We start from the raw sequence: 122,281 nt of genomic DNA, 5'->3' as shown, positions 1-122,281 counted from the left end.
CGCATTTAGACAGTAGCCCCCGCCCTCAGCACCTAGAGAAAGCCCACACGCAGAAGACCCCCACAGCCAAAAATATATAAATAAATCAATCTTAAAAAAAACAAAGACAGGGTGAAGGAGAAGGTTGTGGGGTAATCAGCTCATGGACATTTTTATGATTGACTGGTGATGAAGTAATAAGGAGTCTAGCTTGATTGACTCACCAACCTTCTGGTTTCAACCAGTCTGGGGTCTACATGTTTGTGGTCAATATTTAGTTAACTTCTTCTATCTGGTGGAGGTTTCAAGAAGTAGCTCAAGGATATGGTTCACAATATTATCTACAGCCCTTGAGGAGTAACTAAAGGTCCCTGAATCTGTCTAATGGTTAAACAATTACTATTTTGACTTGCTTGACTCTGTTTTTATATGTTTGTATTTCTTGGATTAAATTTTCTCCTTGAACCTTGGGGAAGGCCTACAAGACAAAAGTTTTCTTCAAGCAAGAGGCAGGCAGAGGGGACTTCCATAATGGTCCAATGGTTAAGAATCCACCTTGCAAAACAGGGGATATAGGTTCGATCTGTGGTAGGTAAGACCCCACATGCAACCAAGCCTGAGCCCATCTGCTTGCCCCAACGAAAGATCCAGCATCAAGACCAAAGACCCCGTATGCTGCAATTAAAAGACCCGATGCAACTAAAGGAATATTTTTAAAATGTTTTCTCTTTACTCAAAATCAAAGAAAAGCAATATGATAACATATGTAATATCATTTTGACCTATCAGTTTGGACAGTTTTTAAAAGAGTAAGGATACCCAGGGTTGGAACAACTTGGCGAAAAAAAATTTTTTATGTGTATTCATTCATTTATTTTATTATTTATTTTTGGCTGTGATGGGTCTTCGTTGCTACACACGGGCTTTCTCTAGTTGTGGTGAGCGGGATCCTCACTGCGGTGGCTTCTCTTGTTATAGAGCGCGGGGTCTAGGCTTATGGGCTCAGTAGTTGCGGCTCACAGGCTCCAGAGCAAAGGCTTAATAGTCGTGGCTCACAGGCTTAGTTACTGCGCACGGCATGCGGGATCCTCCCAGACCAGGGATTGAACTGGTGTCCCTTGCACTAAAGGCAGATTCTTAACCACTGGACCACTAGAGAAGCCCTGAAAAAAAATTTTTTATACAATTCTGGTAGGTAAAATCTTTCTGAAGGCTTTATTGTATCAAAGTTAAAATTTTTATAGATTTTAATCTTGTACAACAATGTATATACATGAATGTTCTTACATTGCAGCCTATATCTGCTACAAAACACTGGAAAAATCTAAAAATCTTTCAGTAGGTGTAATTAAAATAATCATAATATGTAAATGGAATTTGGGGAGACATTGAAAATGATAATGCATACTAACTCCATTGGGCTTCTCTGGTGGCTCAGTGGTAAAGAATCCACCTGCCAATGCAGGAGACTTGGGTTCAATCTCTAGGTCGGGAAGATCCCCTGGAGAAGGAAATGGCAACCCACTCCAGTATTCTTGCCTGGGAAATCATATTGACAGAGGAGTCTGGCAGGCTACAGTCTATGGGGTTGCAAAGAGTTGGACACGACTGAGCAACTGAGCACACACACATGCTAACTCCATGGGGGAGGTGTCTAATGCATTCAGAAATGAAAAACTGCAGATCACACAGATTATGTAGAGTGCGAGCCTATTTTTGTAAAAGATTATACATATTTTAAAAAGACTAAATACTTAAATGTATAAAAAGAATAAATACACACTCTTCCCCCAATGAGTTAAATTCCACACACATGAGTTAAATTCCCAACTGCCTTATGCAACAACGTAGAGTACTGTATGTGGGGTTGTTTCTGAAGACCTTGCACATTATTCTTTATTAATTTCCTCTTAGGAATAAAGGGAAAGTGTGGAGGATTAAAAAAAAACATATTGCAAATTTTAATTTAAATGTTGCCTTTAATTTTTTTGACCTTCCACTAAGGTTTCACACTTCCTCAGTCAACTACCCAGCGTGTCCCAGTGGCTGTTGCATCTTCCCTGCATGTTGGAGCATCAACTTCCTTTCCAACAAGCATCGGCACCTCGCAGTAACTGCATGCTTGGACAGCGCTGTTATCGGATGCAAAGAGACTTTGTTACAATAGGGACTGTTGAGAGTGGAGCAAATATTCCAAAGCACATAAATAAAGTGTGGTTTGTTCCTGCGTGCGTGCATGCTGAGTTGCTTCAGTCGTGTCCTACTCTTGGGTGACCCTATGGACCAGAGCCCACCAGGCTCCTCTGCTCTTCTGTCTATGGGTTTGTTCCTAGATACTGGCAAAAAAATTTATTTTTGTTCATTTGATCAAATGACATTCCCATGGGGCACGGATCCTAGATCATCCAATTTTGTCAAACAACTTCTGTACTCTGTTACGTTAAGATTCATTGGTCTTTCTTGCACTTTGAATGGATCCTTTATCTCAAATCCATGATTTTGTCATATCATACCCTGGTCACTTGAAAAATACTGGCTTACTGAGTCCTAAAGATCTTTAAAATGTTGATACATTTTATTGCATAGTGTCAAATGACCATAATAATATCACCACTGGTCTCAACAGAAAAGCTTTCATAAGTTTTGGGAAGCAGAATCAGGTTTTTGCCAACATTCAAATTTTCACTTGAAAGATAATGTTACCATTGAGGAACAACTTGTAGTCACTTGTTTTCCTTGAAATAACAGCTCACTTCATTCATTTCTGAGAAAATGTCTGCCAAACACCCAGCCTTCAATTGATTCAAGTAAAAATATTTCATGAGAAAAGCAGCTAGTTCAACTCATGACTCAAACAGGAGCACAAGTGGTTTTCCTGGAGACAACATTGCATCTCTGTGTGCAGCAGAAGTATTATACTCTGTATGTACTTCCTGTTTCATCGGACAGAATATTAAAAAGGCGAGTGCTGAAAGGTTGAGACAAGCACAATTAATCATTTTTACTGCTCCACTGAAGTCATTCTTTAGTGAAACGGGCGCTTCTTTCCTGTAATTGTGTGAGAGTGCAGACAGCAGGGACCACCAGGGACTTCCCTCGTGGTCTGGTGGTCAGGACTCTGTGCTTCCACTGCACGGTGCATGGGTTCCACCCCTGGTCCGGGAACTGTGACCCTACATGCCTCAGCACAGCCCGAAAACACTAAAAGAAGGCAGTGACTGCCAGTGCAGTTTGGTGCCACTGTCTGGAACCCCCAGGAGGCTCCCCAGCATGTAATTTTTCAAAAGTGACCTTGACCTCCTGGACCCTCAGCAAGGGTCTTGGAGACCTCAGGGGCCTATGGGTCATACTTAAAGCACAGTCACTATGCACTATTATCACACCTAAAAATTTCACAGTGTTTCCTAAATACTATTCAAATATCCAGTTGGTGTTCACATTTCCAACTTGTTTCCATGAGCATCATACATTTCTTCAAATTTTTCAAACTCAAGATCCAGTCGGGGACTTCCCTGGTCCAGTGGCTAAGACTCCTAACTCCCAGTGCAGTGGGCCCAGGTTTGATCCCTGATCAGGGAACTAGATCCCACGTGATGCAACTGAGAGTTTGCATGCTGAAACTAAAGATCCTGTGTGCTCTAACTAAGGCCTGGCACAGCCAAATAAATAAATATTTATTTTAAAAATCCAAATGAATCCATGGCCCAGGATTAATGTCTTTTAATACATAGGTCCTTCCTCCATCTCTTTTTTTCCCTTTGTCACTTATATGCTAAAAACACTGGATTGTCTAATCTGAAGAACTTCCACATGGTCTGGACTGTCTTGATCACCTTAAATTTTAATTGTCAATTTTCTCTTCCTTCATCTGAACTCTGAACCTGAGGTCAAGGTTTAAGAAGAAATTTTAGCCAAATATTACCAGTGATTCCTTACTCCTTTCCAGGTCTTGAAACAATTATTTTTCTGAATAAGTTTAATTTTTCCCCCAAGTGTCTTTATTTTCGACTCCTTTATTCAGCATTCCTGCCATCGTTTATCAAGCACATGCTGGAGGCAGGCACTGTGCGTGGACACAGCTCTGAGTGACCCAGAGCCCTCTCCTTGTGAGCTTCCATTCTACTTGGGGAGACAGGCAATAAGTAAGTAAAACAGAGCATGTCAGATGGCGTTTACTGCTAAGAAGGTCATATCAGGGACTTCCCTGGTGGTCCAGTGCTTAAGACTCTGCAATTCCACTGCAAGGGCAAGGGTTTGATCCCTGGTCAGGGAGCTAAGATCCTACACACCACTTGGCATGCCCCCCCCAAAAAAAAGTTGTCTCAAGAGCTTGTGGAGGGGTGCGTTTTTGAGCAGAATGGCTAGTGAAGGCTTTACTCAGCAGGTTAGGTTTGAGCCAAGACTCTCTTAGACTCCATAATTCCTATAATCATAACTCTAAGACTCCATAATCAGACCCCTACTGGTGGATATTCCTTCCTTGTATTATTTCCAGTGTCTGACAACACCACTCCATCTGGTCCCTAATTTCTCCCAGCCAGTTGACCGGCCTTCCTCTTTTTTATAGCCGAGATGATGAAAAAGGAATGATACCTAATCACAAGCTTTTCCCTCCTCGTTTGGGGCTCTGAGAAGTGACCTTCAATTTACTTTTTTCAAGGCAAAACTACAAAGTAGGGGCCCTGCAAAAATTCTAATTTGTAGCAAAGTGAATATATTATGCTATCTTTCCTTTATTTTTTTTTTTAATTATTTGGTTGCATCAGGTTTTCGTTGCAGCACGTGGGATCTTTGTTCCGTTATGCGGGATCTTTTGTTGGAGGTACCGACCCTCTAGCTATGGCGTCCAGCCTCAGTAGTTGTAGCAACAGGCTTAGTTGCTCTGCAGCAAGGAGCTTCTCAGGCGGCTCCGTGGTAAAAGAATCCACCTGCCAATGCAGGAGACACAGGACACGCTGGTTCAATCCCTGGGTGGGGAAGATCCCCTGGAGGAGGAAATGGCAACCCACTCCACTCTTCTTGCCCCGAGAATCCCCATGGACAGAGGAGCCTGGCGGGCTGCAGTTCATAGGGTTGCAGAGTCAGACACGACAGCACACACGTGCATGCACGTGGGGTCTTAGTTCCCTGACTAGGGATAGCAAGGTGGGTTCTTAACCACTGGACCACCAGGGGAGTTTCTTTCCTTTATTTTTAACATAAATGAACTCTGGGGAATGGAACCAACCTGAGCCTCAAAAAAATTTTTATCTTATTTGAGTGCTTGACAAGGCCATCTTTATCTTCAATGAACGAAGGGGTCTTACAAGGTCAGTGGCTGAGATCCATGGATCCTCTGTGCATACGAGGACTGACTGTCTCATTTGTCACGGCCTTTCCAGCACTGTGCTTGATGTAGATGAGGAAAGAATGGATGACCGGGGCAGGAAGTAATGACGCTTGAAACCCAGCTACGGCCGGTATCGTGCACGTCTGTCCACCTGAGTGCACCAACTGCTACCTGCGCATCCTGCATCCTGCTGGAGTGGGCAGCTTCCAGCATCGCTCGACTGTTCAGGGCTGCCCACCTCGGTGGGCCAGCAGTGCCTCTGCAACACACCAGGGTAGGTAGCTGCTCCTCTGGCCCTTCTCTTGGGCTGGCCAGGTCTTGGGACTGCAAAGAACTCCAGCTATTTCCTCGCTCTATCTCCTCTTTGTGAAGAGACATCTAAAGACTACACTAAAAATAGAAGAAAAAAAGATTTCCCTGGTGGCCCAGTGGTAAAGAATCTGCCTTGCAATGCAGAGGACCAGGGTTCGATCCCTGCTCAGAGAACTCAGAATCTAACATCCCACATGCCGCAGAGTAAGTAAGCCCGCGCGTCACATCTAGGATGTGTGTACTGCATCTAGGAGATCCCATATGATGGAACGACAACCCAGGTGCTGCAACCAAGACACGAATCAGCCAAAGTAAATAAATAATTAAACAAATTTAAAAAAAGAATATCCTATTTATCCCACCTTAGGGGAAAAAATCATAGTCATTCTGAATCAGGTTTAATTTTGGGTACATTGGTTTTTATAGAGAATTTAGAGATAACTGCATATAAGTCAGAAAGACATAGGTTTGAATATTATTGAACACAGTATTATTCTTTTAAAAAGCAAATATTCTGAACTTGTTTTATTTCTTCTATTTGCCTTAGTCTTTTTTTATATTTATTTTTAATTGGAGGATAATTGCTTTACAATGTCGTGTTGGTTTCTGCCATTCGTCAACACCATTCAGCCACAGGTATCCACGTCCCCTCCTTCATGTATCTCCTTCCCACCTCCCACCCCATCCCCCCCTCTAGGTTGTCACTGAGCACCAGGCTGAGCTCCCTGCACTACACAGCAACTTCCCATTAGCTCTCTGTTTCACACATGGTCATGTATATATTTCAATGTTACTTCATCCCACCCTCTCCTTCCCCCATTGGACAAAGTATTATTACAAAATAAGCAACTGAATCAAAGCTTCCTCTATTTTAAGAGCAGAGCCATAAATATTAACAGAACAGATCAGGACTGCATTGGTCCAAATACCTGTTCACAAATGGAAAAAGCCTGGAGAAGCCAACAAGTTTTAATTCTGACAAAGATAAGCTGTTTATGGCTTCAAAATGATAATATGACTGTTTTAGGGGCTCCCCCAGGCCACGTTCAGGTTCAATTTTTCCTTAGAAGGACTCAGAACTCAGCAAGCTGTTATACTCATGGCTACATTTTATTGCAGTGACAGGATACAGATTAAAATCAGCAACAGAAATGGCACAAAGGCCAAGGTCCAGAAGACACGAGGCACAAGATTCCAGCTGTCCTCTCTCAGCAGTGTCATGCACACAGCACTTGATCCTCCTAGCAATGGTGTGTGACATCATACGCGGAGTACAGCTAACCCTAAGCTCAGCTGAACCTTGGTATCCAGGGTCTTTACTGGAGGTTGGTTGATCATATGGGCATGTCTGACTGCCTACATGGCTGACCTTAGTCTCCAGCCCCTTCCTATGTCACGTTGATACCCTGGGATCAAAAAAAGGAATACATGTTTATTGTTTTATGCCATGGAGTTTTAGGTGTTTGTTATACTATAGCAACAGCTAACTGATTCAGTGGGGTAGTAAACAGAGCAACAAAAGTACTTTTTGAAATTAAAGTGTACTGACACAAATCAGATAACCGTTAAGACATACTTTCTCAACACACTGCTGTCAAGCAAACATTTCTGGTTCTAAATGTGACAATGAAGAGTCAGCAATGCTTCTTCTTTAGTTTAAAAAGAGGTTCTTAGGGGATATAAGTACACCTATGGCTGATTCATGTTGAGGTTTGACAGAAAACAGCAAAATTCTGTAAAGCAATTATCCTTCAATAAAAAATAAATTAATTTAAAAAAATGGTTCTTGCATCATTTTCCTTGTCGGCTAGATCTTTAACATTTTTTAATTAAAATATTGTTTTAAGTGTAAGAACACCTGGGACTCCCCTGGTGGTCCAGTGGCTAAGACTTGGAGCTCCCAATGCAGGGGACGTGGTGGAGGAACTAGATCCCACACGCCACAGCTAAGAGTTCACATGCTGCCACTAAAAAAGAAACTTTGTGCCGCAACAAAGGTGGGTGCCGCAACTAAGCCCCAGTGCAGCCAAATAAATTAATTTTTTTTAATGCAGGACACTCAATGAGATGTATCCCCTTAACAGATTTCTAAGTATACTGTGCAGTAGTGTTTTGCATGAGCACAGTGTGGTACAGTAGATTTCTAGAATTCATTCATTTTGCATAACAGAAATTTTAAACCTGTAATTAGTAACCTACGGGATAAACACATTTAAAAAATGCCATTTTTGGGCTTCCCTGGTGGTCCAGTAGTAGGAATCCCCCTTGCCATGCAGGGACACCGGTTAGATCCCTGGCCCAGGAAGATCCCACATGCTGCAGAGCAACTAAGCCCACGCAACTACTGCTCCTTCGCGCCCTAGCACCCGTGCTCTGCAACAGAAGCCCCTGCAGCGAGAAGCCCGAACACTGCACCCAGATAGTAGCTCCCACTCTGCAACTAGGGAAAGCCCTTGAGCAGCAACGAAGACCCAGCCCGGCCAAAAATAAGTAAATAAATAACACCATTTTCTTCTAATACTTTTATGATGTCACTTATTTACATTTAAATATTTTATCTCTTTGGTATTTAAATTAGATATGGATTCAACTTTATTTTTCTCCCTGATATCATGTGTTAATAAGTCCATCTTTGCTACACTGACTTTAGGTGCCACCTTTGTCAAACATAAAATATTTGTAATTGGTTATACTTCTGAACTTTCTATTTCTGTTCCACTGGTCTTTCTGTCTATTCATGCAACAATATCACACTTGTTATCATTGTGTCTTATGGTATGTTTAATTACTAGGGTCCAATCCCCCCTCATTAATCCCCTTTTCTATTTGTATTTTTATTGACAATTTTTTCAGAAAAGTTTTATATTTACCAAATATTGAGCAGATAGCAGAGCTCCATATCTCCCCCCCAACAAGAGTGCACAGTTTTCCTCTATTATTAACATCTTACATTAATTAGTATGGATCATTTGCTGTAATTAATGAACCAATGCATGTGAGTGCTAAGTTGCTTCAGTCATATTTGACTCTTTGCGACCCTAATGGGCTACAGCCCTCCAGGCTCCTCTGTCCATGGGATTCTCCAAGAATATGGAGTGGGTTGCCATGCCCTCCTCCAGGGGATTTTCCTGATTCAGGGTTCAAACCCAGATATCTTATGTCTCCTGCAATGGCAGGCAGGTTTTTTTTTACCAAGGACCACCTGGGAAGCCCAATGAATCAATGATAGTATATTATTAACTAAAAGCCATAGTTTTTCAGATTTCCTTAATTTTACTGACTGTACTTTTTCTGTTACCAGATTCCATCCAGGAGGCTACATTTAGTCTTCACGTCTCCTTAGGTTTTGCTATAGACTGAATGTTTGTGTCTCCACAAAATTTATAGGTTGAAAACTAACCCCCAATGCAATGGTACTTAAAGGTAGGGTCTTTGCGGGGATGATTACGTCAGGAGGGTGAATCCATCATGAATGTGCTTAGTCTAGAAAGCTCCCTCACCCCTTCCACTATGTGAGGACTCATTGAGAAGACAGCTCTCTGATCCAGGAAGTGGTTATCAGACACCAGATCTGCCCATGCCTTGACCATGACACCCCAGCTTCCAGAACTGTGAGAATTAAATGTTATGTAAGCCAATAAATGTTGCTGTTAATGGGTTACTGAAGTCCATCTGAATGAACTAAGATGGACTCCCTTGGTTGTGGCTTTTTCAGACTTTCCTTGTTTTTGATAACTTTGACAGCTTTGAGTACTGTCAGGCATTCTGATATTCCTCTATTGGTGAGTGCCTGATGTTTCTGTCATGGTTAGACTGGGGTTATGGGTTTTGGGGAGGAAGACATCAGAGGTAAAAAGAACCATTTTTATCCTATCCTATCAAGGGCAGTATATTAGCTTCCTCGGGCTGTTATAAAATTAAAAAAGTTTCACAAAGTGAGTGACTGAAAACAACACAAACTTGTCCTTTCAGAGTTCTTGATTCTGAAATCAAATTGTTGGCAAGACCATGCAGCATCTGAAACCGATAATGAGGAATCCTTCGTTGCTTCTTCCCAGTTTCCGAGATGCCCAGATGCAGCCCCTTCACCGCTGCCTCCATGGTCACGTGACATTCTCCTCTCTCGTCTCAGTGTCTCTTCTCCCCTTCTTATAAGGACACCAGTCACACTGGACTAAAGGTCAACCCTACTCAGTAGGACACCAGCTTAACTGATTATATCTGCAACAACCCAGTTTTCAAATATAGTCCGCTCTGAGGTCCTGGGAAGGACATGAATTTTGAGAGGATTCTATTCAACACAGGACAGGCACCGTCAACAGGATTTGACTGCTGGTGTTGATTTTGATCATCGGGCTGGAGTAGCACTTGCCAGGCCTCTCCACTATAACGTGACCCTTCTCCTTTCCCCCTTTCCATACTGTCACTGCGGAAGGAAGTCACTAGGAGCAGCCCACAATTAGGAAGTGGGAAGTTATGCTTCCTCCCTTTAGGGGGAAAGTTCCACATAATGTATTTACAATTCTTCTGCACAGGAGACTTGTCTGTTTTCCCTACTTATTAATTTAGTCAATCAATCCAGTTACATGTAAAGCCGATTCAGAAGTGTTAACTCGTCTCCCTGTGGGAAACAACTTGACTGACTCAAAGACAGTGCTTATGGGCAACTCCTTTTGCCTTTAGTCTAACTGAAAACTCCATTCATGTAAATCAGCACCTGTTTCCTCCACCCTCTTCAGAGAGGTCGCTTTATACATTTAGAAAGATAGATTCTCTTGTCACAGTCTTTATTCTTGCCTGGGATCTGCCAGCCTCCTAAATGATCGTTTAGAAATCTGCATCCACTAAGGTTCACTCTTGGTGTTGTAAAGTTTTATAGGCTATGAAAAACGTGTAATGTCAGGTATCCACCATATAAGTTATCAGAGTACAGAGGCTAGAGAAATATATTAAGCGATCCCACAAGAATGCAATCATCCAAAAACCAAAGGTGGAAAATTCTACAGAACAAACGTCCTAGTTTCTTTAACAAGTAAATGGCATGGAAAAATGGGGGAGAGGGGAAATGTTGTAGATTAAGAGAGGCTTATGAGACACAATAACCATTTGCTCTGTGAGGGCTTTCCCTAGATCTTGATTTGAACTGCTGCTGCTAAGTCACTTCAGTCGTGTCTGACTCTGTGCTATCCCATAGACGGCAGCCCACCAGGCTCTCCAGTCCCTGGGATTCTCCAGGCAAGAACACTGGAGTGGGTTGCCATTTCCTTCTCCAATGCATGAAAGTGAAAAGTGAAAGTGAAGTCGCTCAGTCGTGTCCAACCCTCAGCGACCCCATGGACTGCAGCCCACCAGGCTCCTCCATCCGTGGGATTTTCCAGGCAAGAGTACTGGAGTGGGGTGCCATTGCCTTCTCTGTGATTTGAACTAACCAACTGTAAAAGAGACTTTTTTTGATTTTTCTTTTTAAAATTTTTGGCAGTGTGACATGTGGGATCTTAGTTCCCTGACCAGGGGTTGAACCTGCATCCCCTGCACTGGAAACGGTGAGTCAGATAAGCCAGTTAAGCAACACATTGAAAGTGGACACATGGATTTATTTCAAATGTGGTTGAGGAGAAAGACCCAAGTAGGAGTTTGTATTCCTGGTTTGACTGGGAAGGAAAACAAAGACAAGAATAGCTTTATCTCAGTAATGTTACAACAGGTTTTTTTTGTTTTTTTTTTTTTTTTTCAGTTTCTGTAGAAGGAAAACCAAGCTTGGAATAGCTTCAAGAGCAGCAGCCACGTCACTCCCCAAGATCCTGGGATATGCCCAGTAGGAGAGTGGAGACAAGGGGATGCAACTGTCTTTTCCTTTACTTACCTGGTAAATTACTGTTCATCCTTAGCACTCCTCTTCCAGGAAGTCTTCCTGGCTTGCCTTACTGCAATAGCCCACCCCATCCCCCAAGAGCCTCCCTACGCTTTCCTTCTCAGAGACCCATCAAGGCTTACTCTGTGACACTGCAGCTGGGTCTTGTGGGATGAGAAAGCTCAAGGGTATTTGCCAAGCCCCTGAGCCTGGCTGGAGCCCTGGGTACTCGGACCACAAGAAATCATTGCATAATCTTAAATTAGGTAGTGGCTGCTGTTCCGTATCCCTTTGGTTCAGTAAACCTCACCTCTCCTTCGAGAAGCACTGACTAAGCAGGGTCTGGCAGGGCCACCTTAAGGCTGTACCACCTTAAGCAGCTCCGCCCCCAGCACAACCAATAGCCCGGGGTGGTAACTGGCAACTGCACAGCTATGGCCATCCTGCTCCGGCCTGCAACTTGGGGACTGTTCTCCTGGAGGGGCTACTGCTCCAGGGGGACGCAGGTGGGTAGGAGGGGAGGAGCCCCTTAGAGGGTGGGGGGCCTGGCTCCATGCTGCCCCAGCATCCGGAGATCTCCTGGGGAGGATCGCTGGGCTCACCTCATGTCAGATGTGGGTGTTGAGTGAAGGGGGCTGAAGCCCCTGTGTCTACCATGAGGGGGGCTGGGGGGTTTCAACTCCAGAGTGCCCCTTTGGGGCTCCGGAACACACACACATTTTGAAAGAATGCATGGGAGGCAGGAAGCTGGTTCTAGGCCAGGTCCTGTCATGGATTCGATGGCTTCTTTTCCCCGACCGTAAAATGGGAAGAAATACCCAAGAAGGGCTCCAAGAGCCCTAGGAGGCCCCTGCCAACGTGGGGCAGGGCTGTGGGTGCCTCTGTTCACAGGCAATGGAAGCCCCACCCCTCCCCTCCCACCAGACAGGTGGCCCCAGATATCTTTGAGTGACCCTGCCAACGTGCGTTTCTCTCCTGCAGGGCAGACTCAGCACGGGCTTTGTGGAGGCTCTGAAGGCAGTTGTGGGGAGCCCCCACGTGTCTACAGCGGCTGTGGTCCGAGAGCAGCATGGGCACGATGAGTCCATGCACAGGTGGGTCCCACCTCCACATCAGAACCCCCGGGGAGTGAGGGTCCTGGGGTGTCTTCGGCACCCTTTTGGGCGCTCTGGCATTCTCCACCTCTCCTCTGTGCCCCCAGAAGGGTGTTCTCTACCCACTGCGCAGCCTCAGGCCCTGCAATACCTACAAACATGAGCAGTACCTGAAGGTACCACACACCCCTACACTGCTGAGGGTCTGGTTGCAGGTGCCAACCTCCGGACGCCGTGGTGTGGCCCCAGAATGTGGAGCAGGTCAGCCGGCTGGCAGCCCTGTGCTATGGCCAAGGCGTGCCCATCATCCCCTTCGGCACAGGCACCGGGCTGGAGGGTGGAGTCTGCGCGGTCCAGGTATGAGCTGCGGCTGGCCTCCTCCGCGGGCCAGGCTCTCCCGTCACATTTGCCACATGGGCGGCGGCCTCCTCCACCACGCTCAGCACCCCTTACCAGCCATCCTGGAGCTCCGGTCCGCCTGCTGGGAGGTTGGCCACGAGCTGAGGTCCTCCTGGAGGAAGACCTAGGGCAGCCATTCTTTGCATGCCTCCCGCCAGGGTGGCGTCTGTATCAACCTGACCCGTATGGACCGAATCTTGGAGCTGAATCCTGAAGACTTCTCTGTGGTGGTAGAACCCGGCGTGACCCGCAAAGCTCTCAACACCCACCTGCGGGACCGCGGCCTCTGGTTCCCTGTGGGTAGGCTGGGGCATTTCCCCGGGCCTGGCGGGCTCCCTGGGGGCGGGGTGTTTCTGAGGCTCGGTGGGACCCCTCTGCGGGCACCAAGCTGCCCTCTGCCCTCCAGACCCAGGTGCAGACGCCTCTCTCTGTGGTATGGCGGCCACTGGAGCCTCGGGCACCAACTCTGTGCGCTATGGCACCATGCGCGACAACGTGCTGAACCTGGAGGTGGTGCTGCCCAGCGGGCAGCGGCTGCACACCGCAGGCCCCGGCCGGCGCTTCCGGTGAGTGCCGTCTCTCGGCCGTGGCCCCCGGGAGACAGGAGACTGTCCTGTGGGACCAAGCTGGTAGTCCAGTGGTGGGGGTAGTGCCGGGAAAGGCAGGGCTTCCCTGGTGGCTCAAGCTCAGAGAATCCGCCTGCGAGGCAGGAGCCCCAGGAGCCGCAGGTTCCATCCCTGGGCGGGGAAGATCCCCAGAGGAGGGCACGGCAGCCCCTTCCAGGGTTCTGGCCTGGAGGATCCCAGGGACAGAGGAGCCTTGTCTACGGAGTCGCAGAAAGCGGGACAGGACTGAAGCGACTTAGCAGGCGCGTAGGGGAGCGGCTGCCTGGGGGGTAGTCTGCACCGAGGGCGGTCAGCCCAGACCTCGGGCTCTGCTCCCTCCTGGCCTCTAGCCAGAGATCCGGCGGCATGTGGCCTGGACGCTCACCTGCCTTGTGTCTCCGGGCCCAGGAAGAGCGCAGCCGGCTACAACCTCACTGGGCTCTTTGTGGGCTCTGAGGGAACGCTGGGCCTCATCACAGCCGCCACTCTGCGCCTGCACCCTGTCCCTGAGGCCACTGTGGCCGCCACCTGTGCCTTCCCCACCGTGCAGGCGGCGGTGGACAGCACCGTACACATCCTTCAGGCTGCAGTACCTGTGGCCCGCATTGGTGAGCAGTCCAGGTGGGCTCCCCGGGCGAGGCCCCCTTTAAAGGCCAGGCTTCACCTCACCTGGCCTCTCCTTGGCCCCAGAGTTCCTAGATGAGGTCATGATGGATGCCTGCAACAGGCACAGCAAGCTGAACTGCTGCGTGGCACCCACGCTCTTCCTCGAGTTCCACGGCTCCGAGCAGGCGCTGGCAGAGCAGGTGCAGCGCACAGGTGTGCTGGGGTGCTGTGGGCAGGGGGCACAGGCTGCCCCCAGAGTAGAGCTTGGTGTAACTCCCCCCCGTCCCCCACAGAGGAGATCATCCGTCATAACGGAGGCTCCCACTTCTCCTGGGCCAAGGAGGCGGAGGAGCGCAGCCGCCTCTGGGCAGCCCGGCACAATGCCTGGTATGCAAGCCTGGCCCTGCGGCCGGGCTGCAAGGTGAGCGGGCTGGGATGCAGGTGGGAGCCTTTCCTCGGCCTGGCACCCTATCATCCAGGGTGGCCAGCTAAGGCCCTGGCGGGCAAGACTGCCACATCCTTGGGAGGGAGCCCCTTCCTTGAGCCAGGCCCTGGGTTCAGGGACCGAGCAGTGGCAGCACGGTGCCCTTAGAAGTTTCAACACAGAAGGCAGACTGGAAGAGGTGGTGAAGGGGGAGGTGGTAGCCTATGGGAAGGGGAGGCAGGGCCCCAGGTAGCCAGTGCTGGGGGACCTGATCGGGGGTAGGGAGCAGGCTGGGAGCCCTGGGAGCCTATGTGGGCCAGTTTTCTTGTTCCCCAGGGGAAACTGAGGCTTAGAGACGGAGTGGACACATGCATGTGAGAGGCCGAGCTCCCTGAGCCCATCTGTAGCCTTGACTCCTTACCTCCCGGGCATGCTGGGTGAGGGGGTTATTGCTCACGGAGCTGCCCCAACTCAGGGCTATTCTACCGACGTGTGTGTGCCCATCTCCCGGCTGCCGGAGATCCTGGTGCAGACCAAAGAGGACCTGGAGGCCTGGAGACTCACAGGTTCCGCCAGCCCCCTGTGGGCGCGTGGGGCAGGGTGGGGCGGGGCCAGGGCCACAGCTCTGTCTTCTGGGCCCTCAGGAGCCATCGTTGGGCACGTGGGCGACGGGAATTTCCACTGCATCCTGCTGGTAGACCCCGAGGACCCTGAGGAGCTCCTCAGGGTCCAGGCCTTTGCAGAGCAGCTGGGCAGGTAAGGGCAAAGCGGGAGGCAGGGCAGGAAGGCGGTGGCGGGGGCTAGGGGTGTCCCACTGAGGGTCCCTTCCGCTTGCCTCCCAGGCGTGCACTGGCGCTCCATGGCACGTGCACCGGGGAACATGGCATTGGGCTGGGCAAGCGGCAGCTGCTGCCCGAGGAAGTGGGCGCGGTGGGCATGGAGACCATGCGGCAGATCAAGGCCACGCTGGACCCCCAAGGCCTCATGAACCCAGGCAAGGTGCTGTGAGGGGCTCTGGGCACCTGGCCCACAAGCCCTCACAGAGTGGCACCTCCCGTTCTGGAGCCTGTTTTCAAGCCCCCAGACTCTGCAGGGGTCTTCACCAGCTGGAAAGGTCTTCACCTGTCTTTTTAAACGAACCTGAAACCAGGGGGAGGAGAGAGAAGCTTGAACAGGCCTCCGGCTTCTCCCCAGCTCTCTTGCTGTCCTCAGGAGCCTTTGCTTCAATAAAATTGCTGGGGGTCATTCCCAGTGAAGCAGCTTCCTCTCTGCTCTGACACAGCCGGGCCTGGGGCGGGGGAGAGGCACCATGGGTCACCCCAAAGACTAGGTCCACTCCCCTCCTCGGCCTCCACAGCACAGGACAGGAGAACAAAAGCTGAGGACGCAGCACCCATAGCCCAGCCCCATCTGCCTGGTGAGGGGAACGCCCTTTGCTGGTGGGGAAGGGAAATTCTGCTCCATGTTCTCAATCCCGCGCCCTCCCCCACACCCAAATAAACCTGAGCCCCACTTGCAACTGTCTGGAGATGAGCAAGCTGCACCTGTGAATGGCCTCCTGTACCTGCCCACCCCACCTCCTCCAGGTTCTCTGTCCTTCGGCCTGTGATGCCCTCATCCCTCACCCGGCCCCTGCTCTTTGACCTGTTGCAGCCTGAGGAGGGGATGGTGCTCAGGCTGCAGGAGGAAGGTCACTTCAGGGGACCCAGGTCCCTGTCCCAGTTGCTCTGCCCATGAGAACCCCAGAACCTGAGGACTAAACCATGGCCATCCTCACTTACCATAGACTCCCCCCTCTGAGCCCCCAAACTGGGCCCTAGAACATTCTGATCATGTCCTTCAAGTGGCTGCTACCAATCACTAGAAATGGAAGTGATTTTCCTGGTCCCACAACTGTCCACGGTGTGGTATGTTTCTCTACCAGCTTTCTTGACTCTCATGTCAGGCTCTGTCCCACCGAGGCCTGCCCCAGGCTTGGTCACAATTTCTAGCCAGAACTCCTCGTCCAGGGTGCCTGGCAGTCGTTCCCCCTAAGCCCATGCGAGGGCGCCTGACACCACAAAGCTCAGACACCAGTTATCGCCTGGGGTGTCTGCTCCCCTCGCAGGGACTTACAGCTCTCAGCTCTGGGCCCCCTGTTTTCCAGGGTCCAGCAGATGCCTGGAGCCCAGGAAACAGATCTCCAAGCCCCCACCCACCTGCAGGTCCCAGGAGCCTCTGGTGGAGGCCCACCTCCCTCCCTGGTGGCCTTGGCCCTCAGGAAAGAGGCTGAGCAAGGGGTGCAGGGGAGCCAGCATCACCCCCCAACTCACTTCACTCCCATCCTCCTAAGACCCCGCTGAGCTCCTTTCCTGACTCCACCCCATCACCCATCAACTGTTCAGGCCCCCAGAGGCAGCCGCTCTGAGACAAGCTTTGTTCAGACTCCTCTGGTAACACCAGGCTGAGCCCTGAGTTCGCTCTACTGTGACATTTCTGTCCCTTGGATGTAACAGGGGTAGTGTGGGGCAAGTTTCATGTCCCCGCCCCCGCCACCACCCAGTAAAGGAAACAGGAACACTAACATGGACTCACCGGTGCCTCCCCTCCACGCAGGCTGCCTGCCACCAGCAGTCCTCCAGGGTGGCATTCTGCAGGGCCAAGGCTCCTCCCTGGTGTGCCACCCCACCACCCAGCGCCTGGCAACTAGTAGGTGCTCAGCGAATGGCCGTTTCCCCAAAATTCTTTATAAGGAGAAGCTCCAAACAAGCAGGAGAGTTGAAAGAACAAATACACCGTTCACTGAAGATTCAACAGTGAATATTCTTACCTGGCTTGCTTCGTGTGTGTATTGTTGGGAAATCATTTGGAATTGTTACAAATTTTTTCACATCATTCACCTATACAATTCAGCATGTTTCCTAGGAATAAGGACCTAAAAACCTTGACATATTAAATGGCTACTGTGCATGCTAACTTGCTTCAGTCATGTCTGACTCTTTGTGACCCCACGGACTATAACCTGCCAGGCTTCTCTATGGGATTCTCCAGGCAAGAATACTGGAGTAGGTTGCCATGCCCTCCTCCAGGGGATTTTCCTGACTCAGGGATTGAACCTGTCTCTTATTATGTCTCCTACATCAGTAGGCGGGTTCTTTACCTCCAGCCCCGCCTGGGACTACTAGACGACTAGTTTTAGTGAGGTGCCCTTTGCGCAGGAAGCCACCCTCTCCAAGTGTGCAGTCCACTTGGCAATCCTCCAATAGCAACCCACTCCAGTATTCCTGCCTGGAAAATCTTATGGACAGAGGAGCCTGGCAGGGTACAGTTCATGGGGTCGCAAAGAGTCAGACATAACTTAGCGGTTAAACACCCAAGTGTCCTGAGCCAGCAGAGAGAGTGGGTGGAACCCGCCTCCCAGTTCCTGCCAATTCCCCCCGCCCTCAGAAAGGCAGAGCTCGGGAGAACCGTTTGGCTGGAGGATGACAGACACCAGTTCCATCTGGGAAGCCAGGACAACCCCATCCCACCCCCGCCCAGGAGCTGGCAATCTGGGGCTAAAGTCAGAGGACACGGCCACCAGCAGAGGGCTGTAGTGAGCCGGGTGGGAGTGAAGTCCCTGGGGGTGGGATAAACACCAGCACAGGAGCCTGGAATAGTACCCGGGGCGTGGGCTCCAGCCCTCCTCTCACCCGGCTCACCCAGGGTGCCGCCAAGGCTGCCAGGTCTAAGCCACCGAGGTGGGCACATGGGTCCCCTCTGCCTGCAGGCCTAGGGGTCAGGCAAGGAGACATTCAGGGCCACCTTTGCTGGAGGAATTAAATATAGAACAGGGAGACACAGTTGCCAGGCAGAAGCAGGAGGTGCTGTGAATAGAACAGTGCTCTCTGTGGTGACAAAGCCATGAGAGAGCCTGCTATGCATGTGCCAAGGCTTCCGGGCAGATTCTCTGACCCTCACGGTGACCTCTGAGCTGTGACTTTGTTCCCACTTCACATGGGGGGCATCTGAGGTTTAGATGGGAGTCCTTTCCCAACATGGTTCTGCCAGGCAGAGACGCCCCATACAGACAGTTGAGAGCCCAGGCTCCTGCCACCACAGCAACTGCAGGTTTCCGGGGTCACCACCCCACCAGCTTGGAGCCAAACTCCTCTTGAGTTTTTCTCTGGAACGCTGGACATGCTGGGGCCTTGGCTCACAGCTGCCCACCAGCCTGTAATACACAGAGCAGGTGCTTCAGCAAGCATCCGACAGAACATGACTGCAGGGCCTTGGTGGGGTCAGAGCCCACCCGCGGGGGGCTGGAGTCCGGCAGAGCATGTGTCCCCCTCCTGAGCTGCCCTCGCAGGCCCTGCAGTGACTCTTCGGGAGCGGGTCTGGTGCAGAGACACAGGCCAGGTGGGCACTGGCACCCACTGCCCTACGTTTCCCACCCTGCCCAAGGTGTGCCAACTCTGGTGAGCCCAGAGTGGCTGGTTCTAATTCAAGGGCTCTGAGGGCTCTGAGCTGGCTCAGCTCCAAAGCAGGGCCTCTTTCTGGGCCTCAATGAAGCATGCCCGTGAGTCAGCATGGAGACTCGGCCGGAGCAACAGGAAGGGCAGGGTGCAGAATGAGGAGCCAAGGATGGTGGTGGTGGGGTAATGCCTGGAAGAACGCGAGTCCCTACAGCCTCCCCGGGCTGCAAGATCCTTGCCCAGCAGATTTTTCCAGAAAAGTTCTGTCACGACCACGCCACAGGTGACGCCAGATAGATTCCATGGGGCTTGAGCGGGTTTGTAAACCTGCGGGACTCCAGCCTGCCCTGCCCTGTTCCCTCACCCATGAATCCCCGCTGAGAACCGTGTCACACACTCGTAGCCCCGACACTAGCCTGAAGGAAGGCTAAGGCAGGTGGGCGAGAGACAGGGACGGAGACCTTCAATGCTCACTTCTTGGTTGTGTAATGATACTTGATTAAAATGAAGTCACACAGTGCATCTTTTATTAGACATTATTTTAATACCATATCAAAACACCTTGACTAATGAAGAAAGCCTTTTCCCCCAGCTTTGAACATTTTTTTAAACATTTTATAAGGTTTTTTTTTGTTTTGGATTTTAATATATAAATACAGAAACCTATCTTGCCGGAACTGATGTCACGCATGAACATCAACAGCTAAAATGTTCTCAAACAGAATGCCTGAAAACAGGGGCAGCTGTACACATCCTTTTAGTCTCTTGTTTGTCTAAGTTTTCTGGAAAAAAGAAAAGAAAATACACAGGGGTCTAGGAAAAACGTTCAGGCATTTTTGCAGGACACTTGTGATTGTTAAATCCTCTGAACTGACCAGAACCAGGAGGGAAGTGGGAAGGAGAAATGGGAAGAAGGGGGAGAAGGTCCTGATGGGCTCGTTTTTGGCAACAAAGTCAAGATATCCGGGTCCCCAGGGGAGAAAAGTGCAAAATCAAGCCAGAAAAATGGGGGGAAAAATCAAACAAACAAAAAAACCAAGGCAGAGTGGCTGATGGAGAGGCCGCTGGATGCCGGGCACAGGAGGGCTGTGAGCTCGCTCCACGCCCTTGGGACTTGAGTGGCAAGAACCCGGCTCTGTTCGTTTGTCACTGAGTGGGTTCTGGCCGGGCAGCAGACAGCGATCTGTAAACATCACGAGGGAAAACACCAGTCGACACTAGACTTTTTGCTTTTTTTATAATTTTTTTTTTTTTTTGTAAACACTTTAGAGACAGACCCACAATGCCTTTCAAAGGTGAAAAAGAAAATGCCCTTTCCCTCCTGGGATGAGGATGAGGGGAAGGATAGCGGGTGATTCTTTCTTCTCTCAAACTGGCTCTCATCCAATCTGGTGTCCTCAGGGAGAAAGGGGGGCCATTCTCTGGAAGTCAGTGCAGGAGGGCGCCCTGTTCCCACTGCTGTCCCCACCTCAGCTCTGCCCCAGTGTCCGAAGCCTCCTCTCAGGAACGGGGCCCTGGCTGTCCCTGTGGGGACCGGAAGATGTCAGTCGCGCTTGGTGGGCCCGAGGCCGGCCATGTGCGTCCTGTGGAGGCCGGGCTGGGGCGCCCCCCGAACCGGACGTCATGCTGGGAATCTGGACTCGCAGCTGGTGCCAGGCTCCATGCCCTCTGCCTCCTTCTTCCCCTCGCGTTTTCTTCACCCCATGTCCTCAGTTTTTGAGGTGAAGGTAAAAAGAGCAAGTGTCCCTGAATAGTTTGACATCGTCAGCTGTTCTGGGGGTTTACTTGGGATAAATGAAACAAACCTAACAAAGAACAAAAGAAAACAAAAAAACGGGAGAAAGAGGGAGACGAAGAGAGAACGAGAAAGAAAGGAAAGAGGCCACTGAACCCCTGGGTGTGAGATGAGGTAGGTTTTGGTTCCTCTGGGGGTGTTGTCTGTTTGGCCGAAGGGACAGGTAGGATGGGGACAAGAGAGGACATTCAGCAGTAAAGCAAGGTGCCCGAGGGAGACACGGGCTACACAATGGTTACAGGGTGGGAAATGCCCACCGGCTGATGGGCACTCCCCTTTCTGGGGAGGAAGCTGGCTGGGCTGGTCTGCAGTGCAGTCAGGGACCTGGGCTGTGGTGGCGGGGCCCCAAGTCTGGCCTGGAGGCCCCCGACTCATCTGGAGGGGGGTGAGGGAGGTGGCCAAAGGAGGCAAGAACCTGGTGAGCTGACTGCAACAAGGGCTGCAGGGACAATGCGCGGTCCTGTTCAATGACCATCATGTCCACATGGGGGTGCAAGCGAGACGTCCCCATCCCCAAAGAAGCAGGACCCCCCACCCCCCACCCGGATGAGGACCTGCTCCACAGCCCAGAGAGCACAAGGCACAGGCTCCCCCCAACCCAGCACTTTCTGAGGCTCCTGCTGAACCTTCTCAGGGAGATTTGCCCTCAACGTCTGGATCACACTGGTCTTTCCCCAACTCCACCTCCACCCGTCCAGATTCTTCTGAATGACCATGCAAGAGTGGACTCTCAGGCTTCCCAGGAACCACTCCCACCCCACAGAAGCACTGCTGCTTAGACCCTCTTCCCCCGACCCCTTTCAGTGGGGAGGCGGGGGTTTGTGAGGGCAGCTCAGCAACGCCCTCCCCACTCCAGGCCCCCAGTCACTGGCTCACCATTGAGAGGAGTCAGCAAGCGAGCCCAGCGGGGTCAGTCCGCAGGGTGTTCTGGACAAGATCTGTTCACTTCAAACCACGAGTCTATGCAACTGAAGGGGGAGACGGCAAGGGGGGCGCGTCACTGGCCGAGCAGCTGCTCCTCAGGGCCGGGTCTCCGAGTAGGATTCCTACGTCTCACCCGCGAGGACCCGACACCCACTGTCTACTGGCGGGAAGGAGCAGGGCACTCAGGTGGGTGCTGGCTCAGCCGGAAGACCCGTGCCATAAGGTGGGGTGGCGTGGGCCTAGGCCCACAGGAAGAGGGGAGAGCGGCCTAGAGCGGGATGAGGCCTCGGGGGCATGGAGTCCGGGAAGACGGCACAACTACCAGAGAGTTGGCGAGTGTGGGGGGCTGCGAAGGGCGGCCAGGCGACCGTCTCCAAGGCTTGAAGGGCGAGGAAGGCTGGGCAGCGCCCTGAGCGGTCTGTCTCCTGAGGCTCCCTCCCTGGCGGTGACTTCTCAGGAGACCCCACTGCTCTGCCCGGCTGTGGCGGGCAGCCAGCAGCCAGCCCTCCCGGGAGAAGGTGGCCAGGGGGGGAAGTCAGGAGCGCCAGGCAAAGGCCGGCAGTGAAGTCCTGGGGTCACAGAAAGGGCTGTCCGAGCCTGTCTTTTCGAAACAGGTACCAGACTGGCTATTTGCATAAGTCTCCCCCAGAGCTAGAGTCCCGTCCCCAGTTCTGGTCAGCGCCTGCCGGGACGCTGGCGGCCTGGCGCTGGGCCCGGCTCCCCGGCCCTCACTCGCGCCCTCCCAGCAGCAGCCGCATCCGCGTGCGGCCTGTGGCCGGTGGCCCCAGTCAGGCTTCAGGAAAGCCTGCGTCATGAAGCGCTCCGGGACCCGAGGGGCCGAGAGTAGTGGTGGCCACGGGTGGCACGGGGCGGCCTCCCGTCCTGAGTGAGGCGTCTTCTTTCCAATTGGAAACAAGACCCAGGCTCGAGCTGGAGCCCGAGGACGAATCTCGGCCCTGTTAATTATGGAGGTGCCAGCCCCACAGGTAATGAATATTACCGCCCGCGGGGCCTCTGGGGGCGAGGGGCGGGGCCTGGGAGGAGCCTCCAGGGCCCCGATGGGGTGGGGCCTGGGGCCGAGGAGCAGGGCGGGGCAGCCAGCACCTCCCTCCGTGCAGACTCTGCGGCACAGAGGCACAGACCAGTCTCGGCACACTGCGGAGCAGGGGGGCTCAAGGAGACGCACATAGACCCAACCTTCCAGGGGGCCAGGGATCCACAGGCTTCCCCGGCTCTGCGCCCCGCACGTCCAGACGTCCCTGCCTGCTGGCCTCTGCCTCGACCCTGTTCAGGGTCCTTGTGACGGCTAGCTCTTTCCTCCCACCACAGGGAAGGAGCCCTCTGGGGTCTGGGTGTGGCAGAGCTGGGCCTGCCAGCTCCCTCATACCTTTTGTGATAAATGCACAGGCAGGGCAGCCTGGCTATCGTGTCCCCCTGAAGCAGCTCCTCCAGGCAGATCACACACTCACCCGCGTCTTTAGTCAGCACGTCATCTGCAGAGAGGGGACAGCGGGAGAGGACGGGGGTCGGTCACCAGCTGGCAGGGGTCTGAGGGCCGGTTGGGACGGCGTGGGCCGCCTGAGTGGGTGAAAGCCTGAGGTGGACCTTGACATGAAGGTCCTCACTGCAGACACCAGACATGTAAACCACACGCCAACTATCTGAGGACAAAATGGGATTAATCACCAAATATGCAGCCCAGGAGACAGCGGATGAAAATGGACGGGAGAGTGAGACACAGGGAGCTGGGCAGCACAAGACAAATTGGCTCCCTGGACAGACTTTCCCTCTAAACATACACACAGGCCAGGACACTGATTTCTGGCTTGGGGAAAAAAAAATGGTGATGAAGAGAGTTGTACTAGGCAAGAATGAGAGGGAAAAACAGGCACTCTAGCCAATAGAAGTGCACGCAGGATTATTCACAACAGCGGGTGGGAAATGTCCACTAGCTGATGGAGAAATGAACCATCAATGAACCATGCGTGCGTTGTGGACCCACACAATGGAGTATCGCTGAGCCAGGAAAGGTGAAGGGCTGATGCGGGCTGCAACATGGACGCACCTCGACAACATGGTGTGAGTGAAAGAAGCTAGACGCAAAAGGCTGTACGATTCCCTTCATGCGAAATGTCCAGAAGAGGAAAATTTAGAGACAGAAAGTTAGGTCAGGGGGCACCGGAGAGTGAGTGCTTCATGAGTAAGGGATTTTCCTTTTTCTTGTGGTAACATGAGATGTACCCTCCTGATAAAAATGTAAGAGTACAGTACACTACTGCTTATAGGCATCATGTTGCAGAGCAGACCTTGAGACTTATTCATCTTACGTAACTGAAATTTTCTACCTGTTGAATAGCAGTTGCCTGTTTCGCTCTCCTCTGCCATCTACCCTTTGCTCTCCAGTTCTATGGAGTTGACTGTTGACTCCTTTAGATCCTTCATTTAAGTGGAATCATACAACGAGGTCCTTCTGGGGTGATGAAATGTTTGCAACTAGACAGAGATGGTGGTTGCATAACGTTGTGAATGTCCTAAATGCTACAACACTGTTACTTGTGTGTTAAACACATTTTAATTAAATAAGGGAAAATCTTTTGCCACCTCATGCAAAGAGTTGACTCATTGGAAAAGACTCTCATGCTGCGAGGGATTGGGGGCAGGAGGAGAAGGGGACGACAGAGGATGAGATGGCTGGATGGCATCACCGACTCAATGGACATGAGTTTGAGTGAACTCTGGGAGTTGGTGATGGACAGGGAAGGCTGGCGTGCGCGATTCATGGGGTTGCAAAGAGTCAGACACGACTGAGCGACTGAACTGAACTGAACTGAGAAAAAAAAAAAAAAAAGACACCTTACGCTCCCACCAGAAAAGAATGAATGGAAGGAAGATGCCCCGGGTGAAGCCGTAGGCACAACAGGAGGAGCAGAGCCGGGGGCCAAGCCAACACCCTCTAGGACGCCCCTGTGACATTCTGGGCACTGGTGACTCAAGTGAATAAGCCATGGTCTCAGGACTCAAGAAACTCACAGCCCAGCAGGGGAGGCTGAGCAAGACGGAAATGAACAGCATGGCGATTCCTGGAAGTCTTAGGACGCACACAGATCCAGATGTGAGAAGTGTGGGAGGCGCCTGGGCAGGGTGGGGACGGCTCAGGGAGGGGTGTTCCAGGCGAGGGGACAGCATCTGTGCACCTGGGGGGAAGGACGCTGCTGCAGAGTCATGGGGCCACAGGGGGGAGGAGAGACCAACTTCCTGAGGACGGGCTTGGGACCTGCATTCTGCTGCGGGGCCTGGGCTTTCTCTGGTTCACTGAGGGGCCCTTGGAGTCACACTCTGATCACATCTGGTCTTCTGAAACCACTAAGAGTGACTGGAAGAGCCCTCGGTGGGCAGCCCGCTCCGGAGGCTGACGGAGCACGGCAGGAGAGGGGAACTCAAGGCCAGCGCCAGCACTGGGGGTGGGAGGCTGACACGAACTGGGGCAGCTGGGCAAACTGGGGAGGAGGGGCGGCGGGCGGGCGCTCGTCATGACAGGAAGGAGCCCAGGAGGAGGGGGCCGGCTTGGGACGGAACAATGAGCTCAGCGATGGGTAGGAGGTGCTGAGCAGGAATCTCCCTGGGGACACAGCCACGGAAACCTTCCAGAATCCACGCAAGTCCAGATCTGGGGTTTAGAGGAGAGCTGTGGGCCTCAGCGGGAGGTGGGGGATACAGAGCTTAGACAAACCCAGAGAGGGCAGATGACTGAACCAGGTGAACTCTAGTATTTGAGAGGCAGGTGAAAAGAGGCAAAGTCAGCAAAAGGCTACCCAGACGTTCTCAAAACCACAGGAGAAATATCCAGAGGGTGGCTTCTGGATGTGAAAACAGCAGAGCCTGAAGCAGGAGAATTCCTCACTCCTGAAAGATTTTAATTGATTGTGGACACGGCCAGTGATATACACTGAGATTTCGTGTGTGTGTGTTCAATGAGCCTCAGGATCTTAAAAGCCAGGCAGGACACCTGGTTTTATTCCTGATTGGCAAACAGGGACAATGAGGCCAGAGAACCAGATACCTTGCTGAAGTCAGAGCGGGCTGGGGACCCTGGGAGCTCAGGGAAGCAGGTGGTGCCCACACGCAGCACAGACCCCAGGAAGTGGCATCCCCCCACTGCGGAAGGCAGGAGGAGCCCAAATCCGGCAACAGGTCTGAGTGGGTTGAGTAAAACTTCCTGTCCCAATCCCTGGGGCACTAGGAATCAGCAGCCCCCAGGTGTCCCTGGGTGCCCAGCAGGGGCGGGAACATGGCTGAAGCTCAAGTCTGGCCACCACCCAGATCCTACAGGACTTCTGCTCTCTCATGCTGGGAGACCGCCGTCAGCTGCCAGGGGACCTCGCCACCCAAAGGACAGGACCCTGAACCACGCTGAGATTACTATGCAGATGGACTCCAATGCCTCTGGGCTGGGCACCCTGAGGTCCCCAGAGCTCGGATACTTGACTGATCCTGGTCAATGAGAACACAGAACCAAGCTGTTCTTTCTCCTCAAGCCCCACAAGCTCCAGCTTCCTGACACTGCATGCAAAGCCAGGGTCTCTGGCCTGGGAGGAAGCGTGGAAGTGAACCTGGCCTGAGGGGTGGTGCTGACAGGGCCAACGCTCGGCTCCAATGCAGACCAGAGAAGCAGCCCAGGGTGGTGGGCAGTGCGTCCTGCTGCCGGAGCGAGGGTGGGAGGTGGCGGCGCACTTCTGCCCGTCCCTGTCCCTGACAGCTGCCGTTCATCAAAGAGGAGCGGCTGAGGAGGAAGAGAGGAGGGAGCCCTCCTTCTCTGGGGCCAGCTGCAGGCCACGGAACCCCGAAGATGCTGCAGGGTCAGGGCTGCAGCTCAGGCTGAGGGTAGTGGCCAGGACCCCCGCGCTGCTCCTTCCACTTGGCCAACCTGCTCCCGTCCTTCAGAGACCAGGCGACAGTCTCTCCTCTGGAGCTGGAAACCAGCACCCACCTCACAGACGGCTGCGGCCCTCCCTTCGGGTAGGGGGAGGAGCCTGGCTGTGGGGAGCGCAGGCCTGACGTCGCCCAGTGAGACGCTGGAGGGGCACGGAGGTGGGTGTGGACACTGGGGGCTGAACCCACGTCCCCAGGCCTATGGCGGTCACAACCCCGGTGAGCAGGACGGTGGGAGCCAGAGGGAGAAGCCCCACACACGCCCCAGACAGGCTCCACCTGGCCTTGCCTCCACGCCAGGTACCCAAGAGCCTGGCACTGCAGCCTACCGGGGACCGGGAAGGGGTAGTGCCACCCACGCCGGGCCATGCCAGCTCCCTTCCTGGGGAATCTCCAGGCAAAGGGGAGACTCTGAGTGGAGCGCTCCCCTACCAGCAGCAGCGTCCCACCCCAGCCCCCGGACTGCCAGTGCTGCCCAGGTGGGCTAGGCTTCCATCATGACAAGCAGAGGGGGGTCCTCAGGCCCGAGGGGCTTCCTGTTATAGAGGCTGCCCTGGGGCCCCTCAGCCCCCTCTCCCTAGGGCTCCCTCTCACCCACGCCTCATGCACAGCAAGCCAGGAGCCCTCTCCTGCCCTCCCTCTGCAGGAAGGGCACCTGCACAGACACCCCCAGACAGACCCCAGGCCGTCAAGACTCAGCCACTCCTAGCATCAGTAATAGCTCCCAGCAGCGCCCCCACTGGCTTGGGCAAACTCTCCAGCCAGGACCTGGCTCCCCAAGGCCCAAGAAAAAGCACTTCCATCACAACCACGGGGTCCCTGAGAGCAGAGACACAGGCCAAACAAGCACCATGGACATAAGTCTGCTGGCGGGGGGTAAACGAGCAGGAGGCACACCTACTTTGAGGGGAGCCAGAGTCCCTTTCCTTTAAAGAAACCTTGTGTGACATTCAGCATTTAGCTGGAGGCGATGACCTTTGGCAGAGAGGAGGGGTGGGCAGGCAGGACCTAAGAGGCAGGGCATAGGTCTGTGCCCCAGAAGAAAGCTAAGCAGACAGGAGCTTTTAAAGCTGCTCTGACAGCCACCAAGCTCGCTGAATATTGCTGGCAAAAGAGCCTGCCACATGCCAGGCTCTCCCAGAGCCAAGGAGCCCTGTTGGTCGCGGTATCGGGGCCTCCTCGGTCCCAGGACTGTGACCCTTCTGTTCACGGCAGAACCAGGCCCCTCACCTCCAGATTCACTCTACTAGCTGACCAACATGAAGGTCAAAACCTGAGTGCATGTTCTTGAGGATGCAAGTTGCCCCAGTCTCAGAACCACAGAGAGACACTGAAAAGGGAGAGAAATTACAAGACCCTGTCAAGCTGGCCACATGTATCCAAGCAAATGGGTCCCCCGACTCCATTCTCACCCCTGAGGTATCCATTCTGGGTTCAGAGCTGCCCGCAGAGGAGAAGTGAAGACAGGAGAGCCTGTGCTCTGGGGTGCACCCCCATTGCATCACCACGTCACCCCGACTCACGGGCCCGGTGCCCGTGCGGGAGCACCAGCTCCTAGTCTTCACGGTTCTCCTGAGCACTGGGTGAACCAGTTAAACTAGTCTTGCCCTTCCTAAACTGGCCTTAAAAAAAAAAAAATCTGGCAGGTGGCTACTGGAGGCCTTCCAACCCACGGCTCAGGCCAACCCTCATAATAAGAAAAATACTACTTTCTATCAGCCTCATTTAGGAGGTTTCTTTTCCCCCCACTCTTTGGTGATTAATTTCACCTTATATAACTGCTATCCATTTCCTAAAAATTTCCCCAATTGGTGCTAGCATCTACAGAAAGGGGGTGTGTGTGTGTGTAGATGGGGAATCTCCCCGGAGTGACCAGGAATTTCAGTCAATCTTCATAAGAAAACAGCACATACCCACTAAGAAAGTCTCAGATCATCCCCTTCCCAGAAAGACTGAGAGTTTTATACCTCACAAATGCCTTAAATCTCTTCTTTTTTTCCTTTTTTGGTAGAAAAGACAGAGTAGGATGATAAGAAGTCATCAGTAAAATACAGCCTAGAGGTCCGAATTGGGATTTTGGCTTAAGGCCCCAAAAGGCCTGTGTGTATCTCAGAACAGGCCCCAGAGCAGCCCTGGAGACTCGCACTCCATATACAGACCCCAGTGGCAAATGCCTTCCTCATACCTGGAAGGTTTAGGTGTCCTTAGACAAAGCCCGCCTGTGCTAACCGTGCGGCAGTGGGGCGAGGCACCTTCTTCGCCTTAAGACAAATTCCACTGATGGCACCAGAAGCAACATGCTGCTCTTTGCCTTGGGTGATTAAGGCCTGGCTTTTACAGAAGAGGGCCTCCTGTTCACATTCACACACCCATTCTCTCAAGCACACCCTCCCCTCCCCTGCCCCCAAAGAGATGGCTTTTCAACTGTGTGTACGTCAGTCACTCAACCGTGTCTGACTCTTTGTGACTCCATGGACTGTAGCCCATCGGGCTCCACTGTCCATGGGATTCTCCAGGCAAAAATCCTGGAGTGGGTTGCCATTTCCTCCTCCTCTTCCCAACGCAGGGATCGAACCCGGGTCTCCCACATTGCAGGCAGATTCTTTACCATCTGAGCCACCAGGGAAGCTCCCAAGTGAAAGTCACTCCATCGTGTCTAACTCTTTGCAACCCCATGGGCGGTAGCCCACCAGATTCCTCTGTCCATAGAATTCTCCAGGAAAGAATACTGTTCCCCCTTCTCCAGGGGATGTTCCCAACCCAGGGATCGAACCCATGTCTGCCACATCGCAGATGGGTACTTTACCGTCTGCCTGAGCCACCAGGGAAGGCTTTTCAACTAAAGGAGGCAGAAAATGGGAACAGACCAAGAACAGTCACAGCCAGGCCTCCGGCTGGCTGGCTAACCTCTGCTCCCTCTGAGGGGATTCAGTCTGAGTGTGGCTGAGTGAGGCCAGGAGGACACCGAGGGCAACACGGCACACCCGTGCCAAAGCAAGGTACTGGGGCTTGATCCCGAGGAAACGGCAGCCCGTGGACAGAGCCTGGTGGGCTACAGTCTGTGGGGTCCCGAAGAGTGGGACATGACTGAAGCGACCGAGCACGCACGCACGTCTTTGCACAGCACGCTAGGCAGGTGTTCACTTTCACTTTGTCCACGGGGTGTCGTGGCGGGGGACTGGGGTTTCATGGAGTCCCCCGATGTACTCATGCTCAGCCCCAAGGTGGCGGGTCAGTTCTTAGTCCCCAAAGGTGTCCACACATCACATCTGTTCTGCCCTGGACAGTCAGGCTTAAGCCGGTTGTGCAAAGCTTGGCCGGGACTCCCCTTCACCACAGAGAGCTGGTGCTCCCGCAGACCCTCAGCTGTCAGCTGTGTGTGACCAAGGCCTGTCTCCCGACCAGACGCTAGAGGAGCTAAGCGGGTAGCAGGAAGGACGGGGCGCACTAGCCTCCTGAGGGACTCCCGCCCTGCCCCGCTCCCCTTGCCCTTCCCGCTCGGAGGCAGGGTGCAGAAGCTGCCCAGAAGCCACCCCCGCCTCCTGCCCCAGCCAAGCCCTCACCGTTGTAGGAGAGACGAGGTTTGCTCAGACACATTATAAAGTGCATTTCCATCTCATCAGAAGCCACGGACTTGGAGCAAATGGGGCACTTGAAACCTGAAAGGAGAGAACAGAATGAAATGTTTTGTTTCCCCAAATCAAGCATATCCATAATAAAGGTGCAAACTCTTGTGTGACTCTGGCCATGTGGGCTTAGAATCAACACAGAGAATGACAGTCTAGATACATCCCAAACTGACTTCTGCATTAAGGCAACCAGCATTTCGTTTCTTTGTTATAGCCTCCAACTCCCACTTTTTTCACGGAGGCTCACCCTTAGCAGAGACATTACTTTGCCGACAAAGGTCTGTCTAGTCAAGGCTATGGTTTTTCCAGTGGTCATGTATGGATGTGAGAGTCAGACCATAAAGAAAGCTGAGCGCTGAAGAATCAATGCTTTTTGAACTGTGGTGTTGGAGAAGACTCTTGAGAGTCGCTTGGACTGCAAGGAGATCCAACCAGTCCATCAGGAGATCAGTCCTGGGTGTTCGTTGGAAGGACTGATGCTGAAGCTGAAAATCCAATACTTTGGCCACCTCATGCGAAGAGCTGACTCATTTAAAAAGACCCTGATGCTGGGAAAGATTGAAGGTGGGAGGAGAAGGGGACGACAGAGGATGAGATGGTTGGATGGCATCACCGACTCGATGGACATGGATTTGGGTGGGCTCCGGGAGTTGGTGATGGACAGGGAGGCCTGGCGTGCTGCGGCTCATGGGGTTGCAAAGAGTTGGACACGACTGAGCAACTGAACTAAAGGGAACACCCTTGTCATGCCCCTTGCCGAAGCCTATCAGCCATCTCTGGCACCCGACTTGAGTTTTCTTTGCATTCAGATCCTTTCCCAAGGGGGTCTAGTGGGCAGTGGGGACAGGGAGTCATTGAGCGAATCAAGGTGACTGAACAGACTGTCTTTGAATAACAAAGAGCTAACATCCTTCAGCCTCCGGCCCTCAAACCACTTAGCTGGATCACCTGGGGAAGGAACCCCTACAGGTGTGGGCACCTCCGCCCCTCAGCAAGAGCACCTTCCCTCCCGCGGCCCCCGCAGCTGTCCTTGGAGAGTGTGCGTGCAGCGGGGTGGCCCTGCACAGCACTCCCGAATGCCGCACATGCCTTGGCCACATGCTTCCAAGAGTGACAGCTGTTTCACAACCGCAGGCGACTGACCCTGCTGTTTTATTCTCCAGGAAGTTTACTCATCACACACCTGGGGAGTTTCATCAAACTGTATCAGCGCTGGATATTTTGTCGGAGAACCTTTTGAGCTGAACTCCATTATGCATTGATCGCTTTTTTATAAATTATCTTCTGACCGATTTTTACAGATGAGTACAGATTTTTACAGATAAATACAAATCTTTCCAATTTTCCCCATTTTACTTTTATTAAAATTACTTTTCAAAGGGGGAACTCCCTCCCTGATGCTCCGGCGGCTAAGACTCTTGTGCTCCCAATGCAGGGGGCCTGGATTCCATCTCTGGGTCTGGGAACTAGATCTTGCATGCTGAAAATAAAGATCCCACATGCCTCAATGAAGACTTGGTGCAGCCAAATAAAAAATACTTAAAAACAAAACAAATGGGAAATTCCCTGGTGGTCCAGTGGTTAGGACTCTGCTTTCCCAGGTTTGATCCCTGGTCAGGGAACTAAGATCCCACAGGCTGCACAGTGGAGCAAAAAAAAAAAAAAAACCCTACTGTTTTCAAATAGATTACTTCACTTTCATTCTACTAAAAAGACCGAAAAGTCATCTATTTATTTGTCCACATCAAATTTTAAACACCACAGTGTCTCCCTTATGCAACCATAATCCCTACTTTCCCAGTCTGGAGTTTCCAGGTCAAATACAGGACGTCTAAACACTGTTGTGAAGATTTGACCCTTCTGTTGATTTTCAGCCTAAATGTCCACACACAGTTTCACTGGACGCAGGAGCAGTATCTACCATGAGGAGAGGGTTCAAGGCAGAGAGGAGCTCACAGCTTCCCCAGCGTCCTTCCCGAGGGGGCTCACTCACTCTGCGGGGCAGCACCTGACCTGGACAGCTGGCGGTGCTGAGACAGGAAGCGGGCCGGCTCCCGGGCAGGGCACAAACCCGTGGCATGAAGTCTTCTCCGAACCCACCTCTCTTCAGGGACAGGGCTCTGAGCTCCAGAACCAGACAGAACACCCACAGTCCGGCCTGCTCCGGGCAAAGCGGACCTCAGACTCTGCGGCACCGACCCCACCCCCCCAGCCCCTTTCCTCAGAGACACTCAGCGTCTGTGTGCGCTGGTCCTGGAAGTGCTGCCATCTCAAGGATCTGGCTGAGCTCTGAGAAAGGGCTGTATTTTCTGATCTCTGGGTGGTTGTGAATCCATCAAAGACAAAACCAGAACACAGAAAAGAAACATGAGAGGGGAGGGTCCACCCCGCGTCCCAGCACAGGTGAGTCTGGCACAGTGAGAATGCTCTTCTAACCTCGTCCTTCTGTCTCCCTGAATCTGCCTCAGGCCTGTGTCCTACAAATTCACCAATACTCGTACTCAATAACATTCCACAGAATGACCAGCCACTGAGAGAGCAGTTGTTCACCCTTCTTTCTCACTCAAAAGACCAAAGTTCTGCAACACTTAAAGTGACTACAAGATGCTTTCACTTTCAACTGGCCAAGTTAGGACCCTGCCTGCAGGCTGAGGGCGCAGGGCTGAGGGGAGCCCAGGATGGACCTGACAGGTCCTCAGATACCACGTCCTGATGTGGCCACTGGGAGGTGGTAAAGTGACTTCTCACTAAAGAAAAGCCCTTCACCTTGTACATTACTCACATCTCTGACTACTTAGAACAGTCATGGTTGTTACAATGGCATCATTCAAACCTTTGCACCCCACCGTGATTCCCTGAGCACAGGAGAAGGGTCAAGTTACAGCTACGATGCTGCGAAAAAGGGACACCCTGCAAGAAAGGTCTAGGAGGAAACGTCACTGGACATTTATGTCCTAGGAAAAAACAAGCTGAGATTCACAGGTTTAGGCCGATCCTCTCATCGTACAGATAAAGAAAGAGACCCTGGGAGGCCAACAGCCAAACAACTGAGGGGCTGAGCTGAGACCAGAATCAGATTTCTTAGCTCCCAACCTAAAGTCCTCGCCATTGGAGAAGAAAGAGTTGACTGTGGGTGTGATACTGTGATTTCTAATCAGAAGTATACGTTTGGCCTTTGTCCTGTTTCTGGCATAGACCTAAACTAAAACCCTTGGAATCCACTAACGAAAGGCCAACAGCATCTGGTCTTTTGTCATCACTTCCTGAAACAGCTCCAGAACCAAAGGTGAAAGAGTTAAAGGGCTGTTTATTCATAACCACCCCCTTTGAACTACACCACAGTCTATGTACATAAGGTGACTTTTGGAAAGTCCCTAGATGATAACCTAAGGATGGGGTCCAGTTGCCAAGAGAACCAACCATGTGATTAGAAGACTGGAACTTCCAGCCCCACCCCTGACCTAGAGGCTGGACCAGTCACCAGGGATTTAATCGATCATGCCTATGTGATGAAGTCCCCATTAAACCCCCAAGGAGAGGGTCTGAGAGCTCTCTGGCTGGAGGTCTGAGGAGAGCGGTGTGCCTGGAGCCAGTGTGGCTCTGCGTTCCTTCCCCCGACCTGACCCTGTGCACCTCTCTCCCTGGGCTGTTCCTGAGTTACATCTTGGCAAAATAAACCATTGGTCTAGTGAGTGAAATGTTTCTGAGGTCTGGGAGAGGAAGGGGGCATGGGAACCTCCAATTAACAGGCAGCTGGACAGAAGCGGAGGTGACAACCTGGGCTTGTGACTGGCCTTGGAAGTGGGGGCCATCCTGGGGGGCTGAGCCTGTGGGATTGGATGCCATCTCCAGGTAGATACCCTCAGAATTAAGTTAATTGCTTGGTGGTGTTGGGAAACACACCTCAGAACAGGGTTTTCAAAAAGAGGTGGGCTGGGAAATACTAGGTCTTGGAGGAAGCACCACTATAGTAGGAGAGACCTATATTCTAATGAAAGCAGGGTCAGTACCACTTCCATCACCTACCTCTACGTTTGTGTGTGTGTGTGTAAGGCTAAAAAAACAAAAAACCTCAGGGTATGTTGTCATGTGAGTGGGGAAGGCCAAGATGACCCGGGTTTTCCAGCTTCAAGACCTTGGCAAGTTATCTACTCTCCCTGGACCTCAGTTCCTCATCTGAAAAAGAGAGACATCTACTTCCCTTTGGAGGATCAAATATGAAATCTGAAAGCAGGCTAAAATGACGCTGAACAAAGGTACACCATCAGCAAGTCAGGCAGTGCGTAACGGGGAAGGGGGGGCGGTGAGGGATGGGGAGACGGACCAGCGGGGCACCTTGGCCGTAACGGGGGAGGGGTGGGGGCGGTGAGGGATGGGGGAGACAGACCAGCGGGGCACCTTGGCCGTAACAGGGAAGGGGCGGCGGGGGCGGTGAGGGATGGGGGAGACGGACCAGCGGGGCACCTTGGCCGCAGGTCATGCAGAAGTGTGCTGGGGCTGACCATGGCCATCTCTGCTGGGCCCCTCTCTTCAGAGCACAGGACTCTGGAGCACTGTGAATGGCGCTTCCTGTACAGCCGACAGGGAACTGTACCCACCAGGTCCCTAACCTCTAAGGCACCCACTCATGCAGGTGATCATCAACCGCATTTTCGCTGATCTGGGCAGCTTTACAGGTCTTCTCATTTGCTGGGAATATGAGGCGGGTCAGCATTAACGTTAACTCAATTTTGCAGAAGAGGACACCAGGGTAGGTCACCTGCCCAAGGTAACGCAGCCAGAGGGCCAGGGCTGGAACCCAACAGCCAGGGAGTCTCGCCTCCCAGCAAGCGCTGTGTTCCTGGGACCGTGGGACAGGCCAACCAGTGCAGGAGGGTCACATGGCAAAAGGGATGTGAAACGCTACAAACACACACACACACACACACACACACACACACACACAAGGTATCCTCAAACATTCACCTCAAGGCTTCCACATCGTCCCAGCAATGCCCCCTGAAGCAACCATGGTCCTGGATAATCCCACAAACTGTACCAAGAGATAACTTTATTTTCCCCTGGGGGTTCTATTAATACGGAAGGACCGAGTTCTGCTTTCCTCTTGGCACTGAGCCTGTACCATTGGTTGTAAGATGCTGAGTTTGCAAACTACCTTTTAAATGGAAAGTGAAGAGCAAAAGGTAAAATACGGACAGCCTGGGGGTGGGGGGACTAGTGACCCCAGCTCCCGTCCCAAAAGGTCCGCATGATCAGGACGGACACCGGCGCTCTGCTGCCCCAGGCGCTGCTTGGAGCTGTCCAGTCACGGCTCAGCACCAACAGCCCTACGATGACAAGTACTGTGATCTTTTTCACGTGAAATGGCTGATTTTAAAATGCCTCTTTTATCTTTATTGACTGCCCTGGGTTTCCGTTGCTGCAAGGGCTTCTCTAGTTGCCCCGAAGTTGGGCTTAGATCCGCTGCGGCACGTGGGGTCTTAGTTCCCTGACCAGGGAATGAACTCCTGTCCCCTGCACTATGATCTCTATGAGCCATCTGATGGTTAAAAAAAAAAATCTATGAAATTTTGATACCACTTTGAAAAAAAAGTCCCAACTGAACTAAAATCAGCCCAGCAAGCAAAGATCAAACAGTGGTCCCTGAAGTCATGCAACTGACATGATTTCCGTCAGCTTCATACAACCTCATCAGCACTCAGGAAATTCGGGAAAGAGATGCTCTCTTGTACTTCACGAGGAAGCAAGCTCCAGGTGGGACTCTTGAGGACTCTGCCCAGCGAGCCCTGGAAGCGGGGTGAGCAGACAGCATGCGCCCGCTGCCTTCCCCTGTCTAATCTCTCTTCGGAGGGCCCTGCCTGCATAGTGTCTTCGTCTGCCGGAGGGAGGAGGCGCCGCTAGCTCAGGCTGGCCGGCCACATCTGCCAGCGGCTCCCGAGCCTGTCTGCCCCCCCAGGCTGTGGCAGAGGCAGGGGCACAGGACAGAGCACTGCAGGGGACTCATCTCCGCCCCAGGCCTGTGCTGGGGGGCTCCACCGAATGAACACTGTTACAGGACCCTTCCACCCCCCAGTCAAGAGGAAGATCCTAACGGAGACCCCGTCTTCCTTCTTCCTCTTGCCATCAGATAAGCCCAGGGTTACACAGAGAGGTGAAGGCCAGAGCCCAGCTGCTTCCTGTCGTTCGACAAGCGTCTGGCCTGAGTGGGGGGAATCCTCGCTGGACTGAAGATCAGAGCTCCTGGGACAGGACAAGCCTGCACCTGGTACGGGGCTGTCCCCCTGCTATCCTGGGTTAAAGGGAGGTGGTGTCAGTGAGCTCCCTGGCAGAGAACCAAGAGGGACCCAGGAACACACACGTGGTCATACACGTCCAGCGTCTTCTGGGACAGGGTTAACTGGGCCCCTTGGACTTGACCCAGCTGCTTCCATCTGACCGGCAGAGCAAGTGAGGAAAGATGGGGAAAACCAGCTCAAGTCACAACTCCCTCGTGCCTCTACAGCATTTATCTTGCAATACAAAGGAAAGCTTTTCTCATTTTCCAAAACTGCAACCTTCTCCTTTAAGACCTGATTTCTTGGGCAGGCAGAACGCTTGCTCTCACGTTGCCCCAGTTCCCTTCCGGACCCTCCCTCTAAGCTGATGCGCTATTTTAGCCCTGCCCCAGTTCTGCCTGTCTCTGGGATCACCTAAAGGGAGAAGACGCAGAAGCAGCAGCCAGGGAAAAGGAAGCCACGCCAGACAGGCCCTCCACCCTGGTGGGGGCTGAAGGAATTCCTCCCACGGAGGGGCGCAGGGAGCACCCCCCACTCTGTCCCTACCAGCCAGGGCCTGGTGTCCTGGCCGATTTCTCCCTCTCACATTCTTGTGGTGCCTAATACCTGTTAAGTGAGACTTGACTACATGAATTCTACTAAATGGGATTTATTACAATGAAAGGCCAAAGGGTAATGCTGGATGACTTATTTTTCTATACCGAAGAAATGTGTCCCCAAGAGCATATGAGTAAGTATCACATTCTTAACACACACTGACTGTCTCTCTCTCTCTCCCTCCATCAAAGAAACAACTGGAAACCAATGCACAGTTTATCAGTGGTTGATGTCTGGGCCATTCTCTCCTGCAGAACATCCTGAACTAGGGAAAGGCCCACCAGTTCTGACTGTTGCCTCTTTCGACACACCTCTTCTGGACTCAGCCTCTTGTTCTAGAGTCTGGGGCTCACCTACTGTCCCAGGAGTCAACAGAATTCTCATAGCAAGTATCAGGAGACAGCCCCAAGGATAGATACTTAAAATCAATTTAATACCCAATGCGTCTGTCTGTGTATGTACTTAACCTATCTGTTGTGTTGGTTAATTTTGTGTTTACTGGGTCATGGGGTGCACAGATATTTGGTTACACATTATATCTGGGAGTTTCTGAATGAGATTAACATTTGAGTTCGAAGAGTGAGTAAAGCAGATTGCCCTTCCCAGTATGGGCTGGAATCATTCAATTTGTGGAAGACCTGCAGAGAATAAAAAGGCAGAGGAACAGAAATATATATATATCTATCCCATTGGTTTGGTTTCTCTGGAGAACTCAAATACATTTCTTTATTAGAAAGTCAAATGTTCAAGTTTAAAAGACTGACAACAACAAATGCTGGTGAGGATATGGAACAACTGGAACTCTCATATTCTTGGAGGGAGCATAAGAAGACACAGTCATTTTGGGAAAAGGTCTGGTAGTTCTTTGTAAGACAAAACACACACTTAGCCTAACCCAAGAGGTTGTTGTGCGCAGTTGCTTAATCACATCCTACTCTTTGTGGCCCCACGGACTGTAGCCCACCAGTCTCCTCTGTCCATGGAATTTTCCTGGCATGAATACTGGCGTGGGTTGCCACTTCCTACTCCAGGGGATCTTCCTGAACCAGGGATCGAACAAGTGTCTCTTGCATCGTCTGCGTTGGCAGGTAGATTCTTTATCACAGGAGCCCTCCTAACACAAGAATTACTGTCTAAATATTTATCCAAAAGAAACAAAAACATATGTCTATATGAATATGTATCAGAATATTCATCAAAGCTTTATTCTTAGTAAGAAATCTCTGAAAAAATCCAATTGATCATCAATAGAATGGATAAACTGTGATATAATCATGGAATGCAATTAGAACACTACTCAGCAATAAGCAGCATAAACTACTGATACATGGAACACAGATGATTATTAAAAACATGCTGAGTGAAGTGCGTGAAAGAGCCCCTGTAATAGGAATTATACAAAGTTCTAGAACAGGGAAAGCTAATCTACGGTGGAAAAAATCAGAACAGTGGATGTCTCTAGTGGGTAGCAGTTGGGGCAGAGATTAATTGAAAAAGGTTCAGAGAAGCTTTTGGGGTGATGAAAATACTGTGTCACGGGGATGTCACAGGGAGGGCTTAGGTTACACACACACGTGTATCTGTCAGAATTCTGTGAACGTACGCTGAAGATAGGAGATTTCACTGATGTACATTTCACCTCAACCAGAAAAAACTGTAGGCAAATACTGAACTGTAGTTAATGACGGGCGAATGAAGCATTTAGAGGGAGGTGTACTAATGTCTACATTAAAACAAAATGCATCAAAAAGTACGATATATAAGCTAAACTTTTCAAATTTTCTGTATGTTTAAAATTTTCATAATATAATGCTGGAAAAAGTGTCATTTGATAATTTGCTTTTTCCTTTCTGAGACTGGATGTGTTTTATTTCTTTTCTTGCTTAATTGCTATGGCTAAGATTTCCAGTACCTGACTGTATAGATCACAACAAACCATGGAAAATTCTGAAAGAGATGGGAATACCAGACCACCTGACCTGTCTCCTGAGAAATCTGTACGTAGGTCAAGAAGCAACAGTTAAAACTGGACATGGAACAACAGACTGGTTCCAAATTGGAAAAGGAGTATGTCAAGGCTGTATACTGTCACCCTGCTTATTCAACTTATATGCAGAGTATATCATGTGAAATGCCAGGCTGGATGAAGCACAAGCTGGAATCAGGACTGCTGGGAGAAAGATCAATAACCTCAGATATGCAGATGACATCACCCTTATGGCAGAAAGAGAAGAACTAAAGAGCCTCTTGATCAAAGTGAAAGAGGAGAGTGAAAAAGCTGGCTTAAAATTTAACATTCAAAAAACTAAGATCATGGTATCCAGTCTCATCACTTCATGACAAATAGATGGGGAAACAATGGAAACAGTGACAGACTTTTTTTGGGCTCCAAAATCACTGCAGATGGTGACTGCAGCCATGAAATTAAAAGACACTTGGTCCTTGGAAGAAAAGCTATGACCAACCTAGACAGCATATTAAAAAGCAGAGACATTACTTTGCCAACAAAGGTCTGTCTAGTCAAAACTATGGTTTTTCCAGTAGTCACATATGGATGAGAGAGTTGAACTATAGAGAAAGCTGAGTGCCGAAGAATTGATGCTTCTGAACTGTGGTGTTGGAGAAGACTCTTGAGAGTCCTTTGGACTGCAAGGAGATCAAACCAGTCAATCCTAAAGGAAATCAGTCCTGAATGTTCACTGGATGGACTGATGTTAAAGCTGAAACTCCAATACTTTGGCCACCTGATGTGAAGAACTGACTCACGGGAAAAGACCCTGATGCTGGGAAAGATTGAAGGCAGGAGAAGGGGACAACAAAGGATGAGACGGTTGGATGGCATCACTGACTTGATGGACATGAGTTTGAGTAAGCTCTGAGAGTTGGTGATGGACAGGGAGGCCTGGCGTGCTGCAGTCCATGGGGTCGCAAAGAGTCAGACATGACTGGGCAACTGAACTGAACTGAACCATGTTAGATAAACGTTCGCCTGGGTATACGATTCTTGAGTTGCCTTCCTTTCTTCCTCAGTGGTCTGCAGATAAAATTCTATCATTTTTTAGCTTCCTGGAGTTGCAAATAGAAAATCTGATGCCAGTGTGGTTCTTTTTCCTTTGTAAATGGTATGTTCCTTTGGCCTGAAAGCTTGAAAGATTTTTCTTTCCATCCTAAGAGTTAAGCAATATTACTAGGATACTCTTAGATGTATCTTAAGTTTTTTCCCTTCATGGTAGGTCAGGAATGCCGTTTACCAAATATTTCTAGCTTTCCTCCTTCCGGCTGTATGGTAGGAACATATGTGCCTCCCTCTGAAGTTAACAGTGGGATTGTGATTTGCTTTGGTGAATAAAATAGGAGAAGTGATATATGCACTTCCAAGCCAACGTTAAGTGCTATTAATAGTTCATGATTCAAAGCCTCTGTCACCTTTTGTTCATGAATAACAACAAGCAAAACCCCCTCCTCCCATACCTATACTGGCTACTGCATCATGGGGGGAAATAAACTTGTTGAGTTAAACTACTGACCGTATGGACTGTTTGCTATTACATTTTAACCTACTTCTAGCCTGTCCTCACTGATACCCCCTTCCTTTACCTTTTTCTCCTTTGAGTGCCCCTACTACTTGTATGTCAAGTGTCTTGGTTCCATCTTCCAGGTGGGTCTCTTGTCTCCTCTTCCATAACTTCTCTGTCTTAGCATCTGCTCAGGAGTTCAGCCTTTATGACTCCTCCAGGCCCTGCCTGCCCCTGCTTGCTGGAAGAGGTCAACGGTCGGCAGCAGAATCAAAGCAATGAGACATGCATTCCGATTAGAAGCCTCTCTGCCCAGATATCCACACTTCCCTCTTTTAAATATACATTCTCTTTGTATCAGTAACAGTCCACATACGTGTCATTTTCAATGCCTCTGCATTCTACAGTAATAATATACTGTGCTTGGCTATCTTCTTCTGTGGGTGTTTAGATTCCCAGTTGTTGCCTACTATAAAGATTCTCTCAGTAGTGACTTCCATTCTGTACTCTAAGCAAGGAAGAGATACCCATGTATTTTTGCTGTTTCTGGATTCTAGGCTGACTGGTCTGGAAGAAAGAAAATTATATTAGGAGTCAGAAGAAATAGGCTCCCTTTATCACTAGCCGGGTGGCCTTGTACAAGCTCCTCAGTAATATCTGCATAGCATAGCACCCTGCCTTCTTTCCCATATAGTTCTAAAATCCAACCAGCAGTGGATATGCAAGTGCTCTGTGCAGAGCACAGTCATGTGAAATATGAGGTGGCCATTTTACTTGGCTGCACTTAGTGCAACTTGAACATACAGAGACTTGCTAGTAAATCTGCCTATTTGAGGAAATATACAAATTCTTTGGGCAAAGAAGTGAAAAATGAGCTGATCCTATGTAATGTATTTTTGTGGACTCTGAGATGCCATCAATTTAAGTGGAGTGTAATTGCTTTACAATGCTGTTCCAGTTTTTACTGTACAACAGCGTGAATCAGCTACAAGGTTACACATGTCCCCTCCCTCTAGAACCTCTCTCCTATCCCCCAAGGTCCCACCTCTCTAGGTCACCACAGAGCAGAGGTGTGTTCCCTGTTCTGCACAGCAGGCTTCGGCTCGTTATCTGTTTTACACACAGCAGTGTATATATGTCAATGCTACTCTCTCGATTTGTCTCCCCCTCTGCCATCATTTTAAGAGGCACCATTATGAACCTCCAAGAAAGAGAAAAAAGCTGTCAGTTGTAATTTGGGCATGTGAGTATATGACACATCCCGATTTTAGAGTTAAATTGTGTTTAGTTGTTAAATTGTGAAATGTATGTGCCTTACAATCAATGGATGTATGAAAAACACATACGTAAATACTTTTTAAATACACAGGCTGAATCCCAATCAGTACATCTATCCCGTTCATTGGCAAAATGAGAACAGGCTCACTGGAGTGCCTATCGTGGGAACAAGGGCAAGAGCTGCAGGCTGTGCATGTGGGCATGTGCCTGGTGACTGCAAACTCGCCCACGGCCACGGCAAGCCCTGGCTGCGCTCCTGCCAGGTGGGGCCCGACACCAGCGCTCCAGCCAAGAGAAGAGCGGGAAAAGCATTTGCCAGGAGCAGGAGCTATGCTGCTAACTGGTCCCGTTCCCCTTGACCCTCTAACCCATTTCTTCCATAAAGAGGCCCTGGAAGGACTATCCTGGAAGGATTACTGGGTGGAGGGAAGCAAGAAGGGGCATGACAGTCTGATGACCTGGGCCTGAGCAAGGACAAATACAAAAAGGATGAAAGGCTCCGTGTGAGAATGATCAAGTCCCCAGCCACTGACCAGGAAACATTACTGTCAAATGATAACCCCTCATCGCATGGCTAGCATGCTGGGCCAAACTCAGGGGCAGCCAATCATGACTCAGTGGATGTGGTCTCCAGATGAACATCTGGCTTTTAGTACGGAGATGTCTTAATTAAAGGATAGCTCATCTGTTCAAAGAGGAAGATGGCCCAGGACCCAAAGGATCAAGGCAGAATTCCTTCAGATTCTTAGATATTAGGCTTATCTATAAGCTAGGCAATAAGACAGACAAGGCTGGCTGGGAAATGCCCAGTTACTCAGCCAAGTACCATGCTTTCCTCTCAATGGCGGTCTCGCCTCCATTCCATGCCCCAACACAGCACAGGCCCACATCCTCCGGACCCAGCACCCACAGCCGTGGTTAGAGGGGGCTTTCTGGAGTCTGGGCAATGCCGCAGTGCATCTGTGGAACAGGCAGGACTGCTCAGGCTTCTCCTCATAAACTCAACTGCATCGAGCAGGGCCAAGGAGCCCCCTCCCTCAGAAGAGACAAAGGGAACGTAACATCCGGGTTTTAGGCAGAAAAGGCAGTTACCACCCCCAGAGATATGGGGACTGCCTCCACAGCGACGGCAGATGCGAGCCTCACTTCTTCCGATTCTGAGGGGGATACTGTCTGAGCAGGACATGCGCCATGCAGGCCTACCCTCACACGTAAAAGGTGCCCTCCGCTGACTTTCCCAGAGAAATGGGACTATACTTGGAGTCACCCTATTGTCAGCCCATACTCTTCCAAGTCCTGGGATCCTGACTGATAAAATTTCCAACTTTTAAGTAACTTTTAAAAAATGGTGTGTGTGTGTGAGAGAGAGAGAGAAAGAGAAGGTGGAGTTGGAGGAGAGAAGGAGAGTTAACAAAGAGAAAAGGACAAAGATAGAAATTTTTGCACAAAACCCATGCAGGACCAAGAGTTTATTTCTGGGTTTCTGAAGGCACTGTCCATCCCGATGCACATAAGCCTGATAGAGATTTTTCACTTACAAGAAAGAAAACGCTTAAACACACCATGAGATCATGTTCAGCCAGCATCTGACTCACCCGGCGAATGGACAGGACACTCTCATCTGAGTGACCGCTCATTCTGAAAAATGCCATTTGCCTAGCACTGTGGGACCTGCATCTATCTACTCATGCTGACAGCCCTGGCCGCCGTGTCCCTGGAGGTCTGCCAGAAGCCCCCTCCACAGCCCCCAGTATCGTCTCAGGATGCGGATCTCACGCTGCTGTACATGCTCTACAGAAACCATTAGCTCTGGTCGGGCCCTGCCACGCAGCCACACGGCAGGGCTGAGCTGGGTTATCTGCAAGGATGAGTGCTGGCTGGCGTCTCGCCTGGGCCTAGAGACCTGGCCCCTTCTCAGCAGGGGATCCGCGGCTCATCCGCACCTCCAATACAGAAGGAGATGTAGGCAGGAACTCGGCGGACACGATCCTGCCGGCCACAACTGTGCTTTGAAATGGCTTCTAAAGAGGAAGAAGCCAAAAGAATAGAAAGAGGTTGTTTTGAGAGCTCAAGAGCAGTGAAGTGATCAATCCTGTGAAAGAGAACTGTCAGGGCAAGAGAAGACCTTCATGCTTCAGTCCTTGATTTCCTGTCATCCACAGCTTTGAGTACCACAGAGAAAGAGATGAGGGGACCCTAAAGAGCTACGAGGTACTGACCAGTGAGTTAAAAAGGATTTCCCAGGGACCCTCCAGACACAAAGCACAGGCAGGAAGGGCCATCAACTCTAAGATCCCTGAAACAGCGAATGACCCCTATCAAGATGTGTCACGTGTGCCACTGTACTGATGGCTTGGAGTCTAGGAGACAAAACGGGAGAGGTCGGTGTGGGGGAGCCCAGAGGGCAAAGGGGGAGACTCCCGTGTAGTAGCAGGAACATGGCAACCCCGCCTCATCTTGCCTCATAGTAGTTCCAAGGTTAAAAAAGTCAGAGATCTCCTAATGATACATGATCTGGCTGACTGGCAAGCAAAATATTAGTAACATGCTGCAACATGAAAATCAAGTATACGTCAGTGGACAAAATATTAAGCCACTAAGCATTCCCTGTATTGGACCTTACCCATGAATGCTGATGAGAAATGGGAACGCCACGCAAACTGGAATTAAATTCTTTCTTCACTTTGATCTTTTGCTGTGATAACCACGATTACATAGGTTTTGACATTTCCTTATTTCATTGAGTCAGCACATCAACTTCCCCAAATACTGGTATCAGGAACATAAACACTGACAAATATCACTAACTGAAATCCATGGAAGACATGAGAATTAAAACACGAGCAGCCAAGCAGAATGGAACAAGGTGGTTAGGACTCAGAATTCCAGCACTCAAGTCACGCATTTTGGAGCCAAGGGGAAATCACCTGACCTCTCTGAGCTTCCATTTTCTCACCTGTAAACCAGGAATAATTTTACCAACTGAGCCTCTGAATGAGAACATATGTGTAAATAGCTATAGAAGTGTTTGGCTGGCAGAATAATAGTCGCTAAAAGGTGTCCACACCCTAACCTCTGGAAGCTGCAAATGTTACTGTTTTTATATAAAAATATACTTTTTATTGTGGTACAGTTACTTTATGTAAATATTATCTTGTATGGAGAAAAGGGCCTTACAGATGTGAAAAATTAAGGATTTTAAAATGGAAGACTATCCTGGATCATTCGGGGCGGGGGGCCAATATGGTTACAGATTCTTTACAAGGTAAAAGAGAGAGCCAGGGAATCAGATGTCAGACAGATGTTTGAAAATGCTAGCCGCAGGCTCTGAAGACAAAGGAAGGCGCCATGAGCCAAGGAGAGCGGGTGGCCTCCAGAAGCTCCAAAAGACGAAGAAATGGCTTCTCTGGAACCGCCACAAGAAATGCAATCCTGGTGAAACCTTGGTCATTTCAGGAATTTTAACCTCCAAAAATGTAAGACAATAAATTTGTGTTGTGATCATTTGTTACATCTGTAACAGGAAACCAACACAAAACATAACAGGAGCTGTGGCTATTTCCCAAAAGGAACAACTTGTTACAGGGGAGCTGCCGGCTTGACAAGAAGTTACCGAAGCGTGGTGTCCTTTCTCCGGCGTCAGTGAGGACTGCACGGCCAGCCGCTCCCCACACTCACGCGGGGAGCAGCCAAGGGAGGCAGGCAGTCTGTTGCTCTTACTCCGGTCACTAAGCTCACTAAGCGTAAGAAACAAGGCAAAACGTTACATTGTCTTTACCCTCAAGGAACTGACGATCCGCTCGGGAAGAAGAGAGAAGTAGGGCCATATGGCTCTCATTTTCCCTGCCATTTCCAGCGCCTTCAGGGACTGACGGCGTTGGGAACGTATGTGACGTGTAGCCTCTTGACCTGGGTGCTCCTGGAACAGATGTCAGAGGATCCATCAACCTCCCTAAACAACATAATTGGAGTGTTTTTCTTGGGTATGAATCTGTAGATTTAGATTGTCAGAAGGGTTTGGGTTTAAAACCCCAAAGTTCGGAACTATTTGGATAGCAAGAGAAAGATTACAAACACGTGGAACCAGGCCCTCCAGGGGTCTTCCTTACAATCAGGGTCTTTACAAGTTCCATTAAATGCACTTTCCCTCGCTACTGAGTCAGCACGTGGGCCCGGCATCCCCTAACACGATCCTCTCTCAGTTCCACTTCCACCACTGTAAATGAGCAGCTGCCCCGCGTACCATGAATAGCACCTGCAAAGAGTTGTCTGCAATGGGCCTCTTCACTCCCCCTGCTTCCATTCCCTCCTGAGCTACTCTACACCCCCAAACTGCCCTCACCAAGGTTACCAACGACTCCCAGGCGGCGGTTATCTGCAAGTCACTTCTCCAACCATCAGCGGTGTCTGAGAAAGCGACCCTCCTGCTCCTGTCCCGCGGGGCTCCACTGGCTTTCCGGTCCCCGTAAGGACCCTCTCCCTGACGATGTCCGTTCCCTCACACGGTCTCAGACGACCCTCCTACAACACCCAGCCCTCTCCAGATGCACCCTGTCAGCGTTCACGGCCTCTGCACCTGCGTCACCCCCACGACGCCGCACGCTCCCTGGAGGCCCCTTTACTGCTGTGTCCCCAGAGGGTGGCAGAGGGTGGGATCCTGAAAACATCTGTCGGGTGAACAAACACCGCACTTTGTGGAACTGGGTGAGAAGGCTCCAGCTGTATAACCGGGGACAGAGAGCAAGGGGAGGCTACATCAGACTGTGAGCCGGTTCCCAGCAGAGGTTCACCTGCTGCCACCTGGGGCTCCAGCAACTGCCACACCACGGGAGCGCCACGTGGGATCACAGTGTGCGAGACGGAACGTCGGTTAGAACCCACTGCGGTCACGCTGCTTCCTGCCCACGCCTGTGGTCCCCATGAGGGCGCGCGTGGTAATCACACGGGCGTGTGCACAGGCTGCAGGTGCCCTGCCACCAGCACTGCGGTGTGCAGCGGATGTGGGGCTTTGGCTGCCACCCGGGCAGGCCTTGAAAGCACTGGGGGCAGGAAAAAGGTCAGCCCTGCCCCCACACTGCCCCCAGACCAAGCCTCGCTGAGCTAGCACCCTCAAGTTCCCACTGCTTCGAGCAACAAGGGCGGGCAGAGCCCCACCCCTCGCCCCCTCGGGGCAGTGCCCAGGGGCAGTGGAAGAGCAGCAGCTGGTGACCTGGGTCTTCTACCCCAAGGTGAGGGCCGCCAGGAACCCAGGGGCCATTTCCTGGACAGGGGAGCTTCTGAATGCTTCAATAGTCTGATAGATACATTTCCTTTTACAAAGCCTTATTATGGAGAATTTCAGACATACAAAAAAACAGGATATAATGAGCTCCCAGGCACTCATCACCCAGCTTCAGCAGTGATTAACTCAGATCAAGTCAGTCTCTTTTTCCCCTGGGGTGGCCATGTCTTGGTGTGTGGAGACAATCACGGTTTAAACTTCATGTCCTAATGGAATTACTAGCCCCCTTGTATCCGCCTGCAGCGCAGGAGACTTGGGTTCAATCCCTGGGTTGGGAAGATCCCTGGAGAAGGGAATGGCCACCCACTCCAGGATTCTGGCCTGGCACAACTGAGTGGCTTTTACTTTCACTTTGTTCAGTCTCAAAACATGCCTAGGATTGGACAATAAATTACACGGTCACCTGATCTTTACCCCACTCACCTGGTTTATCTTGAAGTCAATTTCAGATAAGTCTGTTCATAAATATTTCAACATGTGTTCCAAAGATTAATACAGCTCAACACTCCAGGTATCGACCTGCCCACCCTGAAAGGCTCTGTGCACTCAGGTCCTCCATATCCACTTTGTGGGCTGACCACACGATTCCAGCTCATGCCACTGGGCAGCCAAACGCACGGAGAAGCCAAACGTGCACCGACTCAAGCTGGCGACTCCGCTGGATGGCCGCCTGCCCATGCCTCCAGGCAGAGGTCGAGAAAAGCCGTGGACAATGGGACACTGGGACAATCCCCAGCACCGTGGATCGTGTTCCACGTGGACACAGAAGGAGCAGAATGAGTCTTAATTATTCAGAGTAAAGGAATTCATGCTTCAAACCGATCCACAAGAGAATACAGCCCCAACCTTTGCCTCCGTTTTCTGGATGGTATCACAGCAAGGCTTCAGAGGCAGGCTAAAAGCTGGGGCAGTCTACGCAACATACTTTCTCAACACTTAGCAGAGAAAATGGAGAGAAGTGGGATACAATCACTTCTTTTGAATCTTTAGAAGAAATGATAGGATAAAGTTCACTGCTCTATGACCAAGTGAGCCCATTTCTGGTAGGTTTCCCTGAGAAATCCTCCTCCAGGCCCATCAGAAGATGGTTCGGAAAGTTCCCCACCGCAGGGCGGCAGCGAGCTGCAGGCAGCCCGGGTGAAGAGCGGGAAAGGTAAGTGCCATGCAAGTGCGGACACTACGGAGTTTTTGTGCACAGCAGGCATCAGCAATGGACCGAACGCACACACAGGAGAAATCTGAACCCAGTGCCAACTGGAGAAAAGATATGAAAGGATCTGGAGCACCAAGCCATTTAAGGTAAAAACATACGTATGTGGTCACTGAAATCCAAAAACAAAACCACATAGCACACAAAGCAACAATTCCTAACGCAACAAGGAGAGAATATATACGAAGCACCCTTGCGTGGTTGGCTACAGGGGCAGGGGAATGGAGGACAGGAATAAAAGCAAGGAAACGGACACAGTCAACGAGAGCCCAGAGGGACAGCCTTACGCAGACCAGCGACAACACGCCACAAACTGAGGAGCAGCGTCGTTACCGCAACCCTCTGCACCAGAGGGAGGTCTAAGGATAAAGCGGGGGAGGCTCATTATTATCAAAAGCTGGCAAATGACGAACCTGAGAAGGGAAGCCTGGTCTCCATTTCTGAAGTGCCTTCTTGACCTAGATACCTGGCTGACATGGTCCAGGACCGGGCAGGGAGAGGGCAGGGGGGCTGACAGGGAGCCTCACTCCTGCTCGCTGCTGGCGCCTGGGGAGGGCGTGTGGATGGCAGCGCCCGGGCTCATCGCCGAGGCAACAGGGTCCCGGCTCGGAGGCGAGGGCAGGGGGCCATTTGCTGCGGGCCTGGGGCTGCGGCTCCCAGAGGCTCCAGTTTCTGGCTGGACGACTCCTGCCACAGCTCGCTTTACCACCTTTACCTGCAAAAGCAGGGGGCGGACAGGACAGTCGAAACCTGAAACTGCTCCCTACTCCAATTCTTGGTGCCTGTGCGTGTGTTACAGCATTGCTAATCCTGTGTGTTACGCTGTTCTGTGCATAAACCACAGTCTCCAGTGGGGAGACACTGAAAGATGAATCCACTTTCAACAGTTACGCAGTTGCTGTGGATTTTCAGGCCAAAGATGCTGTGGATGGGGGCCAGGCTGTGCTGCTGCCAGCCAACCCCGGGCAAACATTAGGCTCCCCTGTGCTCTGGGGGCCTCTGGACTCGCTGCCCAATGGGCCATTTGGTGGATTTAGAATCCAGAAAGGACATCTGGTCGACTCAACTCTGAACAATTATTTACCTTGATTACTGAGTTTTTTGGTGTCTCCTCACACTTCGTGCCCAATCCTGGTGTAAAAGCATATGGATGAAAAAAGATCTCCAACATGTTCATTCTCCTGGATTTTTATTTTTTAATCTTAGAAGTCAGAGGAATGGGTGCAAAAGCATTCATAGTTAAAAAATGATGCTCAGGTTTCTGGCTTCAGAAATTATGTAGACCGTAGTTTACACAGATATACAAATCTTAGGAGACTGGCCAACAGAAAGGGGGCAGGAAAGAAGATGACAGTTCAGTTGGGATGTGAGTTTGGGGAACTCATGTGAGCAAGACGGAAGTAGAGCCGATGGTGTGTCTGGTGTAAGGAACGGGGGCCCTGAGAGAAGATCTACCCTGGAGATATGGACTAAGGTAGACACAGTTAGAGAATAAACCCACGGGAACAGACACGCCCAGTCTAGGAGACTGTGTGAACATTCAAGTCAGAGCATTAAGGGAAAATAACATTGACGGGACCACACTGAAATACACGTGAACATGTGGGGGAGACTGGAAGTAAAATGGAGCGAGTAAGAATAATATATTCATAGTTTATATCCCTGGGATCCAGAACAAAAAGCAAAGACGCAAATGAAGCTCCAAAACAGTAGATGCCTATCCGCAGAGCAATCTTCTTGCCTTCTTCCTTCTTGCTCCTCTTCACTCCCTCTTTTCCCGGCCCAATCGTCCCCCTCGGGCATCAGCTTGATTCCATCCATTTGCTGAATGAAACCAGGGAGGAGGGAGTGGACGTCCGTGTTTTTGAGTGCACCCAAAATAAACTGGTAAGGGAGCTTCAGGTCCATTTCACAAAGAGGAAAAAGGCCCAGACAAATAAGGAAATAGACACATGGTAAAAAGGCAAGTGTGTTCTTACAGCCCTAGTCACCAGGGCCAACTCCTAAGCGTGGATTAGGGTGATTATATTTCATGCCCTGGAGGGAGGCGGGATTCGTGGCTGGAGACCTGGAGCTTGCTGTGCAGACTCCAGACCCTAAAACCACCCTCGGCGTCACTCACTCCCGCAGCTGGTGTTGGAGGCCCTCGCACACACCTGGGGCTCCCTTCCTCCAAAGGTCATGCTTCAGAATGAGATCTCTGGGCCTTTAACTTTTTGGACAGGGAAGTGTTTGAGTTTGGCTTTAATAGGCAAGACCAATCAACCAGATCATCCATAAAAAAGAAACAGCGGGTATGGATCAGAACCCAGCTTGGCCTCCTGAGAAAGGATTCGTCTCGGGCGCCACTGCCCCACTGCCTGCCCTCCGCACAGAATGACACCTCCTGGTCTGGCGAGCCACTTCCTTCTGTTTCACTGCCGGGGATGGTATCATGCGTGAGGATTTTTTTTTTGTTCCCAGTCACTTAAGCATGTTACAAAATGTTCACCAGTCCTAAGTGCCACCCTCCTGCTCAAGGCTTCCCCAGTGTACTGCACTCCTGGAGAAAGCTGACTCAGCTCTAAACTTTGAGGCCAATTTTATGTGACAGAAAAGGGTTTTATTTTTAAAATATATTTCTGGATTATATGTTGAGACTTTTTTTTTGGTATCTATACTATTCTGAAATCTACTTTTTTCATTTTTAAATATTTTCTTCTATGGAAATGATATAATCTCATCTCTTTCAAAAACAGTTATGCGGGATGCTACTGTGCGTGCGTGCTCAGTCGCTAAGTCATATCCAACTCTTTTGAGACCCCATGGACTATAGTCTGCCAGCCAGGCTCCTCTGTCTATGCAATTTCCCAGGCAAGAATACTGGAGTGTGTTGCCATTTCCTCCTCCAGGGGATCTTCCCAACCCAGGGACTGAACCTGTGTCTCCTGCACTAACAGGTGGGTTCTTTACTACCAGAGCCAACTGGGAACCCCAGGATTCTACTATATGGAGACATAACTTATGTATCCAACTTCCTACAGCTAGACTAGATTCAGGGTGTCTTGGCAGCACTTGTCCGGTCTCATCCTTGGGTAAATTTCACGAAGTGAACTGCTTAGTTAAGACACAGATACTTCACAAAAACCACAGCTACAAAAGAGAACAAGGGAAAAAGTAAAAGTCCCCAGGTTCAACTCCCCAGAGGTAATCATTGATGATTACATTTTAAGGCCTGGGGAATGGCTTTATTCTACCCTCACGTGTCTGTCAGTGGAGGCTGACTGACTGGTTTCACTGAAGATGCCAAACGTCTCTTCCCTGACCTGTTTCAATCTCCCGGCACACCTGCTGATTGGATCACACGATTCCCGGCACTCGGACCTGAGCGAGGCCTTTTTCTGGTGTCCTTTCATTCCCAAGGGTCATTCCATTCTCCACGCTGCAGACCTTTCCCCTGGGAGCAATCATTTCAATCTATTTCACATGCCTCCTCTGCTTTATAGGTGTTCTTGCAAAATGTGGATTGATATTTTGGCTACGTGACTATTATTTTTTTTTTCTCTTTATCATCCTCATCAGCAAATAGGCCAGTATGTCTCCAATTTTGGAAAAAAGCCTTGATTCCGCTTCAACTGACAGCTATCTCTCCATTTCTTTTCATGGTTTTGTATCAAAAACTCTTCTGCAAGGTTGTCTATATTTGACAACGCCTTTCTTCCCTCTCACCCCAACCCCACTCCAACAAGATTTTTGCCTTCAGCACTGCACTGAAACTGCTTTGTCAAGGGCACCGCGGCATGCAGGCCACCACACCTAACAGTCACCTTTCGGTCCTGTCTACCTGAGCTCTCTCGGGAGCAGGGCCAGGTCGGCGCTCCCGCCTCTGTGACTCACTTTCTCCACTTGGCTCCTAACCCGGACTCTCTTGGTTTTCCTCTTACTCTGCTGGTTGCGCTGTCTACTTTTCTATTTCCTCTTCTTCCTCCCAACCACAAGCACAGACATAATAATGGTCTATGCTTCAAGGCTCAGTCCTGACTCCCCTTTTATTCTATTCTACATCCTCTCCCTTCTGAGTCTCAAGGCTTTAAATGCCATCTGTGTTTGTTGCCTTATTTGTGCTTTACAATATTCCTCCTTGCTCCTGTGACATGGAGATACTCTATACTCCTCCCTGCTTTTCTATAATCCCTTATCTGCAAACCTTGGGGCCAAAGGAGTTTTGGAATTCAGACTGTTCCAGACTTAAGAAAGGTGTTATCATGTGATACTCCTAATTAAAGTCTAGAACAGCACATATTACACAGATTAATAGTTTTGAAGTGACCCACCAAGGAAATAATTAAGGTAAGAATCACCAATGGATAATAAAGCCATTAGGTATTATCATCAGAACACTAAAAATTTGGACATTGGAAAACAGGATATTTGCAAGTCACCAATGAATTGCCCTGTAAGTAACTGGCTAACTGCAAGGAGGGAAGAAAAAAAAAAAGGGGGGGGGGGGGGCTTTTACAAGGGAATTTTCTGGTAGTCACCATGTCAACCAAATTATTAAACTTAACAGAACTAGAGTGCGGAAAAACCTGACATTTCGTCACGTGTGTCCTTACATCACGTATATGAAGTGCACAACAACAACACCTGGATTCTTGCCAAAAATGTTCAAATGGAAATTATTCCAGACCTTTCAGTTTATAAAGAAATGCAAGGGATAGTTAGTATCCAGAGAAACAGGTTAAACGACACCAGGAGAAAATCAGACAAATCCAGAATGCTGCTGCTGCTGCTAAGTCGCTTCAGTTGTGTCAGACTCTGTGCGACCCCATTGACGGCAGCCCACCAGGCTCCGCCGTCCCTGGGATTCTCCAGGCAAGAACAAGGGAGTGGGTTGCCATTTCCTTCTCCGATGCATGAAAGTGAAAAGCGGAAGTGAAGTCGTGTCCGACTCTTCGCAACCCCATGGACTGCAGCCTACCAGGCTCCTCCATCTATGGATTTTCAAGGCAAGAGTACTGGAGTGGGGTGTCATTGCCTTCTCTGAATCCAGAATTAGGGACATTCTATAAGTCAGTTGGTTTTGGTCTTTACAGGACGTCAATGTCACACACACACACACACACACACACACACACACAGTTCTGGATCAAGAGGAATGAAACATACTAACCAAACATAATGGCTAGAATCCTGGCTGGATCTTAGTTCAATAAAGCCATCTAAAGAAGTAAATTTTTGGTTTAAGGCCAAATATCCCTCAAATTAGAATCACATTAAGGTCTGAACAGAGAGAGAATGAGTTAGGATCAGGAAAAGAAGCCAGCTATTCTCCCAACAAAGCTATAGCAGGAGGAAGGCCCCTCCAGAAGAAATCAATGATTCCTTGCTTAGTCCTTCCAGAGTTTTGTTTCTGCCAGTACTATGGCATTTATTGTAGCCTGCCCTGCATCATATATATATATTTTTTTTGGTGTATGGTTGTTGTATGTTTGTTTCTCCTACACTAGACTTTTCCCAAGGACAGCAAACACGTCTCAATTTATTTCTGCATTTTCCGGAGTGACCTCAATAGCAGGTGTTCAACAATGTTCACTCAACATTATTCAATGAACAGTAAACAAATAATCTGCTGGATCATCGAAAAAGCAAGAGAGTTCCAGAAAAACATCTATTTCTGCTTTATTGACTATGCCAAAGCCTTTGACTGTGTGGATCACAAGAAACTGGAAAATTCCTCAAAAGATGGGGATACCAGACCACCTGACCTGCCTCTTGAGAAACCTATATGCATGCAGGTCAGGAAGCAACAGTTAGAACTAGACATGGAACAACAGACTGGTTCCAAATAGGAAAAGGAGTACGTCAAGCCTGTATATTGTCATCCTGTTTATTTAACTTATGTGCAGAGTACATCATGAGAAACGCTGGGCTGGAAGAAGCACAAGCTGGAATCAAGATTTCCAGGAGAAATATCAATAACCTCAGATATGCAGATGACACCACCCTTATGGCAGAAAGTGAAGAGGAACTAAAAAGCCTCTTGATGAAAGTGAAAGAGGAGAGTGAAAAAGTTGGCTTAAAGCTCAACATTCAGAAAACGAAGATCATGGCATCTGGTCCCATCACTTCAAGGGAAACAGATGGGGAAACAGTGGAAACAGTGTCAGACTTTATTGTTTTGGGCTCCAAAGTCACTGCAGATGGTGACTGCAGCCATGAAATTAAAAGACGCTTACTCCTTGGAAGAAAAGTTATTATCAACCTAGATAGCATAAAAGCAGAGACATTACTTTGCCAACAAAGGTCCATCTAGTCAAGGCTATGGTTTTTCCAGTAGTCATGTATGGATGTGAGTTGGACTGTGAAGAAAGCTGAGCACTGAAGAATTGATGCTTTTGAACTGTGGTGTTGGAGAAGACTCGTGCGAGTCCCTTGGACTGCAAGGAGATCCAACCAGTCCATTCTGAAGGAGATCAGCCCTGGGATTTCTTTGGAAGGAATGATGCTAAAGCTGAAACTCCAGTACTTTGGCCACCTCATGCAAAGAGTTGACTCATTGGAAAAGACTCTGATGCTGGGAGGGATTGGGGGCAAGAGGAGAAGGGGACGACAGAGGATGAGATGGCTGCGTGGCATCACTGACTCGATGGACGTGAGTTTGGGTGAACTACAGGAGTTGGTGATGGACAGGGAGGCCTGGCGTGCTGCGATTGATGGGGTCGCAGAGAGTCATACACGACTGAGCAACTGAACTGAACTGACTGAGACAAATAATGCTCAAATGCTCAATAAACACGTGTTGAGTGGGGAAAAATGTGGGGGATAACTGGACAGGTGTGAATGTGGGTACTAGATGATATTATGGAATTACTGTTAAATTTTTTTTAATGTTGACTATTATGATTCTGTAGGATAATGTCTCTTTCCTTACGGAAATACCAATACATAGCAGTACGTATAGAGTATCACAATGTCTGTGACTTATTTCAAATGGTTCAGTAAAAAAAAAGGGGAAAAAAATATACAAATACACATATATAGATAAAACAAATAGACCAAAATGCTAAGTATTGAGTTCAGCTGTAGATATATGGGTGCCCAATGGATGACTCTTTTAATTTTTCTGAATGTTTGTAAGTTTTCACAGTAAGTTTGATAAAACCCTGCAGTGAAATGTGTGATACTCACATTCAGCAGGACAAGGAAATGTACAAAACGTTTCACCTCAAGTCTTCCTGCCTTGTGGGTTAGGAAAGAGCTTTTGGTTTTCAGAGCTTCTTGGATTTCACATTTGTGGATAAAGGAGAGTGGGCCTCTATTAATTTTGTGGTGTTACCACTTTCATTTAGGCCTTTAATTCTCTCAGAATCTACCATCGTATGTGATAAGATGTGGTAAACTGGTTTATGGTTTTCCAACTGATGAGTCAGTTTTCCCAACACTACCTACTAAGCAATTCATCCTTTCTTCATTGATCTGTGGTGCCTTTTTATTTTTTTTAAACATTCACTTACGTCTTCTGGCTGCGCCAGGTCTTAGGTGCAGCGTGCAGGACCTCCCATCTTCATCCTTTCGGCCGCCACATGCAGGATTTTTAGTTGCAGAATGTGGGGTCCAGTTCCCCGGCCAGTGGGCAAACCCGGGCCCCCTGCACTGGGTCGAGTCTTAGCCACTGGACCACCAGACAAGTCCCCTGGGGCACCTTTTTATAGTATATTAAGTTCCCACATATACATGGGTCTGTTTCTGAGACCTGTCTTCTATTCCATTTTTGTCTATCACCTGTTCTGGCATTGATACCATACTTCTTTTATTATTATGGCTTCTTAGCTTGTATCTGATGCAAAAGTCCTCTTTTTCTTTGTAAAAGTTGACTTTGCTATTTCAAATGCATTTAAGAATAAAAGTTGTCCCCCTAAAAACCCAGTTTAATTCTGAATGGAACTGCAGCTCTGGCAGCCTCTATTTTCCAAAGATGCTTCATCTCACACACTCTTTCTCCAATGATATTAACATTCTCTTATGGATACACGGGGTTTATGTTCCCTTCTCTTCTACCTAGAGTGACCTTCGCAACCTGCCTGAATCAATAATGTGCAGAGGTGATGCCATGTGACTTCCAAGGCTGGGTCAAAAAAGGCTCTCCCCTGGTTCTCTTTTGGGACAAGGGAATGTGGAAGCCCTGTGCCACCTAGTAAGAAGCCCAGCTACCTGGAAGGCACCATGCTGGTAAGATCACAGGAAAAGCCTGCAAACAGAGATGCCCAAGGATCCCCAGCTGTTCAAGCCCCAAATGCTTGAGTCTTTTCAGACCAGGCCCTGGCGCATGAGTGAAGCACCTTTGCCATGGTCCCATCCACAGCTAGCATTTGACTGCAAACTCATGGGATCTGTTGATCAAGATCTCCAGTAAATCAAACCATTTCTTCAGTTAAATATAATGTTTGTTATTAGATATCTGTTATATAACTGTCAAATTAAGTTCTTTTAATCATTATTTTATTGAGTATTTAAAACAAAAAATGCTGCTGAACTTACAAATCATTTTTCTGTATCAACTGAGACCCTAATTTCCTTTGTCTACTGATATCACAGATTTTCTGATGCTGAACCACCCTGTAGGGTGGGGTCGGGGGGGCGGGGAACAGTACTTGTTTGTACACATTCTCAGTACACTATTGAATTGGATAGCTGATCTCTTATTTGGGGATTCTGGTAATAGGAATGCCAAAATTTTCACTTGTGACCAGACCTCTGCTCTGTAATAAGTTCGGTTTCTTCAAGCCCAGAGCCTTCAAACCTGCAGCCCTGCTGTAGGAGTTCTGGAACCGAACAGGCCAGGAATCTGGAGCCTCCGGGTACAGTGTGCATTCTCATCCGATCCTCCTACCTCTGGCTTGGTACCTCACTCCCACCTTCCCTTCTTTGGTGTCTGCCCAAGTCCATAAACTCCCGCTCAGTTTCTCCAGAGACAATACCTCCCAACTGCGGCAGAGCTGGGAGGGCTACCGGATGGAGAAGAGGTGCCAAGTGGCCCTTATTCAGACTTTCTCTCCTTATTTTCAAGGTTAATAGAAGTCTGGTGAATAATCTGTGGAACGTCCATATGATGGGCTAGTGGACAACTAAAATTTAAAAAAAAAAAAATTTTTTTCTAAATATTAGAATTTGTCCACATTTAAAAAAAGCTGCAGAACAATATGTAGAGTGTGACACCCTTAGAAGACAAAGCAACCCACACCTGCTTGCAGCATGAGCTTGGACGTGCATCTGCAGACACACCCGTGTGTGACGGGTACCCGGTCACCCACAGACCAGAGGCTGCAGCGGTAGAAGGGACACAAGCTTTTACTTTCAACCCTCTGCAGTATTTGACCCTGTGATAATGAACTCAAATTACTTTCAGAATTATAAGAACCAAAGTTTTTTTGGTTACGTCCTCCTACTCCCTAACCCCCACCCCAATTATCCCTGGTACTCGGTGAAAATCATAGTGATTGAAACCGCTATTTATTAATAGGGCAAAACCAGTGGTCCAGGCCTGACGAATGACTCGCACTGAAAAACCCAGGGTGAGTCTGTACAAGGGAGCACCAGGGGCCCTGCAACGAGGCCAGGCAGCAGCGGCAGAGCCTCTCCAGCTTTCCCGGCGTTTCGGGACCCCCCACCCCTGGCGCCGCGTTCAGCCCTGCCTGCCTGCCTGCAGCACGGGTTCTACTGTAGTTGTCAAAGCAATGGTGAAGGAGGCGACAGAACAGGCTCCGTCTTGGGCTGGACTGTGGACTTTGAGCTCTACGCCCAGTATCTATGGAAGCAACATACCAACTGGAAAACCAGACCCCCCAGATGGAAGAACCCCACGGCTCATACCTAGACTTTCCAATGCCTAAAAGAATACCCTAATTATCTGTGTAACCAAATAGAATCATAAATTCTATTATGCTTATTGGGGTATGACCAAAGGCCTATTGATGACTGTCCTCTGTTAATTACCTAGGCTTAAGGCATATGAATCACAGGTTAACTTTGATTGTATCTTTCTCTTCCTTTGTTCAGACTAGTTTCAGGGAATTTGGGGAGGTGGGTTTGGGCACGTATGCTTAGGGTATATAAGGTTTTCACAAAAACTGGTCAGGGTCCTTGGCTAAGAGGAGACTCTGCCTTGGGCCCGCCGGTGTACTAAACTGCACTTCACTATCTGCACAGTCCTTCTGAGTGAGTTTGTTTCCCGGAACGCGTGGCTACAATGGGACTGGTACAGTTCCCAGCTCTATGAAAGCACACTCCTTTCTCCCTTATTTGAAGGCACAAGAGCTACTGAGCAAGGACCACAGGAGCCAGACCCCACCCCACCCCCATCGCATGAGATAAGGTGAGAAACACCCCATGTCTCCAGGAAGACCAGCTGCGTCGCCTCAATTCACCGAATACCACACTCCTGGGCGACCAGCTCTGAGCTCCGCACACCAGCGGGAGCTCCAAGCGCCCTATGTGGGGTCCTCTTTGGGGCGCGGAGGACGCACAGTGAGCTGAGGGCAGGGTGGGGCACTCAGTCTTGCAAAGAGCCTCTTTGGCTCTCACCGACGCAAGACACGCCGGCACCAAGCACAGCCTGGAAAGGTCTCCGTGCTCTTGCCGCAGCAGCTCTGCGCCGGCTGCTCACGGGGTCTCCATCCACCCAGGAGGTGGGCAGGAGGAGAATGGGGGAGAGGAGGACAGGGAAATGAGAACAGAGGCACGCATTCCTGAAGCTGAGCCTGGCACAAGCGCTGGGTGCTTTATTTGCACGACTACATGTAAGCCCTTGGACCTCTGTGCTGGGCACTGCAATTATTCCTAATTTACAGGGGAAAAAACTGAGGCACCGAGACGTGAAGGCCAGACAGGATGGAGCGGCGCCGAATCCCAGCCCAGGCAGGCTGGCCCCGGAACCACATGGAGAACCGGATGCAGAAGTGAGACGGGGAGCCCACCAAGGTTCTGGCTGGTTCCTCCCTGTCAATCAAGGAAGAGCAACTGAGTCTGGGATTAAAATCAGGCCTTCTGTCAAAGGCTGCCCAACGTGAGACGAGGTAGGGGAGAAGTTTTTAGGAATAACACTCCTATACTCCCTGGGATGACCTGGAAATACAGGTTTCCAGAACTATAATGATAATGGGGAACGGACCCGTGTTTCAGCAGAATCCTGAGCTGGAAGACAACCTCCACTTCTCCTGCAGCCCTTCCCCCAGCAGTGGGGAGGCAGACACACATAGGCAGGTCACAGCCCGCCTGTCCCCAGCTTTCTACTGAGGACAAATGCAGTGACTGGCCCAGAGTTTCCCGTCTTCATTCCTCAGGAACGGGGCCCTCCCTCATCCGCGGAGCTGGTGGCAGGAGGACCACCTTGCTGGCAGCCACACAACTTCAGAGCTCAGAACGGGACCTCACAGACTTCAGGACCCACTCTCAGACCACCAGCGCGTTGTCTCCACTCAAGGGTCACTCATCAAGATCTTTAAGCTGAGATTTAAAATATACATACGAGACTCCACCATACATATTTTTTAAAGTAACAGAACAAGGACATCTATCCAAGGCAAATGGTGAGGCCAGCGGGGTAGGGTGGGAGGAGAGCTGGAGATGAAAGGGATAACGTAAAAACACCATCCACGTGGAGCCTGGCTGTCAGTGCCTGTCCCAAGCCAGGCTAGGATCTACCTCGGGCCTCCAGGAATGTGAACACACCTCGGCACCACCAGGCTGGAGGCTCCTTCCACCTTCCCTAAAGGCACGCCTGTGTAACTCCGGGCTCCAAGGGCCCAGCCTGCAGCCCCTGCAGTGGGAAAGGGACTAAGCAGGAAGCTAAAATATGTGCATTCTTATCAAGGTTATGAATCGTGATGTTTCTGAGTCCCCACTTTTTCACCTGTGAAGTGAGGAGACTGGCCTATGCCTCTAAGATTTGTTCTAATTCTAAGGCTTATGAATCTGAAATTAGTGATGACTGTGGGTCCTCTTCAGTTCAGTTTTCTTTTTCTTGCAGGATCAGATCTTAGTTCCCCGACCAGGTAGTGAAAGCGCGGAGTCCTAACAGCTGGACTGCCAGGGATTTCCCAACACCCTTGGTTTCTATTGCCCCTGAAGAAAAGCAGTATTATTTTCAGGTAAGCTGAAACAGTTAGGAAACCTCAGGCCTCACACGTGATAAATATTCTAAAATATTTTCAGAATTGATATTCCTGTTTAAAAAAAGAGAGAGCCCCTATTAGAAAAGGCAAGGAGATATTAGTTCCTCACATGCTGACTGCTAAACCTCAGAAGATTTCTGAGAGCCCTCCATGGACCCCCGTGCAGCATCCTTCCCCCAGCCCTCCCTTGCAAAACCTCCAACCTACAGTGGCCTGGGGAGAGACACTCACAAAGAACTCAGGTGCGCGCGGCCAAAGCTGCTGGGAAAAGGCAAAGACTATTCTGTATTAGCACTCCCTTCTACTTAAGCTCTTTTAATCGACCCTTTCCGATAAATAATTCACCTCACCTTGGCAACTGTCAACTTTAGTAGAAGGTCAAAGCATTACCCTTGGGCTGCTGTCGGAGGGAACTTCTCCAGCTGCCTTTGGAGAGGCCTACAGAGGTTCTGAGGAGAGAGCAGTATTTCCCACATGACTAAGAAATGCATTTTTCTGAAGAGACATGGGGTGTCTGCCTGTCACCCTAACCTCCCAAGTGCTTAGGAACAACTACAAGGCATTACCTTCTTCTGAGACGCTCTTAAACAAACAAGGTTCCAAGCGTGTTATTATAAATGAGATGTAACAAGTCTGTCAAAGCAGCTTCTTTAAACTGTCTCGATGCTTTTGAAGCTGCTGAACAGACATTTGCTTAGATCCTTCTGAGGATCTAAGCTGCAGGGTAGCAGTGAGAACACTGATACTCTGTCAAGTCCAAAGTATAATTTATGTTTCACAGATTAACTTGAGAGGAAATACAATATAAACCAGTGTCTTCCAGTGCCTCAGCAGCCAGGCTCTTCAGAAGGGCAGTCTCTCATGGTGATACTGCACTTAGGCCAGTTTTTCATTAAAAGGCCTCAGCCAGGCCATAAGCTGCGACAAAACAAATTTCTTGAATTAATGCTTTAAACCGAGCTGGTGACAAGATGATTAATTCTGTAAAAGAAAGCTGGGGGAGTGAAAGTTGTACTTGGTACAGGGATATTCTCCACGTCCTCCTTCCCCGATTACTTCTGACTAAATCCATCCCAAAGCCCTCAGCGTGAACACCAGAACCATCACTGCAGGTCTGAATTCACCGCGTCCCCTGAAAGGTCGTCACCCTTGGGCAGTCTTCCTGAGCTCTTGCCTCGCTTTCTTAGCCTCCTCCTTCATGTAGTTAAGAAGCTCCAGCACCCTCAGAGTACAGAGAAATGGAGAGAGAACTTCAGAAGTCTTCCCCCAGATCAAGAGGGCAGCCAAGTTTAGGGGTCTGGACTCCTAAACTCTCCTGAGGCTGGTGTGATAGGGCGGGTTTCATGGCCCTGGTGCTCAAATGAGTAGATATTAAGAGAGTTTATCCCTCTTGTTTTGGTCCAGGTAGGATCAGCCTAACTTACCCAGCTGTCTAGTCAAATAGACCTTCCCCAACTCTCTACATTGCTGGACTCTGTAAGTACCAAGGAGAGATGGGAGAAACGGTGAGGGGCTGGAGGCGGGGGGGCGGGTGGAGAGGAAGGAAGATAAAACAATGTGACTGTCAAGGGTCAGATGAAACAAAGCCAGCCTGAATGAGAAGAGGGGAGCTGTCAAATCTACCAGCCTAAGATCTTCAGTCCATTTTAAAACTGACTTAGGCAACTTCTAGTCACCACAGAGGAGAAGGCAATGGCACCCCACTCCAGTACTCTTGCCTGGAAAATCCCATGGGCAGAGGAGCCTGGTGGGCTGCAATCCATGGGGTCGCTAAGAGTCGGACACGATTGAGCGACTTCACTTTCACTTTTCCCTTTCATGCATTGGAGAAGGAAATGGCATCCCACTCCCGTGTTCTTGCCTGGAGAATCCCGGGGACGGGGGAGCCTGGTGGGCTGCCGTCTCTGGGGTCGCACAGAGTCGGACACGACTGACGTGACTTAGCAGCAGCAGCAGCGGCAGCAGTCACCACAGGCAGAGTGAAAAAACTCAAGCTTTGGGCTCCAAATACTTCTCTGCTCACAACTGGGAGGATCAAATAAGACCTAAGGACAAACATCAAGAACCAGAGTCTTTTGATGGCAGAAAAACTGGTTTTCTCTGATACCAGAGGTTTATTGGGCTCCATCTTGATTTACGATGATGTTCTTTTTCAAATCCCACAGATACCTGACGCCAAGCCTGCAAAAGGGAAGGTAACCGCCAGGGGTCTATAATGAGTCCAGCGTCTGAGCCCAAGACAGCCGCGAGTGGGACCTTCCAGCAAGGCCAGGTTGTTCCAGCAGTGCCAGGTCGGGGACGTTTCCAGGGCTCCCTTCACAGATCCCAAACACTACACAGCTGGAGATCAAAGCCGGGATCCAGTTATTTATACTCAAACGGGGAAAACCAACTGGGCAGTGGTAAGTAGAGACTTGATTTATTTAAAGGAGAAAAGGAAACGAAACACTTCTGGATCCAACCAGCAAAAGCTGTACCCAAAGCAAGCCTAAGTACTGAGAGTTACTGCTATCTAACATCTTAGCATTCTTGGGCTTCCCCCGTGGCTCAGCTGTTCAAGAATCCGCCTGGAATGTGGGAGACCTGGGTTAGATCCTTGGGCTGGAAAGATGCCCTGGAGAAGGGGACGGCCACCCACTCTGGTATCCTGGCCTGGAGAAGCCCATGAAGTACAGCCCATGGGGTCACAAAGAGGGGACACTGCGTACTGTCACTTTCACTTTCAACGTCTTAGACATTGTCAGACTCAGTCTAAGCATTTCTGTCCAAAGCAGCATGACGAGAAGTACTACTGGTTCTGTGCCCAAGTGCAACACGAAGGGCTGGGACCCCCATCGTCCAGCAGGGCTTCGACTCTCCTCCAAACTGCCCTAACTGTAACCACTTCTCTCACCCTTCCGTGAGGCCTTGGCTGCTTTCCTTCCCCGTAGGCTCTCCTGCGTGTGGCGCTGCTGGGCCAGCAGGTGTGGAGAAATTATCCCTGGGCTTCACTGTTTCTGCAGTGTTATTCTCAGAATGCCCCTTGCAACATGGCCACTGAGAAGCCAAAAAAGGAAGAAGCTGCCCACCCCTGATGAGAACAGCCCACCTAACGGGACGGCCCCAGGCTACCATCAGGTCTATACACTCCTGCAGAGAAAGGAAAGGAAAGCGGGCAGGTCAAGTATCAGAGTAGAACCAGACACAGAACAGAGGCTCCGCCCGCCCCCACCCCAACACTCAGCGCAAGGCTAAAACCTCAGTTCCCAGGGCAGGCAGACAGCACCGCCTTCCTCGCAGAGCAGCTGCGGATGACCGTCCTGAGGCCTGGAGTGATGAATCCCTTGTTTATGAAGTTTTCATTTGCTCCTGTAAAGTTATTTTCTATCCTACTTCCTAAGACTTCTGACTCTGGAACTTGAACTAGAAGGTTCAAAACTGACAGAGACCCAGAGGGACGATAAGGAATCAAGCCACCTCGATGCCCTGAATCAGCCAACCTCTGGGCTAAGGGAAGGTTTCTAGTCTCAAGGCCCTCTCAGTCAATGACTAAATTAAATCATTTAAAAGGGGATTTTCTCTGGTGGTCCAGTGGTCAGGACTCCATGCTTTCATTGCTGAAGGCCCAGGTTCAAGCCCTGGGTGGGGAACTAAGATCCCACAAGCTGTGTGGCAGAGTCAAAAAATTAAAAAATAAAATTGACACTTCCCCAACAAAAATCCTTTTTAAAAAATCTCCAGGTATTGATCAAACCTGGTGATTCTTGCTGAGCAAACTAAACTCTATGGCCAACTCTATTTGCACTGGAATAACCCACTAAAATCTGTTTAGATCAGACATCTGCTTGGCATGAAAAAAACATAAGCATTTAGGTTACACAGGAGTCAGAGGAGTGGGGAGATGGAGGAGGAGGCTTGCAAAACCGAAGTTTTCAAAGAGACCCTGGAGCCATCGGATTCTGAATGAAGGAAAACAGGAGACTCTGAACAAATCTGAAAGAAAATACAGAGCCTTGACTCTGTAAGGAGAAACGCCATCGTAACAAGAACCCTAAGTCTTGAGTTCCAACAAGCAAGTAACTGAACCGGAAGAAGCCATGGGACTGAATAAATGCACTGGGGAAGTAAAGTTGGCCTTCTTTTTCTGGCAACAGAATGGCCAAAGCCAGAGAGCTCTGGGTTTTCTAGTTGCTTCTCAAGGGAATCCCCAAAGTGGACGGTTGAACTTACTGGTATTAAAGGTCTCTTCCATGAGATAAGAACGTGGCGATTCCTACTCCCACGCGCTACTTGTGAACTCCAGTCCCATTAAGTCTGTACAGGGACACAGTTCCCGTTCTGGTTAGACTGCCCACGCTGCCTTTATTCTTTAACCCAGAAAGGTTAACGCCGACATCGGAAAGAACTGTCTACCTGACTTTCAAATCTGTTCTGGCCATAACCATCGCTAGAGCTGATGAGCAGTCCGTCCTCAGAAAGGAAGGACTGCTCAGCCCGGTACCTCCTCTCCAAGGCCTCTGGCCAGAGCCACCGAATGACACGCGAACGAACATTACAGCCACTGTGACCTACGGGTAGACCGTCCTTTCAGTCAACCTCCAAATGCACCGACCTCTGAAGAGGAAGATTCCGACTCATCTGTACGGATCCTTCTCTTTCTTTCTGTTACTGGCCATGTGGCACATGGGATCTTAGTTCCCTGACCAGGGGTTGAACCTGTGCTCCCTGCGCTGATAGTGCCAAGTCTTAATCACTGGACAGCCAGGAAGAGTCCTATGGATCCTTCTATTTCAAACAGATTAAAAAAAAAACTTTTGAAGTGAAATGGTAAGGGGGACCTATAAAAATAACCACCAGCTATTAGTAGCTAAAATGGCTGCAGCCCTCAGAATTTTCTAAAGCAACAAATAGTCCTGATTACACATAAATATAACCTGCCAGCTCAGCAAGGATGGATCTAGATTCTGAGCGGCTCCGGAATGGCTCTGGGTCAATAGCAAGAAAAATGTCTGTACTGAGGAAAGACCGGGGCAGAAACTCTTTTTGATTTTCTCCAAAGCTTGTGATGCGAGAGACTCCATCTGGGTCCTTCGAGGACACGTGCAGTTAAGAGACGAGGCTGACTCTCCCGGGGCAAGCTCAGTTCGGTAGGAAGGGCAATAATCACCCCTACGGACAACGTGTTTATGCTGCTTTTCTTCTGTAAAATCAAGGTCCTTTGTCTCCAAGCTCACTTGAAGTGGTCATGAGCGTCATTTCCACGCCTTTCCAGCAGAAGTGACTCCCCACAGACCAGAAGCAAGGGCTTTCTGGCTCCAGGTGGCAGCTGCTGAGTCTACAGAGCCTCTGGCTTTGCGGGCAGGGGGCAGGCTCTCCCCGCAGAGGGAGCGGCCGTGCCATCATGAAGCCCACAGCCTTTCCGAGAGGAAAGTGGGCCTGCAGCGGGCCCAGGGCATGGCAAGTATGAGGACCAAGTTCTTCCACAAGAGACACCAAGAGCCTGAAATCAGGACCCTGGTTCTGCACACAAAGGGCCAAACTCTTCAACCCCAGGTGAGGGGCCGGGAAAGCAGACTGAATACACACCGAGGTCCTTCACTCCAGTTAGCCAGCGCTGCCATTTATTCAAACCAGAGAAACGGTTCCTTTAGAAAACACTGAAGTGGAAGCAGTGGGGAAAAGCCCAAGCGATACTCCCACACTTGTCCACTCTCTCCTCGCACCACCGCAGGGCGGGGCCCGTCCTGGCCCTGCCGCGGGAGAGTGACGCCAGCCCCGCAGATGAGCGAGGACCCCACCCTGCCGCCTCCACAGCCTTCTCTCTGCCATTGCTCTGGGAAGCGGGAAAGATCAGAGGAGCAGGCTCACCCATCCCTGCTCCTTTATTACCCTTCTAAAACAAGAGAGCTACACAGAACAGACCGGGAAGAGACTCGGACTCTCTTGTTCGGACTTGACCACTACGAAAGGCCACGTATGAGAGACCAGGAGGGCTGAGACCATCATCCAGCAGACGGGGGAGTGAAAGCCAAGGACCATCGCCAAGAGCTGGTCTCCCGCTCCAGGAGACATGACGGTCCACACGAAGAGGTGAGGCAGCCCCCAGGGAGCTTATCAGGAGAGGAGCCACAGCTTGACGCGGTAGTGCCGTCACGGACGCAGACGGAGGAGATGGCCAGGGAAGCCAGGACGCTGCTACAACTGACCGGCATATTACTGAATTACTGCTTAAAGAAAAAAGCAATGATTCTAGACCTTTAATTAGACATGCATGATTCAGAGGTCAGAGTCAGGGCTGAAAACCCAGCATAAGACCCGAGAAGCCCCCAGGGGTCTCCGTGCCAGCTCCACTGTGCCCTCCCCACACTCCTCTCTGCCCAGGATCTGAGACCAGGGGTCCCAGGCCAGCACCCAGCTTGTCCCCAGGCCCACGGAGGCCAGCAAGGCAGAAGGACAGCCAGGGCATCAGGAAGGCAACGGGGAGTCAATTTCCCCCAGCAGGACCGGGGCTGGAAGTCCAGAACTGGACCCTGAAAGTCCCCTGCCGTTCACAACACTTGCTGAGTTTTCATTTCCTTCCTCAAAACCAGGAACCACATTTTTGGATCAATACGGTTAACAAGACCCTTCACACTCTGGAAGGCAAAATGCGCCCATGAAAACGCTATGCCTCTGAAACACACAGCAGGCCAATTATTCTCCATGTGGTCACTGCCATCTCCACCAGGAACCCCAAACCCAGAGGGAACTAGGTGGTCCTGCTGGGTGGAGACGGAGCACAAAGGGACTGTCCACCAGGAGGGAAGAGTGGAGCAAACCTGTGAGAGGAAGGAGGAGACACAGACTTAATTCAAGTAAAGCAAAGCTTTGCCCTGGGCTTGGGAAGATGCTGGCCACTGAAAGGAACGTAACAGAAGAATGTGAGCTACCAGGACGAGCCAGACAAGCCAGTGGACGATGCTACAGCAGAGGCTACGGCCTGAACAGGGAGCCCAGGAGCCCCAGACAGATCCGGAAACCCGAGAAGAAATATCTCTGAAGTCCAGATTTTCTTGAAAATGTGATGGGTCATCTCAATGCAAGAAATGAAAAGATATCATCTGAGGGCATGAGGAAAACCTCTATTTCTGTGAGTCAAGTCTGCTTATTCAATATGTCCCTTGCGTTTTGCATGAGGCATCCCTGTGATGGGAATTACAGATGCAAAGAAGGGGAAGACCTCCAGGCCCAAAGGTAGCCCTTGACGGCTACAGTTTTCCTCTCTCCAGCTGGAGTCCTCAAGTTGGAGAATATAATTCTTTTCTGACCCTCGGTTCCCATTTTACACGTATATTTAGATAATCGGTGTTTAACGTTAAGGTTCTATCCACCCACCTGAACTAATTTAATTTTAAAAGGTGGGATGGGCAGTGACAGAAAACCCTTGAGATTTCCTCTGGGATCTATGAACACAGGTTCAGGAAGGCCACTGGCCAACCTGGGGCGGGGCTGTATGGAGAAGTGCGTTTCCTCGGGAGGGAGGTTCCTCCTTCATCCCCAGCACACAGGCCTCGTGGGGCAGTGGTGGGATGTCTGGCCTTAGGAACACATGTGTCTTAGCCCTGACGGTAGCAAATGAAAATGCTTTTCCTATCTGCAGGCTCAGATTCTCCTCATTTTCACATGGGTCACCGACTCTGCCTTAATTTTAAAAGCTGGTGCCATAAAGGAGCAGAATCATAGAGAGATTAAAACTGCGTTTGACCTTATTTACAAAATAGAAGCAGAGTCACAGATGTAGAAAACAAACTTGTGGTTACCACAGGATGGGAAGGGAAGGGATAAATTGGGATATTGGGACTGACATATATACACTATTATACACAAAAGAGATAACTAGTAAGAACCTGCTGTGTAGCAGAGGGAACTCCACTCAATACCCTGTAACGGCCTATACGGGGGAAAAAAATCTAAAAAAAAAAAAAAAAAAACAGTGTATATAAGTATAGGTATATGTATAACTGATTCACTTTCCTGTATACTCAAAACTAGCATATTATAAATCAACTATACTCCAATAATATACTCCAGAGCTTCCCTGGTGGCTCAGAGGTTAAAGCATCTGCCTGCAATGTGGGAGACCTGGGTTCGATCCCTGGGTTGGGAAGATCCCCTGGAGAAGGAAATGGCAACCCACTCCAGTATTCTTGCCTGGAGAATCCCATGGGCGGAGGACCCACGGGGCTGCAAAGAGTCGGACATGACTGAGCAACTTCACTTTCACTTCATACTCTAACAAAAATAAAAACAAAAAACCTGCATTTGGTGAAATGCATCAGAACAATAGAATGGACTGCACTGATGAGCTCATGATAAAGCAAAGGTAGGGAAATGCTGACCATGGAGTCTGGGTGGTGGGTGGTGGGTGGTGGGTATATGGATGTTGACTGCACAGTGCTCTCAATTGTGCTGCCTCTGGTGGGTCCGTCTGCTTGAGGATGGAGGTGGCCTTGCAGGAATGAGGAAATTGCTCACATATGTGAGATCAGAAGACCCGGCCTCATCTTAAACATGCTTGCTGGCCTGAAGGCGGCTTGTCAAGTCACCAAGGACTTACATCAGAATCAGCCTCCTCAGAGTTGGGGGCCTTTGCAACGACTGATGCTCGGGCCCCACTGTAAGTCTCCTGACCCGCAAGCTGAGGCTGGCAGAGGGGTATAATTTTTCTATCTTGGTGGAGGTTTGTGTTGTTCCTGTGCATACTTTGTCAAAACTCAGTGAACATATACTTCAAATGTGTGCATTTAACTGTATGTAAAATTTCATGCCAAGGGAAACTATAAACAAACACTAAAAACAAGCTAATGGTATGCATGTTGAAATATTCAGAGGAAAGCATACAGATAACTGCATTTACTTTGAAATGCATCAAAAAATAAGACTGCGTGGCAAGATGAAAAGAAAAGAAATGTGGTGATAAACAAGCAGAGTAAAAAAGATATATTTCGGGTAGGTAGTGGTGGTTGGAGTAATATGACTATACCAGCAAAACAAGTATTTTTTTGTAAGTTCCTCAAGTGGGTTAAACAAATTGCAGTGGAATACTACTTAATAAATAACAACAAAAACAGGAATGAATTATTGATAAACAGAAGCTGGAAAGGGAATTATGCTAAATGAAATAAGTTAACACTGAAAGTTATATACCTGTGTGAATCATTTATAGAGCATTAACAAAATCACAAAATTATAGAGACAGAGAACAAATTAGCACAGCTGCCAGGCACTAGGGAATGGGGCGGGGTGGTGGTGGAGCATGACAATAGAGGGGAGTATTAGAGAGCTCAGTGGTGATGGAACATTCTATAGCTTGACTGTGGTGATGGGTGCTCCAGCTGACACAGGTGATATAACTAGACAAACCACACACACACACACCCCCCCACCCCCACCCACGGGTGCATGTCAAACGGTGAAATGTGAATAAGGTCTGTGGGTTGTCCCAAAGGTACCAATGCCAATGTCCTCATTTTGATATAATGCCACAGCTACGTAAGATATACACCACTGCGGCAAATTGTATGAAGGTATATGGGATCACTACTATTTTTACAACTTCCTGTGAATCTATAATTATCTCAAAGTAAAAAGCTAAACAAAAGTTCCTCAGACAATTCCAAATTTCCCTAGTGAAGGACTACTCGTTTAGTCTAATCACTGACTATAGAGAAGAAAAATCAAAATTCTATCGAGTTCTCTCAATCACAAAAAAGTTTACCTTCTAATTCTAAAACTAAACTTAATCAGATACCAAAATGTTTGTCGATACTTCTAAGCCAACAGTGTCTAAATACATCCCCTTCCTTCCCTTGGACAGACATTCTTGGCATTACATGAAATATCAGGATTGAGATCATCCACATGGGTAATCTGGGGGAAATGAGGTAGGTCAAGTGGACCAAAAGAAGAGGAAAAAAAAAAGAGGGATGCTAGATTACAAAGGAGCAGCTGCAAATATGCAAACTAAAAATTACAGGGAAGTTTAAAAAAAACTGAGCGTTTCACAACCAAGCCAAGGTTTGTCAAAAGGGGTTTCTCTCAGCTTTCAGAGTTCCCAAGCCATTATTTGCTAGTAAATTTCATGAGAAGCAGAGGGGAACATGCTCCAGACACAGCTGTTTCCATCTGTTGAAAACAAGATCCTGCCTAAAAAAAGAAAATGTTAAAAAAGTCATAAATCCTTCTAACTACAACCTCAGCAGAGGAGTGAACCATACTTCTTTTCATCTTTTAAAATGTGATAACTTTGCTCCTGCTTGATCGCACTGAAAAGGAAACTATTCTGACACATTTAAATGCTGATGTGCTGATGCCCTTAAGAACTGGAAGATAAAGCAAAACAGGGCACACTTGGCCCTTCTACAGCTTAACAACTTCACTGTCCTTCCTGCTGCTTTTCACCACTCCATCCCTTTCTCCAACCCCCAACCATTAGGGGGTAACCCATAAGTAACCCATAAAGTAACCCATAAGATTTTTGTAATCGGGATTAACAATAAGCTGGAAGCAAAGATTCCGGGACTTGTTAAATTGTGAGAAAGGTAACAACTTGAGTCACTTGCCAAAAGTTCACAGAATAAACTTGAGCCTTAAAAATGATTTGAAGTGCCGAGTCCCTCAATTGTGAAAATGAAAACCAGGGGAACTTCCAGTTACAGTAATATGATAGCCCAGAAAACCAGAAAACCCTATTGCTGCAAATGCCTGATGCTACTGGAGAACAAAAGAAAGACCTGGAAATCCCCAAGCACCAGAAACCAAGAGAACTGAAGAGAGAAAGTGAGGTGGGGAGCAGGCTGGTCTGCTTGTGCTACAGAGAAAAAAGGCCTCGTCTGAGCTCTGTAGCTGCAGGCTTGCACCTCCTACTCTGTGCCCATGAGCTCGCAGTCAAAAATTACAAAACACACGCGAAAACAACCCACCAAGGGCAGGGTTCCAAAACAGTACAATCTGACAGATACTGCAGATATGTACACTGTCTACACCTTAACTTTTAAATTGCTCAGAAAAAATTACACATGAGAGAGGTAAGGGAGTGAGAAGGAAGAGAGTTCAAATATGACAAAACAGTAATTGGCTGGATCTAGGTGAGGGGAATGAATAGAGGTGTTGGTAGTCCTGTTCTTTAAGTCTTCTGTAGGGCTGAAATTTTTCAAAATAACAAGCTGGGGAAAAGAAAAGCATCATCCTATACATTTATAAACTTTCATGTTTATAAAATGTACGTATCAAGGTAATTCAATATGGTAATGAGTGTGGGGGTTAAAAAAGAATGGAAGAACTAGAAGCAATTAATGAAAGATTTAATGTGCTTTCAATCCAACTAACTTATAGAAAAAAAAGAAGTCCCCAGGAGATCATTTGAGAGAGAGTTAGTTCATTTACTTCAGGAGACCTCATTTCCATACTACTTAAAACAGAGCTGGTAATAGTATGCATTTGTATTGGATCATCTAAGGAAATGTAATTGCCAACTTCTCCAAAAGATCTAAGAATAATGTTTTCACTAGATATTCTACAGCCATGAATCCCGAATACTAAATTAGCAAAAGGGTTCTTATGTGAATGTGAAAGTGATTTTTTAGAAAGAAACAATATAAGAGGATAAAAAAAATAATTTCTTCTATGGATTAAAAGACTTTTGTGGGACAGCAAAGCAGAGGCTAGAACAGGCAAATCTATGCAGAAAGCAGACTGCTTAATGCTGGAGGACTTGCTCGGCGGGTGGGGGAGAAGATGGGAGGTGTGGAGCCTCTTCTGATGGTGATGATGGTTGCACAATTCTGAAAATACTAAAAGAATTGTATACTTCAAATAGATGAACTATATATAAATTGTATCTCAATAAGGTTGTGCAAATGCATATACTAGAAAACAAAAATAATAGAAAATCGGTAGCGAGAGTGTCCAACGCAAAAACCTAGGAAAGAACTATAGAGTAAACCCAAATAGAAGGAAAGGGAGGACAAACGGGCCAAAAAAAAAAAAAGCAAAGCACTCGGCAGAAAACAACCATGGTGTTCAGGCAGAAAAAAGGTTAATGGTGGCCAAGTAACTTGGAGAGAAGCTAAGCTTCTGAGCACAAGGCCACACACACCACGCCGCAAGCGGACCGACAAGGAGCCTCCCACCTCGGGACACTTGAGAAAAGCACCACCATCACACCACCCACACCCCACCCCGATGCCATTTACATGCTAGAATTTGACCCGTCCATAAACCGCCTCCATGGCCTCAAGTTGCTCTTTCCAAATTAGCCCTTGGAAGGGGCCCAGGTCATCTCTCTGGACCCTGCTGTGAGGAGAGCCAGGTATTCAAGTTTTCTGAGCTCTAACTGATGAAAGCAGGCCCTCATTGGTTTGGAAAGTCTCCAGCCTCCACTCCTGAGAGCAAAGAAGGCTCTGAGAGGACCTTCTTGAGCCCAGGCAAAGCATCTACAAGTCACAGCAACGAGCACTTTCAGAGGCGAAAGTTTAAGAACATTCCCCTTAAAATCCCTCTGTGGTCAGGAACGAATCAAGGACACCCGCCGTAACTACTTACGTTCAGTGGTGTGTGAGCCAGCCGAGACAGCACAGTGTTAAAGGCTGGAGTGGGGCCCTCCTGATTCCCATGTTGAAGTCTTAACGCCCAGTAACCCTTAATATGACTGTATTTGGAGACAGGGCGGTTAAGGAGGTCACTAAGGTAAAATCAGGTCATTAGGATGGCCCTAGTCCAAAATGACTACTGTCCACATACCAAGTGGAGATCAGCGCGCACACACACGGAAGACCATGTAAAGACACAGACCGTCTATAAGCCAAGGAACGAGAGTCAGAAGAAATCAACCCTGTGGACATCTTGATTGTAAACTTCCAGCCTCTAGAACTGTAATAAGTTTCTGCTGTCTAAGCTGCTCAGTTTGTGGTACCTTGCTATGGCAACCCTAGCAATCTAACATAGTAAGAAAGAGAGACAAAAGATACAAGGACAAGAAGGGAAGAAACACCACTGTGGTAAGATTATCTGCATGAGGAAAGGCAGGAGAATCTACAAACTGCTAGAACTAAGAAATGCTCAGTAAACTGCCATCTACACCCAAGAAGTCAACAGCACTCCTCCCAAAACACTAACAACAATTAGAGAACAAACAGGTACCTTAATTAACTGTCCCTCACTGTGCAAATGGGTAAAGAAATCGAACTATATTTATCCACAGATCAAGGGAACACTACAAAACAGTTATTTCTAAAATGAATAGGCTGGATCTGCACAGATATCTCTCAAAAACACAACTCTGAATTAAAAACAAAAAACCAAAAATCAAGTTACAAAGAAATAGATACATTCTATCTATTCATTTTTAATACACACAAATCATGGAGATGCACATAAGTACCAGCGCAGATAAACCCACAGGCAGGGTGTTTATGTTAAACATTTCATCTTGGTGATAGGCATATCATTTTCTGTACTGTTCTACATATTTGAAAGGGTTCATTTTTTGGATAAAAATAGAAGACTCTTTGAGGTCCAGATAAATGCAAACTTAAAATTCTAAGGAGTTCATGATTTTAAAAGCCCCACAGTATTCTTCTCTACTATCTGTACACATATGCTTTTTTAGGGGACTCTTAAAGTTCACTCCCATAATGTTCCTACCCCAGCAGGAAGATAAAACTAGCAGAGAAAACAATTTAGGTTTCAAGACATCTAATTTTTAAGTCAGAATAAAAACCAACTTTAGGTAGTGCCCCTTTCTCATGGCTTGTGTGATTGCCTATAATCTGAAAGGTGCCAGGGATATAAATACACCACATTCTCCACCTGGGAGCACTCAGTGAGGCCATTAAAGAGAATTTTCAGCCAAGTCAAAGGATTACAGGCACCAGGTTCATGTCAAATCAGGACCATAATTGGGATACCTTGGATAAAGCCAGGGACTGATAATGTCAAGGAATCTTTATAGCTAGGTTAAAAAAGAAATCTTGGATCCAGTAAAACCTGTACTGGCCCCTCCTATGCTTATTAGCAGTCACCTTCCCCACTCATCCATCCTCTATGCCTAGGATAATGACTTCAGTTCCTACTTCCCAGCCTTTTCCTAAGGGGGGGAAAAAATCAAGAATACCTAATAAAAAACTGTAATGCAAAGGGCAGAGAGAGTTCATGCGTTTAATTTTAGGTCAGTTACCAGGTTTTTCTTGAGCTCTGGCCAGGGTTATTCTGGTACTGGCACAGGGAAACCTATTTTGCATGGGTGCGGGTTAGATTAAAAACAAAGAAAGAAACAAAAGTCTTGCAACAGGCACTCAAACTACACATCCCTCATGCAGTCCCTGAGGCCACCAGACAAGCACTGCCCACTGAGCCAACCAGGGCATCTACCAGAGATTCTGCTAAAGACAAGGGTTTCCCATGATACAGAAAGGGACAAGGGAGACAGCTAATAGAATCACTATTTCAAATCCTCTGCCACTGCCTCCTTCAGATGGAAGTATTAAGCAAAGTTGGAGAAAAAATATCTCACAATGTTGGAGGAAAAAAAAAAAATCCCACTTTCAACAGGCCAGTGGGTGACAGAGAACCATGTTAAGCTCCCCTTGAAGAATAAAACATGAAATAACAGATAACGTCCTTAAAATATCGTTACTCCATATGTCACTCTTGGTTCATTCATTACATATACAGCCCTTTTTTCCAAGGGAAAACAGAATGTCCATCAAACAATTTGATCCTTGCAAAATCAATGGCAGCAAACTGAGTCACCAGGATAAGGGGCCTGTTCTTTACCCAGCAAGGCTGATGGTTAAACCACGCAAGAGATTCCTAAGGATTAAATTCTGAAAGTCAAGATCTGGGTTTTTAAATATGCAACAGTCGCTTCTGATTCATGCAGATTCTTTGGAAACCAGTACTCTCTTCGACCCCGAGATCCTCCTCTCTCCTATCTGCTCCATTCTATACTGTCTCTCTGAGTGGAGCATAAACTCCATGAGGGCCAGAACCATGTTTTATCCATTTGTGCAGATCTATTAGGGCCTAGAATGATACCCTGCCTATAGTCAAATGCTCAGACAAACATAAGCTGGGTTTAAGCAAATCTGGCCCAAAGAGGCCTGATGAAAGAGAAGGAAGATAAAAACTATAGTCTGGAAGGCAGCCTGTTCAAAAGAACTACACATTTAAAACGTTAAAAGATGAACAGCCATCCTCTGTAAGACACAGATAAAGTGTTCCTCTAAGTTAAATTGAGGAAGGGAAATACCAGTTTCCTCTGGCAAGCTTCTGAAAAGATAAAAGCATGTCTGCTTTGAGTGATAATGTGTTACAGGCTTAGGCAAGAACAGGTGAAAAAAAAAAAATCTGATAAAACCATGAAGCTGCTGGTAACTCAATGAAGGGGGAACTGGAATTGGCCAGGCCGCTTCACAACTCATGGCTACACAGGATGGCTTTAAAATAAGGAAGGCTCAAAAAGAACAGAGAAGACAAAGCCATTATCCTCAACTTGTCCTTTATTGCAGATGCTCTCTTACTCCTATTAAGCATTTATGGAGTGCCAGCTACTGGTGAGACATCCAGGTGAAGGGAAACACCCCAGCTATCACTGTTCTGGAGCTGGCCTTGGCTTGTGTTCTCATTAGCTGTTCAACCTGCCGTCCGCCTAAGCTGGAGAGAGGCCAGCACAGCAAGCGTCTCTCAGGGATCATTTATTATAACCTATCACAGAGCACAGTCAGTTTCACTTTCTCTCTGAGAAGTCACAAAGACTCCTGAACGAAAAATATCAGGATTCAAAACCAGAGAACTGTTTTGCAGAAATCGACAAGCTGATCCTAAAAATTTGGATGGAAATACAAGGACCTGCTATTGCCAAAATGATTTTGAAAAAGAACAAATTAGAAGAACATACACTACCCAGTTTCAAAACTTAACCATAAAGCTGTACGTAACTAGGATAATGACAGACATATAAATCAGTGGAACAAAATTGAATCTAGAAATAAACCTTTACATTTTCAGCCAGTTGATTTCGCCAAGGGAATTCAGTGGGGAGAAAGAACGGCCTTTTCAACAAATGGTGCTAAGATAACTGAATATACAAGCGGTTCTTTAAAAAACACCATGGAACTTGCACCTGTACCTTGCACTATAGCCCAGTATTAACTCAAACTGGAACAGAAACATGTGTAAGAGCTAAGGCTTTAAAACTTCTAGATGAAAACACAGGAGAAAAATCTCGCTGACCCTGAACCAGGCAACGATCTTTTTACATGATATCAAAAGCATGATCAATAAAAGAAAAACCTTGATAAACTGGACTCAATCAAAATCTAAAATACTTGCTCTTTAAAAAACACCATAAGAAAATGAAAGGACAACTCACATACTGGGAGAAAATATCAAACCACACATCCAGAATACACAGGGAATTCAGTGTACAACTCAGTAAGACAACAGGCAACCCAACTGAAAAAACAGAGAAACAAATGGGCAAAGATATGAGTAGACATTTCACCAAAGAACATACAGGAATTGATATGAAGCACATGAGAAGAGGCTCAACACCACTGGTCACTGGGAAACTGCAAATTACAACCACAGTAAGACACCACTATCCATCTACTAGAATAGCTATAAATTCTAAGACTGACGATACCAAGGGTTTTGAGGATGTGACAAAACTGGCATACCCCCTCCCCGATCCATTGGCCAGAATGTACAGCCACTCTGGGAAAGTCTGTCAGTTTCTTAAAAGGTTAGACAAAGAACTGCCATGTGGAAACACATGTCCACACAAGAGCCTATACATAAATGTTCACAGTGGCACCATTCGTAATTGCCTTAAAGTAAAAACAATCCAAGTGTCTACCACCTGATGAATCAACAGAATGTGGTAAATTCACACAATGGAATACTACTTAGCAATAAGAAGGAACAACAGCCTCAACAGGGATAAACCTAAAAGAAGGAAGCCAAATGCAAAAGACTACATATTGAATGATTTCATTTACAGGAAATTTCCAGAGAACACCAGTCCAGGGCAGCAGGTCAGTGGGACTGAGCAGGGATTGACTGTAAGCAGATATAATGTTTGAGGGGATGGAAATGTTATAAAATTGGATTTCAGTGATAGTTGCACAACTCTTATCAGTTTACTAAAAAAATTCCAAAATTGTACACCACAACAGATGAACTTTATGGCATAAAATTCGTAAGCTTTAGCATGAAACATGTAAGAATCACCTGGAAACCTGTTAAAACCCAGATACCCAGATATCCTCCCATCCCAGATATGGATTCAGCAGGTCTGGGATGAGACCCACGAATGTGCAATTCTAAGAAGCTCCGGGAACATGCAATAAAAATAGATTCCAAAGTCCCACCAAAGGTCTACTACACAGAATCTTTAGGAAAGGAGGCCCTGGGATATCTCCACCTCCTACAGGTACAGCCGTCCCTCAGTACCCGTCCACAGGGCCTAGTTCCAGGACACAGCACCCCTTCGTGGATACCCAAATCCAAGGACGCGCCAGTCCCTCACAGAAGATGCACAAAACTAAACACAGCCTCACCCATACACTTCAAATCATCTCGAGATTATTTATAATACAATCTAAACACTATGCAAACGGTTGCCAGGGAGTGCCAAACTCAAGTTTTGCTTTTTGGAACTTTCTAGAATTTTTTTCCCGGATATTTTCGATCCACAGTTGGTTGAATCCATGGACAAAGAGAGCCAACTGTATGGGACAATCTCATGCTCAATCTCATGGTTCAGCACTTCATGAGCTGTAACACTCTCATATGCAATTAATTCCAATGACTTGAAGTAGTTGCAAGAGTAAATTTGTGTGCTCTTATTTTGAAAACAACGAAGTAAACGTCCTATATTTTTACATGGTTCAAAATCAGATGGGGTTCTGCCTTAGGCCTTTCTAAATAAAGTAATTTGCAGAAAAGTAAACTGTATTCATTCAAGGTATTTTAAATATGGCTCCACATTAAAAAAAAAATTCTCCTTTAAAAATGTTTAGGCTACTTTTCGGGTTGAATCTGTTTTATCTGTTTAGGTGCATGATCACATGTTTTTCTGAATTCTTAACAAGGATGTGTAATTGATCTATAGGATCACAATTCTGAGTGCCATGGATAAATAACATTCAGCAGCACTGGTGCCATTTTTAATGGTTCAACTCAGTAACTAGTGGAGTCAACTAGTGTGATGCTCAGCTATCACAGAAGACACAGAAGACCTGGTTCACACTGGGGATTAACCATGCTTTTTAAAATCATAAAAACAATAGCACCCAACATCAGTGAGTGCAGAAACGGGAAATTTTTACAGAGGACTGTGTTCTAGGGGGAAAAAAAAAAAAAAGCACTTAAATTATTTTCAACTTCTCTTATCGGTATGGCTCAAAAGAGTGGGAGTGGCCTTGCACTCGGGATGCCACGTCGCACAGGCCAGAAACAGCCAGGCTGAGCGCTGAGGACAGCCCACATGGGACTCCCCTTGGAGCGCCTCACCTCACTGTTGTTTCAGACACTGACTGAGATGGCCTGGGGTGGGGCTCAAGCTCTCCAGGGCAAGGGTTCCATGTTTCCGAAGACAGTCCCAACAATGCTGTCCATCCCACAGGCTTCTCTGCAACGGCCCCTCTCCTAGCCCTGACTCCTGTTACTGACCCACAGAATGTGGAGGGAATGACGCAAGTCACTTCCCAGGCTAAACCGTAAGAGAGCTACAGCTGTGTGTTCCCTGCCTGGAAGGCTTGCTCTTGGAATCCAGCTGCCATGTAATGAAACCCAAGCTAGACAAAAAGTGAGGAAGCCCCATGGAAAGGGAAAAATCCGTGTTTCCCAGCCACGCCAAGCAGCATCCCCGAGGCGTGAGTAGAGGGATGCCATGTTCCACCCCACCCCAGTCACTGTCACCTCAGGAGACGCCCCGCCCGCGGCCACGCAGATGAGAACCTCCCGGCTGAGCCCTGCCTCAGTCCCTGCGCCACAGCGTTATGAGCAAAGAGAAAACGGCTGTGGTCTTAATTAAGCCATCACATTCTGGGGTAGGTCTTGCTACCTAATACGAGAAAACAAAACAGGTCCCAAGTTTGCTCTCAAACGTTCTTGGTAAATGATGGGCAGACATTAGTCAACATGCACGGACTTGGTCTCTACACCTCAGGGGTGGGAAGAGCCTGAAAGCCAGTTACCAGGGAAAGAAAGTAAGTGATCATAAGCAAGACTCAATCTGCTTCAAAGACTTTTCCATATCTGTCGGCAAAAGATTTTGTCGCTTCCCAATTTTTGCACTGAAGAATCACGTTACATGAGTTTTGTGCTTTTCTAAAGGCCAAAGCAGGCACAGTACTGCCATTACACACCAACCTATCAATGTGATTCCACTTCTCAGAGTTTACTGAAACAGAACAAGCAAAAGATCCTAGAGATGTAGCCTTCTACAGTCTCATCCGTTCATCTCTTCCCTCTATACACCAGCACGGGTGCATGCTGTCACTTCAGCCGTGTCTGACTCTTTGTGACCCCATGGACCGTAGCCCACCTGGCTCCTTTGCCCATGGGATTCTCCAGGCAAGAATACTGCAGTGGGTTTCTGTGCCCTTCTCCAGGGGATCTTCCTGACCCAGGGATCAAACCCGCGTCTCTGGCATCTCCTGTACTGGCAGGCAGGTCCTTTACCACTAGCGCCACCTGGAAAACCCCGTTTACCAGAACCCCCGGTCAATCTTACAACAGGGAAGAGAGTTTAAACCCGACTGTATCTAAGATGCGCAAGCGTCGCTGAGTCAGGTGGGTTCAAGGTCTGGCGTGGTCTTCTCCCGACTGACAGATGGGAGGTGTGCACTGAACCTGGAAATGCCAGGTTCCTGTTTACTTTCTCTCTCCCCTCCCGAATCAATGCAACTAAACCTGTAAAGAGTTGCACAGCCCAAGGGCTTTCTTGCAGGTACTCTAAGCAAACACAATAAAGAAACTGAATCATATACAGCTCAGTTCCTAGCGCTCAGGGAGATTAAACATAAGTATCCAAGTACACTGAATAAATCTTACTCATCCAAGTTCCATACAGGTATTACCATCCCTTTTAAGTGGTTATAATTTCAACATCTGAGAAAGAAAGTTAGTGAAGTTGCTTCCACATTTCTGAACAGGTTGACCAAAATTCTTTAGACAACAGAGAAGATAACTTAGCTGCCGGAGAACAGGCCGTGCTTGTCCAGAGATAGATCCTTAAAAGGAGAAGTGCAGAGATGCGCTCTGAGTCTAAAGCAGCTATGCAAGTCTTAATGATCCTGACTCAAAGCTGGCTAGTGAACACTTCAGTGCTGGGAAGTAGTGTCTTAAGAGAGAAGGCGGTGGAAACAGGACAAAGTCTTCATATTCAGAAGAATGCCAGCAGGTACAGAGCTTAGTTCTGCTAGGGTTTAGGAGACCAAAGATTTCCAGTAGGATCCTTCTTGATTCTTACCTAAGACAGTAAGTTGAATCTTCTCATCACTGACATTAAATTGATACTAGCAGCCTCCTACTAATTATAGCCCAATCTTTACCGGTTTCTTTTATACTCAAATCTCCCTCACTCTTTTATCCACTTGAACCACGAACCAGAAAAATAAGACTACATGTGCTTTTCAGGTCTGATTACGATTTGCTCAAATCTTATAATTCTGCTATATGAACTGGGAAATCGCATTTTTATTATTTAGGGCCTACTCACTCACCCCTCCTCTCAGGTACAGTGGTTGAACTTGAGACCCTGAGGCAGCAGTAAAGGACTTGGAAATCTTCTGCTGGAGGCAAATGAATGGAAGAATACCGCTGGGAGGTTCTTACTCTGTACATTAAATGTGCTGTGCTGTGCTTAGTCACTCAGTCGTCTCCGACTCTTTGCAATCCCACAGACTGTAGCCCGCCAAACTCTTCTGTCCACACGATTCTCCAGGCAAGAATACTGGAGTGGGTTACTGTGCTCTCCTCCAGGGGATCAAACCCAGGTCTCCTGCACTGCAGGCGAATTCTTTACCATCTGAGCCACTAGGGAAACCCATACATTAAATAGTATAAAAGAGATTAAAGGTACACTATGATAAGTTAAAGATGTATAATGTAAAACCTAGACTAACCACTAAAAAAATAAGCCAATATGTAAAAAGCTAACAAGCCCATGTGCTAAGATGATTGTGCTCAGTCACTCAGTCGTGTCAGACTCTCTGTGATCCCATGCACTGTAGCCCACTAGGGTCCTCTGTCCACAGGATTTTCCTGCAAAGAATACTGGAGTTGGTTGTCACTTCCTCATCCAGGGGATCTTCCTGACCCAGAGACTGAACCCATGTCTCCCACATTGGCAGGCAGATTCTTTACCACTGAGCCATCCAGGGATCCCAAACAGCCCATAGTGAAGATAAAATAGAATAATTTTTTTAAAAAGCCAGAATATATAAAGAACTTCTACAACCAGAAAAAACGAACAGCCCAAATTTTAAAATGGACAGAAGATGTGAACAGAATTTCTCCAAAGAAGATATATAAATAGTCAACAAGCACACAAAAAGATGCTTAACGTCATTAATCATGAGGGAAACACGAATCAAAACCACAGCGAGTTATCACCTTATACCTGTCAGGATGTCTATTATCCATAAGAAAAGAAATAACAAATGCTGGTAATTGTGGAGAAAAGGGAATCCTTCTACACTGTCAGAGGGAATGTAAACTGGTACAGTCAGTATGGGAAATTGTATGGCAATTTCTCAAAAAATTAAAAATTAAAATTACCATATGGTCCAGCAATACCACTTCTGGGTATACATACACTGAAAACAAGGTTTCAAAGAGATGTATGTATACCCATGTTCATAGCAGCATTATTCACAATAGTCAGTAGATGGGAGCGACCCAAGGGTCTATCAATGAATGAATGGTTAAACAAAATGTGATACATATGCAACAGAATATTAACCAGCCTTAAAATAGAAACAAACTCTGGTGCTTGCTATAAATGGATAAACTTTGAGGAAATCATGTTAGATGAAATAAGCCAGTTACAGAAAGACAAATAACATGATTTTACTTATGTGAGGTAGCAAAGAGTCCTCAAAACTCACAGCAAGAGAAGCATAATGGTGGCTGCCAAGGGTCGGGGAGGGAAAAACGGGTGCTGCTGTTTACAGGGCACAGAGCTTCAGTTTCTCAAGGTGACAAAGTTCTGGCTAACACACTTAACCCAGCTGAACCGAACCCTTAAAAATGACTGTGATGGTAAATTTTGTTATGTGTCTGTTTACCACAATTTTTAAATTTCAGAGTGAAATTCTTAGAGACATATGTTTAAAAATGTGTGCAAGACCTTTACTCTAAAACTGTAAAACACTGCTGAGAGGGATTAAAGATCACTTACATAAATGCAGAGAAATACTATTTTCACAGATTTGAGGTTGCAATATTTAAATTTATTCATAAATTTCACTTGATCTCAATCAAAATTCCTGTAGGCTTTTTTCCTGGAAACTTACAAGCTGATTCTAAAATGTACACAGAAATTCAAAGGATAGCGAATACTCTAAAAAATAATTTAGAAGAATTACACTGTTTTGATTTCAAGACTTACTATACCACCACAATAATCAAAAGAGTGTGGAACTGGCATAAGGACAGACATACAGAGCAGGACAGCACACAGTCCAGAAGTAGACCCACCACACAAACGATGGTGAACAGTTTCCTTCCCTTATTCCTTTCTTTTTTTGCAGTAACACTGGTTTACAGCATTGTGCAAGCTTCACGTGTGCCACTTTACGTTTCTACTTCTGTGTCGCTACAGCGTACTCACCAGCAAAACTTTGGTTTCCACCCATCTCCACACAGTCGATCACGCTGACCAGTTTCACCCCCCACCCTCTTCTCTGGTAACCACTACTCTGTTCTCTGTCTATGCACTGATTCTCATCTGGTTTCTTCATTTTGTCTGTTTGTTCTTTATACTCCACATTATGAGTGAAATCATATGATATCTATGTTTCTCTGACTTATTTCATTTAGCATAATACTTTAGAGTCCATCTATATTGTAGCAAATGGCTGAGTAGTATTCCATCGTATATACACATTTTCTTTATCTGTAAATAGAATCAACAATCCAATAGGGGAAAGCATAGTCTTTCTAACACCTGGTGCTGGAACAACTAAGATGGAAAATGAACTATGAAAGCAAAGATAAGGCTTGTACATGGAAAACTACAAAACAGCTGAAAGAAATCAAGAAGACCTAAGAAACAGAAAGACAGCCCATTCAGGTTCATACATTAGAAGACTTCAGTACTATTGAGTACTATTTAATACTCCCCAAATTGATCTAAAGATTCAATGCAATCCCTAACAAAATCTCAATTGCCTTTTTCACAGAAATGGATAAAATGAGTCTAAAATTCAAATGAAACTGCAAGTAACCCCAATCTTCAAAAAGAAGAACAAAGCTGAAGGACTCATACTTCCCAACTTCCAAATTAACTACAAAGCTATAGCCATCAAAACAGCATTGGCATAGGAGAAACACACAGACCAACAGAATAGAGAGTACAGAAATAAATGTACATATCTGTGGCCAATTGTCAAGGGTGCTAAGACCATTCCACTAGGAAAGATTAGTGTTTTCAATAAATGATGTGGGGACAACTGGGCATCTCCATGCAAAAAGAATGAAGGTGGATCTCCACCTCACACTACAGATAAAAATCAAGAGATCAAAGACCTAAAACTATAAAACTCTTAGAAGTAAACTCAGGTAAATCTTTCTGATCTGAAATTAGGCAACAATTTTTTTTAAGTATAGCAAACAGATGAAAAAAATAAATAGGGCTTCATCAAAATAAAAAACTTGTGTGCTTCAAAGGACCCTATCAAGAAAATGAAAAACCAACTGAATGAGTAAATTTTTGCAAATCATGTATCTGACAAGAGACTAGGATCCAAAATACATACAGAAAACTTACAGTTCAACAACAACAACAAAAAAAAACAAACAATCCAAATAAAAAGTTGTCTAAGGACGTGAATGGACATTTCTCCAAAAAAGATATATGAAGAGGCAACAAACGAGAAAAGATGCCCAACATTCTTGGAAGTCAAAGTGGAAATTAAAGTCGTGCAGTCATGCCAGACTCTTTGTGACCCCATGGACTATACAGTCCACAGAATTCTCCATGACAGAATACTGGAGTGGGTAGCCAGTTCCCTTCTCCAGGGGATCTTCCCAACCCAGGGATCGAACCCAGGTCCCCTGCACCGCAGATAGAGTCTTTACCAGCTGAGCCACCAGGGACATCCCCCAACACCCTTGGGGAAATGCAAATCAAAACCACAGTGAGATACCACTTCACAACCACCAGGATGGCTATTATCAAGAAAACATATAATAACAAGTACTGGACAAGATGGAAAGAAATTAGAGCCCTCATATACTGTGGGGGAGAATATAAAATGGTATATTTCCTTTGGAAAATAATCTGGAGTTTCTCAAAAACATCAAACATAGCAACCATATGACCCAGCAACTTCACTCCAAGGTATATACACTGGTGAAATGAAAAGACATATCCACACAAAAATGTCCAAGGACACACTTGAATGTCCGTAGTAGTACGGTTTTTAATGCCCCCAAAGTGGAAACAATGCAAATGTCCATCAACAGATGAATGGACAGACGAAATGTAATATACTCATACAATGGAACGCAGTACTGCTACACACCGCAATATGGATGCGCCGTAAAAACATCAGGCGAAGTGAGAGAATGACACGCACCGAGTCACATATTACACAGCTCCACTTTTATTACATGTCCAGAACAGGCAAACACACACACTGGAAAGCAGATTACTAATTGTCTAGGGCTGAGGTAGACTGAGAAACTGAGTTACTGTTAATGGTTATGGGGGTTCTTTTGGGGTGATGAAAACGTTCTAACATCTACTGTGGTGATAACTGCACAACTATGGGTACATAAGAAGCCCTGAACTGGGCACTGAAAAGCTCTAACTGGTGTGGCATGTGAATTGCATCTCAATAAAGCAGTTAAAAAAATGGGTCAAAGGAAAAACTGAGCTAGAGAGGTAACTTTTGGAGTTACCAGCATATATACAGTATTTATAACCAGTATTCTCAAAGACTTCTCCAGGGTTTTGCTATACAAAAAAATGAGAAGTGGTCCAAGGACTACGCCCCCTTTCTTCAACACTAGAGGTAGAGTGATCAATGAGCGGCAACAAGAAAATTAGGTGAGCGTGGTATCCTGGAAGCACGTGAACCAAGTGTTTTAAGATCAACCCGTCAAACGCATCTAGTTTTCCCGAGCTGAGCGCTGAGATGCAGCCACTGACTTAGCAGACGTGAAGGTTCTCAACGACCTTGAGAAGAACAGTTTTGACAGAGAAGTGTGGACAAACACACCTGATTAGACTGGGTTCAAGGAGACCAGAAGGAGAAAAATCAGAGAATCAAGAGAGGTTTTTCTTGTTTGTTTTTTGGTCGTGCCCACGTAGGATCTTCCCAGACCAGGGATCAAACCTGTGCCCCATGCCACTCTGCCTGGCTCTTAGTAAGCCACGAATAAGTGTCTGCCATTAGCAGTATTGCTTTATGTACTACTGTTTAAGGTTGTGCACGTTCCTTATTTTTAAAAACTGCAATAACAAACAAAAAACAGACTGTTATAAAAGGAACAGTCTACTCAGTAGGGAAGAGTTCAAAGACTCAAGTATGAAGGCTGGCTCAGGCTCAAGTCATTACAGAATTCTTCCAAGTACTTTCCCCACTCTGCTCCTGTCTCTCCACTTCCTGGGAACATGGGAGAAATAACACGTGCCATCCAACAGGGCTGTGAGCTCACAGGAACTCCATAAACATGAACTGTGCTGTTGGGTAATGGGTTCAACTTCAACTGAAACTCAATTTCTAAGTTCTGTGCCAGCTTCCTGCCCACATGGGTGGCCTTGATAGTCACATGGAATAGCAACATCCTTAAAAAAACCAACAGCCTAGGAAAGGGTGTTGTTTTAATTTAGGAACATTTCACATGTCCATTTAAAAGAGACCAGACTTCTACAGTTCAAATAAGATGCCTGGTTACTGGCCATTTTATTGCTCCACGGGTCCCTGGGAGGAGGAGGAGAAGCAGTTCTCCTGCCTGTCACCTGACAGGCTCCTCTGTGGGATCCCACCACAGTGTCGGGTCCCAGTGGCTCCCTGCAGGCGCCACTGGCATGCTGCCTGTCTGACAGTTTGTTTGCAGAACCCCGAGGAAGCAAAAGCACCCGCCGAGTGCAGAGCCCTGAGATTCGCTGCCTTACACAAGCCTGGCTTGAAATGTTTCCACCCTGGGCCCCACCTGTTGTTTTCTCTTAGGGCAGCTCAGATTGTGCATCCAAGGTAAAAATTTCTTATGCTCTAAGTCCAGCTAACTGGCAGAACCAATTATCACATCACAAGTAAAAATGGGAAGAAGCCGTAAACTCAGGAACAAGGTGAACATACTCGGATTATTTCAGGATTGAAGGCTGGGAGAGAGTGGGGCCCTGTGAAGCCTGCTGCCTGGAGTTGTCTACACACCAAACGCTCTCGGTGTTTGGGGCTGAGCACTGGGTTCTTTCTAGTTTATAATCTAATTGCTCTACCGAGAACAAACTAAATTTACAGGAAGGGCTATGTAATCTTTCCCTGTGACATCCTGTTAATAACTTACAGTTAAGGAAGTCTGACCAAATGAGAGGCATGGTCTCTAGCAAAGAGGTAAAAAGTTAAAAGCTCTCCGGGGGCAAACATCCTGGGCATCAACCTGTGACATTATGAGTTCACTCAAAGAGGCACAACAGCTGGACGCTGAAGGGAAGAGATCCACTTTGAATAGCTTCCCCAACAACAGGCACAAGTTTCTGGAAATTACAACAGAGACAAAAACAAAACAAAATCCAGGAATGACATGGAACAATGAAGAAAAAATTAAATGAAAGACATAGGTTGTGAAATGAGATAAGCAGAATGTGATTTCTACCGTTTTAAACGTATTAGTCCACAGGGGCAAGCAAACACATACCAAAGAGATCATAGAGAACTTTCACTTTCTGTATGTTTGAAATCTTTACAGTGAATATTTGGATTATTTCTGTGACAGGGAAAAAAACCTAGGAAGAACCTATGCTTCCAGATTTGCTTGAAAAACAAAAAACTGCTAATCTAGAAACCACAAAGGCCTGTTAACTTCTGTTTCTGCCAAGGACCTATTAGTTCATCCTTTGCAGCTTCTTCCAACCTTATCCTTTCCAGCCTGTTATAGGACGTTTCCCTCTTTTACAACCTTTTTTCTTCTAGAAATGCTGTCTCTGCTTTCTAATCCCCTCCCAGTCATCTTACAAGCTATCTTTTTCTTTCAGATTAATTTCTTCCAAAAAGTCAGCTCTAAGCTAGTATTGCCAACCCTACAAAATCCACCAGGATGAACTAATAAGTAATGGATTCTTTCCCATAAAATTACCTTTATCTTCACCTCTAAAATTAACATCCTTTTTTCATATGTATGTCACTGAACAACTTTTATTTAGGTACCTACTCTATAGCATGAGCCATGCAAACTCCAGATAGAACTTTTAAAATTTCTCAACTACCATATCTGGCTCATAATAGGTACTCTGCAATCAACCAGAACAATGCTCCTTCTCAGAGTAGCAAACTTCAAGTTCAAATCCTAGCAAACAAAGGGCTTAGTCTCACATGCCAACTCCAGCTAGTTAGTCTGAATTGGGCACCTGAGCACTTTGTTGAGGTTGCTGAGTCCTTGCAGCCCCCATAATAAAGACTGAAGTATGTTTTTGGGTTCTTTTTTAAATATTTATTTGCCTGCACCAGCATGTGGGATCTTTAGTTGTGGCACGTGGGATCTAGTTCCCTGACCAGGGATCAAACCCTGTCTGCATTGGGAATGCAGAGTCTTGGCCACCGAACCACCCAGAAGATCCGTAAAGTATGTTTTCAGCAGTTCTTTTTCACAGGCAAAAAACAAGGTGAGGGTCACTGGTTCTTTCCCTCTCTTTACAACCTGCTGGGGCCACCTAGTATGACCCACATTGTTCTTATTTTTGGTCTATCTTGAGTCCAGTCACTGTGAAATGCTGCTAAATTTGAAGAAGGTGTGGGTGTGTGTATGTGGTGGGGAGATGGGGTGGAGAAAGGAGGTACCTCTTTTCTTGAGAATCCTGAAGGTTCTATTGCAACTCAAAGGAAAACGAGATGGCATTTTAAGGGGGTGGAGAAAGATGGTTTCATTACAAGGAATTTCCAATCTGAGTCAAACTTCAAGTGATAAGACCTTGGGCTGGTTTTCTCCACTCACAATCTGTCTTCCCTGTTCTCAGTTTAATCACAATTGCATAAAATCAATAGACCCATGCAGTAAACCTTTTCCACGTTCCCTGAAGTTTATTCAACATTAGCTTCATTCACTTCTCTACTTACCCTGTCCCCATGGTATCAAATTACAGGTAAGACAAGTAAGCTTGGGTTTACCACTTCACCCGTACATCATTCTCAGAGTGCAGCACCCTTTCTGTATTCTTCCCACATACTGATAGGACAGAATGGGGATAACTCGAAGGAAAGACTTCCAGGTTCTGGTTATCAACAAGTTCACTTTGTGAAACTACATTTACCCATTCTGTCTACCATAAGAATACTATGGAAGAGTTCAGAACAGCCCTGTCCGAGACAACTTTCTGCTACAATGAAAATGTTCTGTATCTGTGCTGTCCAACTGTAGTCCTCACTAGCAATCCGTGGCTCCTGGGTACCTGAAATATGGTGGCTGCTGCTAAGTCGCTTCAGTCGTGTCCGACTCTGTGCGACCCCATAGACGGCAGCCCACCAGGCTCCGCCGCCCCGGGACTCAAAGGAAACTCCAAACTTTAATTGACAGTAATTTAAATAGCCATACATGACTAGAGGCTTCTATACTGGACAGTGCTACTATTCTGGACAGAAGAAAGAGAATATATCCAGCCTCATGGAAAAAAAAAAAAAAAAATGGAAAACTCTAAAAGTTTACCCTGTAACTTCCCTCTGCATATCCCGAGGACAGAGGAAGAGTTAGGTCCTCTATTGCCATAGAAACAGAGCCCCGCCACAGCTGTGAGCCCCAAGAGGCGCAGTGCTGAAAGTCTGCCCTATGTGACTCAGGAGGCACTCTTCCTCTGGGAGTAGAGAACAAAATGATGACAGGCTTCCAGTTTCCTGCTTCCCTGTCCATAGTGTTCACTCAACAGAATGAGATGCCTCTGACAGGGCATTATGGAACTTTTGAGCAGGAAGCGAACAGAACACAGCTAGCTAACCCTACTGATTTTCCCAAAGAGAAAAACTAGAACCAGAAAAGATTTAGTCGTGAAAAAGTCTTTTTACACAGTTGAAGGGAAAAAGTAAGCAACCTACAAGGAATTTAAAATGTAGTTCAATGAAACATAAAACTCAATGAGCAGGTTAAAAAATAGTAGGTAAGAAAGAAGGACTGCACTGAAAGGTCAGTCAGTGCTTAGTTATGCTTGACTCTGCGACACCATGAGCTGCAGCCCGCCAGGCTCCTCTGTCCATGGGAATTCTCCAGGCAAGAACACTGGAGTGGGCTGCCATGCCCTCCTCCAGGGGATCTTCCTGACGCAGGGATCAAACCCAGGTGTCCCTCATTGCAGGTGGATGCTTTACTGTCTGAGCCACCAGGGAAGCAATAAGAAAGAGTGTGGCATACAGAAATAAAGAGTTGGAAAATATGGAGCTGTTTAAGAAACACGAAGAAAAAAAAAAAAATGTCTTTTTCAAGGTCTCCTCCAATTAAAAAAAAAAAGAAACACGAAGGATAGAAGAAAAAGGTCCAATACATGACTTCAAAGATTCTCAAAAGAAAAGATGCGAGACAATAAAACAAAGGCAAAATATGAAGGGATACATGGATACACTTTGAAAGACATGAACTCTCATATTCAAGGACAAACAGCAAGCAAGAAATATAGAAATAGATCAAACCCTGGACACACAACAGTAAGTTTGCAGAATACCAGGAACAAAGATTATAAAGCAGCTAAGAGAAAACACAAATTAACTGTTTAGAGCTGAGAATCAGAATTCTCAACTGCAATATCAAAAGCTAGAAGATAATGAAATGGAATAACATTGCCCAATTGCTGAGAAAAAAATTACTGCCAAAACAGATTTTTATACTCTGCTAAATTATCACTCAATAGTTACAGCAAATAAAAACTTTTTTTATTTGCAAGCAAAAAAAAAAGTGTTTAGGAACTTCCCTGGTGGTCTAGCAGTTAAGAAACCACCTGCCAGGACTTTCCTGGTATTCCACTGGCTAAGACTCTGTGCTCCCTAAGCAAGGGGCCTGGGTTTGATGCCTGGTCAGGAAACTAGATCCTACACACCACAACTAAAAAGATCCTACACGCCAGAACTAAAACCTGGCACAGTCAAATAAATAATTTAAAAAAAAAAAGAATCCTCCTGTAACGCAGGAGACATGGGTTCGATCCCTGGTCCAGGAGCTAAGACCTCACATGCTATGGGTATTTACCACAGCTGCTGACCCTGTGCTCTGGAGCCCGTGGGCTATACCCACCGAGCCTGCACACCACAACTCCAAAAGCTAGACAGTGCCCAGAAGCCCATGCTCTGCAACAGAAGAAGCTGCCACAAGAAGCCCACGCTCCGCAACTAGAGAGCAGCCCGCATTCACGGCAATTAGAGAAAGCCCATGGCTGCAACGAGGACCCAGCACAGCCAAAATTACATACATAAAAACTGTATGAAGTGTTTATGTCTAACATATTCTCACTGAAAAAATGTAATGCCTACCTCTACAAGAAGGAAATCAACTCAGAAGGATGAAGTATGATGAAAGAAGGAACAGTAGGCAAAAAATCTGCTAAGCAGGTGGGTGACTCCAACCAAGCAGACACTATCAAATAAGAGGCTAATTCTAGAGTATAAAAACAGAATGAAGTGGAATTAGAATACTCAATCTCAACAATGTTTAAGACAAACTGTGGGTTCTTTTTTATTTGGGAAGAGAGAAGTGATATTAATTTAACATTAGATTATTTTCAAACATGCAGGCCAAAAATTAAAGAGTAGCCTCTAAAAGAATTGAAAGCTCCCAAATGGAGATAAAGAAAACTTATATAGTAGAAGGAAGGAAAGCAGAAAAACGCAAACAAAATACATGATATATAACACAAGATAACTATATATAGTAAGATATTAAATTAACACAGTTGTATTCACAGTATTTTTTAAATGAATTAAATTTGCCATTTAAAAGTCTTGGATTAGCTTGAAAAAAAAATCCAACTGTCTGTCATCTACAGAAGATACATCTAAGACATTAGGACACAGGGATGGAAAATAAAAGGACAGGAAAAGACACCAGCCAACAGTTACAAAAAGAATACTGACATTAATACCAAACAAAATAGACCAAAAGAAAAAGTATGTGAAATAATAAAGAAAAACAATCTGAATAAATGCAAGGGAAAATCTGATAAAACAGCCATTTGTAATATTTAATTTAACAAATTAAGAACACAAGGGAATTCACCTTTGAAGGAATGAACACTATCCAACAAAAACACAGACAATGCTTTTAATGCAAGAAGCACTTTCTTCACTAGGAGGAAAACAAGAATGCCCATGGTTATATAGATTCAAATAAACTCGTAACACAGGAAGTTGTCAGCAGTCCTAAAGCAGGAAAGAGGAGTCACACACAAGAGAATTAGAAAAGAAGAAACAAAACAGTTATTATTTACCAATGTGACTCGCTTGGATTTTCTCTGTAGATGCTTTCCATTAAAACAGTTAGACCTACAAGAGTTCAGCAAGTCTGCTGAATATACCAGAAACCTGAAATAGTTACAAAAACATTTTAAATACTACTTACAGCAATAACAAAAACTATAACGTACCTATGGATAAATCTAATGAAAAAAGATTCGAGATCTTCAGATAATTACTCAGCTTTACCCAGAGACATTAAGTAGTTACTTTTACTGATCACTTACTATCTGCTGGGCACTGTTTTGAGAGAGATGGATATGTCAATAAGTTCAATAAATTGATACAAAGTACATACAAAAGACAGAATTATTATGTCTCACTTAACCTTAACCACCACCCCACACTGCCTCTCCCAAGAAGGGGTGTCTCGTGTGCACTGGTAAGCACAGTTGTCTTCAGGAAGGCGTGTCTTGTTGCAGGCATCCCCCAGACAGGAACCTCTGACTCAGACAAGTCAAGGCTCCAAAAGACATTCTCAGGTGATACTGAGGCAGACTTGACAGGAATTACCCAGCCTCTAGCTGTCTAAGACTCTCAACTGAAAGCAAGATAAGACTCTCAACTGAAAGCAAGAAGCCTCTCTTCTACCAGATGAGATCACAGCACAGCACACACCTGGGAAACACAGACTGGGACCTGATCTACATCAATCTCGTAAGGACACAGACCAGCTCTGAAGCAAGCAGATCTCCATGTGAGGCCTAGCCAGGTCACTTTAACATCATGTGGTCTTCCTATTTCTAGCAACAGATCAATGTAGATTCCTCAGACTTGAGATGCTTCATGTATTAGGACTGTAAGCTGCTTTGCAAAGTCAAGAACTTGGTGGATATTCAATTACTTAAGTCTTTTCAGTAACATTTGAAAATTCTGGCTAATGGAAATGCAATATTTTTTTGCATTTTGCAACTTTTCTATAAGTCTGCTGCTGTTGCTACTGCTAAGTAGCTTTAGTTGTGTCCGACTGTGAGACTCCATAGGCGGCAGCCTACCAGGCTCCTCCGTCCCTGGGATTCTCCAGGCAAGAACACTGGAGGGGGTTGCCATTTCCTTCTCCAATGCATGAAAGTGAAAAGTGAAAGTGAAGTGGCTCAGTCGTGTCCACTCTTCGCGACCCCATGGACTGCAGCCTACCAGGCTCCTCCATCCATGGGATTTTCCAGGCAAGAGTACTGGGGTGGGTCGCCATTGCCTTCTCCTTCTATAAGTCTGAAATTATTTCAAAGTTTAAAAAAAGTAAAAAAAAAATTCTTTTCTTATATCTGTTAGGTCCATTCCCATCAGGTTCATGGGTAGACCCAGTTTTATAAAGACGGCAATTGATAAACTCAATGTAAAACTCCAATAAATATCCTAACAGTTCCTTCCCCACAGAAGCTGTCAAAGCTGATTTTAAATTTTATATGGAAGCAAAAAGCACCAAAAATAACCAACCAGTTTGTATTGTTTTTATTGTTGTTGTCTGTAACATACAGAACTGTTTATTCTGCTGCTTGCAATACAAAGACATAGGGAAATGATATTGTTTGTGCAATATAGTAGGGGAAAAATTTGTAACTGCCCACTAGGGTCAGTTTGCCAGATGTCCTGTCACTAAAGAAAAACAGCTATAAACAGCACAGTTCCTGGTACTCTGTACTTCATTTTGCTGATTCTATCCGGATTCCCCTCTTTGTCCCCTAGAAAGCTTTATTTAGACAACACAGCTTTGAAAGAGAATAAATAACAAGTTGAAAGGATCTGCCCTTCCACACAGCAAGACAAAACTATAGTAATTAAGAAAGTATTAGCACAAGGATAGACAACTTGGCCAATGGAACAGAACAAAAAGCCCAGGAACAAACCTACGCCTGGAAGAAAACTTGATTATGTTGATAGAGGTATTTTGAAACTTGATAAAGGTAGCTTTGCAAATCAGCAGGAACAGGCTTTACCATTCTTCACTTGCTGTTGGGAGAGCTGGCTATTCATATGGAAGAAGGAAAAGAATCCTTATCTTATCCCATTCAAACAACTTAATTCTCCATAGCTTAAGGACTGAAATATGAAAGACAAAATTCAGAAACTTTCAGAAGACAATATAAGATCTCTCTCTGACCTCAGGGAAAGACCTTTCTTAAGACACAAAATGCATAAGCCATGAGGGAAAACATTGGAATATTATATTAAAGGTAAATTAACCATAAGAAATTGCAAAGAGAATAAAGAGATAACCCACAAACTGGGAGATATACATCTGTATAACATGCTTCAGATGTGTATCTAGAAACAAAGGAAACAAAAACACAAATTCATATTATATGGACTAGTAAGAAAAGGAGGAACCATCCAATATGGATAAAAGACATGAACAAGCATGATAATTTAAAAACATATTAGCATATTAATTATATGTAAATATTATATCAAGTATATAAATAACAAAAATCACAATGATACACCATCTCGCACTTACTAGAGCTTGCCAAAAATTCAAGTATAACAATATCAAGTTTTGGCAAGAACATGGAACAAGTGAATATATGCTGTCTGGGGAGTATAAAATTGGTACCAGCACACTGGTCATCTACTGGGCAGTATTTAATCAAGAGTTGGAGCCTCTTGATGAGCCTATGACCCAGCGATCTCATGACTAAGAATGTACTCTAGAAAAACTCTCACTCAAATATGCAAGGAAACAGCAAAATATTCTCAAACTGAAAATAACTTTAATATCCACTGACATCCAAGAGAATGGATGGATAAATGGTGATATTTGTGCTATATTCATACAATAGAGAAGCGCAACAAAGACAAACGTGTTAGAGCAGCAAATAGTACAGTGGATTTACAGATCCCAAATCCAATCTTGAGGTGTATCTACAGACAGAGATATAAAAAGATGAGACATTATGAAGTTTAAATTGAATACTGTAAATACTATTTTGGATAAAAACAGGGAGTAAAAAGTAGGAACATACACAGGATGATCAACAGGAGACTCAGGGCAGAGGTTACCTTCGGGAAGGGAAGGAGAAACCTGTGAACTGCACGAGGTCCACACAATTACATCTATAATGTTCTATTTACTTATCTGCTTGGTAGGTAAGCACATTCTCTCTTGAATGCCTCAAACAGCTCATTTTTGAAAAGATTCCAAGAGACAAGAATTCCTATTTGGAGTCACACCACTATTTGATTTCCTAAAATGTGCAAGTGAAACCAAAACTGAAATAGCACAAACCCCTGTGACCCTTCCATCTTGCAGTCACAGGACTGGGGCTTCACAGAGTTCATCTAATGTGAATGGACAGGAAAAGGAAGGGGCAGGCTCCAGCCTGAATCCCATGACAAGATGTACCCTGGGGACCCTCCGGGAAAAGAGAGCAAAGTTTTTCCGCTATTTTATATAAGTGATAATCATGTTTTAGAAATTGTTTTGAACTCCTTAGGGAAAAGGTATTTTGTAATCATGCCATCAATTAAAAATATTGAGCCCCACTATACCATCTAAGAGAAATTTGAATTCTCAGAACAGAGGTTCCTACTGCTTTTTCCTTGTTTGAGCAAGTTGGTTAAAGTCATCTCTGCAGGATGTATCTATAATCCTAGAGGCCTGGATACCTTCAAGGCCCACAACTCCCCCTCCCAGTTCCCTGCTTCTGCCCTTTTCTCTTAGTTATTGCTGGCTCTTAGGCATCAAACGCTGGCTTCCTGTTCCCCCTCACTGAGCTCTGGAGACTTGGAACTGGTAAAAGGCTTTGAAAAAAAGTACAAAGCCAGGAAAACACGGAATGGAGACAGCTCTGACTTTCCAAAGGAAAGCAAATCTCAACAGTTGTAATAACCTTTCAGACTTTCCTTCGTCTGTAGCTTACATAAGACGTGGTTCAGACACGAGGACCGAAGAAGTACTGTTAAGTCACTCAAGTTGGAAAGGGTGAAAACTCGGGTTCTGGCGGGGCAGAGAGGCTGAAGACAGGCATTCTGGATGTTGGTAGTATATCCCTGGCTTGTTTTAAGTCTTGGTGTCTCTAGCATCCCCTCTTCACCATCCCACAAAGACACTGGCTCAAGGGTTCACTGAGTGTTATTCTAAGTGCTTTATTAAACCTGAAGTCATAAGAGCACAGACCCTGGGCGAATCCTCTCTGTGTGAGGTGGTCAGCACCAGGCGCCATGCCACCATTTCACAATGGGGAAGAAGCAGGCATGCTCGTGGCTTTTAAGAGTCTCATCATTAGGACCACAGTCATCCCTTAATCCAGAAATACTGTTTTAGTACACAGCCTCAGGCCCTCTAACCCAAGGACTCTGTTTCATGGTCCTTTTACACTACAATGCTGTTTTAATGAAGAGTCTGAATGCTCAAACACCAATCTCATTGGTCAGGGCACTGTGACAGTTCTCTGAGCACAGGCCTTCTCCATTCTATTCTGCTGTCCTGCACTTTGAATTCAGGGCTTGCTGTCAGCACGGAAAGCACCAGAGTTCTGATATGGCAGCCCTTTGGCTATGTTCGACCGAGGGATTTATCTTCCACAACCTACTCAAATCCTCCCCCAACAGCTACCAAAAATTCCCCTGGTGAGAAATGCTATTATGAGAAGGAGTGGCTGCTTTGTGACTCACACTGTTTCATTAAAAAGATTTTTTTTTTCCAAACAAATGTTCAGTAGAAGAATCCAAAGGTTTTCCAAAGCCACAGCAAAAACAGAACAGCTCATAATACTATTTCTCAAAGGTCTGCCACTTCATAGGAGATTCCTATACCTCAAAATACTGGAGATGCTTGGATTCACTATTCTTTTACATTGCATTTGGCCTCTGCATTTGAGAGGAGGTAGGAAATGGATGGATTAAACACAGCCAACATGACTGGGCTTGTTCAGATATTAAGATGGAAGGCAGCTAGTTTGCAAGCCAATCCTGAACACAGGCCTTGAATTTAACCAGAGTTCGCCAGGGCAACTGGCTGCAATGGTATGAATCTTTCAGCCATCTCTGAGCAGGACTGAGGGTCTAACGTTACACTCCGTAGCTTATTACAGTGGTGGGCAGAGTTGTCACAGAGTTTCTTTGGAAAGCTGACTTAGATGGTGCTGTACCTTTGAGGGCATTAGAAGTGTGTATGGTCTAAAGAGAATCAAACAAGATTACAGAAAACTCATTTGTATTTATGTAAACCAAATGCTCCATCGGCCTAGACTGGAATCCCTAGGGCTCCCTCAAATCCTTGCAGGATTCCTGGAGTACTAAGGTGGGAATCAAGATAAAGAATCCTAATAGCTTTCTCTAAGGAAAAGCACCATCTCAGCAGGGGTGGGGATTAGGGGTGTTCTCCAAACACTGGAGAAATGTGGGCAAAATGACCAAGCTGGCTAAGGTCTTGGGGGGGTCTCAGTCTTGCATTCTCCTACCTCTGTCTCAGATTGTGTGGGCGACTCCATATTTAAGTTTCTCCACATGCTAAAAATCAACTTCGACCTTAAAAGACACTGTACAATACAGAGGTGACTAATTACAGAATAACTCTTTTTGAAGCATGGCTTATTTAATTACATTTTGTAGAGGGCTGAAAGTATGATCAATAAGCAAGCTGGGGCCATGGTAAGCCGAGTGTAACTCACCAAGATCAAGAGGTCACATACACGGAAATGCAAGGAGAGGTTTCTCCAAAGATTATCCTTCAGAGACTAAGGTATCACCTCAACAGCCAAAGTCTACGTAAAGCGTAAAGTCTTTCAGCATGGAACATTCTATATTCTTTACTTTGGGTAAAAAAAACAAAAAAACACACACACACACACCTCAAATATAACACAGATTTAAAAATTTCTGGGGGAGAAATAACATTTTGGTCACCAGTGTTGCCTTCAAAAATTACTTAAAACAGCACTAAAGTGTCAATGTCGTGGAGCTCACAGACAAACACAACACCAAGAAGGAAACACTCTTACTTACACTTCCTTAAGAACATTTTGGCTTAGGATAAATTTCACAGACATGGGTTAAAAGGGTGGTGAATAAGGCTTCCAGAAAACAGTGTTCAGTGACCAGAAAGAAAAGAGGCTCTAGGGATGACAAAGATACTGAAGGGCAAAGATAATTTCAAAAAAATGTTTTTCTTTTGCAATTTCCATTGAGAAGAGGACCGCTCGTGTTGGCACATATGAGGAATTTCTTCTTAGTAGGCTCTTGCCTGGAAACACAAAGAACAGATGACCTGCCCCAGCCCAGACAGAGGACTGAGGAAAGAAGGGAGAGTGTGAGCCAAGAGTAAGGAGGAGACCATCCCCGTAGCAGCCTCATGGACAAGCACATGAATCTGTCTGTGTGTTCAACAGAGGAACGAAGAAGAAGGTCAAATCTTCCACAGGCTGCAGTATTCAGACTCTCTCTCAGAGGAGTGAGGAAGCAAAAATTCTTAGAAAGAACAAATGCTAACCACCTTCACCATAAGTATATATGCCCAGCACCTAGGGATACTGGAAGCAATCAATCACAGTTGAATAAATCAATGTCTTAGTTCAACAGATCTACACATACAGTTTCATACTTCGTCAATTAAAAAATAAAATGAAAAAGGTGCTTTGTCCACATTTAAGTCTGGATTTATCCTACGATCTTGACTTGTCTAGCTTCCCGGCTGGGGATAGAAGAAAGAGGATATAACTCAGGAAGCCCTCCTGCAGCACAGGCAGCTAACGGCAAACACGCCTCAGGAGAAAAACCAGGGGAGGAGAAGCACGGAGGAGGGGACCCTGCCCCAACCACCTTCTGCTCAGAGCATCTGGGGACTAGGGCAGACCGGCTCAGGCCTGCCTGCAGGAGAAAAATGCTTGGTACCACATGAAAGAAAAGGGCCAAAGACTGAACAATGCTCTTCTGGGTGGATATACCCTCTGGGAGCAATAGAAGATAAGATCCGTGTGGATTCCACTTGGGAATCTAGTTTAGAGATGTTGAAAGGGATGAATGCATAAGAAAAGCATTTGGAGTTCTCTGGGGAGAGAAAAGTTAAATCCATGGTAGGGGTGCCTTTCATTTATAGAGGGTATTCTGACTACATTTTTAGAATCATTTGTGACAAATTCAGGTCCTACTGAACTCCGGGAGCTGCATTTGTTAACCAGGCTCCGGAGAACACTGGGCAGAGTCACGTCTGCAAACCCTGTGAACCATTCACAGAAATCAGGAGAGCTCAGTGTTCGCATCTGCCTCCTTCTCACTGCAGATTTGGGAGTGCACTATAAATTCTTACCATGCTTCCTCTAACTTTACAGGGCACAGCCAACTCCTCCTTCCTCCTTACTCCCAGCAGAGCAAGGCTGTACTCTCAATTCCAGCAACTCCAGGGAGATCTCAAGGTAAACAGTCTCACCAGTCTATAAGTACCCCAGCTGCTGCTTTAAGATTCAACTTGGTTCTTATTTGCTTCACACTTGAGGGTTGCTCTTCAGGTTATTCACTCACACCCGCAACTCACCCCTCATCCATTCAACCTATCAAAATCAGGAGCCCAACTGTTGGTTTCAAGGATAAGCATGTGACCTTATGAGGAAATAAAGATTCAGAGGTGAAAACTGCCAGGTCTCATACTCAAGCCTACACCCACCATCATCACTAGGAACCATCTGATTGAGACAGGCCATGACAAAGCTTGGAAAAGAGACAGACGAAAATTTGTAAGCATTCATTACAAGACTAGTAACAGGATTTGAGTTTTGGACTAACTTTGAGATTTTGGTACCACAACCTCAGTGACCCAGTCATTAAAAACACCCCCTACTTAAGGGTTTGTAAGAGCGAGACCAAGAGCCCATTTAAGTTACCACCACTTCCCTATGACATTTCCCCCAATTTTGAAACTGTCAAAATTGAAGTTTAGTTTTAAAATTGGGTTTGCTAAAATATAAGTGCCCAATAAACTTGGGTTGAATATCATATCTGTAAAATACAAAGCATGTTCCTTTTCCCAAAAGCAACTAGAGCTGCATTTCTGGTAGAGTGGCTTTGGCTCAGAGAGTATTCCTTGTGACCTATTTGGGGGTGTGTGTCTGTTTAATGGCAAAATGTACACATCCCATAACAGAGTGAAACCACTGTTTTTTGCAACACCTTTCAAACCCCAATGAGGAAGAAGTAACTGTGACCTTCAAGAAATGATCTTCTCCTCAAGGGAACCCTACTTTTCTTTTATAGCAAACAAGCCCTCATGGTAACAGAGAACTAAAAACTCTTCTTTGTAAAAAGTCTTCCCAAAAAAAAACTAGTCTTCATTAAGGATAGAACTTTTGCAGGGCAAGGACTCATCCTGCTACTTGGAGGCCACAGAATGGTTTTCCTTCTCCAGAATCCATGGAAAGGACCATTACATCCAGCACACACCTAGAGTGAGGCACAAAGAGGCTTTCTGATCTACTTCAATGGGATTGGCAACTCTAAGAACAGAGAAGATCAAATCACTTGAGAACCCCAGAGTGTCAGCAAAACAGAACCCATGAGATATCCTGCTAGCAGGTTCAAAGACTTACCAAAAGTCACCTTCTACTGGCCCCTTTGATGGCCTGGTGACAACAGAGAACAGTTTAGTTTCCTGAACATGCACATGTATACACACATACGACTAAGATGGCGGAGGGAAATCTCAATGACCAGCCATTTTATACTCAGGCCCAGTAAAACGGGCAACCTCTTCCTTCCAACATGCTGGGTCTCTGTATTTTCCCCCCACATTTGGCAATCTGCATTCTGAATTAAACAGGACTATAAAAGGATGACCAGACCTCCAGAATACCACCCAGACAACCATTAGAAGAGTAAAAAGCCTTATAGCAAAACACATTTTAATGTGAAAAGACTCGGACTCTATTAGGCGGCTCTTCTCAAATGGCATTTGTTATTACGGATGGCCCCCTCAAAACAGGTCAAATTTCAGCAGAGAGCACTTGCTTTCATTCTGGACAAAGAGTTCACATGATTCTAAGTCTCTCTGCCCAGCAGATGCTGAGGAGGTGAAAGAAGGCAGAGAACTACAGAAGTGACCCCTGTAAGATAACCACTTCCCATTATACATGACTTGGCTTTCGTAAACACCCTCTCGTGAGACCACAACAGCGGCCTGGTAAGGTGGACAGAGCAGGTATTATCTCCATTTTAACAGGTGGAGAAATGATTGACTTCAAGGTGAAATGACTCGCTTGCACAAGGTCACAAGTCAGGCAGTGAAGGAGCAGACCGAGCAGGAGAGAAGCCCAGCCTTCTGACAAGCAGGCCAGTGAGATTTCCACAAGGTTCCCCAGCTTCCTTGTGTTTCAGGATGAGAGGAAGCAGAGGGTAATGGCTAAGAGGTCAAATGGATTCTGACACTGGCAGGCCTGCACTGCAATCCCAGCTCTGCCTCCCATTAGCTGTCTGGCCTTGTGGGGGTTCCTTAACCTCCCTCTACACCTCAGTTTCCTCACCTGTAAAATGGGAATAAAACCATGTTACCTCCTACTGTTACAGTGATGAGTAATGATATGATGGACATACAACATTCAATTCATTCACTCAACAAATATTTGTGCATGGCACACAGAGTGTAGGAGTTACAACAGTGATCAAGAGGCACAGTCTTGCTCTCATGGAGTAAAAATTCAGTTCAAGTAAACAGAAACAGTAAATGGATAAATAAAGTGTGTTAAGTACTATTAAGGTAACAGGTGAGTGATGGAAGAGACTGACAGGAGGGAGGCAATTTTTAAGAGTGGTCCTTGAGGAGAAATTTAAGTTAAGCCTAAAGGGATCATAAAAGGTTATCTTTGTATGGAATGGAAGGAAAAGCCTTCCAGGGGAAGAGAACAGAGTGTGCAAGCTAGGGTCACAACCCTGGCGGAGGCAAATGTGACTGCCATGTATCCTCCCAGGATTTGGGGAACAACCTTTACAGGCTGTTATCTGTATTTTAAAAATAACAAAGACAAGACTCAAAAGAGGTGAGGTGTCTCGTCCAAGGTCACAGCTCCTGGGACCCTAGCATTCTGCCTCTTGACACAGCATCAGTTCATTCCCTCTGAGGAAGCCTCGTGCTCACTGAACTCCCCTACTTACTTCACAGACAACTGTTTTCTGTGCCCATGAAGAGATCCAAAAGCACCTTGGAAACACAAACAACGACATCACAACAACTTCCAGACACCTAGTCAACTGTGCCCTGACATCCTTACTCCTCTGCTCCTCAGACCCAAGAGTGAGAACTGCTGGGACCTTACCCAAAGGCCCCAGGATGGAAACAAGTTTCTCGTCTTACAGCAAGCAAGCAGCGAACAAGAGAGGAAAGGGATGTCCTGGAAGGAAGGGCCTGTGGCCTGTTTCAGAAGGCGAGAGAGAACCACCACTGCAGAAGAACAGAAGCATCAAAGTTCCTCTCAAATGAGCTGCATAGGAAAAACTAATTATTTCACTTGAATAAAACAACAAATCCCTAAGGCAGTGGTTCTCAGTCAAGCCCCAACCAAGAGCGCTCTGAAATTTGTTGGGGCACTGAATGGGCAGAGCCAGGCATGTTCAATGCCCACAAAGGCCAGGATGGCCCATGATGACCATGCTGCTACCCTGAATATTAACAGCACCCCCCCCACACACACACTTCAATGTCAATCCCTCAAAGGATTAATATGCTTCAACTTTTCCTGTAGTCCCTGGTTCAGCAGCTCTTCCTAACCTCTAGCTGGAAAAAGAAAAAAAAAAAAAATTAAGGTTTTACAGCTGAGGAGTCTGAATTTTAGAATCCAAATCCAAGCTCATAACTCTGGCATGAAACCTGGTGACAGAATAAGGAAAAAGAACTTTCTGGTAAAAGACAAAAGAAACTTGAGTGGAAAAAGGGAACTCCTACTCTAAGATTACATTCCTTCTACACACAAAATCTGACCTGTGACTTTTGAGAACGGTCTTATCATGCTTTTCTGTTTAAACTCAGACACTAATGACAGTTCTCTTAAAAACTTAACTACAATCACCTCAAAAATACACCTGACCCTTTCTGGGCCAAATTTTATAAGGAAGATTACTAAGTTCAAGATGTCGAAAGCTGATCAAATGATGTCTGAAAGTGCCAGAGGTAATCACACCCTACATCTCTTCAGGGCAGAGTCCATGATACCTAGAAGTCTGTTCAGGGATTAAAATTCCATCCTAGCAATTAAAAGCCACTTTCAAGGATTAATTAGTCACTATTCCTCCCTAAAACTCATTTCACAATCAGTTTAAAGAATTGAAAAAAAAATTAACATTATTTCCAGAAATAGAGATCCAAAGTGTCTCCCCTATTTCACAAGAGCAAGCAGTGATCCAACAGATAAATCCTCCATAGGGCAATCTTTCTTCTACACAGTATCTAAATTTTCTGAAGTCACCCAAAGGAGTCTGAATATGTTAACTTCTTTACTCCAACTCACCATTTAGTCAATAGCGGTCCCACACCCCTTCTGACCAATTTTCTGGAGGCCTAACCTGGTTTCTCAGGTTAGCTAAGCAGACAGACCTGTTTTCCTCCAGAAGCTCCTGCCAGTGTCTTTTCTGCCCTGCCAGAGTCTAGGAAATCCTCCTCCAGCTTTTTGCTGACCTGTCACCAGAAGTTCACAAAATGAATTCATCCAGGTCCTTTGACTCCTCCTTTCCCGCTGACATGTGCCAACAGCGGGGCAAGAGAACTGCCATGTCTTGGTCACAAAAAGATGCAGAATACCCAAGCACTTTAGCATGGAGGAGAAGAAAAAAGATGGAGGGATCCAAGAGTCGCTGAGCCAAGGCTGCTACTGCATGCAGCACGGGTAACCAGAGCCCCGGTCCCGCAAAGCCTCCCAGGGAGGCTCCCTGGCTGGGCCCTCCGACCAGCAGGCCACACCTGTCTATGGCAGCAGCCTGTCGGCCGCTCCATTTTAAACAATTCAGATTTCCAGCACAGCCGCAAAACTGGGCACCCACTTCTCCAGCAAGAGCCAAGTGCCCTCATCCAAACCCCACTTGGCCCCAATCTTCTTTTCACATCCTTTGTCTGAGATGCTCGGTCAAATTGGATCCTTCTGTGTTACCGGTGCACCCAGCACAATGCAGCAGTAACAGAAACGAAGCACGGAGGCCGACTTGCGACCAGCCAGACTTCTCTGAGGACCGGGAGGCCAATGAATGAGACTTCAACAGGCATCCACAAGTGAACCAACGCCTGAAGTCCTCACACACCTGGCTCTCCTCGGCCTCTCAGAAAGCCTCTAGAGCGTGGGTATTCCATTCATCCCTTGGCTTCGGGAACCAAGGGGACGACAGCCAGACCCAGGTCGCGCACTCTACCTCCAGACCTTTTGCGTGCACGCGTGCGAAGGTGCGGGGTACCTCGGCGCGCCCTCCCTGGCACCCCACCCTCCGAGGCCTCCGGCGCCCGCGGACTCACCACTGTGCGAGCTGAACCACCGGGGTGCGATGTGCAGAGGTAGAGCATCCGCCAGCGAGGCTCGGGAGCCCAGGTACAGCATCCCGTCTCTATGGTGACCGCCACCCGTCTCCTGGTAACCATTGCCGTGGGCATAGGTGGAGTCGGACGCCGACCCTCCGCTACCGGGCGCCCTCTCGGCGTCGCCGGCCCCCCGGGAGGCGGGGGTGTAGAGGCCAAAGGACACCCCGCCGGCCGTGCTGGGGTCCATGCCCATGCCCGCCACGGAGCTGACCGAGCGGCTGCGGAGCCCCATGGCCCCGCCACCCGCCCGGTAGTGCCCGAAGTGGGGCGCCCCTCCCGGCGGGGGCACGGCGCTGTCGTCGGTGGAGACCCCCGGGAAGGGGCCGCGCGAGCGGGCCGCCGTGCTCTGCTTGCCGCCCATGCTCGCCCGGGCCCCGGCGGGGCGGGAGCCTGCAGGCCGAGACCCTCCCCCTGTCCTCAGCGGCGGGGGCAGGGCTGGGCGGGCATACGGGGGAGGGGGGGGACAGAAAGGAGACCGGAGGGGAAGGGAAAAAGGAAAAAGAGAGGACCCGGACGGGACCCAGACTACGGGCTGCAGGCGTCCCGAGCCCGGCGCATGTTTCCCCTCACGGTCCGGAGAGGCGCGGCGCGCGGGCTCGGCGCGCCCCAGGCCGCCCCCGGGCTCCCGAGGGCCGGGCGCCGCGGGGAGGAGGCCGCCCGCCCAGCAGCGGCCGCCGGAGGAGGAGGGCGGGGGCGCCGGCGCGTGCCGCCTCAGGACGCCGCGGCCGGGACGGCGGCCCGGACCCCCGAGGCCCGGGCGGGCTGCGGCGCCGGCGGCCCGCGGATCTCGCGAAGCCGCGCTCGCGTCGCGCTCTCGGCCCTGCCGCGCGGGCCCCGCCGGCCGCGCCGCTCGCTCCCGGGCTGCGCTCGCCGGCGCTCCTCGCCGCCGCGGAGACAATGGAGGGCGACAGCGCGCAGGCGCGACGGCACCCCCGCCCCCCGCCCCCCGCGTTAACCCCTTCGCGGCCCGCGCGGCGCCGGGCGGGGACACGGGGCGGGGACGCCTCGCCCGCCCCGCCCGGCCCGCCCCGCCCCGCCCGGCCCGGCCCGGCCCGGGCCGACGGCCTCGGGGCAGGAGTGGCCCGAGCGGCTGGGGCTCAGGACCAGAGGCGACGCGGCACCTTTAAGCCCCCGAGAACAGCTGGTCATTCAGGGAGAATCCCCCCGTCGGCAGAGGGGCGGCGGTGGTCCGAGGGGTAGGAAGGAAACCCGGGGAAGAAGAGAAAGGACTCCAGACGCGTACCTAGCCCCGAGGGTCACTGGTCAGGCTCTCCTCCCGGCACGAATTTGCCCCCGCAGCACCCTCTGGTGGACTTGCTGTCCGTTCTATCTGAGGTTCAACGTCCTGGAATCCCCAACACCAGGAAGCTTCGCGTTTTGGGACTCGACAGTTTTTCCGGGATTAAACAGGGGTGGGGGAGTGGGGGGGTTGCTTGTGATTTCAGATTTTGCTGCCAATAGATCAGAACTTCCTACTTGGGACTTAAGCAAATGGGTAGATCCTTAGATAAAATTCGATTCTGAAAATCATCAGGTGTACGATAAAAAAAAAAAAGACATGGAAATCTAATAATGCAGCTAGAACTAGTGATTTTAGAAACTCCCTGGTTCAAGGAAGGACTCCTGTTTTGTTTACCGTTTATCCAGGTATGCATCGCAGGGACTGGGACACAGAAGGTACCCAATATTTGGTCACGGAGTCTGCGTTTTGCAGTGTCTCCCTCACATATTCACGTTCATTCACTCATTCATTCTTTCGTTCATTCATTTGTTCAACAGCTATTTTTTTAAGTGCTGAGTGCTGGCTAGGACTGTCACTCAGTCCCTGGTCGAACTGACTTCCTTGTTCTAAATGTCAGATACTTCCAAATCAAGGAGCCAAAACAGGGTGCAAAGAAATATTAAAACTGAAAAAAGAAAGGTTGATCTGTCATAGGTATTGATTGTCCCAGTGTGACCAGCTTGGAAAGAATAGGAGGCCTTTGCAAGCACCAAAAAGCCCTGTAGAAGGAAGTTGAGATTTCTGTATGAGAAATGATGAAGGAAAAAACAGAATGTTTTAATACCCAAAACGTTATCTGTAAGTTTCCAAATGGGGAATTTGTATACAGCTAAGATCCAAATGAGTGATTTGAAGAAAAACAAGAAAGGTTAAATTTAACCCTATTTCCTCCCTGAAGAAAGAAGAGGGGTAGTTCAGTACTGTGCAGAAAAGAGGATACCTTCAACAGATCTCTACTGAGGAGATAAATATATAATCTATAAGTATTGTAACCATCTAACTAGCTTTTGATTTACCTATTCATTCAACACTTTTTTTTTTAATGTTGAACAAAATATGAACCTTTTTTTTTTTTTGCTGCACTGGGAGGCTTGTGGAATCTTAGTTCCTTGACCAGGAATCCAACCTGGTCCCCCAACGGTGAAAGCACAGAGTCCTAACCACTGGACAGCCAGGGAATTCCCAAAGTATGAATATCTAATAAGTGCCAGGTATCGCACTAGGTTCTGGGATATGATAGTGAGCAAGACAAATGGAGTCTTGTTATCACAGGGCTTCAGAAGAAACACTAACCTAAATGTTCATCAACTGGTGGATGGGTAAAGCAAATGTGATATATTCGTACAATGGACAGTCATTAAAAGAACGAAGTGCTGATACATGCTACCACATGAATGAATCTTGAAAACACTAAGTAAAAGAAGTATAAAATGTCCAGAATAGGCAAATTTATTGACAGAAAGAAAGTTGGGGGGTGGGGGAAGGAAGGGAGGGGAGAATGGAGAATGACTGCTACTGGGTTTATTTTTGGAGTGATGAAAATGTTCTGGAATTAGATAATGGTGATGGTTGTAGAACCTTGTCCATATACAAAAAAAAAAAAAAAAAAGCACTGAATTATACACTTAAAAGGGTAAATTTGATGATATGTGAATTACAGTACAATAACACACACACATATATATGAGGTATCAACGCAGGCAGTGACACTCCAGTGTGGTAGATAAGCCTAAAGCAGTGCCTGGCAAGTAAGCAACACTCAATGTATGTTTATGAAATGAATGAATGAGTAATTGCTGTGAGAATTCAAGACCGTGTGCTGATGGAAGGAGACAGGCACATAGTGATTCTAAGCCAAGACCTAAAATATGAGTTGGAGATTAGCCAGGGAAAGCAGGGTGGGGGTGGGGAATTAGCAGTGTTTCAGGAAGAGAAGAATGTTCCAAGCAAAAGGAACAGCATGTTCAAAGGAACTGAAAGATGCAGTAGAGCTGCAAAGAGAGGAAGTGAGAACCAGAGATGAAGCTGGTCCTCAGAGCTGACGAAAGGGTCCAGGGTAGCCATGAACTGTATCCTGAGGGGATAGGGAGCTCTGGAAAGATTTATCAACATCATTATCGTTAAAAATAGTAATGATGAATAAGGCCAAATGATTAATGAGCCCTGAAGATGCTGCTGCTGCTCTTTAGTCCCTAAGTCATGTCCGACTCTTTGCAATCACACGGACTGTAGCCCGCCAGGCTCCTTTGTCCATGGGATATTCCAGGCAAGAATACCGGAGTAGGTTGCCATTTCCTTCTCCAGGAGGTCTTCCTGACCCAGGGATTGAACCCAGGTCTCCTGCATTGGCAGGCAGATTCTTTACTGGTAAGCCACCAGGGAAGCCCCAAGCACTGAAGATAACAACTTGAAAAATTAAGAAACATCCTCTCCGTAAAGTTGTCTGTATTTTTCTTAGCTTACATATTCATAAAGATAAGAATGGAAGACTGGATGGAAACATGAAACAACATAATGTAATCCTCTGGGGGGTGGGAAGTAGGAACTGGAGAGCTGGGGTGATGGACGGGAAATGTTTCAATTCATTATATACTTTTTTGTATTGTAGTGTTTGAACAGATAGCCTGGATAGAGAGAGAGGGGGGCATATGGAAAGTGTAAACTACTAGAAGAAGCAAAGCTGGACTTCTAAGCTTTACAGTGAACATGCTCATTAAGGCCTCTTTGGATGACAATTTCATTTTTTCTCTATGCTTTCCAATGGGGTGAAAAAGATTAGATCTGCCTAATAACTATCTCTTTTTGTATATTAATAATTTGCCCTTGAGGAATATATTCCAGTCTACTGGTTGTCCTGTCTCTCTCACATCTGGCACCACTGAATGGCTGAGAGTTTAATCTGCAACGGTGAAGCCCCTGCTTTCTGCGGCGTGATGACACTGAGCTTAAGTGGCCTGTGGGACCTTGAATGGCAGTCTTTCTCAGGCAATGCCCTTGTTATCTCCTTGCGCAGTTCTTCAGATGACAAATTTCCCCCTGAAATAAAAATATTAAGATACAGACCTAGGAAAGTTCTTCATTCAGTAGCTTGATTCTGTCCTTTACATCTTACAGAGTGACTCATGCCATAGCAACAGGCATCCACTGAAACCTGCAGCCTCAGACTAGCTTCATTTTGTCATTTGCTGCATCAAGAATCCAGTGTGTGCTTTGCTCCAAGTCTGTCCTGTGGGTTCTTGGTTTAAAGTTAACAGATCTGGGGAGAGATCTGGCAAGTCATTCTGGACACACTTGATGCAAGGATATCATATGCAAAAATGGCTCCAGCTAGACGACAACCCTCTATTTTAATTTTTATCTTCATGCTCTCACTGACCCTGGAAGAACTGTTTCCTGGTTCTCTGCCAGCTGTGAACCAGGATTAATAAATCACTGACCCACCTACCGGAATAGTCAGGAGAAAGAGCTGACAAAATCAGCATTGCCTGTAATCAATATTTTATAATAACTATAAATGGAGTATAATCTTTAAAAATTGTGAATCACTATGCTGTACACCTAAAACTTTTATAATGTTGTAAATCAACTGTATCTCAATTTTTTTTTTTTTACAAATCAGCATTGCCAAAGCCATTTGCCTTTGCAATGTGAGTTATGTGACAGTGATGCAAAACCCCAGTTTGGAACATCACCTGGAAGAATGTAAGTCTTGGACCCGAAGGGTTCAGAAAATGAAGGAAAAGGCTTGTTAGGGCCTATTCCTGGGAAGTAGCCAGGCTGGGAATGACCTCCCATGGCTTCTGCTGCTGCTGCTGCCTAGTTGCTTCAGTCGTGTCCAACTCTGTGCGACCCCATAGATGGCAGCCCACCAGGCTCTGCCATCCCTGGGATTCTCCAGGCAAGAACACTGGAGTGGGTTGCCATTTCCTTCTCCAATGCATGAAAGTGAGAAGAGAAAGTGAAGTCGCTCAGTCGTGTCCGACTCTTAGCGACCCCATGGACTGCAGCTTCTAGGAGTTGACAACTATTTCCAAGTAAGAAATGTCCTCTCAGCCTTCTCATAGCTCTTGGTTTTGTTTGTTTGTTTGTTATTGGCATTGTTTGTTTTATTTTGTTGGGGTTTTTTTTTGGCCACACCCTGCAGCATGCAGGATCTTAGTTCCCCAACCAGGGATGAAACCCACATTCCTTGCAGTGGAAGCCTGGAGATCTAACCACTGGACTGCCAGTTAAGTCCCCTCTCATAGCTCTTTGGAGAAGGCAATGGCAACCCACCGGAGAAGGCAATGGTAGCCCACTCCAGTACTCTTGCCTGGAAAATCCCATGGGTGGAGGAGCCTGGTGGGCTGCAGTCCATGAGGTCGCTAAGAGTCGGACACGACTGAGCGACTTCACTTTCTCTTCTCACTTTCATGCATTGGAGAAGGAAATGGCAACCCACTCCAGTGTTCTTGCCTGGAGAATCCCAGGGATGGCAGAGCCTGGTGGGCTGCCATCTATGGGGTCGCACAGAGTCGGACATGACTGAAGCAACTTAGCAGCAGCAGCATAGCTCTTTAGTTTTTGAATCGTTTTACTTGAAAAGAGAAAACATAAAGAGAGAAAACCAGGCTAATGATCAACCAAATTTATGTAGCAAAGAGCCAGAGCATGTGGGCACATCCACAAATATTTGTTGATTGATGAAGAGAGGAAAATTACTGGTAGACTTCAGGGCAGGGTTCCAAGCTTCCCAGATATAGAGAGACTCAAGGGGTCAGCTAACTCCACATTCTGCAGAAGAGGAAGCAGGGGACCGGAAAGATAAAGGATTGTGCTCAAACTTGCAAGGCGAGTTGCTGATAAGAGCCAGCCAGAGTCCTGGATTTCAGGGTTGGCTACATCATACCCTGCCTTCCTGTGGCGTGGCTAGCAAGTGACTTTCTGAAAAGACGTTGTTTGGTGATAAGAGCCCTGCAGCCTGGTCAGCAAGTTGGAATCTGCCTGACAAGGGACCCCCAATGCTCTTCGGTCTCTAACACAGACTGGACCTTCAAATGCAGATCTCGGGGGAGCACAGTAGTGAAGAAGCAAGCAGAGAGCTCTGGACTTCTCTCCAGAGTCCCGACTCTTTCCTGGTGACACCATGGGTGGAAGGTGGAAAGAAGGCTTGAGGAGGTAGCTAGAAAGGGGCTCATGGTCCCTCTCTAAAAATTCTCCCTGGTCTTTTTCACATTCAGGAAAGAAAACATTGGGAAAACAGAGAGCACCGAGGACTTGAAACCCAAAGTACTTTCTGTACCTAATACCTACGACAAGCAGATTTTGAGAACTAGACAAAAATAAACTAAAGAGGTGGAAATTGGGGAAGGTTTCAGAAATGCTTGGGCAGGGGCAGTCTTACTGGTTTTAGTGGGAAAGGAATTACCAAGTTACATGTCGACAGACAGACAGAGAGGCTCGGACTCACTTTTTCTATCCAAAATAAAACTTCAAAGTCTAAACAGGGCCCTTCCTAACGAGCCCTTTTCAGCTTTTCTACCTGTACTTTTTGTTACATCCTGCCATCTTCCCTAAGTTATAGGTATACCAGACTATTTGCTAATCACTCGTTCAGTGGACATCTACTTCTGCTTCATTGACTATGATAAAGCTTTTGACTCTGTGGATCACAATTGAAATTTCTAAACTGTTGAAAATTCTAAAAGAGGTGGGAGTACCAGACCACCTTACAAGCCTCCTGAGAAATCTGTATGCAGATCAAGAAAAAACAGTTAGAACCAGACAGGGAACAACGGACTAGTTCCAAATTGGGAAAGGAGTATGTCAAAGCTGTATATTGTCATTCTGCTTACTTAACTTATATGCCCAGTACATCATGTGAAATGCCCGGCTGGATGAAGCACAAGCTGGAATCAAAATTGCTAGGAGAAATATCAGTAAGATGACACCACCCTTATGGAAGAAAGCGAAGAGGAAATAAAGAGCTTCTTGATGAAAGTGAAAGAGGAAGAGTGATAAAGCTAGCTTAAAACTCAACATTCAAAAAACAAAGATCATGGCATCAATTCATGGCAAATAGAAGTGGAAAAAATGGAAGCAGTGACAGATTTTATTTTCTTGGGCTTCAAAATCACAGCAGATGGTGACTGCAGCCATGAAATTAAAAGATATATGCTCCTTGGAAGAAAAGCTATGACAAACCTAGAAAGTATATTAAAAATTAGAGACATAACTGCCAAAAAGGTCTGTATAGTCAAACCTTTGGTTTTTCCAGCAGTCATGTTATGGGTGTGAAAGTTGGACCATAAAGAAGGCTGAGCATGGAAGAATTGATGCTTTTGAACTGTGGTGTTGGAGAAGACTCTTGAGAGTCCCTTGGACAGTAAGGAGATCAAGCCAGTCAATCCTAAAGGAAATCAACCCTGAATATTCATTGGAAGTATTGATGCTGAAACTAAGGCTTCAATACTTTGGCTACCTGATGGGAAGAGCCAACCAATTAGAAAAGACACTGATGCTGGGAAAGATTGAAGGCAGGAGGAGAAAGGGACAACAAAGGGTTAGATGGTTGTGTATCAGGAGGGAAAGGGACAGGGCAGAACGTCTGAAAGGATGACATAGCCTAAGGACACAACCTAAACCGATTAGAATCAAATGGGACCAAGATGGCAGACAAGACTAGACCTTAATCCTGAATCAGCAAGTGAAATGACACACCCAGAGGTGCCATGACAGTTCCATGGCACTGTTTAAAGACCAAAGAGTCAGCAGTGGCCCAAATCCTGGAAATCTCCATTTCAGTCAGTTTAGTCGCTCAGTCATATCCAACTCTTTGAAACCCCACGGACCATGCCAGGCTTCCCTGTCCATCACCAACTCCCAGAGCCTACTCAAAATCATGTCCATTGCGTCGGTGATGCTACCCAACCATCTCATCCTCTGTCTTCTCCTCCCGCCTTCAATATTTCCCAGCATCAGGGTCTTTTCAAATGAGTCAGTTCATCAGGTGGCCAAAGTATTGGAGTTTCAGCTTCAGCATCAGTCCTTCCAATGAATATTCAGGACTGATTTCCTTTAGGATTGACTGGTTGGATCTCCTTGCAGTCCAAGGGACTCTCAAGAGTCTTCTCCAACACCACAGTTCAAAAGCATCAATTCTTTGGCGCTCAGCTTTGTCTATAGTCCAACTCTCACATCCTACGTGACTACTTGAAAAACCATAGCTCTGACTAGATGACCTTTGTTGGTAAAGTAACGTCTCTGCTTTGTAATATGCTGTCTAGGTAGATCATAGCTTTTCTTCCAAGGAGCAAGCATCTTTTAATTTCATGGCTGCAGTCATCATCTGCAGTGATTTTGGAGCCCCCCAAAATAAAGTCTGTCATTGTTTCCACTGTCTCCCCATCTATTTGCCATTAAGTGCTGGGACCAGATGCCATGATCTTTATTTTCTGAATGTTGAGTTTTAAGCCAACTTTTTCACTCTCCTCTTTCACTTTCATCAAGAGGCTCTTCTTCACTTTCTGCCATAAGGGTGGTGTCATCTGCTGGTAGTTTGAACATTCTTTGGTATTGCCTTTCTTTGGAAATCTCCACCCCTTCCCCAAAATAGTTGGAATAATCCTCTCACTCTTTAGCATATGAAATTACCCAGCCTATAAAAACTAACCACACCAAATTTCATGGCCACATTCACCCTCTGCGATGGCCCACATTCTGTCTGTGGAGTGTGCTTCTCTCTGTATCTGAATAAATCCACTTCTTACCTATCACTTTGTCACTCACTGAATTCTTTCTGTGATGAGACATCAACAACTTGAGCTTCATTAGATCCTGAAACCAGGACCAGATACTGTGGGTTTTGGTTGGGTTTGAGTCCCAGCCACATGGGTTTAAGTCTCAAACTGGGTTTGGGCTGGGTTCAAGTCCCAGCCATGTGGGTTTGAGTACCAATCTGAGGTAAACAGTTTCAGCTGGTGACCCAGATGGGCCAGTGATAAGGTAAGAAAAGATTTAGAGTTAGGTCTTGGTCCGAAGAGGTCCCTGGGACACTGTGAGCCAGGTATATACTGAGGAAAACGCTTTGCTGTTGTCTGCTTATTTGTGACTGGCAGGTCAGTCCTGTATGCTTATACATGTCCAACAGCAGGTCCAAGACAGAATTGCTTTCTTTGACTCTGAGGTTTTTCTCCTACATTTTTTTCTTCTTGCTGATTTCTGCTCTGTTTTTTCTGTTAACCCCAGAGGATTGCTTTTATTCCCTCCCTCTAACCCTTACAAGTGTTGACCCTTTATTCCCAACTTATAAACAACCTCCAGCTCATCATCAACACCTTTGGGGAAGTCTTCGTGCCGTTTCTTTGTGACAACTTCTGGGCACTAACAACCGGTTGGGAGACTCCCTTGGAAGGGATAGCATCTAAAATCCTAAGTGCAAATCTTGACCAAATTGTGTGGTGGATTCCGACTTAAGGGTAAAATTTTGAATAGAACAGGAGTTAGAGACATCATCTCTGGTTTGGGTCTGAAATGGGTCTGGAGGCATCAGTCCCAACCAATACCCCCCTGGGTCTTATCCTCCAGGATTGGGAAAGATTTGGACAACTGGGATTAAAACCAAAGAAACTTGTTAGGTTTTGTAATCACGATTGGCCACAATATGAGCTAGGAAGCCAAGAAAATTGGCCACTAAGTGAGTCCCAGTGTTATGATACTATATTGCAGCTAGATTTATACTGTAGAAGGAAATTTAAATGGAGTGAACTTCTATATGTTCAAATCTTCATGGCCTTGTATTTAGACAATGAGACCCCACAAAGGACTTAAGGTGTGAGTAGCTCAGAGGGATAATTCCAGTAAGGACACAAAAGACATTTTCACTGATCTACCCTATGGGGCCATCCAAAGGTTAAATCCTCTGCAAGGAGGAGCCAGAGCTGCTCCTGGCCTCCTGGGAGGAACCACTGACTCAGGGGAAGACACATCTAGGGATGAAAAGAGGCCCCACTCATATTCAGGAACCCTTTCTTTGTACCTTGAGTTACCCAAGGGGCCCATCCTTAGCTCAGCTAGCACAGTCAATGATACAGGTTACCAACCAACTGCCCCTACAGTTTTGCCTCTGAGAGAAGTTCCTGATGGAAACTGAGGAACAATAAGAGTCTCTGTACCTTTCTCAAAGTCTGATCTAAGTTTGACAGAGAACAAGTCCAGAAGTTTTTCCTGAGGATCCTTAAGGTTTTACAAAACAATTTACCTGACTCTCATCTGGGAGGACTTACAGATTTTACTATCCCATTGCTGCATCAAGAAAAAGCAGTGTGTAATACTGGCAGCCCGAGGCATGCAGTGCACCTTGGGGGGAATGAAGCTGTCCCTGAGGCAAACCGGCAATGGAATCACAAGCTGAACTCTACTGATAGAGATGGTATGAGGGAAAAAAAAAAGAGGAGAGTGAAAAAGTTGGCTTAAAGCTCAACATTCAGAAAATGAAGATTATGGCATCCGGTCCCATCACTTCATGGGAAATAGATGGAGAAACAGTGGAAACAGTGTCAGACTTTATTTTTCTGGGCTCCAAAGTCACTGCAGATGGTAACTGCAGCCATGAAATTAAAAGATGCTTACTCCTTGGAAGGAAAGTTATGACCAACCTAGATAGCATAGTCAAAAGCAGACATATTACTTTGCCAACAAAGGTTCGTTTAATCAAGGCTATGGTTTTTCCTGTGGTCATGTATGGATGTGAGAGTTGGACTGTGAAGAAGGCTGAGTGCCGAAGAATTGATGCTTTTGAACTGTGGTGTTGGAGAAGACTCTTGAGAGTCCCTTGGACTGCAAGGAGAGCCAACCAGCCCATTCTGAAGGAGATCAGCCCTGGGATTTCTTTGGAAGGAATGATGCTAAAGCTGAAACTCCAGTACTTTGGCCACCTCATGCAAAGAGTTGACTCATTGGAAGACTCTGATGCTGGGAGGGATTGGGGGCAGGAGGAGAAGGGGATGACAGAGGATGAGATGGCTGGATGACATCACTGACTCGATGGACGTGAGTCTGACTGAACTCCGGGAGTTGGTGACGGACAGGGAGGCCTGGCGTGCTGCGATTCATGGGGTTGCAAAGAGTCGGACACGACTGAGCGACTGAACTGAACTGAACTGAACTGATGAAGGAAATTACAGTAAAACCTGTTAATTATGAAAAGGTGAAAGAGCTCCAACAGGGACAGGATGAAAATCCTGCAGTCTTCCAAAGGAGATTAGTGGAGGCTTTTAGGCAGTATGGGGCTTCCCTAGTAGCTCAGATGGTAAAGAATCCACCTCCAATGCAGGAGATCCGGGTTTGATCTTCCTGGGTCAGGAAGATCCCCTGGAGAAGGAAATGGCAACCCACTCCAGTACTCTTCCCTGGAGAATTCTATGGACGGAGAAGCCTGGTGGGCTATAGTCCATGGGATCGCAAAGAGTAGGACACGAATGTGTGACTAACTTTCACTTTCTTTTCACTTTTAGCAAGTACACAAATGTAGATTTCTCCTGTCCCCTGATGGACAGGCCCTCTTGGCTACACATTTCGTAGTCCAGTCTGCCCCAGACATAGGTACAAAATTCAGAGAGCAACTGCTGGCCCTCAGACTCCAGTGAACGATTTGCTCCAATTGGCTTATTCAGTTTTCAACAATACTGATATGGCCAAAAAGGCTGAACACACCCAGAGAAATATGCAAGAGACCCAAATGATTGCAATGGCTTTGTCTGCTCAGAGACAACCAATTAGGAGGCTGCCCTTTCTGGGCCAATCTGGTTCTGGCAGACCACAAGGCCCATGGGTACCCCTACAAGGCCAGTGTACCCTGTGTGGACAAAAGGCACTGGAGGAAGGCCTGTGGTCAAGGTGTCCTTTGTAAACAGCCAGGGCGTTGGCAGAGGGAATTCCATAGATGCCAGAGAGGGACAGGGCCCCTCAGCCATTGATGGTTTTGCAATCAGAAGACCCAATGGGGCCCAAAGCCAAAAGTGGCTCTGCCTAGAGACACTGTCTACATAACCAATGTCCAGCCTCGGGTGATCATTGATGTGGCTGGCCGCTTGGTAGAATTTCTTATAGACACTTGTGCAACCTTCTCAGTCTTAACCCAAAGGATTGGAAACCTTAGCAATCATAAGGAATATGTAATGGGGTTGTTAGGGGAGAAACAGGGGCACACTTTCCTAGAACTCATTTTGGGAAATGCTAATGGTCAGTTGTTCTTACATTTGTTTCTGTTTGTGCCTGATTGCCCCATCCCTTTAATGGGAAGAGATTTATTAACTAAGTTAGGGGCCACTCTGTTTCTGGAGGGGCAAAGGGACCACCCTCATCGCCAAATGATTTTAACAAAAAACAGAAAGGGACAGATTGAATCTGAAGTTGAGATAGAAGCCTTAATAGGCCCTGGAATGCAGAATATCGAGGTTCCAGATCTGGCCAAAGAGTCCAGCCAGTGGTTACTACACAAGATCCTCAAGAAATGTCTGTTCACTGGAGAGGACATCAGTCTCAGATTCCCTGAAATTGGAAAAGGAAATCACTGAGCTGACCACGAAGCAAACAAAGCAGCTTATGTACCAACAGATAAAAACACAGGCAGTTTTAAAAGTCCTAGGCTTGATAGAGGAAATGCCACAGCCTTGCTAAACCAAGTGAAAGTGAAGTTGCTTGGTCGTGTCTGACTCTTTTCGACCCCATGGACTATAGCCCACCAGGCTCTTCCATCCAGGCAAGAGTACTAGAATGGGTTGCCATTTCCTTCTCCAGGGGGTCTTCCCAACCCAGGGATAGAACCTGGGTCTCCTGCATTGCAGGTAGACGCTTCACTGTCTGAGCACCAAGGAAGAAAACTGGGCTAAAAATAGGGGGTTAATAAGTCTAAAGGGATGGTATATGTTAGATGAAAAGATGATGATTTCACAAGCTCAGCAATGGAAAGAAATCAAGGCTTTATATGAAACTACCTGCTATGGATATGAAGCTCTTTGGAAAGCTCTTTAGAATTTACTGTAAAGATTGTTTGTGGGTAAAGGAATGAAAAGGGTGGTGGCCTAGATTACCAAATCATGTGACACTTGTTTATAAAATAATCCTAGAACAATGTCACGCCCTCCTCCATTATTTAGATCCATTCAACACCAAGAAAACCTGGAAAACTGGCAAACTGATTTTACTCAGAAGCCCAAGTCCAGAGGATACAAATATTTATTGGTAAAGGTAGACACATTCATTGGATGGGTAGAGACTTTTCCCACATGGACAGAAAAGGAGTAACAAAGAACTTAATTAAGAAGATAATCCCATCTTTAAAACTACATCATTATATACAAAATGATATTGAACCTCTCCTGGATTTAGGAGTTATTTTGGAAAAATTGTTTGGGTTCTCAAGATCTCGGCTGAAATTCTGGAACAGGTCCTATGAGGTCTCTGTGTTTGTGTGTTCATATGTGTCTATATGTGTTATAGATGTGTGATATTTCCAAAAATTCATAAACAAGCTCAACTTAAAGAAAATTAAATACTCATATAAATACTCAAAAATACAAAATAATCTGGCCAGAATGAGTTTCAGGCTCATGTTATCTGAAAAATGTTCAAAACAAAACTGATATCTGGTATTGAAAGTGGTTTAAGCATTTTGGTGTGATTAATATAGGCAAAGAGTTACACATGATCATGATTTTCTAAGATTGGATTCAATTTAGTTGGGTAAATGGATTTTGTAAGGAATAGGCTGAGACAAGACTGGATTTGGTTTGTTTCTCTGAAGTATTCTTCAAATGCTACTTTTTTTTATTTTTTCAAATGCTACTTTTGACAAACAAATTGAGATGAGTTTCTTAGCCTGTAAGTGATTTATATTTGCTTTTGAGATCTTTAGGGAAAAAATCTTTAGGTTAGGGGATAAGTATTGTCTTCCAGTGACTTGTGATCTTACCTGACTAAAAACTAACTTTGGGCTCCTGAGGTATCTCAAAGAGAAGTATTTAACTAGGGTTATTTGGTATGTTATGTTAAATGTGATCATTTCTAATTCTGGTTATTGTAACCAAAGTTTATTGTACACTGTAATCAGATGTTTGACCATGTCTTTTGAGGTTTTTTTTGTCATTTATAGATATTTCTTTACACTGGTGCTGATACAAAAATGCTTCATCATCAAAAAGATACATAGGAAGACTAAGGAACCAGTTACAACAGTTCTACATCCAGACACTGGCTATGTAGGGATTTCAGCCCAAGTGGACTAAAACAAGGAACTGCCCTGCCCCTGGGGCCCCTAGATCAGGTATCCAGAGAGTTTCACTCCCTGATAGGCAGGGTCAAGGCCCCTTTTCAGCCTCCAGGCAATTACAGATGATGGAACTTTGCCCTTCTTTTTCCCGTAAGATTATGGGAGTAAAATCTCTGAGGGGTGAATGTAACAGGAAGAAAAGGGGCAGGGCACAACTTTTGAAAGAAAGACATAGCCCAAGGACACAACATAAACAGATTAGAATCAAATGGGACCAAGATGGCAGACAAGACTAGATCTTAATCCTGAATCAGCAAGTGAAATGATGCACCCAGAGGTGCCATGACAGTTCCATGGCACTGTTAAAAGACCAAAGAGTGGGCGGTGGCCCAAATCCTGGAAATCTCCACCCATTCCCCAAAATAGTTTGAATAATCCTCCCACTCATTAGCATATGAAATTACCCAGCCTATAAAAACTAACCATGTCACATTTCATGGCACTCACCCTCTGTCTGTGATGGCCCATGCTCTGTGGAGTGTGCTTCTCTCTGTATCTGAATAAATCCACTTCTTACCTGTCACTTTGTAAATCTTTCACTGAATTCTTTCTGTGATGAGACATCAAGAACCTGAGCTTCATTAGGTCCTGAGACCAGGTACTGTGGGTTTTGGCTGGATTTGAGTCCCAGCCATGTGGGTTTAAGTCCCAAACTGGGTTTTGGCTGGCTTTGAGTCCTGGCCACATGGGTCTGAGTCCCAAACCCTGATAAATGGTTTCAGTTGGATGGCATCACTGACTCAATGGACATAAGTTTGAGCAGCTGCTAGGAGATGGTGAAAGACAGGGAGGCCTGGCATGCTGCAGTCCGTGGGGTCACAAAGAGTGGGACATGACTGAGTAATGGGCAACTACATCCTAGGGCTTCTCAGATGGTGGCTCAGTGGTAAAGAAACCGCCTGCCAAGCAGGAGATACGGGTTTGACCCCTGGTTGGGAAGATTCCCTAGAGAATGGGAACCCATTCCTGGGTTATCTTTCAATCTCCTGCCCTTGACTCTGGCTTGCAGTTTTCCCCCTTCCTGGCTCTTTGAGCTGATACCCTTCTTTCCAGAGCAGTCTTTAGCTTTTTTGATGGAGAATTGGGAACAAACTGTAAGGTAGGAAGAAAGTCCAGTGCAGGAGTTTGGAGGCCAGGGCTGGAGGAGATGTTTAAGGACTGGGTTGGGTGAGTATGTCTGATAGGTGAACGAGAAAGAAAGCAAGGGATTTTAGGGACCACTATTGGTGATTCTGTGTTACTTTCTGGGTGTAAGGAATTACAAGTAAGGACCTTGAATTGTTTTAGGAACTGTTTTTGCTTTCATAGAAGACATCCTTTTGATGTAGACAGCACTGGGGGGCATGACATACACTTTTTGCCTTTATTCATTGGACCAGTATTCATGGAGTGCCATGTACTTGCTGTCACCATGCAAGGCTGAACAAAACAGACCTGGTCCCTGTCCTTCGAAAGCTTGAAACTATTCAGTAAACAAATAAATATTGAGTTACAAATTGATGTGTATATTGAAAGAAAGGAAGAAGCCACAGTATCGTGTGTGTTAATTGGGGAACTGTTTTATGTCTTTGGAACACATCCTGCTCTTCACACTTTATAATGCTGATCAGATCAGATCAGTCGTTCAGTCGTGTCCGACTCTTTGCGACCCCATGAATCGCAGCACGCCAGGCCTCCCTGTCCATCACCAACTCCCGGAGTTCACTCAGACTCACATCCATTGAGTCAGTGATGCCATCCAGCCATCTCATCCTCTGTCGTCCCCTTCTCCTTCTGCCCCCAATCCCTCCCAGCATCAGAGTCTTTTCCAATAACTCAACTCTTCTCATGAGGTGGCCAAAGTACTGGAGTTTCAGCTTTAGCATCATTCCTTCCCTAGAGGACTCTATCAAAAATTGTAAAATTATACCGTAAAGCTCAAATGTTACTGTCTTAGGGATGTTATGTCAGGTCTCCCATTTAAGCTGCTTTCTTCTGGCACATTAGTTTCATAAAACACAGTTCTGCTAAGTGTATACTGTTGTGTCCCTGTTTGCCCACACTGAGCAGTTTCCAGGCATGAGTTGGTCTTCCTAACCAACTGACAAGTCCATCTTCCCATTAAATCCACACTCCAAGAGGGAAAGGAAGCCTTCTCATCTCTATTCATGTCACAACTTGAATGTAGAAATAGCTATAATTTTAACAACAATAATGATAGCTTACACTTGAGTATTCACTATATTCCAGGTCCTATGCTTGCTTAACTCCTTACCACAATCAAATGAATTTCTTCCTTCTATAGAGAAATTGTCCCAAAGAAAGGCAATGCCAAAGAATGCTCAAACTACCACACAATTGCACTCATCTCATGCTAGCAAAGTAATGCTCAAAATTCTCCAAGCCAGGCTTCAACAATATGTGAACCACGAACTTCCAGATGTTCAAGCTGGTTTTAGAAAAGGCACAGGAACCAGAGATCAAATTGCCAACATCCACTGGATCATGGAAAAAGCAAGAGAGTTCCAGAAAAACATCTATTTCTACTTTATTGACTATGCCAAAGCCTTTGACTGTGTGGATCACAATAAACTGTGGAAAATTCTGAAAGAGATGGGAATACCAGACTACCTGACCTGCCTCTTGAGAAATCTGTATGCAGGTCAGGAAGCAACAGTTAGAACTGGACATGGAACAACAGACTGGTTCCAA

General features: G+C 47.1%; 2 protein-coding genes and 2 long non-coding RNA genes across 12 annotated transcripts; 2 read left to right on the top strand and 2 right to left on the bottom strand.

Annotated features, from left to right (window-relative positions):
* The first annotated feature begins 9,072 nt into the window (after positions 1 to 9,072).
* Positions 9,073 to 10,063, top strand: LOC129631562 (uncharacterized). Its single transcript, XR_008704081.1, has 2 exons — positions 9,073 to 9,249; positions 9,593 to 10,063. It is a non-coding gene; the product is annotated as an uncharacterized LOC129631562 (long non-coding RNA).
* Positions 10,064 to 11,880: 1,817 nt separating this feature from the next.
* Positions 11,881 to 19,546, top strand: LDHD (lactate dehydrogenase D). 4 transcript variants are annotated; one of them, XR_008704299.1, is made up of 11 exons: positions 11,881 to 11,977; positions 12,453 to 12,565; positions 12,781 to 12,922; positions 13,123 to 13,264; positions 13,371 to 13,530; positions 13,978 to 14,177; positions 14,260 to 14,375; positions 14,469 to 14,596; positions 15,075 to 15,165; positions 15,244 to 15,355; positions 17,195 to 17,306. XR_008704299.1 is itself a non-coding variant. In XM_055553508.1 (11 exons), the coding sequence occupies exons 1-11, from the start codon at positions 11,906 to 11,908 to the stop codon at positions 17,286 to 17,288; spliced, it is 1,383 nt and encodes a 460-aa protein (XP_055409483.1). In that variant the 5' UTR covers positions 11,881 to 11,905; the 3' UTR covers positions 17,289 to 19,546. The 4 variants fall into 4 exon arrangements, 2 of the variants coding, with proteins under 2 accessions (XP_055409483.1, XP_055409482.1); XR_008704298.1 differs by lacking the exon at positions 17,195 to 17,306 and adding an exon at positions 15,442 to 15,575; XM_055553508.1 differs by having other exon boundaries at positions 14,260 to 14,388; positions 17,195 to 19,546.
* An 8-nt stretch (positions 19,547 to 19,554) lies between these two features.
* Positions 19,555 to 105,883, bottom strand: ZNRF1 (zinc and ring finger 1). Of its 6 annotated transcripts, none has more exons than XM_055553514.1 (5): positions 104,937 to 105,883; positions 30,244 to 30,339; positions 23,139 to 23,244; positions 21,704 to 21,795; positions 19,555 to 19,814 (listed from the first exon to the last, which is right to left on the bottom strand). In XM_055553514.1, the coding sequence occupies exons 1-4, from the start codon at positions 105,358 to 105,360 to the stop codon at positions 21,738 to 21,740; spliced, it is 684 nt and encodes a 227-aa protein (XP_055409489.1). In that variant the 5' UTR covers positions 105,361 to 105,883; the 3' UTR covers positions 19,555 to 19,814; positions 21,704 to 21,737. The 6 variants fall into 6 exon arrangements, with proteins under 6 accessions (XP_055409489.1, XP_055409488.1, XP_055409486.1 ...); XM_055553513.1 differs by lacking the exon at positions 19,555 to 19,814 and adding an exon at positions 19,821 to 20,215; XM_055553511.1 differs by lacking the exon at positions 19,555 to 19,814 and adding an exon at positions 20,256 to 20,837.
* Positions 37,630 to 46,308, bottom strand: LOC129632082 (uncharacterized). The gene is made up of 3 exons (XR_008704300.1): positions 45,753 to 46,308; positions 40,779 to 45,440; positions 37,630 to 38,295 (listed from the first exon to the last, which is right to left on the bottom strand). It is a non-coding gene; the product is annotated as an uncharacterized LOC129632082 (long non-coding RNA).
* Positions 105,884 to 122,281: the final 16,398 nt, after the last annotated feature.

The sequence above is a fragment of the Bubalus kerabau genome, chromosome 17 (assembly GCF_029407905.1).
Source record: "Bubalus kerabau isolate K-KA32 ecotype Philippines breed swamp buffalo chromosome 17, PCC_UOA_SB_1v2, whole genome shotgun sequence".
Lineage (NCBI taxonomy): Eukaryota > Metazoa > Chordata > Mammalia > Artiodactyla > Bovidae > Bubalus > Bubalus kerabau.
This window is presented reverse-complemented; position numbering and strand designations above follow the sequence as displayed.

Coding starts and splice junctions, on each gene's coding strand:
- LDHD (XM_055553507.1), top strand. CDS start 11,906: ATGGCCATCCTGCTCCGGCCTGCAACTTGGGGACTGTTCTCCTGGAGG. Junction 12,923..13,122: donor GTGGAGTCTGCGCGGTCCAG/GTATGAGCTGCG, acceptor GCCTCCCGCCAG/GGTGGCGTCTGTATCAACCT. Junction 15,356..15,441: donor TTTGCAGAGCAGCTGGGCAG/GTAAGGGCAAAG, acceptor CTTGCCTCCCAG/GCGTGCACTGGCGCTCCATG.
- ZNRF1 (XM_055553514.1), bottom strand. CDS start 105,360: ATGGGCGGCAAGCAGAGCACGGCGGCCCGCTCGCGCGGCCCCTTCCCG. Junction 23,245..30,243: donor ACCTCGTCTCTCCTACAACG/GTGAGGGCTTGG, acceptor CCCTCTCTGCAG/ATGACGTGCTGACTAAAGAC. Junction 21,796..23,138: donor CTGTGCATTTATCACAAAAG/GTATGAGGGAGC, acceptor CTCCCCCTTCAG/TTGCATAGACTCGTGGTTTG.